The sequence below is a fragment of the Stenella coeruleoalba genome (genome assembly GCF_951394435.1).
Source record: "Stenella coeruleoalba genome assembly, chromosome: 14".
NCBI lineage: Eukaryota > Metazoa > Chordata > Mammalia > Artiodactyla > Delphinidae > Stenella > Stenella coeruleoalba.
This window is the reverse complement of record NC_137160.1, coordinates 40023209-40145104: the sequence shown is the minus strand read 5'-3', so window position 1 is coordinate 40145104 and position 121896 is coordinate 40023209. Positions and strand designations below refer to the sequence as shown.

The 121896-nt window shown below is 40.9% G+C and overlaps 3 protein-coding genes and 1 pseudogene across 10 annotated transcripts; 2 read left to right on the top strand and 2 right to left on the bottom strand.

Annotated features, from left to right (window-relative positions):
- The first annotated feature begins 3888 nt into the window (after positions 1 to 3888).
- LOC307197192 (uncharacterized protein) lies at positions 3889 to 16284 on the top strand. 3 transcript variants are annotated; one of them, XR_013831347.1, is made up of 3 exons: positions 3889 to 4691; positions 5146 to 5377; positions 6655 to 6969. XR_013831347.1 is itself a non-coding variant. In XM_079942917.1 (3 exons), exons 2-3 carry the CDS (start codon positions 5278 to 5280, stop codon positions 15282 to 15284), a joined length of 2112 nt encoding a protein of 703 aa, XP_079799043.1. In that variant the 5' UTR covers positions 3889 to 4501; positions 5146 to 5277; the 3' UTR covers positions 15285 to 16284. The 3 variants fall into 3 exon arrangements, 2 of the variants coding, with proteins under 2 accessions (XP_079799043.1, XP_079799042.1); XM_079942917.1 differs by lacking the exon at positions 6655 to 6969 and adding an exon at positions 13273 to 16284 and having other exon boundaries at positions 3889 to 4501; XM_079942916.1 differs by lacking the exon at positions 6655 to 6969 and adding an exon at positions 13273 to 16284.
- A 9231-nt stretch (positions 16285 to 25515) lies between these two features.
- Positions 25516 to 26525, top strand: LOC307197393 (small ribosomal subunit protein uS2-like; annotated as a pseudogene). The gene has a single exon. The product of its transcript is annotated as a small ribosomal subunit protein uS2-like (transcript).
- A 6799-nt stretch (positions 26526 to 33324) lies between these two features.
- On the bottom strand, positions 33325 to 44107 carry ZNF24 (zinc finger protein 24). Of its 2 annotated transcripts, none has more exons than XM_079941848.1 (4): positions 44009 to 44107; positions 41626 to 42128; positions 41231 to 41378; positions 33325 to 39162 (listed from the first exon to the last, which is right to left on the bottom strand). In XM_079941848.1, the coding sequence occupies exons 2-4, from the start codon at positions 42043 to 42045 to the stop codon at positions 38624 to 38626; spliced, it is 1107 nt and encodes a 368-aa protein (XP_079797974.1). In that variant the 5' UTR covers positions 42046 to 42128; positions 44009 to 44107; the 3' UTR covers positions 33325 to 38623. The 2 variants fall into 2 exon arrangements, with proteins under 2 accessions (XP_079797974.1, XP_079797975.1); XM_079941849.1 differs by lacking the exon at positions 44009 to 44107 and adding an exon at positions 43336 to 43668.
- Positions 44108 to 60985: 16878 nt separating this feature from the next.
- Positions 60986 to 67790, bottom strand: ZNF396 (zinc finger protein 396). 4 transcript variants are annotated; one of them, XM_079943063.1, is made up of 5 exons: positions 67408 to 67442; positions 66529 to 66669; positions 64733 to 65223; positions 64318 to 64462; positions 60986 to 63412 (listed from the first exon to the last, which is right to left on the bottom strand). In XM_079943063.1, exons 3-5 carry the CDS (start codon positions 65150 to 65152, stop codon positions 62958 to 62960), a joined length of 1020 nt encoding a protein of 339 aa, XP_079799189.1. In that variant the 5' UTR covers positions 65153 to 65223; positions 66529 to 66669; positions 67408 to 67442; the 3' UTR covers positions 60986 to 62957. The 4 variants fall into 4 exon arrangements, with proteins under 4 accessions (XP_079799189.1, XP_079799190.1, XP_079799188.1 ...); XM_079943064.1 differs by lacking the exons at positions 66529 to 66669; positions 67408 to 67442 and adding an exon at positions 67684 to 67790; XM_079943062.1 differs by lacking the exon at positions 66529 to 66669 and having other exon boundaries at positions 67408 to 67479.
- Between the last annotated feature and the right edge of the window lie 54106 nt (positions 67791 to 121896).

Sequence of the window (121896 nt, the reverse complement as noted above, 5' to 3'; positions counted from 1 at the left end):
TGCTGAGTTCTAACTACTAGATTGCCAGGGAATTCCCCCCACCAGAAGTTGTTTTTTTTTTTAATTTTTATTGGAGTATAGTTGCTTCACAATGTTGTAATAGCTTCTACTGCACAGCAAAATGAATCAGCCATACATACACATATATCCCCTCCCTTTTGGACTTCCCTCCCATTTAGGTCACCACAGTGCATTAAGCAGAGTTCCCTGTGCTATACAGTATGTTCTCATTAGTTCTCTATTTTATACATAGTATCAGTAGTGTATATGTGTCAGTCCCAATCTCCCAGTTCCTCCCATCCCCCCTTCCCCCTTGGTATCCATACATTTGTTCTCTACATCTGTGTCTCTAGTTCTGCTTTGCAAATAAGGTCATCTATACCATTTTTCTAGATTCCACATATATGCAGTAATATACGATATTTGTTTTTCTCTTTCTGACTTCACTCTGTATAGAAGTATTTTTTTAATGCTCATTATTTCTAGCAAAATTCTGTTCATGACAATATATGTATTCTCTAAGATGACAGAGGATTCCTCTACTGTCCTTTTCACTTCCTTCTGAGACCCTGCCAAAGTCACCTTTAATGTCCGTATTTCTACCAACAATCTCTTCAAGGCAACCTAGACTTTTTGTATCATGAGCCTCAAAACTCTTCTAACTTCTAGCCATTACCCAATTCTAAAGCCACATCTACATTTTTAGGTATTTGTTAAAGCAGCACCCCATTTCTGGTACCACAGACAGAGTGGTTTCATACAACAAAAATTGATTCTGTCACAGTCTGGAGGTTAGAAATCCAAAATCAAAGGTGCTGGCAAGGGCCATGCTCCTCTGAAGGCTCTGGGGAAGGACTGGTTCCATGCCTGTCTCCTAACTTCAGGTGGTTGCTGCCGTCCTTGGCGTTCTTTCCCTTATGGACGCATCACTTCAGTCTCTGCCTCCACATTCACATAGCATCCTCCTCTCTCTGTGAGTCCCCTCTGTGTCTGAATTCATCTCTTCGTATATGGATACCAGTCATTGGATTTGGGCCCACCTTAAACCAGTATGACTTCATCTTTACTTGATTACATCTGCAAAGACCCTATTTTCAAATAAAGTCACATTCTCAGGTAACAGAGGTTAGGAGTTGAACATATCTTTTAAGGGGGGGGGACACAATTCAACACAACAGTGTGGTAAGTACAAACTAAGAGTTGTTTAAACCACTGTGACTTGGTTTTGAAGTTGAAGACTTCAAATTGTTGCCAATGACCTCATTTGATTGAAGACAAAAGAAATGATTTGATCTGAATTCAACACTAAAGGTCTTGGAGAATTCTAGTGTTTCTGATACAAGCCTACCCATCTCTGCAAAGTGAACCTAGGGAACTCTGATTATATTGGCCATTATTTCCCCTTCTGAATCTGAGTTTTCAGCACTTGTTCTGTTTTTGAAAAGTCAAAGTCAATTGGACACGCACATTAACATTTCAAAGGTGTTGTATTGTTGTAATTCAGGTGTCTTATTCAAAACAAACAGCAGCAGCCTACTCATTAATACATACTTGATCAAAACGAAAGTTAATTTTTTTAAATTTGGCTTCACAATTTGGATTTATATCCCTTTTTTACCTAAACCTAGAGATTGAGTTTTAAGTTGAGGTTCATTCTTTGTGAAGATTGCTTATATAGTCTAAGTATCGAAGGAAATTAATTTCCAATGCAATGTAATACATGGTAAGCAAAAGTTCTCATGTAGGTCTTCATGTTCAACTTTCTGAGGAAGAGGTCCATAGTTTTCATCATGTTCTCAAAGGAATTATATTATCTCAAAGATTAAGAACCACTACTCTACAAACCATGCCTAAATCAGACATATGTTAGTTTGGCCTAGTTTCTCCCAAGAGGAAATGGAATAGGAAATAGAAATCAGGTAGAATATTGGGGGTCGGGGGTAACATATCAGTTTCATTCTTGAGGCTCTGATATCATTTTCATGCCTGTATTACCACCCCGATCTCTCTGGAAACCTCTGAATGTCTTTTACCTTACTGAGATGAGCCTCTTCAGTGTCAGCTGGAGTGGACCACAGTTGGGTCTAGGTTTCTTCTGGCCAATCCATCGAACTGTTGAACTCCAAGCTGGTTTCTCAGACTCACTCACAGAATGTAACATCTCTGGTAGGACTCCACAAAGCAACAAATCTAGCATAATCTGAAAGAACAGTTTGGTTTTCTTGGTTAAACACCCAGAAAATTTATGTTCACTTCATCACTTCTGGGTAAAAGATTAACAAAACCCTTACATTTGTACGTGAGAATTAACCTTTGGTTGACTTTCCCATTCTCTTTTACTGGAAACCTATTACAAGTATGTCAGCTGTGGCATTCTCATACACTGTTGGTGGGAATGCACAATGATTCAGCCACTCTGAAAAGCAGTGTAGCAGTTTCTTAAAATGTTAAACATACACTTAACCAGGAAAGAGAAAAAAGCATATGTCCATATAAAGACTTGTACACAAATGTTCATAGCACCTTTATTCGTAATAGTGAAAAAACTATAAATAACCCAAATGCCCATCAGCTGGTGAATGGATAAACAAATTGTGGTGTGTACATCCAATGGAATATTATTCAGCAACAAAAAGGAGGAGTGGACTATTGATTCACACAGCAAGATAGATAAATCACAAAATAATAATGCTTAGAAAGAAGTCTGAGTGCAAAACAGAGTGCATTCTGTTTGATTCCATTTAAATAACTCTCTAGAAAATGCTAATTAATCTATAGTAACAGAAAGCAGAACAGTGGTTCGGGGCTGTGGTAGGAAAGGGAGGGATTATCAAGGGAAGGAGGAAACTTTTGGGGATGTGGTCACAATTTTCATTGTGGTGATGGTTTCACAGTTGTATACATATGACAAAATTTACCAAATTGTATACTTTAAATATTTGCTGATTATTATATGCCTGTTATACATCAGTAAAGCTATTTTTTAAAAAGCATCTGTACTCCCTACTTGGGAGGGCTGGACACAAACGAGCTCCTTACATTTTATCAGGGTCTCATTCACACATCCCTAAGATTTCATAAATCAGAACAGGGTCTTAGGCTGGAACAGAAAACCCTCTTCCTCTACCGCAATCATTACTTCAGCCAGTCACCATTTTCTCAAACCTATACCTTTTCCTCCGACATCTTAACCCAAGTCACATGTCTCACCGGTCTCAATACTTCTATTATTTCTTATTTCTATATCTCCCCCCCCTGCCCCCCGCCCTTGTTTCCCAAGATATTTCCAAGGAAACAGCAATATCCTTTCCTACCCTGATGCCCTCCCCCACCCCCTTTCAGGTCCTTCTCACCCTGATCCTTTAGCCACAATGAGGATTGTATTGGCAAGCAAACATTTTAGGAGACCCCATGGACTTTCTTGATAGCAAAGTAGGTGAAAATCCAGCTTCGCAGCAATTTAGGGATTAATTCCTGAGCATTGTTTATTTTTAAGGCAGTGGTTCTCAAAGTGTGGTCCCAGGACCAGCAGCATCAGGATCACCTGAGAACCTGGGCTCTCATGACAGACTTACTGATTCTAAACCGGCGTGGGGCCCAGAAATCAGTATTTTATTAGAGGCATGCCACTGTGCTGGGGGGAAAACCAGAGAGGACAGGAAGAAAGTTAGAATGGAAGCACACCAGCGAATCTGATTGACAGGTTTGGGGTTGGGTGGGTGGGGGAAGGGATTAAAAAAAAGAGAGATAATTAAGGAAGAACTCATTTTGTAGTCAGAAAACCTACCCTGCCCCCAGGGAGCTTTCTAGAAAGATGTTTTCTGACATTCACGTCAAGAATTGGCAGATAGGGGGACTTCCCTGGTGGCGCGGTGGTTAAGAATCCTCCTGCCAATGCAGGGAACACAGGTTCGATCCGTGGTCTGGGAAGATCCCACATGCCGCGGAGCAACTAAGCCCGTGCACCACAACTACTGAGCCTGTGTTCTAGAGCCCGCGAGCTGCAACTACTGAAGCCTTCATGCCTAGAGCCCGTGCTCCGCAACAAGAGAAGCCACCGCGATGAGAAGCCTGCGCACCGCAAGGAAGAGTAGCCCCCGCTCGCCCGCGACAAAGCCCGCTCACAGTAACGAAGACCCAGCGCAGCCAAAATAATTCATTTTAAAAAATCCGAAGTGATTAAGTTATGTGTGTGCATGTATATACACACACACACACACACACACACACGTATTTAAAAAAAAAAAAAAAGGAATTGGCAGATAGTGCCAGCCAGGCCCCTCGCTACGGCTCCGCTGGGGCCAGATCCGCAGCTGTTCAGGGTTAAATCTCGGCAACTCCCGGCCCCCACCTCACCTCGCCGCCCACCGCCCCGCGCGTGCGCACGTGCGATACTACGCGCCATAGAGCTGAGCAATCCTCCCAGATTCCTAGAGCGGTCGGCGGTGATGGCCGGTTTACAGGGTGTGAGGCTTGACGGTGACTTGGAGAATACATCGAGGTATGGGTGATGTCGGCTCACGGAAGGCGAAGGAACTCGGGTGATCTGCCCTCCCCAGCGGCCTTGCAGCGCCACCGGGGAACCGTATGCTGTTTCTTGAGTCCGTGGGGAGTCGAGGCTGCCGACGTGGCCCCCAGGCGCGGCTCCTGGGCACTGCGAGCTGGTCGGTTCTCGGCCTGTTGTGCTTTTGGTACGCGGTCAGCCCTTGACGAGCGTTGGGTTCAGCTGAATGAACACCAGAAACTTTGGGGGCGGGTGGAATCCAGAGCTTGGATGCATTCACACGAATCAGCGGACGAATGCGTGAGTGTGATAAGAACGGAAGGAGGGAGAGACAGATCATGATGATGGATCAGTAGTGTCATTTCGGTGTAGAAAGGGCAGCGAATAACATAGAGCTAATCGCTAGGGCAAAATTGTGAAATTTCCTCCCCTGCCTTATCTTTACAGTTATATCCTGATTTTGGTAGCATTAACCCCCTGATTATCTTTGAAGATCTCTAGGTTTGGAATGGAGAATGTATGTCCAAGAGGGGTGATGCCTGACTCCTGAATGATAGGGAAAGAAGCGTAGTAAATTTGAAAGAAAAGCGCTTGAAAGTTAAATGAGATTTTGTTTTCTCTTTAACTTCTTTTATATCTAGAGGATGCTCCTGGTGGTCTAGTCTCAGAACTTATATCTCCAGTCTCCGCAATGATTCCTTTCCAAGTCCAATGGTGCCCAGTTGCCTCCAGGTCTCAGACTCCTACGTGGACAAGAAAAGCTTAGTGAGGAAATGGTAAATCTCCAGTTGCTCCCTGAGGTGTCAAGTGTCCAGTGGCAGTCTATGGAGATCCAATTCAATTATGAAGCTCAAGAACACTACCTTCTGTCAGGTGAGAAGCAGTGTGTATCTTTCTTAGTGGTTTGGGTGGGTTGGGGGGTGGGCGCCGTGTTACCTTGCTATGTTAGTGTCTTCAGGTGCTATTGGTATGCCTCATTGCCTACCCCCCACTGTATTGTGCAGTACCATTTCTTTTGTGCTCCAAGCCCATGGCTTTATTGTACATTCTGTCAATCAAATTCTCTTGGTTTTCCTTCCTCTCCTTAAGTACCCAGTGTCATCCATTTTTCCCATTATAATCACCTTATTACCAATCTGTCAGTGTTTGGTATTTGCCCTTTAAAATCTTTTCAAGTCATCTTTCTCATGTACTGTTGGGACATAGTTAAAAGTTTTGGAGTCTGACACCTGGATTCAAATACTAGCTTTGTCATTTACTAGCTTTAGTAAGTTACTTACATTTTTTAAAAATAATCCTGTTTCCTCACTTTATAAGTGTATAATAACTCATACCTTGGAAGTTATTTTGAGGGTTGTGTCTATCTATTACTCCATAATAAAGGACCCCAAAACTTAGTGACCTAAAACACTAAGACATTTTTCAACCATGTTATTTTCTTATGGTTCTGTAGGTCATTGGCTTGGGCTGGGTTCAGCTGGGCAGTTTTCTTCTGGAATCACTCATGCTCAACTAGGGCCAGGGTCTATGTTAGTATCAATCATAACATGTCCAGCTGTTGGTGCTGGCTATAGCTTGGGTCACGTATCTCCGGCAGGCTAGCCCAGACTTCTTCACAGGGCAGCTAGTCTTTAAAAAGAGAGAGGGATGCTAAGCACTTTTCTAACCTGTGTTTGCGTTACATTTGTTATTATCTCATTGACCAACGCAAGTCACATAACCAATTCCAGAGTCATTGTGGGAGAAAACCACACAAGGATATAGATATCAGGAGGTAGGATCATTGGGGTCCATTACTATTATAACAGATAGCACAAGCACTAGATAAGATTCCATATATACGGCTCTGAGCAGATACCTGGCTGGTAGTAAATTCTTTACGAATGGTAGTCACTGTTATTTTTAGTAAGATAATCTTGGTGCTGACTTTGTTCAGATGTTCTGCAGGCTCTCATTTCCACATCATATTTTGCTGCTTTTTGATTTTGGTCTTTCCATTACTGCTGTTTTGCCTATGAAATTAACCTGTTGTCCTTTTCTTTTACTCTAAATCTTTTGCCTGTCTTTAGTTTTGGAGTATCTTTTTTTTTTTTCTTTTTTTCCGTACGCGGGCCTCTTACTGTTGTGACCTCTCCCGTTGCGGAGCACAGGCTCCGGACGTGCAGGCTCAGCGGCCATGGCTCATGGGCCCAGCCGCTCCGCAGCATGTGGGATCCTCCCGGACCAGGGTACGAACCCGCATCCCCCGCATCGTCAAGTGGACTCTCAACCACTGCGCCACCAGGGAAGCGCTGGAGTATCTTTTATTTTATTTTATTTAGTTTCTCTCTCCTGTATTTAGAATTTGTTTTTCCTTAAGAGTCTATTCTAAGGCATCTAGCTGTCTTCTTTCCTGAGAATCACTGCCTCCTCCTTGTTGTTTTACTTAAATTGACATACATACTATATGTGTTTGTGTCTCTTAGAATGTGTATAAAATAACTTTTTTATGATAAAGAAATATAATTATATTAAAGTGCATTTATAAAATATAGAAAGGCACAAAATAGAAATTTTAATAACCTACAACTCCACCATTTAGAGGTAGTCACTGGATACATTAATACATTAATGTATCCTTCAAATCATTTAATTAACTGTTCAACAAATATTTATTGTTGATAAATGTTTATTAGTTCATAAGATCATAGCTTATTAATGATTATTAACCATTAATAATAATATTATTAGTTACTGAGGGTTTACTTTGTATCAGCCACTGTTCTAAGTTCTGGGGATGTAGCAGTGAACTAATCAGAGAAGCCTTTGCCCTCAAGGACTTTACATTCTAGTAGGGGAAACAGGAAATATATAAGTATACAGTGTAGTATCAGATAGTGATAACGGTTCTATAAGATGTATCAGTCAGGATTCTGGCAGGAAACAGATGGCTCATTCAAATTGGGTAATTCAAAGTTTCATAAAGAGGATGGGAAGGATTACAGAAATCAACAAGGGATGGAGAACAGCATACCCAAAGCCTAAGCTGATAGTCGTAACTATCCTCTCCCATCACCCACTCCATATTGCCCTTACCTTCTGCCAGAATCTCAGTGGCACAGAGTTCTTTATCTAGTCAAATAAAATAAACCTTTTCTAGATGACCTGAGTCCTTGGTGATCCTGTCTCTTTCAGGTTACTTCCGTGAACCATTGACTGGGCCTATTAGACATGAGAGAACTACGAGGCACCCCCACTGAGTCCTCTGAGTTCCAGTAGCAGCAACCGTTTCCCCACTGGTGATTGGTATCAGTCATTCTGGCCGGTAGAGGGACCCCATCTCTGCGGGCTGGTTTGGCAGTTTGAGGAGCCCAAAATGCTGAAGCAGGAGGCAGTCTCAACTTCAAATTTAACAAAATTATGACTTTGTCCCATGGTAGAAGTATTTTTCCTTTGAGAATCAGAACCCTGAACCCACCAAGCCCAAGATCATAGGGATAGGAAGCAAAAATAATATAAGTGGATTATGAGGTATATAGTAAGAAGAGACATTATTACTTTCTCTACCACCCTTCGTTCCTATACCCATGTATTATGGCCATGGGGGAGACAACACTGTTTATCACCCTTTAGTTTAATGCGTATATTGCATCCTGTATGACAGCACCCCAAACTTATCAAGGTGTTGTTGTCTAGCTTGTACTGTAACTGAGCCTACATTTAATCATTCCACCATTATCACAATCCACTTACTTCTGGATGATGGGACATGTGGTAAGACCCATGAATTATATGTGTATTAGATCATTGCTTAACTTCCTTCCCTGTAAAATGACTCCTTTGGAGGTAATATTATAGAGAGTACCATGATAATATATACGGCATTCTCTTAAGTCAATGCAAATTTGTATCTAGACTATGTATTTAGTCCTTTGAAGTTGCTGCCCTTTCCATAATAAAAGGGGTCAGATGTAATAAATCTGTCCCCAAGTGGCTAGCTGTTTCCTCTCTAGGGAATGGTACCTTATTAGGGCCTTAGCAGTTGGCTACTTGGGCACATAGCAATGATTATAGGCATATCAACCTTGATAAGTGGAGGTCCGTATTGTTGAGCCCATATATAGCCTCCATCCCTGCTGCCATGACCTCTTTGTACATGAGTCCATTGGGCAAACATTGGTAAAAAGGCTGATTGACATTCATAATATGGATCACCAAGTCCATCCTTCTGATTGAGAGGCTTCTCCACAGTGGATGCCCTTTGGTGAGGATTCACATGGGCCACAAACATATTCATTCTTTGGTTTATCCTCATACTTTTCCTCCAGAATTCTTATTTCTTGTCTTTCGATCTTGTTCTTTCCAGGTACCTAACTAATCAAATAACCCATTAGTCACTATCCGTGGATCAGTATATACATGTGTCTTAGGCTATATTGCCTTCCATGGAAAGTAGACCACCAGGTGTATACCTGAAATTCTGCCCACTGGAAGGATTTGCCTTTACCAGCATGTTTAAGGCCACCCCTGAGTAGGGGTGTAAGTGAAAGGTACTCACTTTCAGGTGGTGCCCACACACTGGGCAGGCCCATCTACAAACCAGTTCTGTACATTTTCCTCCTCTGTTAACTGATAATAGGGAATTCCCATACGGCCATGAATATAGGTTGAGGGGGAGAGGTAGTGGAGCAGTAGGAACAAGTACCATGGGAATCTGAGTCACTAGCACATGGAATATACTTGTCTTCCAGATATGCTTTTATAATGGAATACTGGTTTGTATGTTCAGTTTTATGAATTGATGGGTCAAATAACAACTAATACATAGTGGTCAGTTTGCAATAGTTATTTGGTGCCCTGTGGTCAAGCATTAAGTTTCTGTTAGTGCCCAAAAGCAAGCCAGGATCTGCTTTTCACTTAGAAAATTGTTGGCAGAAGAGAGTATGGCCTTACTCCAGTGTGGTTCTCTTATAGAGGCTTGCAAGAGGCTTCATACAGCAACCGTGACTGCTGCAGACACTTCCAATACCATTGGTTATCCTGGTTAATAAGGGTCATGTGACAGGACAGCTTGCATTGCAACATGGTCCTACTGCAGAACGTTTTTTTACTCTAAGCCTCACTCAAAAGTAGCAACTGTGCAAGTTACTCAAATTGGTCATTTCAGCACATTTACTGTGGTATCTGTTGCCTCAAAAATGCAGGGCCCACCAACATTGTGCCTTTCTGAGGTGGTAACAGTTGGTTAGAGAGATAACCAAAGTGAAAGAATAAGCCATGTAACCATCTGAGAGAAGAGTCTTCCAGGTGGAGGGAATAGCAAAAGTCAGAGGCCCATAGATATAGCAGGAACAGAGTAATAAGCCTGGGGTAGACATGTGATAGGGGTGGTTTAGAATGAAATGAGGGCAGAGAGAAAGAAAGGGACCAGATCATATGGAACCTTCTAAGTCACGGTAAGGACTTAGAATTTATTCCCAGTGAAATGGGAAACCATTGGAACTCTTTACACAGGATAACATGTAAAGATCACTCTGACTGTTGTATGGAGAGCAGGAGAAAGGTAAGTTAGCAGGAAGAAAGCAAATGATTTAAGAGAGTAGTCAACTATGTCAAACAAATCAAGAATAAGATTGAAAATTGACCACTGGATTTGTCAAGATAAAGCATATTAGGGACTTTAATAAGTGCAGTTTTGATGGAGTTACGGAGATAAAAGCCTGATTGCACTGGGTTAAAAAGAGAATAGACTTGATGTTGGTTAGAATATAGAGCAATGTGAACTATATACACCTGATGGAAGTGTGAATTGGCTTAACCACTTCGGAAAAGTCTAGTTGAAGACCTAACAGTTCTGATCCTAAATTTATATAACGTAGAGAAACATTTGGATATGTGTATCAAGATAGACGTACCAGCATATTCATATCAGCATTGTTTGAAATAGCAAAATGTTCTTATCCATTGAAGAAGAATGGATAAATCACTTGTGGTGTATGTCACACTATAATAGTGAACATGAATGGACTACAGCTACACACATGACTGTGGATGAATCTTCCAAACATAATGTTGAGTAAAAAAACAAGTCACAGAATACGTGTGGTATGATTCCATAAATGTATAAAGTTAAAAAACATGCTGTATTTGCCTGCTAGGGCTATAACAAAACCACAGACTAGGTGGCTTAAACAACACAAATTTGTTTTCTCAGTTCTGTGCATTAATTTTAGTCATCTATGCTTTGCTTTCTTCTAGAAGTATTATAGTTTTAGCTTTTATATTTAGGTTTATATTACATTTCTAGTTAATTTTTGTGTATAGCATAAAGAAAGAGTCAGAGTTAATTTTTGTTATTATGATATCCAGTTGTAACACTTTTTTTGAAAAGAGACTACCCTTTCACCCTTGAATTATATGGGCAACTTTGTTGAAGGTCAGTTGTACATATATGTTTGGATCTATTTATAGACTCTGTTCTGTTCCATTAATGGATATGTCTATCCTATGCCAGTACCTCGCTGCCTTGATTACTGTAGCTTTGTAGTAAAGCTTGAAATCAGGGAGTATAAGCTCTCTAATTTTGTTCTTCTTTTTCAAAATTGTTTAGACCCTTCTCTGCCTTTCTACACAAAGTTTAGAATCGGTTTGTCAGTTTCTATGAAGAGCCCTGCTGAGATTTTGATTGGGGTTGCATTGAATCCATAGATCAGTTTGGGGAGAATTTCATCACTTTAACAATATTAAATCTTCCTATACGTAAATGATGGCATATATTTCTATTTATTAGATCTTTAATTTCTCTCAGCAACATTTTGTAGTTTTCATTATGCAGATACTGCACATATTTCATTGAATTTGTTTCTAATTATTTCATTTTTTTGGTGCAATTGAAAAAAATTGTTTTTAATTTTAGGTTCTAATTGTTCATTGCTAGTATACAGAAATACAATCAGGTTTTGTGTATTGCACTAATAAAACCATTTACAAGTTCTAATAACTTTTTGAAGACACTGTAGCATTTTCTGTATACGTGACTGCATAGTCTATAAGACAGTTTGACTTCTTGTATGCCTCATTTATTTTTCATGTCATATTGCATTTACTATGAATATTGAGTAAAAGTTGTACAATATTGAATAAATGTAGTTAAGAGAGGGCATCCTTATTTTCCTCCCTTGTTCCTAGGACAAAAGCATTTAATGTTTAACCATTAAGTATGATGTTAGCTGTTGGTCTTTCTTTGCTTTTTATTGAAGTAGTTAATTTACATGTAACATAGTTGATGTTTGGATTTAAATGTGCCATCTTATTTTTTGTTATTTTCCCATATTTTGTTTCTTTTTTGTTTTTCTTTTTTCTCCCCTTGTGCCTAATTTAATTATGTTATCAAGTTTTTTATTTTTCTGTTTTTTTCTCTATTAGCTTATTGTTTATACATCCTTTTACTGTTATTTAATTGTCACCTAATAGCAGCCTTTCTCAAATGTGATTCTGTGAGAGAATTAAGCCAAAATGCTCTGAGGCATCCACTGTAAGTTACATATTAATGTTTCTTCTGTACATCTGTTGATTTACTTGCTATCTACCATCTTTGGGAGAATTAAGAAAATAGTCAGGCAAATTATTTTCTTTTTATTTTCTTGTGGAACCCTAGTAGAAAAAGGCTGCCTTAGAAGTTACAACATACACAGTTTATCTTAATTTATTATTTCTAGGATAACCCAAAGACCTTGTAATATTATAGTTCTATTTACCTCCCTCCTCTTGTGCTATTTTTGCCATATATTTTAACTCTACATATATATTGTAAAATCCATGAGACATTCATATTGCTTATATCATTCAGTACATACACATTTAGATTTACCGCAATACTTTACTTTTTCCAGTACCCTTTGCCTTTGGCAAAGAGGATAAGCCTCCGCTTGGAGGCTTGGGATTTTGGACTCTAGCCCTTGAAATTAATCTTTGTCATGTTTTCAGCTCTCTAGACCATTTGCAGTCTGAGAGTGGTGTGCCTTTTATAGTAAACACCACTTAATAATGGACTGATAGTCTCAAGAATTTCAATGGAGCGCCCATGTTCTCTACCATTACAGGCCTCTGGTATTGTTGAGCAGAGGAATAATCTCCTCAAAAATCAACTCAAAAGAGATTTCTGATCCTACCTCCCTAACCTTTTTCTGGTCCACATACCTTAGTAAGGAAGTTTGGTCACTGAATATGGCTGTTCCCAAAAGGATCATGTTTTCTAGGCCACTTCTTTCTAATAATCAGGGCAAAAGAGGTGGAGGACTATGTAGACCTCTTTTTGAAAATTCAGGCTTCTTTTCTAACCATTCCTGAGCTTGATGCTTCTTTCTTTCCACTAATGACAACATGTGACCAGCCTGGTTGGTATACACTCACAGTGACAGCCTGGCTGCCACTGCCTCCTCCTCCTCTCCCTCCCTTTCACCTCCTCCCCCACTCCTTCACCCAAGTATTCATTCATACTGCCTACTTTATATATGTCAGTAAGTTGTTTATGTATTAGCTCTAATATAGTCAAACTTTCCTAATCACTGTAATTAGGTTTCAGTATTCCCAGATCTCCTGTGACAGACATATACAGAACACATCTGATAAGCCACTTCAATAGACGATTATCCATTACTTGTTGATTCTTCTTAGTTTCCCTCTCAGAAGATAATTTTCAGTATTTTCATAGGAAAATACTAATATATTTCACCTGAAACTTTCTTACAGTATGGAGAACATATTCCATTTATATTTTATTGTTCTAGATGGTGAGACTAAGGCCAAGGTTGGAGAGCTGGCTTCCGAGGAGGAAATTACAGCAAAAATTGAACCATTGACTGAAGAGTCTGGTAACCCCAGAGATGATGTTCTCCAGGATTCTGAATGCAGGGAATTCTGTGGATTTGGGGATAAATTCAATGAAAAGGATCAGAACCTCTTCAAAAGAAGACAATATAACTGTGATGAATGTGGGCAAAACTTTGCTTGTAGTACAGGCCTTATTAGGCATCAAAGAACCCATTGGGAGAAACCCTATGAATGTGATAAGTGTGGAAAGGCCTTTAATGTGAGCTCAGCCCTGGTTCTGCATCAGAGAATCCATACTGGGGAGAAACCCTATCCTTGTAATTGGTGTATTAAAAGTTTCCGTCGGAGCTCAGACCTTATTAAACATCAAAGAGTCCACACTGGTGAAAAACCTTACAAATGTGATGAATGTGGGAAAGCCTTCAGTCAGAGCTCTGATCTTATTATACATCAGAGAATACATACAGGAGAAAAACCCTATCAGTGCAGTCATTGTAGTAAAAGTTTTAGCCAGCGCTCAGACCTGGTTAAACATCAAAGAATACATACTGGAGAGAAGCCTTATACATGTAACCAGTGTAACAAACATTTTAGTCAGAGTTCTGATGTTATAAAACATCAAAGAATCCATACTGGTGAGAAACCATATAAATGTGATGTGTGTGGAAAAGCCTTCAGTCAGAGCTCAGATCTTATTCTACATCAGAGAATCCACACTGGAGAGAAACCATATCCATGTAATCAGTGTAGCAAAAGTTTCAGTCAGAACTCAGACCTTATTAAACATCGAAGGATCCACACTGGAGAGAAACCCTATAAATGTAATGAATGTGGGAAAGCTTTTAATCAGAGCTCAGTCCTTATTCTGCATCAGAGAATTCACACTGGAGAGAAACCCTATCCATGTAATCAGTGTAGCAAAACCTTCAGTAGACTTTCAGATCTTGTTAATCATCAACGAATTCACACTGGAGAGAAGCCTTACCCATGTAACCAGTGCAATAAAATGTTTAGTCGAAGATCAGACCTTATTAAACATCATAGAATTCATACAGGTGAGAAACCCTATGAATGTGATGAGTGTGGGAAAACCTTTAGTCAAAGCTCAAACCTTATTCTGCATCAGAGAATCCACACTGGAGAGAAACCCTATCCATGTAGCGATTGTACTAAAAGTTTTAGTCGTCGTTCAGACCTTGTGAAACATCAGAGAATACACACTGGAGAGAAACCGTATGCATGTAATCAGTGCAATAAAAGTTTTAGTCAAAGCTCAGACCTCACTAAACATCAGAGAGTACACTCTGGGGAAAAACCCTATCATTGTGATTGTTGTGAGAAAGCCTTCAGTCAGAGTTCTGACCTTATTCTTCATCAGAGAATTCACACTGGAGAAAAACCATATCCATGCACACAGTGCAGCAAAAGTTTCAGTCAGAACTCTGACCTTATCAAGCACCAGAGGATCCACACTGGGGAAAAACCATATAAATGTAATGAATGTGGGAAGGCTTTCAGTCAGTGCTCAGCTCTTGTCCTACATAAGAGGATCCACACTGGGGAGAAACCATATCCATGTGATCAATGTGGCAAAAGCTTTAGTCGACGCTCTGATCTTATTAACCATCAAAGAATCCACACTAATGAAAATCCATATAAATGTGATGTGTCTGGGAAAGCCTTTAGCGCATGCACTGATCTTACTGAACACCAGGGAATCCACATTGGAGAGAAACCCCACAGGTGTGTTCAGTGCAGCAGAAATTTTAGCCAACTCTCTGATCTTATTAATCATGAGAAAGTCCATTCCGGGGAAGACACTCTAAATGTGATGAATATGGGAAAACCTTTAGTGTATACACCAACTTTATTCAGTACCAGAGACACTCTGCCAGAAAAAAATCTTATGAACGCTATGGATGATTATGAAAAAGGTTTTAATCAATGCTCAACTCTTGTGCTACATTAAAAAAGGCCACACACGCTAGAGAGAAAACATATTAATTCAATTTTTATAATGAAAGTTTAACTCAGAGCTCAGACATTACTAAAGAAAAATTCTGAGGAGGAATCCTGTGAGTTGTTGGAAAAACCCTCAATGTGAAAAAATTTTTACTGAATGTCAGAAACAATGGAAAAAAATTCTATCTGCTGTAATGTAAGAAAAGCTCTAGTCTTTTATTCAAACACTGCACAAGAGGAAAGTTTTATCATTATAAGAAATGTCTAACCAAATTAATGCAGAACCTTATCAGATATTGTAAAAACCAGTGTGGTGTTGTGTGCAATCAGAAGGAAATGTATTAGTGTTATAATCTCAAACCTTTTGTGAGCCCAGATCACCTATTGCATATCACAGAAGTTATTTTAGCGAATGTAGGGAAAATTTAAACCCTTCCCATATCTTAATTGGCATTCACTCTGATAATTTGCATACCACTTATCTCCTGAAAGCTGGAGAATCCTACCTTATGCAAACATTAGTTATTAAATTCCCTCTGTGTGAACATGCTATGCTATTCTGGAATTAAACTTATTAACTGCATAACTCTAGTGCCCCATTTTCTGAAATATCCTTTTTTTTGTGGGGGTGGCCAAGTTTTGGTCTTCCTAGTGAGCATGAGTTTTCAAGTTCCTGTGGTGTTCACAGCAAACATGAATTTATTTTGCTCTTAATAATGTAGCCCATCCATAAACTTTAGTGGTTTGGAATTACTTCTTCAACACTACCATTTAATTACAGTTTCTAAATATGTGAAACAATTTTTTAAAAAATAATTCCATATGTTAAAGTGTGAATATTTCTCTACTACTATGTTTATCCTGTCTGTCATCTATAGATTGAACAAAAATGTTAGCTAAAGTAACACCCACATGACTAATTGATATTGCATATTCTGTCTAAAAATAAAAAGACCTATTGATCTTTTTTTTAATGGCAACATTCATCAGACTTTGTTTTGTTTGTTGATTTCTGACATATATATTGATAATATGCCATGTGTACACAATGTTTTCAACTGAAAAACAAATAGTTTTTAAAAATAAGAAAAATTGTCTTTGTGGTATTAACCATTTGTTAAAATCCTGCTACTGTCATTTACTTTGACTATCCCCCATAATTATCCAATTAATATTTTAATTTAACATACATTGTTAAATTATTATGTGCAAGGCATTTTTTTAGGTTTTGTAGTATACACGAAGAATATACTGTCCCCAAAAAACATGTACTATACAGTGATAAAGGCTGATGTATACAGAAAATATATGGCTCAATATAATCATAAAGTTAGGCAAGACGCTTATAAGAGCTCACAGGAGGTAGGGTTCAATTCTGATTGGAAAGAAAAGGAAAAGCTTTGTGGAGCTCCTGAGATTTGAGTTTTGAAGGATGGGAGTAGAGGCATAAAGGCAGAGGGAATAATCAACAAAGGCACAGAAGCAAGAAAATATAAGAAGTGATGTAGAGTATGGTGCTTAGTCATTAATTCAATAAATATTCAGTGTCAGGCACTGTACTGAGTGCTGCTGAAGAAAAAATGATTCCTGCCCTCATGCTTAAGTGTTTAGGAAAATAATGACTGAAGCATGTACTTAAAAGAGTAAGAATAAAGTGGAAATTAAAATGAAGGAGAAAAGACAGTTAAGAAATGTGATGCTAGGGCTTCCCTGGTGGCTCAGTGGTTAAGAATCCGCCTGCCAATGCAGGGGACATGGGTTTGAGCCCTGGTCCGGGAAGATCCCACATGCTGGGAAGCAACTAAGCCCATGTGCCACAGCTACTGAGGCTGCACTCTAGAGCTCTCAAGCCACAACTACTGAGCCTGTGTGTCACAACTACTGAAGCTCGTGCACTTAGAGCCCGTGCACCTAGAGCCTGTGCTCCACAACGAGAAGCCACTGCAATGAGAAGCCCATACATCGCAGCGAAGAGTAGGCCCCGCTCGCCACAGCTAGAGAAAGTCCACACACAGTAACGAGGACCCAACGCAGACAAAAATAAATAAATTTTTTTAAAAATTAAAAATATAAGAAATGTGATGCTAAACAAGGAGACACTTCAACTTTCTGTGGTTTAGTGTTATGTGTAAAACAGAAAAGTACTAGGTATGGTTGGAATAGATTTCATATTTCTGCATTTTATTCTCAAGGTAATGAGAAGCCATTAAGATCTCTCAACCAGGGAATGGCATGATCATCTTCCTGCTTTCAGAAGAGTCTAAAATTAAAAGGAGGAACGGAAAGGAAAACTATTTGGGAAGTCTGGAAATAAAATCACAAGGTCCAGAAGTACAGGAGCTAAAATGCATAGACATGATGATAGGTTGAGAAGTGAGTAGGGAAAAAAAGCGTACAATCAATTATCGTCTGTTCCTTAGGGAATTTTTTTTTTTTTTTTTTGCGTTACGCAGGCCTCTCACTGTTGTGGCCTCTCACGTTGTGGAGCACAGGCTCCAGACATGCAGGCTCAGCGGCCATGGCTCACGGGCCCAGCCGCTCCGTGGCATGTGGGATCTTCCCAGACCGGGGCATGAACCCGTGTCCCCTGCATCGGCAGGCAGACTCTCAACCACTGTGCCACCAGGGAAGCCCAGGGAATTTTAAAAGTAAAGAAGAAAAAATAAGATGATCAAATTTATATCTGAAGGTTAGCCATCTTTCCTGAGAATAAACGTTAAGAGCCAACTGCTTACTACACGTTACTATCTAGTGTCCTACAGGTAAACTCAAATTCATGAAGTTGACACACACCCATGATATCTTCCTCCTGAATCCCCTACTAAACACCTTGCCATCCAGATAAAATAACTGGTTGCTATCCTACACTCCTCACTCTCCTCCAGTTTTCTAAATCTACTTGCTCACTAGGTCATTTCTGAGTTAAAAAAATAACACTACCTACTGTAAAAATTTAAACAGTAGTGAAATATACAGAGTAAAATGGGAAGAGAAACACAGAGAATTGGACCTGACATTTTATGCCAGTTGATTTCCCCCAGGCATTTATTTGCTGAGTCTCAAACTGGCAGGGCAAAAGGCCAAGAAATCTAACCAAAGGACACTGGAAGGTTAAGTGGAACTCAGCAGACTCACTTTGATAGTGGATAAAAATTGGGAATACAAGACATGCCAAGTAGGAGGTGTTCTTATAAACACCCCACAATTTCAGGATAAACATTAAAAGGCTATATATACCCTCAGAATAAGAATGAAATATGTGTGAACCAAGTCTAAAAAAAGTCTGAAATGCAATCTCAAGTCAGGTCAGCCTTTTAGTGAATTAAGTTATCTACTCCTAATCTAGCTGCCAACGAGAAGAGAAGAGGGTGAATCCTGTCTGGAGAATGACAACCTCATCCAGAGACTATAACTTTTCATGCACAATGTCCAGTGTTCAAATCAAAAACTACCAGAATCATTAGAGTCATAGACATTAATATACATTTACACACCCACACAGATGGATAGACCAGAAACAGTTATAGAATGTGTGTATACATGGATTAGTAAACATATATATATATACATATATATATATATATATATCACATATACATACATATATAACATAGCTCTGTTCTCTGAGAGGACCCAGGGCAATGATACTCCAGTATCAATAGGCATACCTAGATCATGGTTTGTAGATAGCATTCTACAAATTAAAGGAACCAGTGCTCCTTTGAGAAATGGCTGATTCTAGGGCTAGGGCAGGGAAAATACAAGATGAGCCAGGAGCATGTTATAGCATCAGAAAGTAAGCAAGAACTCAAGAAACAAAACACTGGGAGCAGGTCAAAGGAACATAGGAGCCAACGTGAAAGTATTCCCAAGGCCAAATAAATATACATGGGTCCATACTGATATAAATAAATATGGCAGAAGAGACAAATCTTCCTTATGGAAGAATTTCAAATAATATATGTAGATTTTCCCCCCTCAGGATGTGGAGTTTAATCCCCACCTCCCACTCCTAGAAGAGGCTGGACCTGTTGACTTGCTTCCAAGGAATAGAGTATGGGAAGGGAAAAATAGTAACCACAGTGGAGAAACCTGGCAAAAACTACTTTAACCTAAGTTTTCTTAACCTCAGTACTATTGACATTTGGGACCAGATAATTCTTTGTTGGGGATGGGGGCTATTTTTTCTGCTTATAGGATTTTAAGTATCATTCCTGGCCTTTCTCCACTAAATACCAGTAGCAATCCTCCCCCTGCCCCACCAGTTACAACAACCAAAAATGGACATTGCTAAATGTCCCCTGAGGGCAAAAATTACACCTGCCAGAGAAGCACTGCTTAAAGTTTAACAGCACCAGTGATGTGTGGATATCATGAACCACTTGGTATGATGTAATAAGGTCACTTCAGCTCTGTATATTCTTTCCAAAAACCTATAATCTCAAAATAACTAAAGTCAGAAATGAAAGAGGGCACATTATTGTGAATATTATAGAAATAAAAAGGATTATAAGAGAGCACTAGGAACAGTTGTACACCAACAAATTGGATAAACTGGACAAATTCCTAGAATCATGCAACCTACCAAGTGAATCATCAAAAAATAGGAAACCTGAATAGAACTATAGCTAGTAAGGAGATTCCCAACAAAGAAAAGCCCAGGACCAGATGGCTCCGCTGGTGAATTCTACCAAACATTTAAAGAAGAAACACCAATCCTTCTCAAACTCCTTCAAAAAATTAAAGAGGAGGGAATGTTTTCAAACTCATTTGATGAGGCCAGAATTAACCTGACACCAAAGCCAGACAAAGACACTACAAGAAAAGAAATCTACACACCAGTATCTCCTATAAATATTGATGCAAAAACCCTCAGCAAAATATTACCAAACAAGGCTTCCCTGGTGGCGCAGTGGTTGAGAGTCCGCCTGCCGATGCAGGGGACACTGGTTCATGCCCTGGTCCAGGAAGATCCTACATGCTGCGGAGCGGCTGGGCCTGTGAGCCATGGGCGCTGAGCCTGCGCATCCGGAGCCTGTGCTCCGCAACGGGAGAGGCCACAGCAGTAAAAAAAAAAAAAAAAAAAAAAATTACCAAACAGAATTCAACAACATATTAACAGGATTATACACCATGACCAAGTGGGATTTATTTCTGAAATTCAAGGATGGGTCAATCAATGTAATACATCATATTAACAGAGTAAAGGATAAAAACCACATGATCATCCCAATTGGTGCAGAAAAAAATTTTTTTTTGACAAAATTCAACACCTTTTCATGATTAAAAAGTTAAAAACACACTCAACAATCCAGGAATAGTACTTCAACATAGTAAAGGAAAGTACCTCAACATAATAAAGTCCATATAAATAAAACTCACAGTTAACATCTACTCAGAGGTGAAATACTGAAAACTTTTCCTCACAAGAATGCCTGCTTTTGCCACTTTAACGTAGTACTGGAATTCCTAGCCAGAGCAACTGGCAAGAAAAATAAATAAAAGGCCTTGAAATTGGAAAACAGGAAGTAAAATTATCTCTCTTTGTAGATAACATGATCTTATATGCAGAAAATCCTTAAAATTACACACACACACACACACACACACAACTTCTTAGAACTAATAAATCAATTCAGCAAAGTTGTAGGATACAAAATCAATAGGCAGAAATCAGTTGTGTTTTAATACACTAACAATAAACAACCTGAAAAATAAATTAAGAAAGCAATTCCATTTAAAAATAGCATCAAAAATAATAAAATACTTAAGAATAAATTTAACCAAGGCAACAACACTAAAAACTACAAAACATTCTGGAAGAAATTAGACACCAATAAGTGAAAAGATATCCCATGTTTAATATTACCCAAAGAAATCTACAGATTCAGTGAAATCCCTATCAAAACCCCCACAATTTTTTTCAGAAACAGAAAAATCCATCCTTAAACTGATATGGAATATCAAGGGACCCTCAATAGTCAAAACAATCTTGAGAAAGAACAAAGTTGGAAATCTCACACTTCCTGATTTCAAAACTTACAAAGCTACAGTAATAGAAACAGTGTGATACTTGCATAAAGACAAATGTATAAACCAATGGAATAGTATAGAGAGCCCAGAAATAAACCCACCCATAAATGGTCAAATGATTTTCAACAAGGGTGTCAAGACCATTCAATGGGTAAAAGACAGTTTTCTCAGTAAATGGTATCGGGAAAACTGTATATCAACATACAAAAGAATGAAGGTTGACCATTGCCTTACATCATATACAAAAATTAACTCAAAGTGGATCAAAGGGGACTTCCCTAAACATAAGAGGAAAACTACAAAACTCTTAGAAGAAAACATTAAAGAAATCTTCATGCAATTGGATTTGTCAGTGATTTCTTGGATATGACAACATAAGCATAGGAAACAAAAGAAAAAATAGATAAATTGGACTTCATCAAAATTAAAAACTTTTGTGCATCAAAGGACACTGTTAACAGAATGAAAATGCAATCAATGGAATGGGAGAAAATATTTGAAAATCGTATATCAGATAAGGGATTGATATCCAGAATATATAAAGAACCCCTACAACTCAACAACAGCAAAAACTAACCAGATTTTTTAATTGGTCAAATGGTTTGAATAGACATTTCTCCAGAGATGGTATATAGATAGTCAAAAAGCACATAAAAAGATGTTCAACATCACTAATCATTAGGATAGCCATTATTACTATTATTTTTTTTTTTTTTTTGCGGTACGCGGGCCTCTCACTGTTGTGGCCTCTCCCGTTGCAGAGCACAGGCTCCGGACGCGCAGGCTCAGCGGCCATGGCTCACGGGCCCAGCCGCTCCGCGGCATGTGGGATCTTCCTGGACTGGGGCGCGAACCCGTGTCCCCTGCATCAGCAGGTGGACTCTCAACCACTGCACCACCAGGGAAGCCCAGGATAGCCATTATTTAAGAAAGAAAGGAAGGAGGGATGGAAGGAAGTAAGGAAATAATATTGTTGGTGAGGAAGTGGAGAAGTTGGAACACTTGCACAATGCTGATGGGAATGTAAAATGTTGCAGCCACTGTAGGAAACAGTATGGTGGTTCCTCAAAAAAGTGAACATAGGGTTTCCCTGGTGGCGCAGTGGTTGAGAATCTGCCTGCAAATGCAGGGGACACGGGTTCGAGCCCTGGTCCAGGGAGGATCCCACATGCCGCGGAGCAACTGGGCCCGTGAGCCACAACTACTGAGCCTGCGCGTCCGGAGCCTGTGCTCCGCAACAAGAGAGGCCGCGGCAGTGAGAGGCCCGCGCACCGCGATGAAGAGTGGCCCCCACTTGCCGCTTTCGCTCGAGAGCCCTCGCACAGAAACAAAGACCCAACACAGCCAAAAATTAATTAATTAATTATTTTTTAAAAAGTAAACATTGAGGGCTTCCCTGGTGGTGCAGTGGTTGAGAGTCCGCCTGCCGATGCAGGGGACGCGGGTTCGTGCCCTGGTCTGGGAAGATCCCACATGCCGCGGAGCGGCCGGGCCCACGAGCCATGGCCGCAGAGCCTGCATGTCCGGAGCCTGTGCTCCGCAACGGGAGAGGCCACAACAGTGAGAGGCCCGCGTACCACAAAAAAAAAAAAAAAAAAAAGTAAACATTGAATTACAATATGATCCAGCAATTCCACTTCTGGGTGTATACCCAAAATAATTGAAAGAAGGGACTCAAATATGTGTACACTGATGTTCATAGCAGCATTATTCACAATAGCCAAAAGCTGAAAGCAACCTAAATGTCCATTGACAGATAAATGGATAAACAAAATGTGGTGTATACATACAATAGAATATTACTCAGCATTACAGAGAAAAGAAATGTTGACATACACTACATCATGGAGGAACACTGAAGACATCATGCTAAGTGAGATAAGCCAGGCACAGGACAAATATCTTATGATCCCACTTACATGAAGTACCTAGCAGCTTGGATACACTGAAATGGGAGTTAGTGAAAGCTACGTAAGTAGAAAACATGAAGGCTGAAACATGGAGGGAAACAAAATTATAGAAGAAGATACAGCAAAGAGCCTAGGAATCATATCTGATATGGAAAAAAAGGCCTAACATACACATATCTGAGTCTCAAAATGAAATAAGAGATGATGGAACAAAGGCTATATTTAAAGAAAGAGTGGTCAAGAATTTTCCAACCCTCATGAATAATCAAATCATGCATTAAAGGAGCACCACAGACAACAAAAACTACAAAGAAAAGTATACCTGGGGACATCATAGTACCTAACAAAAGCAAAGAAAAAGAGAAAAATCGAAAAAAGGGGAAAAAACATTATATTCAAATAAACAACAAATAAACTGAGGTTTAACTTCTCAACATAAAGCCAGAAGATAATGAAATATCTTGGAAGTATAACTTTCAAAAGCAAAGACAATGTGAAGACATTTCCAGACAAACAAAAATGAGAGAATTCATTGCCCACATACTCAAACAAAAAATACTAAAAGGAGTTCTTCAGGCACAAGGAAAAAACAGTTTAGGAAGAAATGAAGAGCCATGGAAAGTGTAAATCTGAAGGTAAATGTAAATGAATATTAACTGTAAGAAAAGATAATAATGCCTAAAGTTAGGAACTAAATACATTCTCAGAGAGATTGTAGAAGTACTAATTTATATTAGGTTCTAATAAACCAAGGGTGCATGTTGTAATCGCTAGAGTAAAAGAGGAATATAACTAACAAATTAACAAAAAGTAAAATGGAGAAATAAAAATTGTTGATTAGGGCTTCCCTGGTGGCGCAGTGGTTGAGAGTCCGCCTGCCGATGCAGGGGACGCGGGTACGTGCCCCGGTCCGGGAAAATCCCACATGCCACGGAGCGGCTGGGCCCTTGAGCCATGGCCGCTGAGCCTGCGCGTCCGGAGCCTGTGCTCTGCAACGGGAGAGGCCACAACAGTGAGAGGCCCGCGTACCGCAAAATAAATAAATAAATAAATAAAATTGTTGATTAATCTCAAAGAAGGCAAGGGAAAAAGAATATAAATAGTCAAGACAAATAGATAACACATAGGATCATGACAGATGTAAGCCCAAATACACCAGTAATTATATTACATGCAAGTGGACACAAGACAAAGATTCTTGACTAGAATTTTTAAAATTAATCATGTAATACTTACTTGAGATACAACTACCAGAATCCAGGAAACTTAAAATACAAGTATGGAAAAAAGATACTGCATTCAAACACTAACCAAAAGAAAGGTGCTAATCGCTGTACCAATATCAAACAAGAAGTAGACTTTAAAGCAAAAGTCTTACTAGAGATAAAATGGGACATTTCTATTGATGAGTCAATTTACCAAGAAAATAGAAATATTCTAAACGTGTATACATCTAATAATTTTGCTTCAAAGTATATAAAACTAAAATTGACAAAACTAAAATGAGAAAGAGATAAATCTACAATCCTAGTAGGAGACTTTTGCACAACTCCCTTAGTAAAAGAGGACAAGCAGAAAAAATGTCTAAGAATATAGTATATGTGGACAATATGATTAACAAAATGACCTAATGGACCTATTAGGTAACAGTACAACCAACAATGACAGAAACCTTGATTCTTTTTAGGTGCACAGAGAACATTTTCCAAAACTGAGCATATGCGGGTTTGTATATTCAACAAGCCTCAACAAATTTCATCAGATTGAATCGTTTAGAGTAGGGCTGTGCAATAGAATTTTCTGTGTTCTACCTGCATTGTTCAGTACAATAGACACCATAGTCAACACAGTAGTCACTAGCCACATGTGGCTACTGAACACTTAAAATGTGTGCCTGATGAACTACATTTTATTCATTCTAATTAATTTATATAGCCACATCTGGTTAGTGACTACATATTGGACAGCACAGACTTAGCACATGTTTTCACATAACAATGAAATTAGCTAGAAATCAATAACACACACACTTAAAAAAATTCCCAAATGTTTGGAAATTAAGAAAAACAATTTAACTTACCCATGGGTAAAGGAAGAAAGCACAATAGAAATTAGAATATATTTTTATCTGGATAATAGTGATATTATTAGGGGAAAAAAAGGCTAAAATTCAATGATTTGAGTATCCATCACAAGAAGTTAGAAAAAGAATAGCAAGTAAATCTAAAGAAAGTAGGATGAGGTCCATAAGCGTTGTTCTGGTTTCTCATCATAACTTAAAGAGAAATATTCACAATGTCCAGAGCCCTTGATGTTCTGCAAATGAAGGAAGAGGAGGTCCTCAAATTCCTTACATAAGGAACCCACTTAGGGTGACACCAGCCTTGACTTCCAAATGGAGCAGTGCCTCTACAAAAGGAAAAGTGATGGCATCTGCCTCATAAATCTGAAGAGAATCTGGGAGAGGGTTCTGCTGGGAGCTTGTGCCATTGATGCCACTGAAAACTCAACAGATGTCAGTGTCCTCCAGAAGTACCGGCCGGCAAGCAGTGCTGAAGTTTGCTGCTGCCGCTGGAGCCACTCCTACTGCTGACTGTGTCACTCCTGGAAGCTTTACTCACCAGATCCAGGCAGCCTTCCAGGAGCAGAGACTTCTGGTGGTTACTGACCCCAGGGCTGCCCACCAGCCTCTCACACAGGTGTCTTATGTTGACCTGCCCACCATTGCTCTGTGTAACACAGACTCAACTCTGTGTTCTGCGGGCATTGCCATTCCCTACAGCAACAAGGGAGCTCACTCAGGGGGTCCGAGGTGGTGGGTGCTGACCCTGGAAGTTCTGCACATGCGTGGCACCGTCGCCCGTGGACACCCACGGGAGGTCATGCCTGATCTCTACTTCCACACACACCTGGAAGAGACTGAAAAGGAAGAGCAGGCCACTGCTGAAAAGGTTGTGGCCAAGGAGGAATTTCAGTGCGAATGGACGGCTCTAACTCCTGAGTTTACTGCTACTCAACCTGAGATCCCAGACTGGTCTGCAGATGTGTAGGTCCCCTGTGTGCCTATTCAGCAGTTCCCTCCTGAAGACTGGTCTGCAGCTCCCACTGCTCAGGACACTGAATGGGGAGGGACGACCACTGATTGGCTTTAAGCTGTTCTCTCATAGCCCTTAAAGAGAAAATGGAAATGAAGTTGATGAAAAATCAACAGTTTCTTTAAAAAAAGAAAATAGAAGGAAGGAAATAGTAGAGCATGAATTAATGAAATAGAAAGCACACATTTTAAAAAAGAAAAGCCAAAAGCTCATTTTTGAGAAAGAATTAAATTGACAATCCCCCAGCAAAACTGATCAAGAAACAGAGAGAAGTCCCGTTTGTCAACGTAAGGAATGCAAAAGTGGCCATCAGCACAGATCTACAGCCACTACAAGTGTAATATAAAGGATATGATTCATAATTTTACCTAAAATTTATAAAATTTACCCAAAATTAACACAATAAGAAATATAAAATCTGGGACTTCCCCAGTAGCACAGTGGTTAAGAATCCACTTGCCAATGCAGGGGACACGGGTTCGATCCCTGGTCAGGGAAGATCCCACATGCCATAGAGCAACTAAGCCCGTGCACCACAACTACTGAGCCTGCACTCTAGAGCCCGCAAGCCACAACTGCTGAGCACGAGAGCCACAACTACTGAAGCCCACGCTCCTACAGCCCGTGCTCCACAACAAGAGAAGCCACCGCAATGAGAGACCTGCGCATCTCAACAAAGAGCACCCCTGCTCACTGCAACTAGAGAAAGCCAGTGTGCAGCAACAAAAACCCAACACAGCCCAAAACTAAACTAATTAATTAATTTAAAATAAAATGTCCAGCTCAATGGCTTTAAAAAAAGAAAAGAAAAGAAATATAAAATCTAAATAGCTCTGTGTCTATTAAGGAAATTATTGGGAATTCCCTGGTGGTCCAGTGGTTAGTATGTGGCACCTTCACTGCCGGGGTGGCCAAAAAGAAAAAAAAAAGGAAATTATCTGTAACTTAAATTTTTCCCATCAAGAATAGTCCAAGCCATATATCTCAGCAGGGAAAAGTTCCAGACATTAAAGGAAGAAATAAAGCAATCGTACACAATCTCTTCAAGGTAAAAGAAAAAGACAATACACTACCCAACTTATTTTATGGAAGCTGTGGATTATGTTCCTTACAGAAGAAGATTTCCTTCCTGGAACTAGACCAGGAGGCATGGCTTTCCCAAGGATTTTGGCACATGCATTTCTCCGCATCTCCCTAGGATGCCTTTCAGGCCTTTGATCACTCCAGCTGTCAGGCAGCTGCAGCCGAGCCTCCAGGGCACATTAAAAGGAATCTCTTTCCAACAGTTGGGATCCAGTGGCAGGCAGACTGAATCTAATTATCTACAATATCATACAATGCATATTTATCACTTCTCCAGACAAGGTGTTTGTTATTTGTTTATAAATGTGGTTCTGTTTAAATGCTTTCATTAAATTTTATTTAGTCAGCTTACTCAATGATATAGCTAATTACATGGGGCCAGTGGAATTCCCAGACTGTCAGTTGATCAAGGGGGCCCTATAGAAAACTCCAGAAGAATGAGAATATTCCTTTCCTGTAAGCCATGCTTTAGGGAAAAAGTATTCTTCTAAATCAGGGGTCTACAAACTACTGCAGGAAGACCAGCCAGCCACTGTTTTAATAGAACACAGCCTCACCCATTTGTTTGTGAGTTATCTAAGGCTGCTTTCTGCTATAAAGGCAGAGTTGCATAGTTGCAGCAGAAACTGTATGGCCCTCAAAGCTGAAAATATTTGCTATCTGGCCCTTTACAGAAAATGTTTGCTGACCCATGATCTAAATGAAAATTTTTTTTAACTTTTATTGATTTTTTTTTCTTTTTGCTGATTATAAATGTGCTGCTAGCTTGCTGTTAAAAAAAAAAAAGATACTATGTAAAAGAATAAAGATAAAAGTCATTTATCTCCAGAAGCCTACTTAGCAAACAGTATTTTGATGAGTGCCATTCTACATATATATTTGTGTACTTTTTTCCAAAAATGATATTGATGATGGCAAATGAAAATTTTCCCATTGTTGTATCATAAACATTTTTTAAATAAATTTATTTATTTGTTTTATTTTTGGCCGTGTTGGGTCTTTATTGCTGCGTGCGGTGTTTCTCTGGTTGTGGCGAGCGGGGGCTACTCTTCATTGCGGTGCGCGGGCTTCTCATTGCGGTGGCTTCTCTCGTTGCACAGCATGGGCTCTAGGCGCCTGGGCTTCAGTAGTTGTGGCTCACAGGCTTAGTTGCTCTGCAGCATGTGGGATCTTCCCGGGCCAGGGCTCGAACCCGTGTCCCCTGGATTGGCAGTCAGATTCTTAACCATGCGCCACCAGGGAAGCCCTATCATAAATATTTTACACATCCATAAACATAGCTCTTCATCTTCTTTTTAAATATGGCTGTAGGGGATATTTATAACTGCTTTCTCAATATTCCCTTCTCCCTCTCCCTGCCCCAAGCTTTCTCGATAACAGCACCTTACCTGATTTTCCTTTAGTAATTCACTCTCTCCCTTTCGGGGCCATTAAGTTCTCTTTAACTTTGAATTTTGAGATAATTTCAAACTTATAGAAAAATTGCAAGAACAGAACAAAGAATTCCTATATTTGCTTCACCCAGATTCCCCAAGTATTATTTTATCACATTTGCTTTATAATTCTCTATCTACTTATGCTATATGCCCAGATATATCTATATCTATATCTATAGATATGTTAAGTTTTCCCTGAATTGTTTGAGTAAGTTACAGACACAATGCCCCTTTGACATTCAAACAGCGAGGAGGAAGAGGATTTTGAGCAGAGAAGTGACACAGTCTGAACATGATCTGGATGCTGTGGGGAGAGCTGAGTGAAGCAGAGCAAGCAGGAAATCAGGGAGGCTATGGCCTGACCAACTGGGAGGACAAAATTGCCACTTTCTAAGATGAAGAAGACGACAAGAAGAACATGTTTGGGGAGAAATTAAAAATTTGATGGGGGCATGTTGGGTTTAAGATGCCTAATTAGTCACTGTACCAAGCCCAGTTTATAAGCCTCCTCCTATTTGCAGGGCCAGAGTTTCTGCTCTGTGATACTGATGACCCTGTAAGAAGACTGCCTGCACCAACCCTTGAGGTTGCAGGCCCACCAGGCTGCAGGCAGAGGGAGCAACTGACTCCCGCTGGATCTCTTGCCTGCCACTCCTCCTGTGCTATTGCATTGTCTTGGAACCTGACTACTGGAGAGGCTGAATGGTGCACCTGGAAGTGTGGAATTGATGTTCTGTGGTGGAAACTGACCAGAGGGCGAGCGAGGGGAGCCTGCAGAAAATTCTTCTCCCTCCTCCTACCCCATGGTGAGGTGAGATGACATAGTTCATGCCATTTGCCCTCTGAAGATAGTCAGTGAGACTAAGCAAACAGCTGTGCCTAAGCTGTAGACACTCAGTAACACCACCTGTGTTTGTTCTCTCTTTTCCCTGCTTCACCACCCATTTACCTTCAGTCATCCTGTTCTGGGATTGCATCACCCCAATAAAGTATTAACAATAAGGTTTAATTTTATGCTGTTTTCTTAGGAACCCAGATTAAAGCAGGTATCAAAGTGGAGATGTCTGGTAGGCAAAGCGATATATGAGCCTGTAGTTCAGAGAAGAGATCTAGGCTGAAATATAGATTTTGGAGTCCTAGGTAATAAAGATCTAAGACCAGATGAGATTACCTAGGAAGTGAACATAGGTAGAAAAAAGAAGAGATTTGAACACTGAGCCCTCAGGCACTCCAACATACTGAAGTCCAGAGAGGTGAGGAAATACCAGCATCGAGACTGAAAAGAAATGTCCCATGAGGTAGAGAAAAACCAAGCATGTTGTTTCTTGAAGCCAAATGAAAATACATCAATTATGCAAAATACTGCTGATGGCTCAAGCAATATAAGTAATAAACGAATATTGAAATCAGCAATATGGAGGTTAGCAAAGTTGATTAGCACTCTTCTTTTGTTTTGTCTTGTTTGGCCACACCATGCAGCTTGCGTGCGGGATCTCAGTTCCCTAACCAGGAACTGAACCTGGGACATGGCAGTGAAAGCGCTGAGTCCTAAGCACTGGACCGCCAGGGAATTCCCATTGATTATCACTCTTTATGTGGAGAAGAATTTGTGTAATATACAGTAATGTCACACCTCTCATTCCTGTTATAATTTGTATCTTCAACTTTTTTTCTTTCCTGATCAGTCTGGCTGGAAGTTTATCAATTTTATTAATCTTTGTTAAAAGTTAGCTTTTGGTTTAAACAGAGTACAGAAATTGGTTTTTCTCTTGTTTTTCTGTTTTCTATTTTGTTGATTTTCAATCTAATCTTCTCTTTACTTTGGGTTTAATTTATTCTTTTTCTGGTTTCTTAAGGTGGAAGCTGAAGTCTCAAAAAATTGAGACTTTTTTTTCTAGTATAAGTATTTCATTACTAAAAATTTACCAATAAGAGCTGCGTGAGATTACTTTTTTCAAATATTTCGCTATTCCTCCTCCCTCCCCTCACCTTCAGGAACCCTAATTACTCTTACACATATTAGGCTGCTTGAAGTTGTACTACAGCTCTGTTCAATTTTTCTTAGTGTTTTATTTGCCCGTTTTTCATTTTGGATGGTTTCTTTTGTTATGTCTTATCTACCATGATTTTTTTTATTCTTTTCTTCTATTATGTTTAATCCACAGTTAATCCCATCTGTGCATTTTTTTTAAATCTCAGACATTGCAGTTTTTATCTCTAAAAGCTTAATTTGGTTGATTTTTTTAGAGCTTTCATGTTGCTACTGAGCATGTTCAATACTTCCACTAGCTTCTTGATCACATGGAATAGTTTAATAATTGTCTTAATGAGCTTGTCTAATTCTTTGTCATTTCTGGGTCAATTTGATTGAGTGGTTTTTCTTATTATGGGTTGTATTTTCCTGTTTCTTTGCATGACTTATGAGTTATCCAATTTTTGATTGGATGCCAGTCATTTTGTATTGTATGTTGTTGGGTACTGAATATTTTTAATATATATATTCTTGAGCTTTGTTCTGGGATGTGTTTAAATTGCTTGGGCAGTTTTACCCTCTTAGGTCTTGCTATTAAGTATCTTTCAGGCAGTGTTTAGTCTAGGGTTCATTTTTTTCTCCTATGCAGGCAAGACTCTACTATTCGAACCCAGAGTTTCTCAACCTCAGCACTATTGATATTTAAGGCTGGATAATTCATTGTAGGATGTTTAGCAGCATCTCTGGCCTCTATCCAGTAGATGCCAGTAGAGCCCATCTTCTCTGGTTATGAAAACCAAAAATGTCTCCAGATACTACCAATTGTCTCTTGGCGGGGGTGGGGTGGGGCATAAAACTGCCATCGTTTGAGAGCCATTGCTCTGACGTCCTGTGACTTAGGAGGTTTTCTGCCCTCGCCGATGGTACTATTACTGGCACTTTGTGAGTTCCAGTGATTTTTTTCCCCCCTAATTCTTCTGGATGATTCTTTCCCCCACCTCAGGTAGTTTCTTTACACAGGTGTTCATCAGCAATCAACTGAATACTTGTGAGGGACCCTCTGCAGACCTCCAGCGTTTAGGTCTCTCCTCTTTGGTACTCTGCCCTGCCAATCTAGTCACTTGGCCTCTCAGGGCGCCTTGCTCCGTCATCTCAACTTAGGGATACGGTCAAGCTCTGCTTGAGTTCTCCCTCCCTGTGCTGTAGCCTAGAAACTCTCTCCAGGCAGTAAACTGAGGGAACCCAAGTTTGCTTCATGTTTCCCATTTCAGGGATCACGTCTCTCCCATCCTTTGCTTCTGATATATTTTGTCTGGTATTGTACTTGTTCAGGCAGGTTAGTCATCTTGGTCCGAAGGCTATGTGAGTGACTTTTAAAAAGTATGTTTGCATGCTAATTAAAAAATTCAGGAGAGGAAAATTTGATAATGCAAGAGGTGAGGATTATTGGGGTATGTCTTTGAGTAGGTGTGAGAGGGTGGCTTAGATCCAATGAAGATGCTAGCCTCAGGCAGAAGCACAGTTGATCCAAAGTTAAGAGGAAAGAGGCACTAAGATTAGCAAACCAAGATACAGACATTTTGTTTACTGTTTTCTAGATTTTTCTTTCTGTTTTAAACATGGTATAATAGGTATAGATGGGGATAGGTATATAGAGAATAATATAGGCATAGAGAGAACATAAAAATGTTAATGTGCTGTTACTATGTGGACTCATGGGTGACTTTTGGGGTGATTTCTATTTCTAAACTTTTCCTATATTAGTTTATATATTAATAGTTATATTATAGAATTATATTTTTTAAGAATTTAAAGAAACGAGATAGCTAGACACTGCTTTGTTCTATTCTCAGCACCTACTCATTACACTCCTTTGCCCAAAACCTCTAATAGTTTCCCATCTCATTCAAAGTAAAAGTCATAGTCCTTACCAATGGCTAACCAGGTCTTCCATGATCTGGCCCTACCCTCCACCCTTAACTCATTTCTCTGGCTTCATCCACTACTTTCCCCCTTTTCATTCAGCTCCAGCCACACTGGCCTTCTTGCTGTCTCTTGAACAAATCAGGCATTGCTCCTACATCAAGTTCTTCGCACTTGCTGTTCCCATGCCTAGAACATCTTTCCTCCAGAGTCTCGTGGACTTCCTTATACTCATTCGTATCTTTTCTCAAATTTCACTATCAGTGAAATCTTCCCTGGACAACCTATCTAAACTGCAATACTCTTCCTCCTTGATGTTTTGTGATCCTTTCTTTCCCAATATATTTTCTCTTTACCATTCATCACGTCGAACAATATGCTTTCCTTTTTTTCCACTGCCATCTATAGTTTCCAAAATCAATAGATGTAAACCCCAGAACACTCTTGGACCTGAGCAACTTCATATCCACAGGCCTGAAAATTTAAAAAAGAGAACTCCGGAGAGCCTTGTTGGGGGGGAGGCAGGGGAGTGGAGGCCATGGGGAGGAAGTCCAAGGGTCACATACAGGGGATGCTTCAGGGAAACACCCCAGGAGCAATGGTTGGAGGTGGGTACAGCATAGACTCAGCAGTGTAATCCCGTCTGAGTCCCAAGTTAATGAATCTGTAGGAAGTACAGAAGAGAAATGCCAAAGACCTGATTGTGTGAAGTTTTTCATCTACAGACAATGCCAACACCAATGTTCAGTTATTATCGGAATTTAAAGTGTATGTGTGTGGTGTGTGGTGTAGAGTAACAAATGGCAGAGGTTGACAGAGGTCAAATCATGGAACGCCATGCTAATTTTATTAACCTATGTGGTGCATTAAGTATAAGTCTAGAATTTAAAATTACAAAGGTTTTCTAAAAATTGATATGAAAATACAAATAACCTATATTAATCAGGACAGAAATCCAATTCAATTATCTTAAACAAGAAAGGGACTTTATTGGCTCACAAAACGTTAAAGTCCAGAGGTAGGGCAGGCTTTAGGCACAGCTGGATCTAGGGCCTCCAGAAAATTCACATCAGAACTTAGTTCTCATTCCTTTCTGCTAGCCTCTGAGTTTCCCCTCAGACTCTCTTCACATGGTACAAATTTTCAGGCTTACACAGTCATTAGTTCATGAGATCTCTGTCGAGCGTTCTTTCCAAGAGTTCCAGCAGAAGTTCTGTTGAGGACTTTCTTTAGCCTGGCTTGAGTTACATGCCCATTCTTTAATCACTGTGGCTAAGGAGCTGTGGGACTCAGGAGGGCCAGGCCTGGTTATGTACTCACCTAAGCCACAGGGAATGGGTTCCCCACAATAAATAAGGATTCTGTTATCACAAGATGGGGAAAGAGATGCTGAACAAAAACAACATATATCCACACATAACCCAACAGAAGAGCAGGTAAAGGATACAAACAATCCATGATAAAACTATAAACGGCCAATAAATATATGTAATCAACCTCACCATTAACCAGGGAAATGCAAAATGATCCTTTTTTTTTTTTTGCCCATCAGATGAAAATTATCAAGTGTAGGTAAGGCTATATGGGGAAATGAGCACTTTCTATACAGTTGGTGAAAATAGAAAGTTATGAGGGCCTTTGGGAAGGCTAAGGTGGGTCTACCAGAGTGCACCCTTTGTCCCAACAATCTACCTTATACTCCATTCTAAAGACATATTCACACGCGTGCACAAAGAGATATGAAAGAGATCTTTACTTCGGCAATGTAATAGCAAAAGAAAAAATAAGGGAATAGTTAAATAATGGTATTTTCATAGTACTGAATACTATTCAACCATTAAAGAAATTTAAAGACCTCAGGATCTGAGACAAAAAAAAAAAAAAAGCAAGCTGCAGAATACATATATATGATCCTATTTATGTAAAAACAGCATTTATATGTGTATATTCACATGGAAATTATGGAAAGGAGATCAGAAGAACATATACTAAACTGTGGGCAGTGGAATGTGATAGGAAACGCTGCAGAAAAGGGTCTCTCTTCAGTCTTGTGTAAGAGTTAAGTACACTGAGATGGTAGTCATTTATACTTCCATAATTAAAAAAAATGGGGAAATGCAATTCACAATAGGAAATGAAAATGGCCAATAAACATATGAAAAGATGTTCCTTCTTATTAACAAAGAAAAGAAAGATAAATTTTTGCCTATCAGAGTGGCAAAAATATTGAAGGATTCAGTGTTGGTTGGGAGTGTAGGCAAAGAGGCACTCTGACTACTGATGGAGTTGTAAAGTGGTACAATCTTTTTGATGGTATTTCTCAAAATGTTAAATGTGCATGTTTTCTGACCCAATAATTCCACTTCTAGCTATTTATCCCACAGAAATACCAACACAGGCAGCAAAATATATACGGATGTTAACTCTACCTTTACCTATAATAAAGAATCAGAAATAACCAAATTACCTACCAATAGGGGTTGGCTAAATAAGTTACAGTGTATTGATGCAATGGATTAGTATGTAGCTATAAAAAAACATCTACATCAAAGTGGGAGGGAGGAGGCAAGTCTCAGTGCAGTTCACGTAAAATAGGGATATGTACCTACCACACTCATATGATCGCTGTGAGGATTAAGAGTTAATCCATGGTAAAGCACTTCCAACAGTGCTTGTATACAGTGACAAGTGTCAGCTATTAACACATTTTTGCTTAATTATGTGTATGTCTAAGTCTGGAAGAACAGCAAACCAAATAATTATTACTTCTGTGTGCAGACCATGAAAAGGAATGTCCTTTTTCATTTTACATTTCTGTGCTGTAGAAAACTCAAACGAGCATGTTTTAATAGCTTTTACATTTGTTAACCATAAGATAAAAGCATAAAATTTATCAATCAAGGTTTAATAGCCATCATTCATTGCATTGTGAAAAAATATACATCCCTGGAATTCACAGAACTAGATTTTGAGTTTTAGCTCTAATTGGCCACATGCAAGTCACACAATCTCTAAATCTTGCTTTCCTAGTCTACAAATCTAAGTGAGATAGGTAAAGTGTCTAATCCAATGTCTGGCATGCAGATTACTTCAGTACATAGAACTCTCCCTTGAACTTACACAAATGTATTAGACATATTGCTAAATGATCAAGTGCCAACTGGGTGTGAATGTGGGGAGTTCAACCTCCAAGAAAACCAAAAGAAAATTTAGCAGTAATGAGCAAATAAATGCTCAGTGGCTACTGGACAGGCATCAGCAGTCTGCATGCTGTTAACAATGACTGCTCATTTGATAACCCAACAGATGCCACTGCTTGGCAACTGCCAGATCACCACTTCATCAGAGGCTGGGCACCCCCCCAGAATCGCCAATATGATTATCTGTGTTAACGTATATGAATGTCTGGATGAAATCTTAAATCACCAAATAGTTATTTAAAATCAAATTGTCTAGCAGGAACTTAGACTAACCAGAGATGGCGAGTACACAGACCATCACTTCCTTTTCATGTGTATTGTCACACAGTTTTTTTGGGTCCAACCCATTTTCCCCAGAGCCTTGCCTTAGTTTCAGAATCCTTTCTAAACAACGTACAGGTATCGGAGATGGCAAGACAACCTCATATTTGCCAACTCAAATACTTTCTCTAAGCTCTCACATTATACCAAACATCTTTGGCATTTATGAAAAATGTACCACAGGGAAGCTTCTTTGTATATAGGAAAAATAAGATCTAAAAAAACCCATGAAATTCTAGCCACCAAGAGGTTATTCCCTTCTTACCTACTCTGATAAAAGAATTCTGTCATCCCAGCAGTATTCCAAATATGCCACCTCAAAACCTACTTGGAAAGAAGCCAGTTATAAATAAATAAATCAATCAACCCAAGACCGTTTTATCTTAGAGTGGAGGAATTTATAGCTTTATTGGACATTGACTTGTTTCCTCTCAGCCACAAAGAGAAGACCCAAACAAAAGTCCCTACATATTCTTGTATAACTTAAAATACATTATATCATTACTACATATTTATACTTCAATAAATCTTAATCTATAAAGCACATTTCTTATAATTGTTATCAGAAAATCTATAGACAAGCTCCATTCTGCCTCACTTCTCCACCAGCTGGCCTCGCATTAGTATGCTTTTTAACAGGCTCATGCAAATCTCACCTTCCATTTTTTAATTTGATCCAAGTACCAGATGTAACCAAAACCTCTGGAACTATGAAATATTTTTATTCACATGGGTCATTTTCCACACAATTATGCCCACTATAAAAAAGCCTTTTCTCATATCTATATTTTAACTTTCAGAGTTTTCCACTAAACAGAACCACAGTACTTGGGATTCTCAGACAAGGAGTATATGATCCTACTACTACAATGTGTATTATTTTTATACATTAAAAAAATGTGTTAAGACTTAAAATGAAAAAAAAAAAAGTTCCACCAACTCTGACAGTTAAACTAGTTGTTATAACCTAGTTTTTTTTTTTTTAAATAGAACCCATTCAACTTAACATGTAAGTATAACCTCAATGCTACTAGAGATTGATTAGTTTTTTTTTTTTTTTTAATAAAAGACCCACAAACCTCCAAACTGTGATAGTTATCTTGGACTCACCTCTGAAGATTGCTGAAGAGCTGGATAGCTCTTTGAGCTGAGTCTTCCTTTACCCAAATACAACACCCTGGTAAGACAACTATGGCTCTAGGAATCTCAGAGGTGGGGGAAGAGGCTAACTCACATGCAACAGCTTTGTACCAACCCCCAATGATTTACAGTGGAAGAAATACCTACCTAATTATGGCAGGGTTACAGTACCTAGCACAGTGCCTTGTCGGTAGAAAATTTAATAAATGCATGGCTGCTTTGTTAGCCTGGTGTTCAATCCTTTTGTACCAAAGGAGTAAAATCGCAAACCTGATACTCATTGCCCACCTGTCATGGATTTTTCTGTCCTTAAAAATGAAGAAAAAATAACGACTTAGATCTTCAAGTCTTTTGTTTTCTAAAAGCCAAGAAAGACCATCACTCTTATTTACATTTGCCCTTCAACACTGCCATTCACTACAAATCTTTCCCTAGTGTTATAATTTCTACCTTCATAGTTTTATAACTGTTTATTGTTTAGACTGTCCACTTTCTAATGATACATGAGAGGACATTATTTTCATTAGTGGGATGCTTCCCAATTACAGGTAAGATGAGCTATTTTTGAGTTTTCCTGCAGGCAGGAAACTAACTACACCTAGATAAATTCTTGATATACTTCAATTCTTGGATCAAAGTATTTGTCAATCTTCCCCAATCTAGGTGTCCCATTCACTTTTTGATGTTTCATCACCATCACTTCTTATCTGAGTTTTAAGGCTCATTTCACTTTGAGGTTTTTGGTCATCCTTTATCTTCTATTTTCTGAAATGCATATTCAAATTAGGTAAAAGAAAACTGGTAAATTTGGAAAAAATGGTTTCAGTTTTCAGATTTTACAATTCCTACATTGCTTTTCAATGTAGAAAGGAATGTATCCTTGTAAAGAACATTTCAATGATCAACACAAATAACATATCTGTCTAAGAAGGAAAGTTTTAACAAAGGGACAAAGAATCAGGTAGTTTATCATTTGGAAAAATAATAAGAATATAAACATCACATGGAAGATTTAGGCATTAACACCTGAATTAAGTTTAAAATTTCAGTTTCTAGGCAGGTATGACACCATTTCTTTCAAGATAAGATAATAATAGTGGGTGAAAATTTTCTACATTTCCCAGTGGATTTTCTAAGTCTATAGGAAAACTATTATGTATCATTTCATGTTTTTAATTTTGTCTTCATTTCAGAAGAAAAAGACCTGAGTGCTGATTTTTTTTTTTTCATTTCTTAAACTTTCACAACATTGAGAAGTTTCTCTGCATTGTGTCTTCGTTGATGTCTAAAAAGATTTGAGCTTTGACTATAGGATTTCCCACACTGAACGCATTCATAAGGTTTCTCCCCAGTATGGATTCTCTGATGATTAATAAGCCCAGAATTCTGGCTAAAGGCTTTTCCACATTCAAGACATTTGTAAGGTTTTTCTCCAGTATGGACTCTCTGGTGTTGCACAAGGATAGAACTCCGGCTGAATGCTTTCCCACACTCAACACATCCATAGGGTTTCTCCCCACTGTGGATTCTTTGATGAAGAATAAGGGCTGAGCCCTGACTGAAGTGTTTTCCACATTCATCGCATATATGTTGTTTCTTTCGGGAGGGATTTCTCTTTCTTTCAAACCTGCCCTTGGGAAAACAGGTTTCTCCATATTTAAAAATTTGAGGAACACCTATATTGAGAGTGCCAGGAACTTCATGAGATTCTACTGCTGAAGGAATCTCCTGCTTTGGAGCTAGCGCTCCATTTTCAGTCCTAGCATCATCATCTGAAATAAACAGAAAATGTAAATATCACTCATTTCCTATTCTGAGAGGAAAGAAACTTGAAGAAGAAGTTTTTTAAAAAATGAACTAAAAGTAAATAGCTTGCATATGTCTATAAACAGCACTATGAAAACTGGTGATAAGGTTACCTACTCTCAAAAAAGAAAAAAAATGAAATGGCTGATTATGAGGTTAATGAAGTGAGAGCATGGGAACATGAGAAATTAAAAGGTTGTATCCTAATAAAAGTGGTAACATAAGGGAGTGGGTTATACAGTAGTAGTCAAAAACCAAAGGGCAGAAAAATGGCAGATTTTTTAGAGAGTCTAAGTTTGTTACAGACAGTCAAAGTGATGCAGCTAGGTCTGGAGAAAAATAAAATAAAATTGGCTGTTTTAAATCATTTTAATATTCTTTTACTTTGAAAAAGGGAGAAATTATATCAAAATACAATGTGCAAATAACCACCAATCTGTCAGAAAGTGACTATTTCTAAAATGAGCAGGACAAGGCAGGTCACAGCCAAGATCAGACTAAAAGGAGAATATAGGAGTCCTGACAAAAAGCTGAAGGTAAGCCGAGAGTGTCCTGTGTTAATTTGGGACGTGACACTTACAAATTCAATGCACCTTTAATAACTGAAAGTTTTCCTTTAAAAGCAGCCTCATGTATTTGGTATTTGTCATGGTTTTTAGACGAGTTGTTACTTCCAGGCCTCAGTAAGATGTGTTCAGTGAAAGAACGGCCCAAATTACCAACATGAGGTACCATGACCCACCTGTAGGCAGGCAGTGATTATGAGCGAGTCTCATTTCAGACCTTCCTGAAACTTCAAGCCTTAAAGAATAAACACAGTTACTAAAGGGTGAACAGCACTGCTCAAAAAAGTTATAAACAGTGAGCAAATCTGTAACAAATGATTAAGAAAGGGATAGTCAGAAAAAAGGCTGACAAAGAGATGCTGAAGAGTTAGAGGGGATCAGTGAGGTCTGGAGACTTGAAGAACAGAGAAGTGAGTGTGAAGGTGACAAATGGCACACAAAGAATTGAGCTCCCAAGTGTGGTAGAGACCAGACTGCTAAAATGAGGCTACTTAAAAAGAGGCGAGAATTATCCTAAAGTTCAGGCAGGGGAGAAGTTCCTAGGAAGATACCACCTCCAACAACCAAAGACAGTGGTTCTCAAACTTTATTGCACAAAAGAATGCCCCATAATTCAGAGGGGAAGCCTGCTCAGAGCTCATTACACTAGCATTACCTCCAACTACCTCAAGGAATGATTCCCAAAGCAGTCTCAAACAAAATTTCATTTTAATTCATATAAATATGAAAAAGAAATGTAGCGGTTTTAGAAATATACGGGGTTGTATCAAAATAAGTAAGTATGTGGCATTAACTGCCAAGATATTGGGAAAGAACAGCCTTAGTGAATTATGAGCTTTCTACTTAATTTTTCTATACTTGTATTTATTATAGCTAGGAGCCATATTTTTCCATAAATACTTAGAAAAGGTGAAGAATTTTCTCTAAATATCATTTCTACAAAAGAAGCTTCTTAGGAAACAAAAATGACTTTAGGTAGGATGTTTGAAGAAAAAAACACATACAAAAAGCTAAAAATTCAGAAGAGGCTTCAGTAATAAACTATAAACAAAAAAACTAGATTTGAAGAGGTATCAGGTAAGCTTATTGTACCAGGAACACTAGGCAAGAGACTAAAAGGATGTGAAACAGATGGCAAATAAGCAATATGGCAAGTGAAACAGAGCGACCCGGTCTACAGGTGGGTGCTGGCTCAGAGTAAGGCAAATCCAGCCTGAAATGGATAGGCCTTCAAAGAATGAAGTAAAAGAGAAGAAAAGGCTGATGATGTTAATGTTGAGGAATAAAAGACCTGAGGTTAGCAAACCAACTGTTATTAGAAAAGAATCGAAACCCTACAGTGTGTCTATGTCTAAGCAATCAAGTTAAGGTGATTATCCCCCCCCTCCCTCACAGTAAAAATAAGCAAAGAGTTCCGGACAAAAGGTCCACACCCTCTTTCATCCTCCTGCCCACATGGGGTCCTCACCACAGTGCCTTAGGGAATGGAGCTCCCAGGATGCCCACTTGAGCTGGTTTTCCACTGCATCGAGCTCAGAACTTGGTAATCCCTGAGCTTCTTCTTGAGATACCATCTCCTCTACTAACACTTCCCGTTTTCGTCGTCGAAGAGAAACCTGGAAATGAAAGGGTTTGGTTCAGTTGAGAACGAACGTGATGAGAATCAAACCTAAACGCACACAAAAGAAACCATACAAAACATATGCTGCAGAGGCCTAGATGGCAAACAAGCATAGATAATGCGGGGGGGGGGGGAACGACACAGAAACATAATTTTAACTTAGTTGAGTGGAATTAATTCAGCAGCTGCGCCTACTGCCATGCCAATGCTCCTGACCCAGGAACGTGACGCAGCAGGCTTACCGGCTGTCCAGGGTCGTCCAGTTCACTCTCTAAATCCTCCAGCACCGTCACTGCCTCCTCTCCATTCTCTGGATGATGCTCTCGAACCCAAGTCTGTAGCTCCTTGGGTAGGATGGCAACAAACTGCTCCAGTACTACCAGCTCCAAGATTTGTTCTTTTGTGTGTGTCTCTGGCCTGAGCCATAGACGGCAAAGTTCCCGAAGCTGGCTCACAGCTTCACGGGGCCCAGGTGAATCCTGGTATCCAAACTGCCTGAATCGCTGCCGGAAAACCTCCGGGTCAGGGAGATGGTTCCAGGGGATACTTGACCCCTCTTCGCCATCAGGATCCTCCTCCAACTTCACTCTCAGAATTTTTTCCTCTTCATCTGGAGTTGGGATGATAAGTATTGAATCCTCTTCCACTGACTGTGCAGACATCCTGATTTATAATACTTCAAGAAAAGACAATCAAGGTAGGATACAGGCCTCAGGGAAATACCCCGTTTTCTTCACAGGCACTCCTGAGGCACAAGAAATGAAAAATATATAAATGACCAAATATTCTAAGAATTTGGACACATACCGATTAAAGGAAATAAAAATGTATTCTTTTACTAGGTTAAAAATTCCAATCAATAACCTAAAACCAGAAGTTGGCAAACTACAGCTCATGGCCAAATCTAGCCTGGTGCCCATTTTTGTACAGTGCTTGTACTAAGAAGAGTTTTCACATTTTGACATGGTTGAAAGAAATCAAAAGAACACTCCATGACATGTGAAAATGATACGAAATTAAGTTGTCTCCATAAATTTTATTTGTTCACACTACAATAGCAGAATTGAGTAGTTGCAATAGACACTATAGGGCATGAAAAACCTAGTATTTACTCTGGCCCTTTAGAGAAAAAGTTTGCCTATCTGTGACCTACAAAACCTATTTCAACAATCAAAAGAATCCAAGTAAGCACCAGACCACTTCAGTGTTATTTAAATGCATCTGACCCTTGAATACATTATTTGCAATTCATAACTGGTGTTCCCTGACACACTTAGGTCACCTCAAAAGCAGGGACTGCTTTTTCATTATCCGCTTAAAAAATTTCTTTTGACAAATGTTTTTTAAGGGCTAAGAAATATTTTCAAAATGTTTAAGAACTCCCTGGAGTTAAAATATACGTGAAAAAAACATTCACTTGCTCAGTAACAGATACATAATGTTGACAAAAATTAACCACTATGTGCCATAAAACTTAAGTATTATTCAGTCACCCACCGCGCCGTAAGTACCTTTACATTTGTAATGACAGGCATTAATCACAGTAAAATTTTTCAAAGAAAAGGCACTCTCATAACACCGTAACTTCGTGCAGTGGTGCAGACTCTTGTCCTTACACTGGGTGACTCACAGGCTCCCCGGCTTCTACCTTCAGGGAAACCTTGTACTATTTCTGATCCTTTCCTTAGTATTTGCACAGTCATGCCCATGCCATTGTTTACAATACCCATTAGGAATGAGCCATGCAGCTACTCAATGTACCTATTCAGGACCCGGAATGTGAAAGCCAGTAATTTCCAAACAACTTCCCGTAACCCCATGAGACTAGGAATCGGAAAATATCTTATCAGGTAATATACATACAGGTGTAATTAAACACTCTGGAGTGTGGCGGCCCTACAAACACGTAGGTTTGGCCTACAGATTCGTTTGTTCCTATTCCAAGACCCTACCTTATCGACGGCTCAAACAGTCTACAGAAAATAAATTTCTCTTCCTTTTACGTTCTCATACAGCACCCTGCCCGTGGGACGTGAGGAGGTGCGGGGAGGGCAGCCTCGCTGTCCCGACGGCGCGTGGGCGGGGAGCCCAGTTCCCCACTCACTCCTGCAGACTGCCGCTGCGAACCCCGCCCCCACCGCAGCGATTCCAGCCTTCTTCCCCGCACTCGCGGCGGCGGCTTTCGTTAGACCAAAAGCCACCCTGCCACAACAGCGTCGAAGCCACGGTACTTCCGCCCGCGACCGGCTGAACTACAAGTCCCGGCAGGCCCCGCGCGAGGTCCGCCCACTCCCACCTCCGCCCGAAAAGAATCCCAGAACTCTCCGCGAGATGCCAGGGCCTCGAAATAGAACAAAACCGCCCGATGGGGGAGGGGAAGGCAAGGGTCGCGGAGGACACAAGGGATGGAGGAGTCTCCGAAGGTGCTGAAAGCCGAATCTGGCTTTCCGTGTACCCCTCGCCGTCCCCCAACTGCCGGGCATGGAGTCCGCGGCCTGCCCCCCCGCGCCTCCCGGGAAGCCGAGAAAGGTCCCCGCCAGGCTTCTTCGCTGACTCTTGCCAAAGCGGTCCGCAGCCCGTAGCCCAGAGTCTCCCTCACGCACTTCCCCCCACTCTCGCGCAAACCTCGGGCTCGGGAACCGCAGCCGCTTCGCTGTGCACGGCGGACGCACAAACGCCACTCACGAGCGGTTTCCCAGCAGCCCCCGGCGCAGACTGCTTCCGGTCTGCGGGCCCCAGGAGGCGGGGGGAGGCGAAGCACCGCGTTACCATGGAGATGCGCTCCGGGCAGGGGGAAGGGCTGTCCGACGACAATGACTGCTTTGAGGCTACGCTTGGCCTCGCGCCTCTTTCCTCCGGATAGCCCAGCCTTCTGTGTTCCGCTTAGAAGACAAGGAAAAGAAAGAATTCAGCCACTAAGATAGTCTTACGGTTTCATAAGCCTTTTCGCATGCATTATCTCATGTGATCGTCACAGTAATCCTCTGACAGAAGTAACAAAAGCTAATATTTATGAATGCTAACTACATCGTACCAGGCACAGTCACCATGCTTTACATGTATTGTAATTTAATTTTCACAACAACCCTAAGATGGTAAGAACTTTTATTATCCCCATTTCACAGCTGAGATAATCGCGGCACAAGTAAATAGCTTGCCCAGAGCTCATAACTAGTAAGTGGGAAGCAAGATTTAAAACCAAGGCATGACTCTAACCTTTGCCTCCCCACTTGCTGTGCTATAGAGCTTTAGTATGACCAATTTATGTGTCAGGGAAACAAAATGAGACTCTTAACCAAGAGCTTTGGCAATGATCGCACATTGAATTTGCAGAATGCGTGGTCACCTTCTGACTTCAGGCTTGACATTTTATACTACAAAACAGCTGCCAAAGTGATCGTTTAAAAACATAAATCAGATCATTTCATCCCCTATTTAAAGGCCTTCAGTGGATCCCTACTGCCTTAATTATGACATAAAAACTCCTGACGTTTGTCTGTAAGGCCTCCTGTAATCTGTTCCTTGCCCCCAATCCCATCTCCACCCCACCCCACTCCCCAGCTCTTAGGCTCATTGTGACCCAGGATCCTCAGCCTCCCTGACCACCTTTCCTCCCAGAAGCCTCCCCACTCTCAAGCACTGGGTAGAAGTGAGCCCACTTATTCATTTCTCTGGTTTTTGTTTTCTTTTGTTTTTCTCCATAAGTCTCCTAAGGGCAGGGACCTTGCCTGTCTTGTTCACCACAGTATCCCCACCTAGTAGTCCCAGGATGCTGACTGCCTGGTACATAGAGAACCCAATAAATATTTATTGAATAAATGAATGAAGCATGGGCTGCTCAGATTGCTGCCTTTGCTAGATCACATGTCAGGCCTCAGAAACCACACAAAAGAGCCCTGTTGTTTAAGTTCTGTGTTAGAAGTGCAGGTCCAGCCTTCCAGAAGCATTCCAAGATCCTCAGGCTTCAGCTTTCTGCCTCCTTCAGGAAAGTGTCCTTTGCAAAGAGCCCTCAAGTCTCTGCAGGATTCATGAATGAGAGAGCAAGTGAGTTAGAAACTGATGGTATAGCATTACTCTACTCTCTGACTAGAGCTTTGCCTCCCCAGAACCCCTGCGACTTCTGATGCCTCTTCTCTCTTCATTTAGGCAGTTTCCGAAATCCAGACTTTTTTCTCTCCTGCTTGCCTACTGCCACCAACCTACCTGGCTGCTCTTCCCAACCTTTCTCTCTTCTGTGACTCTAAAAGCTAGCTCAAGGCATTTTTGTTTTGCTTTAAGAGTTCTTTTTTTTACATCTAATTAATGTTGGAAAACTAAAAGGATACACATCAAACAGAAATACTTGGGGAGATTAAAAATGTTGCAAAATTTTACAAAACCCTTTGCCTGGGATTCGTTCTATCATTCCTAATTCTGAGAGAATAAATGGTAACCACGATGAAGTTTTCCTCTCTAATTTACTCGTTTGAGGGCAGGGACTACCAACCCCGGTTTTGAAACACCATCCTTCTGAGCCCCACTACGTGAGCTCTTTCCTGAATGGTGGACCCTGTTGCTATCTTAAAGATCTAGTCTTAAAGATCTAGGACTTCCCTGATGGCGCAGTGGTTAAGAATCCGCCTGCCAATGCAGGGGACACGGGTTCAAGCCCTGGTTTAGGAAGATCCCACATGCCACAGAGCAACTGAGCCCGTGCACCACGACTACTGAGCCTGTGCTGTAGAGCCCTAGGGCCACAACTACTGAAGCCCGCGCACCTAGAGCCCGTGCTCCACAAGAGAAGCCACCACTCTCCACAACTAGAGAAAAGACCATGCGCAGCAACAAAGACCCAATGCAGCCAAAAATAAATAAATTTATTTAAAACAAAAAAGATAGAGCATCATGATCCTCTGGGCAACCTGAGTGTAGGGAGTAGCTCTATGCCAGTGCCTGACGACCTTGCACATAGCTACAGAGGCCACAGAGACGAGGCTTGTGCTGCAGCTGACCTGAGTCTTGGCAGAACACCTTGTGATCCCCCTGGAACATGAGAGGCTCATGAGGAGCTGCTATAGGCCACTTGCCACTCAGCTCCCTGTCCTCCCAGGAGGCTGTCAGGGAAGTTTCTCCAGGCTTCCCAGGTTGTGATGAGGCTTTCTGCCTCACCAGCCTAGAGTACAGCTGCAGATTATACACAGGTTTAGATATGCAGTGTGGCATTAGCCCCTCAGCAACAAGGGGTCCCACATCTCAGGTTGCAGTCACCCAACTGTTGTTTTGGTGTCATCCTTTTGGTGTGTGAGACAAAAGCTCATGGGGAGCTGAAACCTTTGGCTACTCTTGCTTTGTCTCTGTAAGTAATAATCTAAATCTAAAAACGGCTTGTTGTTTCTTTACCAGCCAAATCTTTTAACCTTGCCTTGAAAGCATCTCATCCATTAATTAATGGTAAAAATTAAAAGCAAACAAACAAACAAAAGCAGACAGATGCTACCTGGCTGAGTTCCAGAGACCTAGAAATGATTAAAATGAAGTCATGATTCCCTCTTTTAACATTACCGTCTCGTTCAGGAGATAGACATAGAAAACAAGGAGATAGACATAGAAAACAAGAATTTACAAGACAATGTAGAAGTGCTACAGTAAAAGCGCTTAAGAATACCAGCAGGAAAAAAAAAAAAGAATACCAGCAGGGGCACCTAAATGAATTAGTATGCTGAAGGGGAACGGAGGCACCCCGAGAGCGAGGAAGTGGAGTAAGAAAAGTTTTCATGCTGAACAAAAACACAGACCTTCAGATTTGGTGTTACCATATTTCATCCCAAAATTATCTTTTCTAGGATTTTCTCTAACAATTATTTTGGAGCTCTCATACCTTCTCCTCAGCTCAAAAGTATCTCCCTCTGGGCACTTAAAGTACACTGGTTAAATATTCCATTTTAGCTAATAAATGCACTGCACCAGGAATCTCTTCATTGCAAGTGACTAAAAAGGTAACTGTGGCAGGCACTGTTAGCTTCCTACATAAAGCACTCCCCCTTACTTCTAATACGCCCCTCATTTTTTTGATTTTGGGGGCCCAACACTGTGCCCAGCCCATAGACAATAAGTTGTGATTGAGCTAAGCCATCCATGACTTCTCTGTTTCTCTTTGCCATGTATTCACTTTGCCTTCCTAATGGCTAGGAATGGCCAAATGATTCTGTTCTGGTCAATGAGATGTAAGGGGCAGTAGTTTGTGTATTTCAAGAAATTTATCTAATTCATGTAAGTTGTCAGATGTATTAGCATAAAGTTGTTCATAATATTTCCTTAATATCCTGTCTACAGGATCAGTAGTGATGTCCCCTTTTTCTTTCCTGAAATTGATACTCTTGTTTCTTTTTCAGTTTTGCTTGAAGTTTATCAATTTTATTAATCTTTCAAAGTGACAACTTTTGGGTTCATTTGCTCTATTACTTTTGTTTTCTATTTCATGGAGTTCTGCTCCTTTTAAAAGAAATTAATATACGGTAAAATTAGTTCTGTTTTAGCAGATAGCTCCAGGAGTTTTAAAACATGTACAGATTGTAAAACTACCACCAAAATCATGATACAGGATAGTTCTATCATTCCACAAAACTCCCTCAAGATGTACTCACAACTTTCCTACTCCCTAACCCATGGCAACCACTGATTTATAATCCATCAATGACTTTTACACGATGTAATACAAATGGAATCATAAAGTATTTAACCTTTTACATAACTTTCATCAAACATACTACCTTTGAGATTCATCTATGTTGTTGCATGTCTCAATAGTGCATTTCATTTTATTGCTGAGTAGTATTTTACTGTAGATATCAGTTTGTTTATCCATTCATCCATCGAAGGACTTTTGGGTTGATTCCAGATTTGGGCGATTTTGAATAGAGCTACTATAAATACTAATGGACATGCTTTTGTGTGACCATAGTTTTTATCTCTCTAGAGTAAATATCTAGAAGTGGAATTGCTGGGTCATATAGTATTATGGACTGAATATTTGTGCCCGCCTCCCAAACTCACACGTTGAAGCCTTAACCCACAGTGTGATGGTATTTGAAGATGGGCCCTTTGGGAGGTAATTAGGTTAGATATGGTCATGAGAGTGGGGCCTCCACAATGGGATTAGTTCCCTTATAAAAAGAGATGTAGAGAGTTTGCTTCCTCTGTCTCTCCACCATGTGAAGACAAGGCAAGAAGATGGCCACCTGCAAGACAGGAAGAGAGCCCTCACCTGGGAACCAAATCAGCTGGCACCTTGACCTTGGATTTCCCAACCTCCAGAACTGTAAGAACTAAATTCCTGTTATTTAAGCCACCCGGTTTATAGTATTTTGTTATAGAAGCTGGAGCTAATATATATGATTTTTGCTTTTTTTAGTTTGAATACATTGAATTTTAAAAAGTGAAAAAAAGAAAGAAATACTGAGCCAAAATCAATATTTGGTACATAAAGTATGAATCTGGAAAAGCACTATTAAAAATTATATCTATCTCTATATTCTTTTAATAGTGTGTTTCACAGAGAAAAATGTTTAATTTTGATGAACTCCAATTTATCCATTTTAAAATTTTATGGCTAGTCCTTTTGGTGCCATAGCTAAGAATTCCTAACACCAGGACCTGAAGATTCTCTCATGTTTTCTTCTAAAAGTTTTATATTTTTACATTTAATATTAGATGTATGATTTATATTACATTAATTTTTATATAAGGTATGAATTATAGGTTGAGAGTTTGTGTATATGTCTGTTTCCATATAGATGTCCAGTTGTTCTATTTGATAAAAAGGTTTTGTTTTTATTGCATTGCATTTCCATCTTTTTTTTTTTAATTTATTTTTGGCTGCATTGGGTTTTCGTTGCTGTGCGTGGGCTTTCTCTAGTGCGGCGAGGAGGGGCTACTCTTCATTGCAGTGCTCAGGCTTCTCATTGTGGTGGCTTCTCTTGTTGTGGAGCACGGGCTCCAGGCATGCAGGCTTCAGTAGTTGTGGCACACGGGCTCAGTAGTTTTGGCTCGAGGGCTCTAGAAGGCAGGCTCAGTACCTGTGGCGCACGGGCTCAGTTGCTCCATGGCATATGGAATCTTCCCGGACCAGGGCTTGAACCCGTGTCCTCTGCATTGGCAGGTGGATTCTTAACCACTGCACCACCAAGGAAGCCCTCCATCTTTATAAAAAAAAAAAATCAGTTAGCCGTATTTGTGTGGATCTTTTTCTGAACTCTCTAATATGTTACATTGATCTCTGTGTCTATCTCAATACCACATCTTTGATTACTATAACTTTATAATAATTGTTTAAAATCTGGTAGTGTGAGTCCTCCAACTTTGTTTTTCTTTTCAAAATTATTTTAGGTATATATATATATATATATATATATATATTTAGCATTCCATAAAACTTTTAGAATTAGCTTGCCTATATCTACACAAAATATCCTACTGAATTCTGTCAGAATTGCTTTAAATCTATTGATCAATTTTATGGACAACTGGCATGTTAATCATATTGAGTCTATCAATCCATGGATACACATTATATCTCTCCATTTAAATTTTCTTTGATTTTATTCATCAGCATTTTGTATATTTCAGTGTGTAGATCCTGCCCATGTTTTATTCAATTTATTTGTGAGCATTAACTGATTTTTGGAGCTATTTAAAATGATATTTTAAAATATCCAGTTATTCACAGCTGTATTTATAAATATCATTGATTTTTGTGTATTGACTTGTATCCTAGAACCTTGATAAATTCCTGTATTAGTCAAGGTTCTCCAGAGAAACAGAACCAACAGGATATATATCCATATATCTGTATCTATCTATCTAAGATATGTTCTAGAAGTTGCCTTACAGTTATGAAGGCTAAGAAGTTCCACAATCTTCTATCTGTAAACTGGGGAATCCGGAAAGTTGGAGATGTAATTCATTCTGGCTGATGTCTGAGAGGCAGGAAAAAATGGATGTCTCAGTTCAAGCAGAGAGAGCAAATATGCCCATCCTTTGCCTTTTCAGGTCCTCAAGAGATTGGATGATGCCCACCCATACTGGTGAAGGTGAACTTCTTTTTTATTTTATTGAAGTGTAGTTGACTTACAATGTTGTGTTAATTTCTGTTGTACAGCAAAGTGATTCAATTACATAGGTACATTCTTTTTCATGTTCTTTTCCATTATGGTTTATCACAGGATTTTGAATATTTCCCTGTGCTGTACAGGAGGACCTTGTTGTTTATCCATTCCATATATAATAGTTTGCCTCTGCTGATCCCAAACTCCCAATACAAGGGTGAACTTCTTTACTTAATCTACTGATTCAAATGCTAATCTCTTCTGGAAATACCTTCACAGGAACACCCAGAAATAAGGTTTTACCAGGTATCTGGGCATCCCTTAGCTCAATCAAGCTGACACATAAAATTAACCATCATAACTCCATCATTAGCATTTTGAAGAGTTTTTATAGAGTCAGTGAAATTTTCTATGGAGATAATCATGTTATCTGTGAATAGGGAAAATTTATTTAATTTCCAATCTGTATTATTTCGATTTCTTTTTCTTTGCCTTATTGTACTGTCTAGGACTTCCAATTCAATACTGAGTAGGAGAGGAGAGAGTAGATATCTCTTAGGGGAAAAACTATTCAGTCTTTCACAATTAAGTATGATCTTAATTCTAGAGGTTTTTGTTTGTTTGGTTTGGTTTTTTTGCTTTATGTAAAGACTATTTTTGGAGCAGTTTTAGGTTTACAACAAAATTGAGAAAAAGATATCCCCTGCCCCTACACATGCATAGCCTCTCTCATTACCAACATCACTCACCAGAATGGTATATATATATATATATATATATATATATATATATATATTTTTTTTTTTTTTTTAAACCAAGGATGAACCTACATTGACACATCATAATCTCCCAAAGTCCATAGTCTACCTTAGGGTTCACGCTTGGTGTTGTACATTCTATGGGTTTGGACAAATGTATAATGTCATATAACCATCATTATAATATCATAAAGAGTATTTTCATTGCCCTGAAATCCTCTGTGCTCTGGCTATTCATCTCTCTACTCTCCCCCACCCCTGGCAACTTTTTACTGTCTCCATAGTTTTGCCTTTTCCAGAATGTCATACAGTTGGAATCATACTGTATATAGTCTTTTCAGGTTGGCTTCTTTCACTTAGTAATATGTATTTAACGTTTCTCCATGCCTTTTCTTGTCTTGACAGCTCATCTCTTTTTTAGCCCCAAATAGTATTCCATTGTCTGGATATACTGCAATTATCTTTTCGAATTAATATTTTCTTTTTTTTTGGATACATACCCACAACTGGAATTGCTGGGTCATATGGTAGTTCTATTTTTAGTTTTTTGAGAAATCTCCATACTGTTTTCCACAGTGGCTGCACCAATCTGCACTCCCATCAATAGTGTACAAGGTTCCCCTTTTATCCACCTCCTGGCCAGCATTTGTTATTTGTGTTCTATTTGATGATAGCCATTCTGACAGGTGTGAGGTGATATCTCATTGTGGTTTTAATTTGCATTTCCCTGATGATTAACGATATTGAGCATTTTTTTCATGTGCCTGTTGGCCAACTGAATGTCCTCTTCGGGAAAATGTCTGTTCAGGTCTTCTGCCCATTTTTAAAAAGGGTTGTTTGTTTTTTTGATGTTGAGTTCTATGAGTTGTTTATGTATTTTGGATATTTACCCCTTATCGGTCATATCATTTGCAAGAGAGTATGTTTAGTTCTGTAAGAAACTACCGAACTGTCTTCCAATGTATCTGTACAATTTTGCATTCCCACCACCAATGAGTGAGAGTTCCTGTTGCTCCATATCCTCATCAGCATTTGGTGTTGTTGGTGTTCCAGGTTTTGGCCATTCTAATAGGTTTGTAGTGAATTCTAGCTTTTTAATAGATGTCCTTTATGAGTTTGAGGAAGTTCCTAGTTTTTCTTATCAGTGGGTGGTGAATTTTGTCAAACACTCTTTCTGCATTAATTGATATGGCCATGTGGTGTTTTCTCTTTGCAACTACTAATCTGGTGTGTTTCTTTGATTTTGAATACTGAGTCAACCTTATAGTCCTGGGATAAACCCCACTTGGTCCAGGTGTTTTATTCTTTTTACACATTGCTGGATTCAGTTTGATAATATTTTGTTGAGGAATTTTGTGCCTGTGTTCCTTAAGGATTTTGGATTGTGGTTTTCTTTTTTTATACTGTCTGGTTTTTTTTCCTGTTTTTCAATCTTTTATTCTCTGTGTTGTTTAAATTGGATGATTTTTACTGATCTATAGCTATTTCCTCTGTCATCTACATTGTTCCATTAAGCTCATCAAGTGAATATTTTATTTTGGTTGTATTTTTCAGCACTAAAATTTCCATTTGGGTCTTCTTTATACCTTCTGTTTCTTTGCTGATGTTTCCTGTCTTTCCATTCATTCACCCTTACTTCCTAAGCAGGGTTATAATATCTGATTAAGGTCTTTTTCTGATAACTCTAAAATCTATGTCATCTAGGCCTTGATATAATTTGATTTTCTTTCTCTTTGCAAATTGAGATAGTCTGGTTCTTCCTGTGCTTAAAAATTTTGCATTGTATACTGCACATTTTGAATATTATGTTATCAGATTCTGGGTATCATTTAAACCCTAAGTTGAAGGTTGACTTGTTTGTTTGTTTTAGCAAGGAGCTGCCCTTGTTAGGGTCAGGTTACAAGGTCTGATCTGCGTTGTTTGGGCTTTCCAAAGTCAGTTCAGTTTCCAAACATTTCTAGTCCTATGTGTATGCCACTCAGTGGCCAGTCTGGATTCTGGGCGGTAGTCTGCCCCGTAGCTCAGTTCGCAATGCCTGTGCTCTGATGTTTAGGGTCAGATCCATGCATGCATAGTTTAGAGGTGAGCAGAGGAGTTCATACACTACTTGTGGGAATTACTCTTTATCTCTCTAGTCTCTGCAACAAATGCAACACTTTCTCACTCCTTGAGGCCTCCCTTACTAGTCTTCCAGCTAGAAAGCTGGGGTTTTATTTTCCTTGCTCTGATATTTACTCCTCTCAACTACATCTGCATCCTGGTGAAAGGAGTGATAGGACACCAAGAGAATAAAAGTAATGGGGATTGGCACCATGCTCTTGGGACCAAAGCTCCTCTGATCAGAGTGAAGGGTTCCCCTCTCTCTTAGTTGAAGGTGACTTCCCTGTGACCCCTGCCATTGCTGTGCTGCTGCTGCTGCCACTGCCACTGCCATAGGGAGAGAAGTTGAAGGAAAAAAAAAAGATGCGGGATTTCCCCTATTTTCTGGACCCTTAGAAGCCCCTTTCCCATCCCTTGGGCCAGACACAGAACACCTCTCTTGGAGTTCTTCTCTTTGTGCACTTCAGGGTTTCAGGCTCCCTTTGAGTCCAGGCCAGGTGATACCAAAAGGGAAAAAGGGTAAATTCAGTGGAACTTGAAATTCTAGTCCTCTTCCCCAGTCTGCTTGCTATTATTTACATTGAGGAGTCCTCAGCATGAAAGTTCCATGCTTTCTGTCCAGGATTCTGTGGGACTCTCTCTTTAGAGAGAGACAGGTTGGAGTGTACTTACTCCATCTTGCCTAGAACCAGAGCCTCTGTTTTTATTCTGATCATTTTCCCCCTTTGGCTTACTTTAGTTTTAAATTGCTCTTTTGTTTTTTCCCTGACTTCTTCTACTTTTTTTTTTCTTTAATTAATTTTTGGCTGCGTTGGGTCTTTGTTGCTGTGCACGGGCTTTCTCTAGTTGCGGTGAGCGGGGGCCACTCTTCATTGTGGTGCGCGGTCTTCTCATTGCAGTTGCCTCTCTTGTTGCAGAGCACAGGCTCCAGGCGTCAGGGCCTCAGTAGTTGTGGCTCACGGGCTATAGAGCACAGGCTCAGCAGTTGTGGTGCACGGGCCTATTTGCCTCTTGCCATGTGGGATCTTCCTGGACCAGGGATCAAACCTCTGTCCCCTGCATTGGCAGGCAGACTCCTAACCACTGCGCCATCAGGGAAGTCCCATTTCCTGGCTTCTTAAGGTAGATAATCAGATCACTGATTTTAAGTCTTTTGTCTCTTCTAATATAAGTATTTAAAGGAATGGTACCTCAGGAAAAAAAAAAAACTTGTTACCTCAGGGCTTCAGTCCTGTTTGTCTGTAGTACTCTTGGCTCCTTCCTCCACATGGGTCTGCTTCATCTTCCAGCTGTTGCAGCACTGCCTGCTGTCATAACCAGTCACAACAACATCTGGAGATAGAAAAGCATCATCTCTTCCTCATGTCTCTCTTTTTTTTTTTGACCGCGCTGCGCAGCATGTGGGATTTTGGTTCTCCAACCAGGGATTAAACCCTCGCCCCCTGCAGTGGAAGTGCAGAGCCTTAACCACTGGACTGCCAAGGAAGTCCCTATGTCTCTTTTTTAGAAGAAAGCAAACTTTTCCAGAAGCCATGCAGCGGGCTTCCCCTAATGTCTCATTGGTCCAAATTGGGTGATATGCCTGTTCCTAAATCAAAATTACTTGCAAGTGGAATCGGATTATCATAATTGGCTTAGAGTAATCATTTGGGGTTGAATGAATATTTTAAAAAATCAAACTGTAAAACACCTAGGTGACAAGACTGCTAATAGGCAATGAATCAAAAGTAAAATTTAATGGACTAACTCAGTTCTGATGCAGCCTCACTGACATGTCCAGCTGGAGATATTCTACCTAGAATCCTGACAACTCCTTCTTCAAAAGACTGGAGCCAGCAAAGCTGCATAGGAAAAGACTGCAGATGTCTACCTGGCTGATCATTAGCTCTGACAGTAGAGTTCCTTAGTTTAGCTGCCACTCAATGTCTTTGTAGTCTTTGAATAAAAATAATCCTTCATTTGAAGACAAACCAGTTAATCTGAGCTACGTTCAAACACAAGTATGATTAAGAGAGCCAGCTAGTAAGATACATCCATTAGCTTAAAATTTCAGGAATCAATAAAGTAATTAACTTAGCATATGGCTTTATATAAGGAAATACATTGAATCCAAGATGGAAATTATAACTAATTTTAATATTATTTACTAGCCATCCAGGATTTGTAGCCCATATAATCCATTCAAATCTTCTTTTAGGGCTGCTGGGATAGTCTCATCATTGCCTGTCCTAAGTGTTAGTGGCAAAGAGAAAATTATTTGTTAGTCCCTTCACCAAACACTCGTCTGGATTTTATCTTCCAGATCTTCTGCTTTTCAGCATTCCATAGAGTTTCTTATTATTATTATTCCTTTTTTTTTTTACTAGAATATAAATGTTATTAGGACAGGATTATAGAAAAGTGATTTCCTTTTTGTTTCCTCCAATGCTCTTGTGGTAAAATATACATAAAGTTTACCATTTTAACCATTTTTAAGTGTACAATTCAGTGGCATTAAGTACATTTATAATGTTGTACAGCCATCACAATTATCCATTTCCAGAACTTTTTTATCACCCTAAACAGAATCTCTGTACCCATTAAACAACTCCTCATTCCTCTCTCCCCCCAGCCCTGGTAACCACTATTCTACTTTGTCTCTATGAATCTGCCTATTCTAGAAACCTCATGTAAGTAGAATCATACAATATTCATCCTTTTTTGTCTGGCTTATTTCACTTAGCATGTTTTCAAGGTTCATTCATGTTGTAGCATGTACAAGTTTCCTCTGCTATCCCATAGCAGGGAGTTTCTCTGAAACCTTTCGGAAGCCGAAATGGTGTAAAGCAAAGAATCGATTACTTTACATCTTGCTGACGGATACGTGAAATAAATCAAGATAAAGCACATATGCTCACAGACACAGTTCAAAGCTATGGCAGCTTGATGCTGAGATGCTTGGTGTAGTTCCAGGGAAGGAGCTTGGCTGTGCCAGTCTTGCCGTTTGGGGAGCATACTGCCTCTATTACAGACCGTTAAATAGGTACTAATGTAGGTCTTTCATAAAAGTGAAGTGATGGAAAGCAAACTTTCAAAAAGCAGAGGATACCTGTACCTGTTTTCACTAACTGAAATAAATCTGAGGAGGATTTTCACTTTTAAGGAAAAAGGCAAAAAGCAATGATAGCATTCAGCCTTTGTTTTGGTGGCAAGCTGTTACAGAGGCAGCAAGCAGCCCAAGCAGCTAGAGTGGCACTGCCAAGCTCCTTCCTGGAGAACGACTCTCAGCATCTCAGCATGAAACCGCCATAGCTTAGAGCTGTGTCTACGGTAACTGCTTCTTTGCTTTACACCATTTCGGCTTATGAAAAGTTTCATAGGAACACTCTACTTTCAGATAGTGGGAAAAACCTGTACTAATGTAGGTCTTTCGTAAAAGCGAAGTGGTGTAAAGTGAACTTTTGAAAAGCGGGGGATACCCGTATCAGAATTTCATTGCTTTTTAACGTTAAATGATATTCCAGTTGTATGTGTATACCATATTTTTGCTTACCCATTGATTTATTGATGAACACGTGGGTTGTTTCCACTTTTTGGCTGTTGTAAATAATGCTGCTATGAACATGAGTGTACAAGTATTGGTTTGAGTCCATGCTTTCAATTCTTTGGGGTATATACCAGGAGTGGAATTGCCATACCATGTGGTAATTCTATGTTTAGCTTTTTGAGGAACCACCAAACTGTTTTCCACAGTGGCTGTACCATTTTACATTCCCATCAGCAGTGCACAAGGGTTCCAGTTTCTCCACATCCTTGCCAACACTTGTTATTTTTTGTATTTTTAATCAGCCAGCATGATGGGTGTGAGGTGGTATATCACTGAGGTGTTGATTTGCATTTCCCAAATGATTAGTGATACTGAACATCTTTTCCTGTACTTACTGGCCATTTATATATTTTCTTTGGAGAAATGTCTATTCATGTCTTTTGCCCATTTTTGAAATGGGTTGAGTTTTGTTTTTTTTCCTGTTGAATTATAGGCGTTCTTTACATATTCTGGATATCATCACATTTAAGATTTGCAAATATTTTCATTTCACAAATATTTGAGTGCCTGTTATGGGCATGTACTGTGCCTGATGCTTGAGAAACATGTGAATGAGGCAGCTCATGCTCTGGAGAAACATAGCATAGTGAGGTCAATACAGGAGTAGATATAGTATCAATTTAGTGGATAAAAAGCTACCACATTGAAAAGAAAAGTGGAGCTTATTTTTTGTAACTGATGTTTTTGCTTCTTGAATTCCCACCCCATTGAGTGGGGAGTGGTAGTGATGAAAGAGTTGAATTAAATTATTCAGTCCATTTTAAGTTCAACTCCCTATCACGGCTATTTCTCCCTCTGCCCTTCTCTGCCATCTAGATGTCTGGGAAGAGAGTTTCTATTCCCTGTGGTGAGGTGGTGCTGTGGATTGGGTCTCAGATGGCCTTGCCATCCTCCTGAGCCTCTCTGGTTTCTATTCTGGGCAGCTAGTCTGAGGTGCTTGCTCACCAAACCTGCAGCAGTTAAGTGATCTGTTCTGGTGAGGCAGGAGGCCAGTATCCCTTCCTTCATGATTTGCCTCCACCTTGGCTCTAGCCACCCCTCTAAGGTGTAGCTGAGACTCACAGTTCTGGCCACAAGTTCCACAAAGTTACTTTGTCCAATGATCCCAATTCTCCAGGTGGTTCAACCAGCTCCTTTCCAAGGTCCCCATCAGGTAGGGGGAACGGCTACATATTTTCGAAATCACATGGTAGCTGGTAGACTCTTCACTAACTCTGTATTGCCATTTTTACAATAGTCCAGTGTTGGAGCACAGGAAGTCTGTTGAGCAATTGTTTCCCAATGCACCCCAATGCACTCAATGACAAGTAAGCCCAGCTTTCTCCCCTTTCAAGTTCTCTCCCAACCTCCTCCAGCATTTCTGCAGAGGTGAAACGTCACCTGTGTCTGACCTTCTCTTTGTCTCACCATTCCCAGGATCAGGAGGGCTTTTTTTTTCTTTTACTATTCCGTGACTTCTTTCTTCTCAAAGTATCATTCCTCCTCTTCCTTGGGCCATAGTTGCAGTTTGATATTTTATCTTTTAAAAATTATTGGAGCGGTTTTCCCTGGTGGCGCAGTGGTTGAGAGTCTGCCTGCCGATGCAGGGGACACGGGTTAGTGCCCTGGTCCAGGAAGATCCCACATGCTGCAGAGCGGCTAGGCCCGTGAGCCTATGGCCACTGAGCCTGCACGTCCGGAGCCTGTGCTCCGCAACAGGAGAGGCCACAACAGTGAGAGGCCCGTGTACCGCAAAAAAAAAAAAAAAAAAAAATTATCGGAGTATAGTTGATTTACAATGCTGTGTTAGTTTCAGCTGTACAGCAAAGTGAATCAGTTATACATATACATATATCTACTCTTTTTTAGATTCTTTTCCCGTATAGGTCATTACAGAGTCCTGAGTAGAGTTCCCTGTGCTATACAGTAAGTCCTTATTAGTTATCTATTTTATATATAGTAGTGTGTATATGTCAGTCCCAATCTCCCAATTTATCCCTCCCCTGACACTTCCCCCCTGGTAACCATAAGTTCTACATCTGTGACTCTACTTCTGTAAATAAATTCAACTGTACCATTTTTTTTTTTTTTAGATTCCACATATAAGCAGCATATGATATTTGCCTTTCTCTGACTTACTTCACTATGACAATCTCCAGGTCCATCCATGTTGCTGCAAATGACATTATTTTGTTCTTTTTTATGGCCGACTGTAGTTTGATATTTTAAAAATACCGTATTTCATGTGATAAATGTAATGCCAGGGTGAGAACAGATTACTATGGAATCAACAGAAAGGTGTGGAGGTGGTCCCAACCTATTCTTAGGATGTTACAGTAGGCTTCCTGGAAGAAGTGGCATTTAAGCTAAAACCTGAAGAATACACAGGAGTTAAGATAAAGTGCAGAAGCTGGATAAGAGTTTAAAAGGAACACATACAAAGGCCCAGAGGCAGGAGGACTTCTAATTCAGAATGTCCTTGGCATAGAGTATTAAGGAGGCAGTAACAAAAGAGAAAGCTGAAATGGTAAACTGTGGTCACATCATGAAAAGCCTCAAAAACCTTGTTTAGGAGTTCTGATTTTATATTAAAAGCAATGGGGGGAAATCCCTGGCGGTCCAGTGGTTAGGACTCCATGCTTTCACTGCTGAGGGCCCAGGTTCAATCTCGGTGGGGGAACTAAGATACTGCAAGACTTGCGGCTTGGCCAAAGGGGGGAAAAAAAGCAATGGGTGGCTTGTGTTTTAAGCAAGGAGGGTACATGATCAAATTTATGTTTTAGAAAGATCACTGTGTTTGAAAGAGATGGATGCATAGGAAGGAGGCAAAACTAAGGGCCATTTTGCTCCCCCCGACTCAGGGATTAGCCACCATCTTGAATTTTTAAGAATATGCTAGAAAAGTCACATCAGCATATTTGAATGTTGAAGAGATGGATCCTGAAGGAAAGCAAAAGGATGAATAAAAAAGAGAATAACTGATGGCAGCCAACATCCTTCAGAGGTGGGAAGGAGTGCTGAGGGACCAGAGAAGAGAGACCCCTCTTTCATTCTGAAAGGAAGGGGAGAGGAAATGATGGGTGAGATGTAGATAAGTTGACAAACTTGGTGGAGTTCTCATCTTTTTTTTTTTTTTATTGATAATGAAGGAGGCAAAATCATAGCCATCTGCTCATGAAAAGGAAAGTGGCCAAGAAGGAGTATGGCAAACACTGTTGGCTGACTCAGTGTGGTTCCCAATCCCCATCTGCCCTGCTGCTTTCCCTCTAGGAGTTGAAAACACTGGCTTTACTAGACACACCTGCAACAAGGAAACATAAGCAGAATTTTGCTAGGGTTTCTTGGAAAGCTTTCCCTTTTCCTAGTAGAGGACATGGCCATGGCTGGAGTCCCTCTTCCTCTCTTACTTGACTCCAAATGCCATTCCCAGAGCTGAGACAGCTCTCTTGCATATCTGAGAAAATAAGTATGAAGGAAAGGCCCAAAGAAGTGCAGAGACAGCAGCCAGACAAGTCATTGTTCAGCTGCCGATTGACAGCCAGCAGCAACTCGCCTCCAGATTTCTGGTTGCAAAGTCTAATTTGTTTAAGCCACCAAAGGTGGATTTTGTATCCAGAAGCATTCCTGATACAGGAAGTTTCAAGGACAGTGACAAACATCTGACCTGGTCTCTGAAGAGAATGGGAGAAAAAGAGGGAACATAGGATTAGAGATAATAATAAAGGCTCAGATGAAGTGAAATTCATTTAAAAAACACCAATTTCATTTTGGAGTATTTACTATCTGTGGAAATTAATGAGTTTGATGGGGTGCTAATATGCTAATTTTATCAAGGTTATACCAAGTCATATTAATTCTCCAGTTAGATAAACTAGCACCTTCTACTTATTAGGAGACCTGTGTAAGTGCAAGATAACTTAGAGTACTCAGCGACACCCTTTAAAGATTTGTTATTCTAAGATGATATGATTCACATCACTGTCTGGTGGAGAAGTTCAGATTATTCACACTGAAGACAATGTAATCTTGCAAAGTTTATGGCAGAAGCAAGTGAAGAAAGACGCTTCCCTCAGAATACTTGATTTAGATTCTGTCATTTTATTCACATAGTACCCAAAAAACTCTTTCCATGATTAAGCAGTAATTCACAATACATGTATCTTTTGAGGCATTTGCTGCTTTAACAGATGGCTTCTTCCTCTCTTTAATTACAAAAAGAATGAGACCCCAATAAAAAGACTCCTACATTTTTAATAAATGAAAATGTACAAAACTCAATACTTATTCATATTTACTAGAGCTACAAAGTATAATCACTATCAGAAAATTCTAAAATTAAAATTTGTATTCTCCTCTCCCCTTACTAATCTAATATTTATCAATATTCCAACTAAGCAGAGCATGTAATCCCACATTTGTCTCAGGAGTTACTCCAAGCACTAGATATGACTGGATTTTCTGATAATGAAATGTTTACCCTTCATGAGGTACAAAGTTCACCATGAGGCCTATCCTCCCTTCTCCTTCTAAGGACTTTCATTTCTCATGGTTGCCTCCATATTGGGTAACGGTGGCACCATGGGAGACACGACAATCCATGTATTCTTGTAATACATACAGAGTTTTATTAAGAATCCCTGGAAAGGGGGACATTATGTTATATATTGTCAGAATACTTAAAAAAAATACCAGTCATTTACTTTTTAAACAAGAGAATCTGATTGAATTAAATGTGGGTTAAACTCAATGGACTCTTTAAATTGAACTTTAGTGATTTTCTCATTTGCACAAGAGTATCAAAATCCAAGGTCTTAACATCATGATAAATTGTCTAGAAACTCATTTACTAAGAATGCATAAGACCCTGAAAAGGTTGTCCTGGGATGCCTGAAACATGTTCACAGATGATTTATGCCAGAACAGAGGCCATGAAGAACTCTGAAGGATAGTCACCAGCTGTTAAGGGTTCCCATTTCCAGGTAAGTACAGTTCTCCATTATGTGCTGCACTTACCAGGTAACATCAGTCTCATTTGGACAGTCTTTTCTTCATCTTCCTTATTACTTTATGTTAAGGTGATCATCAACTTTATATAAGCACCCACAGATAACTGTTCATTATTAGAACACTCATCATATTTAGGCCACTTCCTAAAGACACGTAGAGCAAATCTTAATGCTTTCACTGAGATATTTCCAATATAAATTGTAAAGGAGATAATTTTTTTTTCCTACACAGGAAATTACTTAGTATCATCAACAGTATGTATAGATGATATTATACATCAACTAAACCTCAATTTTAAAAATTGAAACAAAACAGTATGTAGGTTCTCAGGTTTTTGTAAGAGACGAGTAAAGTCCCTTTACTCACCTGCTTCCTAACAATGACCCTGGACATTTCAGCTTAGGTCTTGAGGTACATATTCTTTTGGGTCTCCTCAATCTTATTCTCATATTTTGAATCTGGTAACAGAAAATAAAACAGGAAATTTATTATATTTTATTATTATTATTTTTGGCCACGCCACGTGACTTGGAGGATATTAGTTCCCTGATGAGGGACTGAATCCAGGCCTGCAGCAGTGAAAGTGTGGAGTCCTAACCACTGGACTGCCAGAGAATTTCCAGGAAATTTTTTTAAAAAACTGATTTAATCTTTGGTCTAGTAACTCCAATGTGCAAATAATGAAATGGAGAATACCCACTTATATACTAACTCACACACTCCTTCTCAACAGGGAAAATGTACTTGTCTAAAAAGGAACATACTAGTTCATTATTTGTGTTAATAATGGAAACAGTAGAACATGTCTGAGAGTATCTTTTCAAGAGTTGCACTAGGGATGGAAATCCGATTTAAGCTTTAGAATCTCAATCGTCTGAACTGACACTGTACAGAAAACCAAACAATGCTGACAGAAAATATTCTACATTCTCTCCTGTGGCTTTTACAACCTTTCAAAGGAAATTGGTGCCCACTGAAACTACCGATTTATGCTAAAGGAGTATTGGTGCCTTGTGTCTGCTCCCCTGTTGAAAAAGTTCTCAATAAATGGTTTGACTCCCTCACAGCACTGATGGGACTTTCTCTCTAGTATGTTTTTTCCTATGTCTGAAAAGATTCGAGCTCTGACTAAAGGCTTTCCCACAATCATGACATTTGAAGGGTTTCTCCCCAGTGTGGGTTCTTCGATGTTGAATCAGGATTGCACTTCGGCTGAAAGCCTTTGCACACACGTCACATGTATAAGGTTTCTCTCCACTGTGGATCCTCTGATGTAGATTAAGGGCTGAGCTCTGAGTAAAGACTTTCCCACATTCATTACACTTGTGTTGTTTTTTTCGAGTACGGTTTCCCTGTCTTCTTTCAAACTTTCTATCTTGTTCACAGGTTCCTCTAAATGTGAAACTCTGGGAAGCATTCATTTGAAGAGTGTTAGAAACTTTGTGATGCAGTTCTTTGCCTGAAGAAGTCTTTCGCCTTGAAGCTGATTTCACATTTATAGTTCCGGTGTCTCTATCTGAAATAATACATGGAAAAGCAAATGTAACCAGTTCTCTGTCCAGAAGGAAGGAAAACGAAATAGAATGATCCAAATGAAATATATATAGACTATTTTTTAGCTGGCATGTTTGAAATATAGCATCACAATGTGGAGGATGGAGAGGGTAAGGCAGAAAACACTGAGAAGATCAAAAGGTGAAAGAGATTTATATACTGATGAGGTGGGCAACTATAAAGATGAAAAGCTCTAAAAAAAAAAAAGATGAAAAGCTCTGTGCAAAAGGTAGAATGGTGGGTAGGGGTAAAAAGATACATTAGAAACTGAGGAAAGTCTGGAAGAAAAGAAAGGGCCTAAGATGAGGAATTATTGGAGAAGCAGAGGAGCAACTGAAGGAGAGGAATTAAATGTGGTAGTGGGTAGCAATAAGCAAGATTTAGTACAAGAGTATCAATAAACAAAAGTTATAAAAATAAATGAATCAGTCTTTAGACCGTGACCTTGGGGGTCCCTCAAAAGGGCCTCAGGGACTGCCTGATGGCGGAAGAGGTGGGACGACACTGCTTGTTCCTGCTTTAGTCAGAGTAGCTGTGTTTTCATCTGTTTAATATATTGCAACTCCGCATAAAATTTCATTGAGAAGAGGGCCATGCTGCTTAAAAAAAGGTTTGAAAATCCGGATGGAGATGATGTCAAGGATTCAAAAATCTGAACGATATTATAAGAATCTCTGAGAAGGAAATGAGGACAAAATACTGAGAAAGTGCACTGGCAGGATATATAATGGTGGAAGTTCCCACAGGAACAGGAGGCAGGAGGGGAGATTGGAGACCTCTTACAGAAAGCAGCCTAGATGTGTGTGATGGGTGGGCTGAGAGGCCACCTTCCCACCCCCCAACCATGACCTGAACCCTGCCCCTCACCATTTTGTCTTAAGGTGTGATGCTCCTTCGATGCCCACTGCAGTTGCTTTTTTGTGGGCTTAAGCTGGCTACGTGGTGTCTCCTGAGTGATTTCACAAGTTGATAGCTTCTTTGCAAGCATGTCCTCATTTCGTCCAAGAGAGACCTAGAAACAGTTTGGTACTAACTGAGGCTGAAGAAGGGAATCAGGTTGGGACTTGAAGATAAAATAACAGAGAAGAAACTATCCTGGGACACAGGAAAAGGGAGGAAAAAGGCAGAGGCGCATTCTGTTTTCTGGCACAGCTGGGAGTCCACTCACCACACTCTACATTTAGTTGTGCTGAGTGGGAGTACAATTTGGGAGCTCTAACCCCAGTGATGTGCCAGAGCTCCTGACTCAGCCTTGTCCCTCATGCCCACAGCCCCTTCTCACCTGTTCAGCCGCCCTGTCATGCTCTTTCTCCAGCTCCTCCAGCATCACCACGGCTTCCTCTCCACTCTCTGGTCGGTTCTCTTCAAACCAGGCCTGCAGCTCCTCAGGCAACATGGCCAGGAACTGCTCCAGCACCAGCAGCTCCAGGATCTGCTCCTTGCTATGCACCTCTGGCCTCAGCCACTGACAGCACAGCTCGCGGAGCCGGCTCAGAGCCTCCCGGGGCCCAGATGACTCTTGGTAGTCAAACTGCCTGAACCGCTGGCGGTAGGTCTCTGAGCTGTAGTAGCTGCTCCAGTGGCGGCTGGAGACCATATTAGAGGCCTGCCCTCCCTCTTCCACCTTCATTACCAGAATGCAGTCAGGGTCCCCTGAAGTTTGTGGAAGGAGTTTTGATGTCTCTCTCAATTTTGCAGACATTTGGACTAGGAATAGCTCAGAACTGCTGGGCTTTAATCTTCAAGAAGGTGAAACTCTCCTTATGAACACTCCTAAATATGATTAAAGAGACAAGTGGAAACAAGACAGAGACAAATGCTTCTTAGAAGGATACAACTAAGATTAGAAACATAAAGACTGTACAGAAAGTGCTGCCCTTAATCTTAACATAAACCATGCTTTCAAAGAACACTTCCTTCTCTAAGAGAATCAAAGAGCTCAGAGGCATTAATTTATATACATGAGTAATTTGCAATTTATTCTGAAAATCATGCACGTGAGGCTGACTAAATATCACAATAAGAGTTCAGCCAGTGTTGCAGAGGAGCTCCTGGAGAACAGAAATAAGGGAAGGCTGAGGAAAGTTATGACTCTGGGTCAGCCTCGAAGAGCCAGTTAATTTTTTCTAGACTGCTGCAAGGAGCTCTAAGGAACAGTCTCACGAGAGAAGTACTTTTGCATAGATTTTTTTTTCGATGCTTACTAATTTTTAAAACAATATTACTTTGGCATTAAAGGGACCATTCAAAAGAAAAAAGCATATTCCTCCATCTTAATGTATTTCCATTTTTTCATGTCCATGTCTACTGCTCATCTGTGACATCCATATTATTTACTTAATTATCTCTTTACTGTAGAATATTTAGGCTGTTTCTAATTTTTACTATTATAAACAATGCTAGGAAGCACATTTTCAGAAAATATACTATTTTTCTCCTTTCAAATTATTTCCTTCAAAGATGTCCCAAGGACTTGACTTACTGGGGTCAAAGCAAAAGGGACAAATATCTTGCTATGTATTATCAAATAGATTATAGAAAACGCTGTATCAAATCACAGTGTCACCAGCAACATAGTGATGTATGGGGGCAACAATTTCTCCAAGTATCGCTAGCTTGTTAGCAGGAAGGGGGTGGGAAGACGTTTTCCTTAGTAGCATTTTAGTATATGTATCACTAGTAACTGACAGCTAATTTAAACTGTTATATGTGCCCCTATTTTTCCTCTCTACCATTTTTTTCCCCACTTCACCGAGAACTCTTCTAGGCACTGAAGATATGGCGGTGACCCGAACAAAGCCTGCGGCTGCATAAAGCTTATATTCTAGCCCGGGAAAGACAAGGTTACCAAATAAATGACACAACTTTATACAGTGCTCCACAACTGAAACGCAGAGAATTTACTATGTGCTAAGCACTCGTTTAGGGATCTTAATAAATATAAACTCATTTAAATCCCCACAAAAGCCCTGTAAGGTTCTTTTCATCCCCACGTTGAGGAACCCGCCAGGGCAAGCTCAGGTAACGAGACCAAAGGCAAAGGAGCAGGGCTGGGGTCTGAGTTCAGGCCATCCACACCTTCTACGGTGCTGCGCGGTCCAGAGCCAGTGGCCGGGGTCCCAGCGCAAAGAAAGGCAGCAGACCCATGTGATCCTGAGCCGAATCTGGGATCGAGACCGGAGCGACAGGTGGGGTTTGAGGCCACGTGTCTGGAGCCGTCTAAGGGAGTTACACAGAGGGCCCCTAAGCTAAAGCATCCTCTGGAAGTCGCAGGAGTGGCCACCGGGACGCACTTTGCGTCTCCCGCACCAGGAGCGGAGTCTGTGCCGGGTCCACAATTGCTCTCAGTTCCACGCAAGAGACCAAACCCCCAACACCGCGCGAGGGTCCGTATCGAACCCGGTCCCTGGAGGAGAGGTTTCGCCCAGAGTCCCAGATCCGGGGGTCTTTCCCAAGGGGATCGACTCTCCCTTGGAAATACCTCCTCTGCTGAGCCTGCTCCCGACGGTCCCGGGACACCTTCCTCCACCACACGGCGCCGCTCCCGGACGGGGACCCGACTCCGCGAGACCACACGAGGAGAATGGGCGCCGGGGGAGGGTGCGCGGGAGGTCAGGTAAGCGCGCGGAGGGTGATGGGAGGAGGTCGGCTTCGGGGGCGGGGGTCAGGCGCCGCAGGGTACCCGGACAAGGAGAGGGGGTGCACGCACGCGTTGTAAGAGGCCAGGAGGTGCGGGGACGAGGTGGAGGCCGCGGGGAAGCGCCGGGGGCGTGAGGAAGAGGTAGCCGGGGTGGGGGCGGGGAGGGGTATGAAGAGGGGGTGCGCGGGCGCGTACTAGTAGTGGTGGTGGGGCTCCCGTGAGGTGGCCCCAGGCCGGCGGCCATCCCTTCCCCATCCCCCCGTGTGCCGGTCGCTTCTCCCAGAGACCTAGCAGAGCGAAGAGACCTCAACTCTCACCTCCGGCCTAGGAAGGACGACCCCGCGTTTTGGGGGAGAAGCCGGGGAAGCGCCCAACAGGACGCTGCTTCCGGTCCTCGCGGCGGGTGGGGGGGGCGGGGCTCGGGATGCCGGAGACGTTGCCATGGAGACGAGCCGAGGCCCGCGCCTCAGGCTTCCAGAGAGGTAGCTCTTGGACTGCGGGGAAGAGCGAAATACCGACGGATGGGAATCCAGCTGCTTGGGATCCCCGTTCAAAGAAACCAGCATTATTTTTCTCAGAGTACTTTTACTTACATTATTTCGTTTACTCTTTCGATAAGCCAGTACGGTTATCCCCATTTTACAGGGAATAAACCCAAAGTTTCTGTGACTTGGCCAAGGTCACGGAGGAGACTCCCGGGCTTTCCACCGCTACGCACAACTTTCTGTAATACCATCTGCGCTCCTGAGGCTGGCTACGCTCCAAGTATCGTCGTAAGAAATGTGTTTGACCCTCCCATCCTCACCCCATGTTTTCACGAGAACCTAATGGCCCTTGAAAAGGTGTGAACCCGCGCACGCACATATTTTGGCACTAATATATACATGTATATGTCCTCAGATAATCTTGAGTAAATTTAAAAATAAATTTGAGGCTAACTGAGCTACAAGGCCACAGCCCCACATATTGGCTCCCTCCTCCACCCACTTTCCCTAGGGACTCTTGGAAATATAGAGGGAAGTAGGGAATCAGGGAGAGGACAGCAATGCTTGAAAATTAATAAACGACAATAAGAAGAAAAAAACCCTTTTGGTATGAGCAAACAAATAAAAAAGAAAGGTATATTAGTAATGAAGTCTGAAGGGATGAGAGAAAAGGCTGGTTTACTCAGTCTATGCCAGACCTAGGGGATTAGTGGAGAAACTTGCATCTTAATTAACCTACAGTGGTATTAAATTTGAAGAATTTATTTTTTTAAAGAAATTCTTGCTTCTACAGCGGTATTTCATGGGATAAGATTTTTTGTTAATTGCTAACACATAGCAAGACAACCCAAAATTGTACAAGGGAATATATTTATGGTGATGGTGGGTAGGTTAAATGACTCAAGGCAATGAGGAATCTGAAACAGATCCTCAAGGGCAATCTTGGCAGTGGTGTGAAGTCATAGAAGGTGGTTTAAGGAGAAAATGGGCAGCAGTCAAAAGCTGCAAGGAGAATAAGGAACTGTGAAAAGCCATGTGATTTGGCAGGAAGTCAGAGGTGAGTACATCAGCTAGGATTCTACCAGATAGCTGGACCCAAGAACCTAAAGTTTCTTTTAAAAAAGGGAGGCTTCTGGGCTTCCCTGGTGGCGCAGTGGTTAAGAATCCGCCTGCCAATGCAGGGGACATGCGTTTGAGCCCTGGTCCAGGAAGATCCCACGTGCCACGGAGCAACTAAGCCCGTGCGCCACACTACTGAGCCTGCGCTCTAGAGCCCGCGAGCCACAACTACTGAGCCTGTGTGCCACAACTACTGAAGCCTGTGCTCCTAGAGCTCCACAACAAGAGAAACCACCACAGTGAGAAGCCTGCGCATCGCAATGAAGAGTAGCGCCTGATCGCCGCAACTAGAGAAAGTGAGCGTGCAGCAACGAAGACCCAACGCAGCCAAAAAAAAGAAAAGAAAAAATAAAGGGAGCAAATGTAAAAGATTGGTTGTAATAAATAGTTCACAGTAAGCTTGATAAAGGGCAGGCTTTTGTTTTTATTTTTTTAATGTTTGGGTGGAAAGCAATTAACAGGAACAAGCTCCTAGTAGAGCAAGCATCTAGCTGTATACCAGATGCATGGTAAACACTGGGAATTCAGATCTGAGGTACAGATTCTTTTTTTTTTTTTTTTATTTGGCTGCGTCTTAGTTGTTAGTCTTAGTTGCAGGCATGCGGGATCTTCGTTGCGTCATGCAGGCTTCTCTCTAGTTGTGGCTCGCAGGCTCCAGAGTATGCGGGCTCAGTAGTTGTGGTGCTCCGGGTTAGTTGCCCCGTGGCATGTGGGACCTTAGTTCCCTGACCAGAGATCGAACCCACGTCCCCTGCATTGGAAGGTGGATTCTTAACCACTGGACCACCAGGGAAGTCCTGAGATACATATTCTTGCTCTTTAGGAACTGATAGACTACTTAAGAAGAAGAGTATATAAACTGACTATTCCAAACAAAGTGGCAGATGTTCAGATGGAGCTACCTACAGGATGCTACAAAAGCATAAAGAAAGGGAGGTGTTGGGGAGAGCTGAGTGTTGATACATTTCAGACTGAGGGACCAGAGCAGAAAGTTTACATTTGTTGGATTGAAGGATGTCAAAACATGAGTGGCTGAGGATGAGGGTGAAGAAGTAAGCAGGGGTCTAGTTTTGAAAGATTTGGCAGGCCAAGTAAAAGGCTGTGAACTAAAATTTGAAGCAGGGTCTTGAGCGACTGGCTCAAGCATATCTGCAATTCAGATAAAATTCTGATGGCAATGTGAAAGATGGGTTTGAGTGGAGACCAAACTAAAGGTAGGGTGACCAGCTCTGAAGCTATTTCAAGGTTCCAGGCTGCAACTGACGGAGGTCTGAACTAGTGGAGGCAGATTCAGGGAATATTTGGGAGGCTGGTGTTTGTTGGATGGTAGGCTGACCATTGGATGGATAGTGCATCATTAAAGAAGTTTAAAAAAGAAAAACAGTATGAGTAGGTTTGACAGTGGCTTATGTGGACTTTTGAGGGGAGTTTTCGGTAGCCTGAATCTGAGTCTGAATGAGATGAAAGCAATACCATACAATCAAACAACACAAAATTGGACACTTTGTGAGATTATGTGAAAGTAAATATCAAATGTGCTCTATATCTGAATGCTTCTCCTGTATATTAACCTCCTTGTAAATTTTTTCTTTTTTTTTTTTTTTCCCTGCATGGCGCAGCTTGCGGGATCTTAGTTCCCTAACCAGGGATTGAACCCACGCCCTTGGCAGTGAAAGCTTTGAGCCCTAACCACTGGACTGCCAGGGAATTCCCTCCCTGTAAATTTTATAAGATACTTATAAACACAGTGAAGGAAGAGGGCAATCACTTTATTTACTTTTTAATTTTTTAATTTTATATTATTTATTTTTGTATACAGCAGGTCCTTATTAGTCATCAATTTTATACACATCAGTGTATACATGTCAATCCCAATTGCCCAGTTCATCACACCACCACCCCCCACCGCTTTCCCCCCTTGGTGGCCATACATTTGTTCTCTACATCTGTGTCTCAATTTCTGCCCTGCAAACCAGTTCATCTGTACCATTTTTCTAGGTTCCACATATATACGTTAATATACGATATTTGTTTTTCTCTTTCTGACTTACTTCACTCTGTATGACAGTCTCTAGATCCATCCACGTCTCTACAAATGACCCAGTTTTGTTCCTTTTTATGGCTGAGTAATATTCCATTGTATATATGTACCACATCATCTTTATCCATTTGTCTGTCGATGGGCATTTAGATTGCTTCCATGACCTGGCTATTGTAAATATTGCTGCAATGAATATTGGGGTGCATGTGTCTTTTTGAATTATGGTTTTCTCTGGGTATATGCCCAATAGTGGGATTGCTGGATCATATGGTAATTCAATTTTTAGTTTTTTAAGGAACCTCCATACTGTTCTCCATAGTGGCTGTCTGTATCCATTTACATTCCCACCAACAGTGCAAGAGGGTTCCCTTTTCTCCACACCCTCTCCAGCATTTGTTGTTTGTAGATTTTCTGATGATGCCCATTCTAACTGGTGTGAGGTGATACCTCATTGTAGTTTTGATTTGCATTTCTCTAATAATTAGTGATGTTGAGCAGCTTTTCATGTACTTCTTGGCCATCTGTATGTCTTTGGAGAAATGTCTATTTAGGTCTTCTGCCCATTTTTGGATTGGGTTGTTTGTTTCTTTAATATTGAGCTGCATGAGCTGTTTATATATTTTAGAGATTAATCCTTTGTCCATTGATTCATTTGCAAATATTTTCTCCCATTCTGAGGGTTGTCTTTTCATCTTGTTTATGGTTTCCTTTGCTGTGCAAAAGCTTTGAAGTTTCATTAGTTCCCATTTGTTTATTTTTGTTTTTATTTCCATTACTGCAGGAGGTGGATCAAAAAAGATCTTGCTGTGATTTATGTCAAAGAGTGTTCTTCCTATGTTTTCCTCTAAGAATTTTATAGTGTCCGGCCTTACATTTAGGTCTCGAATCCATTTTGAGTTTATTTCTGTGTATGGTGTTAGGGAGTGTTCTAATTTCATTCTTTTACATGTAGCTGTCCAGTTTTCCCAGCACCACTTATTGAAGAGGCTGTCTTTTCTCCATTGTATATCTTTGCCTCCTTTGTCATAGATTAGTTGACTATAGGTGTGTGGGTTTATCTCTGGGCTTTCTATCTATCCATTGATCTATGTTTATGTTTTTGTGTCAGTACCATATTGTCTTGATTACTGTAGCTTTGTAGTATAGTCTGAAGTCAGGGAGCCTGATTCCTCCAGCTCCTTTTTTTTTCCCTCAAGACCGCTTTGGCTATTCGGGGTCTTTTGTGTCTCCATACAAATTTTAAGATTTTTTGTTCTAGTTCCATACAAAATGCCATTGGTAATTTGATAGGGATTGCATTGAATCTGTAGATTGCTTTAGGTAGTATAGTCATTTTCACAATATTGATTCTTCCAATCCAAGAACATGGTATATCTCTCCATCTGTTGGTATCATCTTTAATTTCTTTCATCAGTGTCTTATAGTTTTCTGCATACAGGTCTTTTGTCTCCCTAGGTAGGTTTATTCCTAGGTATTTTATTCTTTTTGTTGCAATGGTAAATGGGAGTATTTCCTTAAATTTTCTCTCAGATTTTTCATCATTAGTGTATAGGAATGCAAAGGATTTCTGTGCATTAATTTTGCATCCTGCAACTTTACCAAATTCATTGATTAGCTCTAATAGTGTTCTGGTGGCATCTTTAGGATTCTCTATGTATAGTATCATGTCATCTGCAAACAGTGACACTTTTACTTCTTCTTTTCCAATTTGTATTCCTTTTATTTCTTTTTCTTCTCTGATTGCCGAAATGACATTATAGAGACGTTCACTCCTCAACTTTCTATTCACGTTCCTCACGACATTCCTCATCCCAGCATATTTGCTTTCCACCTAGTTAAAGGCTTTTAGTGGTGTGGCTCTGTTTCCACCTGTGCATAGAACCATTTTTTTCCTTGCCCAGGGTATGTGAAGCAGATGTGTTAGAGACAAGCTGCCATATTTCTATAAGGATAATAGGTTAGAAAGTCAAGAAATTTAGCTTTAGAAATAAAAAGCAATTTGCCTGCAATTGAACTACAGTTTCCAGAGAGTGGTGGATAGAGTGTGTGTAGCAAGTCCAAGTGTGGATACACACTGAATGGCTATGAGAGTTTGGATGTGTCCCTTTGTGGAAGATACGAATTAGGGAAACAACTAAGGAAGATACGAATTAGGGAAACAACTAAGATACAAGTTAGGGAAACAACTAAGGAGGCATCCCAAACTGAGTTCATGTTATTCCCCTTATACCCTCAACTGGCCCCGCTCCCCCAATTCCTTGCTTTGATAGTGAAAACTACTGTTAACTCCATGCTCCAGGCAAAAATCTTAGAATTCATCTTGGACATTTCCCTCTCCCTCATTCTACTACCCCCAGTGGGTGCAGAAGTCAGCAGAGGGACCTGGTTCATGCCCTGACTCTGCCACAAGCTAGCTGTGGGCAAGTTCCTGCAATCCTCTGCTCCTCATCTCCTCATTTATAAAATAGGGATCATAGTAGTCATCTCATTGGGTGAAGATTAAATAAGATAATGTACGTAGGTAAAGTTCCACAGGTGATTCCAGTGGACAGCTGTATCAGTTTCCTGGGGCTTCTGGAACAAAGTACCACAGAATTGGTGCCTTAAAACAGCAGAAATTTATTCCCTCACAGTTCTGGAGGCCAGACATCCAAAATCTGTTTCACCGGGCTGAAATCAAGGTGTCAGCAGGGCAGCACTGCCTCTGGAAGCTCTAGGGGAAAATCCATTTCTTTCCTCTTCCAGCTCCTGGTGGCTGCCAGCATTCCTTGGCATGTGGCTGCATCACTTCAATTTTCAAGGCCAGTATCTTCAAGTCTCCTTCTTCCTCTCTCTTGTAAGGTTAAATGTGATTGCATTTAGGGTCTACCTACCCACAAAATCAAGGACAATTTCCCTATCTCAAGATTCTTAATTTAATCACCCCTGCAAAGACACCTTTTCCAAATGAGGTAACATTTACAGGTTCCAGGAATTAGGATCTGATATCTTTGGGGGCCATTTTGGGGGGGTCTGCCACAACAGACAAGGTTGAGAATCTCTATATTAGGTAGATAAGGAACTGCCTCAAAAGGAAAGCTTTGGAAAAACAAGCATTTAAGAGGAGAGTTCTAACCCATGGTCTATGGGCTCTCTATCTGTGTGCCTGATGTGGTAACCACTAAATACCTGTGGCTAGTTAAGTTTAAATTTAAACCAATTAAAATTAAATAAAATTAGAAATCCAATTCCTTGGTCACATCTGCCAGTTTCAAATGCTCGTAACCTCATGTGTCTCATGGGCTACCATATTGGACAGCACAAATACAGAACATGTCCACAATCGTAGAAAGCTTTAATAGACATCATTTCTCACCCCTGAAATATGTTTCTAGATGCATATGTTCACTTTTCTGGGGACAGGGTCTAACAGACGACACAAGTTACCAACACTGACAAAGACTAGCCTGTTGATGTGTTTTATTGGCTCACTGTTTTAAAATTGAATTGGTTCCTAACATGGACATTTTGATTCAATACATTAAAAAAAAAAATCGGGCTTCCCTGGTGGCGCAGTGGTTGAGTGTCTGCCTGCCGATGCAGGGGACACGGGTTCGTGCCCCTGTCTGGGAAGATCCCACATGCGGTGGAGTGGCTAGTCCCATGAGCCATGGCCGCTGAGCCTGTGCGTCCGGAGCCTGTGCTCCACAACAGTGAGAGGCCCGTGTACCGCAAAAAAAAAAAAAAAAAAAAAAAAAAAAATCACACTACTTCTTTTGAAAAACTGAAAAATCTAGGAATACTGATCCCGCATTCCCTCAGAGCAAACATTTCTTGGACAAAGTATCTGCTACCTGCTTTAGACAGATCATGCTTTCCCCAGTTGCCATTGTCCCCACCTACCCACTGCCATTTCTATCACTAGTCTAGCCCCTACAGGTTAGTGGAGTTTGAGGCTTCTAATCTTCATCTTCTGATTCTCAAAGATGTCCAAGATTATCGCTTCTCAAACTTGAATGTATCAATACATACAGATCACTTGGGGATCTTGCTGAAATGCAGATTCTGATTCAGTAAGTTTGAGGTGGGGCCCGAGTTTCTGCATTTCTAATACATTCCCAGGTGATGGTAATGTTTGAATAGCAAGGCTCTGATGGAATCTAGAATCTATTTTCTATCAATAGAATAACTTAGTGGAGAGCCAAATTCAAGCTGCCAGAGACATGTTCTGAATATTGGAGAAGTCACAGCACTAGTAGCAGTACTGAACAATTGGTAAATGAGGCTTCTTCCCCCATCTTTAAAATGGCTTCTTTGGTATTTAATAGTGAATTTGTACCAGTTAAAACCCAGTTTAATTATTCACAGATATGAGTGGAGATGTTTTTAATTGCCCACTCAGCAACTGTTTTTGAGGTAAAGGCTGCCAAGGTACTTAGCATAAATCATTTAACCAAAACATCTGAAGAGGGGATTCCCTGGCAGTCCAGTGGTTAGGACTCAGCGCTTTCACTGCTGAGGTCCCGGGTTGGATCGCTGGTTGGGGAAACTAAGATCCCTCAAGCCTCAAGGTGCAGCCAAAAAAAAAAAAAAATCTTAAGATGATCAAACAACCTGAAAATGATACACATCTCCCCAGTGTGGATTCTTTGATGATCAATTAAGAGGACAGAACTTGTCCCCAGTGTGTATGCTCTGAGGCTGAATAAAGGTTGAGCTTTGAGTAAAGGTTTTTCAAGAAAATGTCCCAGGACTGAAAGACAAGAATTCACAGATCAAAAGGGCCAGCCCTTTGTGTACTCAACACATGGGATGAAGACCTATATCATTATGGAATTTCTCAAAATTTGGGAGAAATTTAAGATCCTAAAAGCTTCCAGAATCTAACAGGCCACAAACTAAAAATTGAAAAACAAGATGGTATTAGACTTCTCAGTTTAGAAGGTGATAAACAGTGCCATCAAAATCTTGAGAAAAATTATTTCCAATTAAAATCCTGCTGGGAAGTTCCCTGGTGGTCCAGTGGTCAGGACTTAGCGCTTTCACTGCCGTGGCCAGGTTCAATCCCTAGTCGGGGAACTAAGATCCCGCAAGTCATGTGGCATGGCCAGAAAAATAAATTAATTAATTAAAAAATTTAAAAATAAAATAAAAAATAAAACCCTGCTGGATCATTATGCAAAGCGAGAAAAAGGACATTTTCAGGCATGTGAAGTATTAAAAAAAAGTTACCTTCCATGCAGCCTTTTTCAGGAGACTATTGGATGTCTACCAAAAAGAGAGTAAACCAAGTAAGAAGATACAAATAGAGGATTCAACACAGGAGATAATTAAGAAAATTCCCAAGAGGGTGATGAAAGGAGGTCCCAGGTGGCAGTCGGAGTTAAGCAACAGAGGGATGGAGAGCTCAAGGAACATGACTTCAAGGGGGAAAAAAATGGTGCAGTGGAGTACTGGGTGTGTTTGTTTTGTTATGTTCCAGTGTTGAGAGGAGTTTTATACTCTGGCTGAAAGTCAGTGGAAAAATTAGTGGTAGATGGATAGAAGACTAAACAAAGCGGAAAACAATGTTATCATTTATCATTAGATCCAGGTAAGCAAAATAGTATATAAGAAATTTAATTATAGTATATCATAAGGCTTAGCTATGGATAATATTTATATAGTCATAAAAATGTAAACACTGAAATCTGATCTAACCAAAATATGTTAGAAGTATATTGGGAGGATTGGGGTTGCAGGGAGGAGAATCCTGTGTGATGAAGATGCCTGTGGATTTATAAGAGAGCTAAGTCCTTATCTTCCATAATATGAGCTTAGTCAATAGTAGTTAAAATGAAATATCAAGAAGAAGTAGCTGTATTAACAAGTTATTTTTAAAGTGTAAGTAAATCCCCACAGAAACAGCTGTAAGAGTTGAAGGTAGATGCAGTCCTGGGGAGCAGGGGATGGGGAAGGGACTGCCCTTGTCCATTCTAGGTCTTGTAGACCAATTTGACTTTTCAATTATATGTATTATGACATCAGTTATAGAGAATAAACTATAATTGCACCTCCCGTCCTCTTTAAGCCTTCTGTATTGAGGCTTCCACCCTCACCCCCTTACTAGTCTTCCCTGTTGCCAAATCTAATTCACTTGTTTTAGTTCTCATCTTCTCAGAATTTCGCATTATTAACTACGGTACTTCTTCCACTTTGAACTCTTTGTCCTTCATTTTCACTACTCTTCTGTCTTCAGGTTCTCTTCCTTCTTCTGAACACTCTTTACAGTGGTTCCTCTTGCTCTGCAATCCCACATATTGAGTGTTCCCCATTGTTCTGCCTTTGGTTCCTGCACTTTTCATGTTGTAGGCTCTCTGTGGGCCAGCTCATCTATTTCCACCTGTAACTCTTCACCAACCGTCTCTAAACTAATCAGTTCCAATTTACATCTTGAGCCTGATCTTCTCCTTGAGGCTCCTCCCCACAGAGCTGAGTGCTTATCAGACATTACCACTTGTTACGTCAGACAGAGAAAAAGAAATACCGTGTGATATCCCTTATATGTGTAATCTAAAACGAAATGATACAAATGAACTTATTTACAAAACAGAAACAGACTCACAGACTTAGAGAATGAACTTATGGTTACTGGGGGGAAGGGAGGAGGGCCGGGGATAGTTAGGGAGTTTGGGATCGACATGTACACACTGCTGTATTTTAAATGGACGACCAACAAGAACCTACTGTATAGCACAGGGAACTCTGTTCAATGTTATGTGGCAGCCTGGATGGGAGGGGAGTTTAGGGGAGAATGGATACATGTATATGTATGGCTGAGTGCCTTTGCTGTGCACCTGAGACTATCACAACATTGTTAATTGGCTATACGCCAATATAAAATGAGTTAAAAAATTTTAAAAAAACAAAAAAACATTACCACTTGTTTGTTTTACTGACAACCTTAAACTAAACATGAGTTATTCCTCACTTCTCCCACACTCACCTCTTTTTCCTCCTTATCTCTTGAGCTAGCACCACCATCCACTCATTCCCCCCAGTAGAAATCTGGAATCTTCCAGATATGTCTATTTCACTCATGTACATGTCAGGCAGTGTCTGTGTCCCATTCATCTTTGGGCTCTCTGTGTCCTTTATTCCCTTTATGGTGGCTGGCACATTGATCTCTACTTAATTCATGCTCCATAAATGCAGGAATCAAAAAGAGGAGGATCAAATTGATAAAAGAGTCAGTTTCCCACTAGCAATGGGATTGTGGGAGTGGACTGGAAACGATATAAAATTTGATGTATACTGGTAGTGGGAGTCCAGGGTAAGGTCTGAAGGTGATGAAGGACAAAGTCAAAATGTTAAATCTGAAATTTAGCGAAGAGTGTTCCGATGGATTTAAAGGTGTAGTTACCAGAGAAGACAGATAATCCACAGGGAGAGCGCAGTGGGTCAGAGAGCTGCTACACGTACAAATATTGCAATAAAAGCATAATGGCTTCAGGACAGTTTCATGTGAAGAGATGAAGATAATACATTTCATACAGTACTGAGCAGCCATGTCTGGGAAGACAGTAAAACCCAATGAGAGGGAGATAAATGGTAGAGTTTCGCCATTCACTGTAACCTTGGGTGTTTAGCACACTGCCTGCATGGAGTCTTGCTTCTTGCCTCTCTCCCGAAACATGGGGCTCCAGGTATTCATTTATGAGTTGGTTCTCTACAAACTGCAACTGAACATTTGGTGCTGTATTAGTATCTTAGAGCTGCCATAACAAATTACCACAAACGGTGCCTTCAAACAACAAGAATTTGTTATCTCGTGGTTCTGGAGGCTAGAAGTCTGAAATGAAGGTGTTGGCGGGGCCATACTCCCTCTGAAGGGTCTTTGCCTCTTCCTAATTTCTGATGCTTGCTGGCAATCCTGCATCACTCCAATCTCTGCCTCTGTCACCTTATGGCCTTCTTCCTTCTGTGTCTAAGTGTGGCTTCTTGTCTCAGCTCCTTTTAAAGGATTCATTGGATTTAGGGCCCACCCTAATCCAGTATGACCTCATCTTAACTAATTACATCTGCAAAAAATGTCCATTTCTAAATAACGTCACATTCTGAGCTTTCAGGTGGACATGAATTTTGGGAGGACACTATTCAACCCAGTTCAGTGCCTTTGCCTTCTAGCAGTTTATTGCAATTCACCCTTCTTTGCCTGCTCTGTAAACCTGAAATTGGCCTCCTAAATATTTTCCCTTTACCCACAAACATGATGTTACGATTTGTCAGTTGGGGGTGCTGTAGAAACATTGCGGGAGGAAGGAGTTTCCCTTCCCCGTTCTGGTGTGCTGGCTCAGCTTGTGGCTCTCCAGAATCCAGCAGCAGCTCTCCCTGCAACAGTTTTCTCCTGCACCCTCTCAGGCACTAGTGAGATACTCCCTTGCCCTCTAGAGGGAAGACTTCCAGCAAGATCCACTACCATGACACAACAGTTGACTCCTTTCTATCCAGTGAGCCATGACTGCACTGCAGAGGAGGCTCCTAAGCAAGTAAACAAAATGACAGACTCGGTGTACATAAGTCAGTCCCTTACCCCAGTCACCCCAGTGCTTGCTCTACGGGCCATAAACAAAGTGGCCACAGTGGCAGGGATGGAGGCTATGCGTGGGCTAAAAACACGGACTTTACCTACCCAAGACTGGCCTGACAAGCATTACTGCTGAGTGTCTAACTTGTCAACAGCAGAGGCCAAAGCTAAGCCTCTCAAATGGCACCACTCCCCATGGGGACCAACCAGCCACCTGGGGCACATTGATTACATTGGACCTCTTTCTTCATAGAGGGAGCAGAGATTCATCCTCACTGGAATATTCATGACTCTGAACATGGATTTGCCTTCCCTGAACATAACACTTCAGCCCCACCATCTGTGTACTTATGGAATGCTTTATCCATCATCTTGGTATTCTGCACAGCACTGCTTCTCATCAAAGAGCTCATTTCACAGCAAAGGAAATAGAGCAATCGGCTTATGCCCATGGAATCAACTGGTCCTACCACATACCCCATCACCTGGAGCCGTTGGCGTAATTGAAAGTCGGAATGGACGATTCAGTTGTGGTGCCAGGTGGGAGACAACCCCCCCAGAACCATGGGATTCTGTCTTACAGGGTAGAGTATAGGTTTTGAATCAGTGATTGTTATATGATGTTCTCTCTCCTGTAGCCAGAACACATGGATCTGGGCATCAAGGGGAGGAAGTGGGAGTGGCTCCTTTCACTCTTAAACTCACTAAGAAGAAATATTCTTCCTTCCCCAGAAACTTTGAGCAATGCTGGTTTGGAATTCATAGTCCCCAGGGGAAGAATGTTTCCACCAGCCGACATAATGGTTCAATTGAATTGGAAAGTGAGAATGCCTCCTGGACATTTTGGACCTCTTATACTATTCACCAACTGGCCAGAAAAAAAGGGGAGGGGGTTACTCTAAATGAGGTACTTGAACTTGGGCTGCTACTACACAGTGCAGGCAAGGAGGACTATGTCTGAAACCCAGGGAGTTATGTGGGTGTGCTTCTTAGTACTTCCATGCCTAATAGCGAAAGTTAATGGAAAACTACAGAAACCAGGAAAGGCAGGACTGAAGACTCAAACCCTCTTGAGAGTGAAGGTTTGGGTCACTCTGGTAAGTAATGAACTCCAACCAGCTGAATTTCTGGCTGAGGGTGGGGAAAATGTGATGTGGACTGGGCGGTGGGAGAAGGAAGAGATGGGTACCATTGACAGCCTCATAACAAAGCACAGAAATAATGGCAGTAGTAGCTTCGTGTATATTCTCATTACATACATGTGTGTTTATTGAATGTACTAAACATTTTCTTCTTCTATCTCCTTTCTATTTTTATGTTACATACATGTAGTTGAAAATTAACTTTACAATTTATTCTTTAGGTGACAGAATATTCAGTGGGACTCCACCTGAATTTGAGGAGTGAGTCATATAACCACTGATGGATATGACAGAATATTCAGTGGGACTCCACCTGAATTTGAGGAGTGATTCATATAACCACTGATGGATATGGTGCCTGTTGGAACTGTGTGCCTCTACATTTTGAAGAAGAGGTGAGAACTTTACTTTTAATACAGAAAGTTGTATTTTGTTACGGGAACAATTAGAAGTGTTTTATTGATGTACAGAAGTTCGAAGCGGTGTAGAAGGCTGCACGTGGAGGCTGAGGAGCCAGAGGGCTCTCCTCACTGGTACTGCTGTGCTACTGCTCCAGCTATTCTTGGAACCTTTAAGTGTCTCTTCGTGTCCTCTCCAATTTGAGACACAGCTTGTATCACCATGAAGGTTCTTCCAATTTCCCTATTCTATAGTGATTTTGTTCTTCTCACGACCCTGAAGAACTTGACTATGTCACACATATAGCATCTAATTGTACTCGGAATATAATTCTCCTCTCATTATTTGGTACATTACACTGCTCCTCCACCAGCCCCAGTCCATTTGATCCTCAGCTCTTTTAGGACAATGTCTCATTCCTCTTTTGCCTCATCCACCAAAAATACACACATGAATACACACGCAATGAACATCTCTTAATTAACTGCCCTTGCTTGCCGCACTGATTTTCTGCTTCTTGCTCCAAATTTAGTGTTTCAGCTAATACAGTGTTTCCCAACCTAATCTGACTAGAGATTGCCTTTGACATTAATATGTCAAACTTACTCAAAATTACTTGGAAATTTAAAAAAATTCATCAAGGTTTGCTTGCTATAGAGCAGGGATTTATGGAAAATATTTTATTCTGGATTAGTACATTGTATCATAACATGACTTTCCTCCACTACTTAAAAATAATTATATAAGAATTAAAATGACATACTGTAGTTCCAAAGAAATTAAAAACTAAAATTACTATATGATACAGCAATTCCACTTCTGGGTATATACCCCAAAGAATTGAAAACAGAGTCTTAAAAAGATATTTGTACATCCATGTTTATAGCAGCATTATTCACAGAAGATGGAAGCCAACAAGTGTCCATCAACAGATGAATAGATAAGCAAAATGTGGCATAAACATGTAATGGAATGTTAGTCAGCCTGAAAAAGGAAGGGAATTCTGACACATGCTACAACATGGATGAATCTTGAGGATATAATGCTAAGTGAAATAAGCCAGTCACAAAAAGACAAATACTGTATGATTCCACTTATATGAGTGTAATCAATAGAATAGTCAAATTCATAGAGACAGAAAGTAGAATGGTGGTTTCCAGGGGCTGGGGGAAGGGGTATGGGGAGTAGTTGTTTGATACAAAGTTTCAGTTTTACAATATGGAAAGAGTTCTGGAGATTGGTTGCATAGTAACATGAGTATACTTAACACTACTGCACAGTACACTTAAAAATGGTTAAGATGGTAAATTTTGTTGTGTATCTTTTACAGATAATCTGATATCTTTTAAAAAATCTAACAGAGTCCATAAAAAAATTTATAGATGAGATTGTTTAGGAACCAATGGAAAAATTATTGAGAGAAATTAAAGACTGAAATAAATGGAGTGACATCCTGTGTTCATGGATTAGAAGACCTGACATAGTAAAAATGACAGTTCTTTCTAAAATTATCTGTAGATTTCATGCAATCCCAATAAAAATTTCAACACTTTTTCTGTAAATTAAAAAACTGAAACTAACATTTATATGGAAATGCAAAGACTTAAGAAGAACCAAGACACTCTTCTTTTTTTCAATTGAAGTATAGTTGATGTACAATACTATATAAGTTACAGGTGTACAACATAGTGATTCATAATTTTTAAAGGCTATATTCCTTTTATAGTTATTATAAAATATTGGCTATATTCCCCATGTTGTACAATATATCCTTGTAACCTGTTTGATACTTAATAGTTTGTACTTCTTAATCCCTAACCCCTATATTTCCCCTCTCCCCTTCCCTCTCCCAGCTGGTAACCACTAGTTTGTTCTCCATACCTGTGAGTCTGTTTCTTTCTTGTTATATCCACTAGTTTGTTGTATTTTTTAGATTCCATATATAAGTGATATCATACAGTATTTGTCTTTCTCTGTCTGACTTACTTAACTTAGCATAATATCCTCCAAGTCCATCCATGTTGTTGCAAATGTCAAAATTTCATTCTTGTTTATGGCTGAATAGTATTCCATTGTATATGTATATACCACATCTTCTTTATCCATTCAATTGTTGATGGACACTTAGGTTGCTTCTGTATCTTGGCAGTTGTAAATAATGCTGCCGTGAACATCGGGATGCATGTATCTTTTCAAATTAGTGGGTTTGGTTTTTTTTTCAGATATATACCCAGGAGTGGAATTGCTGGGTCACATGGTAGTTCTATTTTTAGTTTTATGAGAAACCTCCATACTACTTTCAACAGTGGCTGCACCAATTTACATTCCCACCAACAGTGTGTACAAGGGTTCCGTTTTCTCCACATCCTGCTCAACATATGTTATTTGTGTTCTTTTTGATGATAGCCATTCTGATAGGTATGAGGTGATATCTCACTGTGGTTTTGATTTGCATTTCCTTGATGATTAGCAATGTTGAGCATCTTTTTATGTGCTTGTTGGCCATCTGAATGTCCTTTTTGGAAAAATGTCTGTTCAGGTCTTGTGCCCATTTTTTAATTGGGTTGGTTGGTTTTTGATGTTGAGTTGTATGAAGAAGAGCCAAGACACTCTTAAAGGAGAAGAATGAGGTGGTGGGACTTGCTCTGTTGGCTATAAAGATATATTAAAACTCTGCAGTAGCTAAAAAATGTGATATTAATGTAAGAATAAATAAACATACCAATGGAAGAGATTAAAGGTACCAGGAATAGATTCACACATACATCGTTAGTTGATGAGTGACACAAGTAGCACTGCAGAATAGTGGGTGAAAGGTGGTCTTTTCAATAAGTGATGTTGGATCAATTCATTATCTATGTAGAAAAAGTAAAGTAAAATTTTATCCCTACCTCACACCATACACAAAAATAATTTTCAAGTCAATTTTAGGCCTAAATGTGCAAAGCAAAACAATAAAGATTTTGGCATATAACGTAGGAAAACATCTTCAAGGTATTGGGATGAGAGAGATTTAAAAAATAGGACATTAAAAGCACTAACCAAAAAAGGAAAAAAATGACAGATTTGTCTTATTAAAATTCAGAACTGCTATTCATCAAAAGATTGAAAAGGCAAGCAAGTGTGGGATCTCAGGATTTTAGCTGTGCACCAAATGAGGGGGTAAATAACTAGTCTCATTTTAAGTGGTAGCACTGAAGATAGCTCCAGTCATTTTTATTTAAAAGAAATTTAATTTAAAGGATATACTGTATAGCATAGGTTATACCCATTATACTCATTATCTTGTGATAACCTATAATGGAATATAATCTGCAAAAATACTGAATCACTATGCTGTACACCTGAAACTAACACGATATTATAAATCAAGTATACTTCAATAAACAATTTAAATTTTTAATTTTTTATTGAAATATGGTTAATGTATCATATTATGTTAGTTTTAGGTGTACTACATAGTGATTAGACTTTTGTATACATTATGAAATGGTTACCACAATATATCTAGTAACCATCTGTCTCCATACAAAGTTATTACAATATTATTGACCATATTCCTTACACTGTATATTATATCCCATAGCTTATTTATTTTATAACTGGAGGTTTGTGCCTCTTAATCCCCTTCACCTATTTCCCCCCATCATCTTACTCAGTTCCAGTAATTTTTAATAGCATTTTTGAAGGTTCCAGATTTGTTTAACCATATTGAGCGGACCTTACAGCTTCATCAGAGAGTGTGGACATTAATTTTGACAATACCTAGAAGACTAAGCAAATAAAAAAATGAAGCAATGTAATGACCTTCCAGGAGCAAAAACATACAAGGATATTACCAGGAGAAAAATATAATTATATAATACTTTCTAGTTCATCTGTGAATAATACTTACAAAATCATAAATCATAATATGGTAAAGATGATTTATTAATATCCTATTATAACTATATTTAGAATAGTTATATATACAGACTAATATTAAGTTAAAATTAATATTGAAAGATATATTTGTAGTTAAATATATTTTAATTTATTAATATTGTATTACCAGTATAATTAGAGGAGGAGGAGGAGGTGGGGGTAGGAAAAGAACTAAATCCGCATCTTCCAAGTAGTAATACAGTGTTCTTTGCCTTCTTCTCCACAAGAGGGCGCAAGGTGAATACGATTTTCAAGTCCATTGTTTCATCCAGGGCCTTCGGCTGTGACCAGGGACTGCCACTTACCTCCATTTTGGTAGAGTTAACAAACTACTATTGTTAACATCTAAACAACTGTCTTTGAGGTCCGGGAGCTGTTGAAGGGATACCCAGATGAAGAAGTCATGATTTAAGCACTCACAATCTAGTGGGGTCCCAGAGGGAACAAAAATCATACATTTGGAGGGCGTGCTAAGGGCCCCAGGAGTCCCGCAGATAATGAGTTGGGGTGTTCCTTCCGAGAGGTTGGCATGGTTGGGGGTGATGCATTGGATGAGGCAGAGCGATGGAATAGACTGCACATGGAGAGATCAACTGTGGGAGCACTGAGGGCCCAGGGCTGCTGTGGGAACGCAGGAATTCTTCACCAGCAGACTCGGGGGCAATGATGAAAGAGGCGAAGGTTTCTTAACCAACACTCTGCCTGCAAACACTGGGCAGTTTCTGAGGTCTGTTCTCCCTTCTTTGTCCCTTGCAGTCTGCTCTGTTCCCTTAAGGGCCCATGACTTTCACACAGACACCACCCCTGCCCGCTCTGCCCCACCCCCATGACCTTCTTCAGATGCGCTTCACCCTTTCCTCACAGAGGCCTTTCCTTATCCAGGGCCATTTCCTCTTATTCTTTCAGGCCTTCCCCACTTATCTGAGGGTTTGCTCTCTGGTCTCTAGGCCTCTTCTCCTCTCCTGGACCTTCCTCCCCAACACTAGGATTCCTGTCCTTCTTCCCCCTGGTCTCTCACCTGTCGCCCAGTCAGCTCCCTTTCTGGAGGGCTGGAAAGGGACTGACCCTCAGGACCCCTGGGGCTCCGGTGAATATGGCTGACGCTCTTTTCACACCTCTGCTTTTCCTTTTGTGGCCAGGTGTTCACGCTGTATCCTCGGCATTTTAGTCTGGTATTTCCAAAGCAGTAGCACTGCTTATGGACTCTGAACTTGAAACGTGAGAAAGTTCTGCACCGCCCTTTCAGTTCTTAAACCTGGTTCCAAGTGAGCTTGTCTGTCGTGTGGTGTGATGATGTGATGGATATCACAGGGGTCATGATGCACAGGCCCGCCTCCTGGTGCTGACCTTCCCGGCCAGGGTACTCAGGCAAATGAAGGTACTCTGGGAGTCTCAGTTTCCTCACCTGTAAAATGAAGCCAATGAGAGCAATTACCTCATAGGATTGTCCTGAGAAGTAAATGAGGTAACAATAAATGAGGCAGTGTTTCCTAAGCATCTAGGAAATCCTTTATACTAAAAGGAAGTGCTAAAAAATGTAGCTATTATTATTATTTCTTCGTCTGTGACACTCAGGTGGGATTGCCGAGGGCAGACTGAATGATCTCCAAGAGGCTCCTTCAAGCTCTTTCCTCTGAGTTTGTCAAATATGACTCGCCATACATGCTGCACGGGTTTTGCGGCTCAATCCTTATAGCTTCCCTCCTCTGTCTGTCTCCTCTGGTAACCCCCATGCCACCCCAGCCCTGGGACACCTCAGTCAACAGCTCTTCGCGCTAAATTCCTCGCTGTTCGAAAGAGCGAGTGGTTTCAGTTTTGGGTGCAGTGGCGTCACCATCCGGGGAGTCAGCTCCAGGCAAGTGGCATCCACAGGACAAACCAGAGGAGTCATCACCACCTCTGCTCATAATCTGGTTTCTAGATATGAATATGGGTCAAAGGATACCGTATTGGTTGCCATGACAAACCACCCGGCGTATATAAATGTTTTCATTTCTATTCTGGAACAAAATCTCACACAGCCTGCAATGGGACAGTGTTTCCAGGCCTGAGGGGAGGCTGAACCTTCACTGATGTGTCAGACTGGTCAGACTGTCCATTCCCCTTATGACATTTCTGTTTCCTGGCATTTTGCTGTCTTCCTGCTTTAGAACAACAGCAGCCATGAGTAAACTCTTCACACGTTGCACGTGCAAATCAGCGTGGCAGGACTGAGAAGCAGGGCTTGCGTCAGCCCAGTTCAGGCTGAGTGACAGGTGCTACTTTCCCAAGTGACCGACGGAAGGCAGGAGTGTTTCCCAAGGACCAGGCTCAGGCCACTCAAATGAGAAAGCTGGCCTGGGGTCAACTTATATCCCAACCAAGGAGGCTGCCTGATGAGCAGAGCCCCACAGCAGAGTAAGTTCAGAGGCTCCATCAGACACCTAAAGGCTGAGGAAGGAGTCTTAAGTGACAGGCTGGAAAGAGATCCCCAGAGACTAGGTGTTCGAAAAACCCACAAAAGTACTTCAGGCAGGAAAGTGCTTGCTTCATGGAGAGAGCTGATGCCAGAGCATCACGGAATTCCAAGTTGTACGAGGACTCCCTGCCCCACCTTCACCTCCATCCTGGGTGGGGTCAGAAACCACAGCAAAGGTGGGGCAAAAGTCATAAAGGAGGTTGACAAGAAAAGAGAAAAGTATCAGGACCTTTTCCCCTGCAGGTGTGATGGGAAACCCAGCCCAAAAATGAAATTTAGTTTTTTTATTATTATTACTGACACCATACTTTAATTAGTAGCCTTGCAGTGACTAGAGGATCTTTGGTTATTCATAAGCAACCAGAAAAATCTTCAGAGCTGCTGGAGCGCTTCTCCTTGGGGCAGGGGAGAACTAGCCCAACCTCAGGGGAAATGAATGATGCTGTCTGAGCCCATCTCCATGAAGCCCGTTTGCTTCTTATAGAGGCCAGGCTGGCAATCCACGCCAGAGCTAGGAGTTCAATGGAGTGGCCATAAGGAGTGACAGTGGCTGTCGGCTTTATTCTAGTGCAGGCTGCTGAGCCCCAAGACGAGCAAAGGGCTTTTCACACCTCCCAGAAGCAGGGGATCTCTGCTGAGCTGGATAGGATGGGGGGTAGAGGAGAAGGGAGGGTATGAAATAGACTATTCAGAGAGCGTGGATGTGACCATGACCGAGGAGTGCAGAGACCCTGGTGGGCAGGGCTGCTGCTCATTTGAGATTTGTGACATCTCTGTCCCTTTGATACCTGCTTCTTGGGTCCGATGGCTGGATGATTAAGGTTAACAAGCATTGGGGTTTCACCACAGTGTAGAGAAAGGCTGCAAGAAGGGCATTAGATGGCAGGTGGTGACATGCTGGACCACAGGTAGTCTGGACCAGATGAGGAAGAAAGGGAGACACCGGCACTGCAGACCATGCCCCGTGGGTCCAGGGGTTGGAGCTGGGGTCTGTAGAGAGCGGGGGTGGAGCTGGAGGTGCCGGGACAGCAGGCACCCCAGCAAGCTTCTGAAGTGGGGCATCTACTTGTGAAAATAAGATCTGGGCTTAGGCTGTGGGTGCTGAGGTGTAAGGAGAGGATGACTGTAGAGATGGGGAAGGACTGAGAAACCAGAGTGTGGTGGTTCATCCATTGTAGGGAATTGACAGGGGACAGGTCATGTTAGGGGAAACACTGACTGAAACCGCCCACCCTGGCCAGGCACCACAGTAACCATTTGCACGAGTTATTTTACAACAGGAGGTCCTGTAAGGAACATGGGACTAAAAGCTACCACCAACCAGGAGAATTCCAGAAAGGTCAAAAGGAGACGCCAGTCCATATGTCCTACCCACCTCCCAGAATCCTCCTCGCTGGAATCCATCTTGGCTGAGTGATGCGTGCACCACCAGGCAGGACCCTGAGTCAGAATGATTGGCCAGAGACAACCTGGAAACTAACCCCATCACCATAAAACCTGAGACTGTGAGCCACGTGGCAGAGCAGTCCTCCTGGGTTCCCTTACCCTCTTGCTCTCCACCCGGGCGACCCTTCCCAGTAAAGTCTCTTGCTTTGTCAGCACATGTGTCTCCTCGGACAATTCATTTCCGAGTGTTAGACAAGAGCCCACTCTCAGGCCCTGGAAGGGGCCCCCCTTCCTGCAACAGTAAGAGGACCAGGTCAGTCAGTCAGGTGCTGCAGTTGCTGCAGAATAAGGTGAGTGGAAGTTGGCCACAAGGAGAGTCATGAGTGGTAAAGTCTTCAGGGCATGAGCTCAACTTCAAGGGAAGAGAAATGGATTAGAAATGGACTTGGATGTTTGGAATGACTGGAATGCTGCAGTGTGATATCCAGTTATTAAGCTCTGGTCCTTACACACACACACACACACACACACACACACACACACACACACACACACACACACAGCCTGAGCTGACCAGGGCCTAGGTCATTAGCTGGCAAATTGCTGGGGAGGAGGCCTGGCACACTCCCCTGGTCTACAAAGTCTTTATTCTTCATCCCTAACCCTCCACCAGGAGTGGGGTCATCAAAGCCGCAGGACCCCATTCTCTAGGAAGGAGAGAAGCGCTGGGGAATAAGCCCCCAAGACCATCAACAAAACAGGGAGGGAATGAAGGGAGGGGCAGAAAGAGTGGAGGGGTGGCAGACAGCAGGGGAAGAGAAGGGTGTGGTGTGCGGGTGCAAGCAGGACGAGACCTGAAGGGTGGTTGCAGGAGCTGGAGAGATAAGCTCAGGAAGGCAGGGGCGTGGTATAGATGGTGGATGACAACTGGGTCATGCGTGAGGAAATGGAAGGAGAAAATTCAGACAGTTCTTTCAAGAACTTTGGCTAAGAAAAGGCAGGGAGAGATGGGGCAATAACAGCAGGGAAGGTGTTTTTATGATGGGTAAGGTTTGAGCATGACAAAAAGCCTGCTTTCTGTTTAAATGCTCCTTGGTGGGAGCATGTTAAAGCCGATGTGATTATCTAGTCAGCCTGTAAGTAGGGACGCTCATGGAAGTCTGCCTCTGACAAGACCGTAAGACCGTGACGGCAACTGATCACATGTATATTACAGCACCGTGGCTCTGACATGAAGCTCCACCCGGGGACAGTGTGGGTGGGATTGGACAGCATCTGGATTATTTAGAAGCACTACAGGCTGATGGGGAAAAAGTTTAAGGATGAGGAAAGAGGAGAAAGAAAACTCAGAAAAATCTGCGTGTAAATGGAAATTATTTTTAAAAATCTACCAACACCTGAAAGTTAACTATGTTGGATTTAAAAACGAGTATCAAACCTCCCCAGAGCTCTAAGAGGCTTGCCTAGAGTCCACCGGGGTCTATGGACATCCAAGCGTTGGTGGGGGTGATGATCCCAATTTTAGGAGAGAGACCAGCTAAAGTCAGAGTGTATCTGATGACTAGGGACACCTTCAGCAGTGCATAAACCCATGCTGTTTGTCCCAGCTCCCAGGGAAAACAGGGTGTGGAGACTGGCATTTGCAGGTTGCAGGCAAGGGAGGTTAACTTGGAAGAAATGGGCTTACTTTATAAAAATACAAGCTACCAGGGAAGGACTTCAGGATGGTAAATGTCAGGATTGGTTAAAATGTGATCAAATGACATCATGCTTCAAAAGAACAAAATTAAAATTGAATTAATTAATTAAAATTGAGTAGAATGAATTTAACTGCTAAACCAAGGCACATAAATTATGTTTTTAAAAGGTAGCAGAATTCTACTCCTAGCCAAGGTGAAGTAGCAGAGACAGTGTTTACCCTCCTACCTGAAACAACCAAAAAAAAAAAAAACGAAAAGAAAAAGAAAATAAATGGATGAAATATATGAAACAAGGGTTTTCAAGAGCCTAGACATCAGGCAATAGAGGACAGTGATCCCTGAGATAAAGGAAACAAGTGACTGCCCCAGCTTATTGCTTTGAGAATTTTCAGGTGACAGTACCGGGAAAGGGACCCAAGCACAGCAAGACCCAGCTGCATGGTGCCTATAAGAAATCCATTTAATATAAGGACATAAATAGAGACAGAAAGCAAATTGGTAGTTGCCAGGGGGTGGGGGAGGGGAAATGAGAAGCAACTGCTTAATAGGTCCAGGGTTTTCTGTTGGGGTGATGAAAACATTTTGGAACTAAATAGAGGAAGTGATTGCCCAACATTGTGAATGCACTAAATGCCACTGAATTGCACACATTAAAGTGGTTATTTTGATGTTATGTGAAATTTTTTTTTTGGTAATTTATTTATTTATTTATTTATGGCTGCATTGGGTCTTCGTTGCTGCACATGGGCTTCCATAGTTGTGGCTTGCAGGCTCTAGAGCGCAAGCTCAGTAGTTGTGGCACATGGGCTTAGTTGCTCATGGCATGTGGGATCTTTCCCGACCAGGGCTCGAACCCATCTTCCCTGCATTGGCAGACGGATTCTTAACCACTGCACCACCAGAGAAGTCCCTGTTATGTGAATTTCACCTGAAAACAACAAAACAAAACAAAAACAAAAACAAAAAACCAACTAACCAGGCATACAAGGGAACAAAACAACCAGCAGAAACCAGAGACCCACAGAAGATCTAGAGAATGAAGTTATAAAACTCAGACTTGAAAATAATTATGCTTGCTGTGTTCATTAAGAGATGAAAGATGAAACTGAGTATTTTGACAGAGGAATATAAACTGTAAAAAAAAAAATAGAGAGAGTGTTTTGTTGTCCAGTATACCATGTTCATCTCTATGCTCAGGGTCTCTGATCTTGGACCTGATTGGTTCCCAGGAAATAATCACAAGTTAAACCATTAGAGGTCATACCCTTGTATGTGTACTTTTATAAAGTTTTGGGAAATCCATTTTATTCCATAAAAGTGCCAAAGCTGTTAGAAAATAAATGAAAACAAATATAAAGTTTACAAAACATCAAGTATATTAGTGAAAGAAGTATGTGTAAAAGACATTGTAAATGTTCATTTGTGGGTGTTTTTCTACACGTTTTTAATCTGAGGCACTGTGGAGTTTAACTAGTTATCTTCATTCAACTCATTCGATAAACATTTACTGAGCATCTTAAAAAAAAAAAAAGAGAAATTCTAGAACTGTAGGTACAACAATCAAATGAGTAAATCAGTGAATGGGTTTAACAGTGGAATAGAGAGCTGAAGAGAGTAGTAATGAATTTTTAATGACCTGGAAGACAATGTCCAGAATACAGTATTGAGAAGTGAAGGTAAGACAAAGAAGTTACAGAAAGGAGTCTCATAAGGAGGGGAGAGGATGAGGGGGACGGAGTAGTATTTGAGAATACTAATAGTTGAGAATTTTCAAAAATTGATGAAAGATATTAAGCCATATATTTATAGCTGACTTCTAAACAGTGGAATCTGGAAGACAATGGAATGATATCTTCAAAATGCTAAAAAAAATATATCTGCCAAAGGATGGTGTAGAAAACAAATGCTCCAGCAGTTCATAAATGGGACATTAACTTAAGACAAGAGAAAGATGACAGGATTACAGAAGATGGATAAGGATTGAGCAGGCCACTAAAGAGGCATTGACAAGGAATGTTTCCTAGGCAGGTGGTCAGGAAATCTTAAGGTCTGTTGGTGGAACAATGAGTCAGTCTGTTTGGGTGAAGTTGGGCAACGATCACTAGGGTTGGGATAGAAGTTGAGCCTGGAAATAGTCAGTAGGAGCAAGATGGTGAATGATCTCATCCTACAGGTGATGGGAAATACTGAAGGTGTTTTTATGGCATCCTTGCCTTGTTTCTTGGTAGAATACTGCTGCTAAAAGTCTTTCTCCCAATTTCCTGGTATAGGTATAAATCATGCTGTCTCTTGCTACTTTACTATGAGTGAAATGAAGTTTAGATAAGTACCAGCTTCAGCCTGCACTATACTTTTACTCCCCTGAGAGGAAATATTAAATTACCATTTTAAAATAATCCAATTGCAATGAATCTTATTTCCCCTTTGATTTGTTCCTCTGGAGCCAGAGTGAGAAAGTAAAGCAGGGAGGGAAGCGAAAATAAAGAAGTTCCCTTTCAAAGTTGTTTCCACATGGCTGACCTTTTGAATTATTTTCTCATTTTTTAAGCACCACATTCCTTTTAGTCCTAACTTTCCCTTTCTGTCTTCAGAAGGTCAGAGATACTCCTTATAAACCCATACTGTCTTAATCAGTCCATGTGAGCTCTGTTTTGCTTTAACTGTATATTCCTCACCTCTGAGTGCCACTCCCACTTGCCCCCCAACCCAGAGTCCAACTCTGATATGTTTGGTATACATACTTGCATAATTCATTAATCTTTGAAAACGATAGTGTTCCTTTATGTATATTTTAATTACATCAATGGCACTTGCTTTTAGGACCCTATAATTTGACCTACTGGACTAAACTCTTAATTTTCTAGTCCATTCTCTTTCATTTGCATCTCTTGGAATTATCTGTTTTTATCTATTTCCTTTAAGATTCCTCAAGGTGCTCAGCATGATAAATATCAGGAAAATGCAAATCAAAACCACAATGAGGGACTTCCTTGGTGGTCCAGTGGCTAAGACTCCGAGCTCCCAATGCAGGGGTCCCAGGTTCGATCCCTGGTCAGGGAACTAGGTCCCACATGCCGCAACTAATACCCAGGGTGGCCAAATAAATAAATATTTTTTAAAAAACACAATGAGATATCACCTCATGCCTAGAATGGCTATTGTCAAAAAGACAAGAGGTAACAAGTGTAGAAGAAGGTGTGAAGAAAAGGGAACCCTGGTGCACTGTTTGTAAAAATACAAATTGGTGCAGCCACTATGGAAAACAGTATGGAGTTTCCACATATGATCCAGCAATTCCACTTTTGGGTATATATCCAAAGGAATTGAAATAAAGATCTTGTAGAGATATCTACTCTTCCATGTTCATTGCAGCATTATTCACAATAGCCAAGATATGGAAACATCCTAAGTGTCCATCAATGGATGAACTGATATTTTTTCATCTGATTTTATTTTTATTCCCATATTAAACATGGAGATGGAAAAATAAAGTCTTATATTAAGCAGTGACCAAAAAAAGTTACAATGGAATATGTTTCAGCGATAAGAAAGAAGAAAACCCTGCCATTTTGGCAATTTGGATGAACCTTGAATGTACTGTGCTAAGTGAAATAAATCAGACAGAGTAAGACAAATACTGTATGGTATCACTTATATGTGGAATCTAAAAAAGTCAAACTCAGAGAAACAGAGTAGAGTGGTAGTTACCAGGGGTTGGGGAGTTGAGGGAAAGGAGAGATATTGGGTAAAGGGTATAAACTTCCAGTTATAAGATAAACAAGTTTGGGGATCTAACATACTTTTTGTAGCTGCTTAAGTTGGAAGCTGACATAACTGATTTGAGATGTTTCTTCTTTTCTAATACTGATATTTAGTGCTTTTAATTACTCCTATTACAGCATACCACAAATTATATGTTATGCTTTCATTTTCATTCTCTTCAAAATACTTTCTAATTTTCTGTTTGACTTCTTTTTGATTCATGGGTCATTTAGGAGTGTGTTATTTAGTTTCTAAATATTTGGGGTTTTCCCGAGATCTTTCTCTAATTGATTTCTAATATAATTCCATTTCTTATAAGCAGCGTATGGTTGGGTCTTGCTTTTTTATGCAAACTGACAATCTGAGCATTTCCATTTTATGTGATTATTGGTATGGTTATGTTTAAGTCTCTCATCTCGATATTTGTTTTCTATTTGTCCCATTCGTTCTTTGTTCCTTTTTCCTCTTATTCTGCCTTCTTTGGGATTGAATGAGGATTTTTTTTTTTTATGATTCCATCTTATCTCGTTTGTTGCCTTACTAAGTATAACTCTTTGTCATGTTATTTTAGTGCTTGCTTTAGGGTTTATAGTATACATTTTAATGTATCAGGTGATATTATACTAATTCATACATATTATAGGAACCTTACAACAATATACTGCCATATCTTTCCTCCAGCCTTTGTGCTATTGTTGTCATATATTTCACTTCTAAACTTCACAATATATGGTTATTATTTTTGCTTAAGCAGTCAATTATCTTATAATGTGATTTAAAGGATGAAAAACTTTTTTATATTTACCCATACAGTCACTGTTTCTGATGTTCTTCATTCCTTTGAATAAATTCAGTTTCCATCTGGTATCTTTGTCCTTCTGCCTGAAGGACTTCCATAAATATTTCTTTAGTACAGATCACTGGAGACAGATTCTTTCAGCTTTTGTTTGTCTGAAAAAGGCTTTATTTTGCCTTCTTTTTTGAAAGGTGTTTTTGTTGAGTAAAGAATTTTAGGTTGACGGATTTCCCCCCCCAATACTTTAAAGCGTTGCTACATTGTCTTCTATCTTGATTTTTTTCCAATGGGAAATCTGCTGTTGTCCTTTGTCTCGATGTAATGTGTCTTTTTCCTGCTGCTAGCTATTTTTAAGATTTTCTCTTTATCATGGATTTTGAGAAATTTAATTATGATGTGCCTTGGTGTAACTTATATTTTTGTGTGCTTGGGTTTTATTGAGTTTCTTAGTTCTGTAGGCCTATAATTTTCATCACTTTTAGAAAGTTTTTGGCCATTATTTTTACAGATTTTTTTCCCTGCCAATCCTCTCTATCCCCTCTTCTTCAGAGACTCCAGTTGTGTGTATATTTGACCACTTGAAGTTATCCCACATTTCACTGATGCTCTCTTCATTTATTTTGTCTTTTTTCTCTGTGTTTTATGTATATATATTGGATAGTTTCTATTGGTATATCTTCAAATTCATGAATCTTTTCTTCTCTAATATCTGAGTAGTTGCTTTAGGGTTTATATTGTATATATTTAACTTATTACAATCTATCTTCAGGTGATATTATATCACTTCACATACAATACTTTACTTATGTTTCTCCCTTCCTAGCATTTATGTCATTCATTTTATACATCTGTTATAAACCCCACAATACAATGTTATTACTTTTGTTAAACTGTCAATTGTTTTTTAAAGAAATTTAAATAATAATAATAAATCTTATATAATTACCCATGTAGTTACCATTTCTGGTGCCTTAATTCCTTTGTGTAGATCCAGATTTACCTCTGACATCATTTTTAGTTCTGCCTGAAGGATGTCCTTTAACATTTTTTTAAAGTGAAAGTCTGATGATGATGAATTCTTTCAGCTTTTGTATGTCTATAAATATTTATATTTTGCTTTCATTTTTTGAAAGATATTGGGTGTAGTATTTAAGGTCAACAGTTTCTCCTTTCAGTCCTTTAAAGATATTGCTCCATGTCTTCTTGCTTATGTTGTTTTCAGTGAGAATTCTGTGGTTCTTATCTCTGTCTTATTAACATCCCCCCACCTCCTGCCCCAGCTACCTTTAAGATTTTCTCATCACTGTTGTTTTTTTTTTTCCTAATATTTTATGAGTTGGTATAGTTTTCTTCTTCTTCTTCTTCATTTTTTTTTTTTAATGCTTGGGATTCATTGAATTCCTTGGATCTTTGGATTTATAGTTTGAAAAACATTAGAAAAAATTTCAGCCATGATTTAGTTAAATGCCTTTTTGACCTTCCATTCTCTTCTCTGCTGTGAAGACTTAGGTTGCTTGAAATTGCCCCACTGTTCACTGAGGGTCTTTTTTTTCTTCTTTTCTTCTGTCAAATCTAACCTGCCATTAATACCATCCAGTGAATTTTTCATTTCATACATTGTAACTTTTATTCTAGAAGTTTGATTTAGGTCTTTTAAAAAATATCAGTACATATCATACTTCTATTTAAGTTTTTGAATATATACAATACAATTTTAATTGTCTTAATATCTTTGTCTGCTTATTCTAACAACTGTCAGTTCTGGATTGGTTTCAATTGATAGATTATTGTCCTTATTTTGAATTAGAGTTTCCCGCTTCTTTTCATCACCTGGTGACCTTTATTTCTGAGACATTGTGGATTTTACCTTATCAGGTGCTAGATATATTATTTTTGTTGTTCTGTGAATTTTTTTTAACATCTTTATTGGAGTATAATTGCTTTACAATGGTGTGTTAGTTTCTGCTTTATAACAAAGTGAATCAGCTATACATATACATATATCCCCATATCCCTTCCCTCTTGCATCTCCCTCCCACCCCCTATCTCCACGCTCTAGGTGGTCACAAAGCACTGAGCTGATCTCCCTGTGCTATGCGGCTGCTTCCCACTAGCTATCTGTTTTACATTTGGTAGTGTATATAAATCCATGCCACTCTCTCACTTTGTCCCAGCTTACCCTTCCCCCTCTCCATGTCCTCAAGTCCATTCTCAACGTCTGCATCTTTATTCCTGCCCTGACCCTAGGTTCTTCATAACCAATTTTTTTTTTTTAGATTCCATATATATGTGTTAGCATACAGTATTTGTTTTTCTCTTTCTGTCTTTCTTCACTCTGTATGACAGACTCTAGGTCCATCCACCTCACTACAAATAACTCAATTTCGTTCCTTTTTATGGCTGAGTAATATTCCATTTTATATATGTGCCACATCTTCTTTATCCATCTGTGAATGTTCTTCATGTTTGTCTGGGATACAGTTACGTTTCTTAGAAAAAGTCTGATTTTTTAAATTCTTACTTTTACGATATTTTGGGTCCAGAGTAGTGCTTAGTTTAGGGCTAACTTTTTCCCCTTACTGAGGCAAGGCCTTCCTGAGTATTCCATTCAATGTCCTGTGAATTATGAGTTTTTCCAGTCTGGCTGGTGGGAATAGGCACTGTTCCCAGCTCGGTGCTAGTGCCAGATGCTGTTCTCCAATCCTTTCAGATAGGTTTGTTCCCCTAGCTTTAGGTAGTTTTCTGAGTCCTGTGCTGGTCATTTCTCTCCTGAATACCCAAGGGTGACCCTCTGCAGATCTCTGGGATTCCCTCTCTGTCCTAAGCACTTTAGCCACCTTGATTTGCCTGTGACTCTCAGCTCCCCAACTCAGGGGGACTGCTAGTCGCTGCCTGGGTTCCCTCTCCGTGCACTGCAGCCTGGAAACTCTCTCAAGGCAGGAAGCTGGACAGCCACAGGGCTCACCTCATTTGTTTCTTGTCTTGCAGGTTAATGTTTCTTGTTGCCTGATGTCCAATTGGAGTCTTTAAACCTGTTGTTTCATACATTGTGTCTTGGTTGGTTGGTTTGAGACAGGAGTATAGAATCTAGTCCCTGTTACTCCTTCTTGAGTGGAAGCAAATATTCCTTCCTTTATTTTCTTAATTTGAGATTTTAAATAGTCTCCATAAATATCTTGTACATTCTTGAATTATTTCTTTGATAGTTCTCTTCCCTCAGTTTTCTCTGTTCCTTCCTTCTGAAACATATTTTTCTGCTCTCTTCATTGTCTTTGTTTCCAAATTTTATTTTTTTATCTGTTTATTTGATTTCCAGATTTTGTGTCAGGTGATTGTCAAATTAAATTGTCAGGTGATTTCTGGTTTGTCTTTCATATTTAAGAGGATATTCATTTGAAACAAAAGTGGAAACTCTTGCCTACTTACACAGTAGTAAATTTTATATTTACATCACAGTTAACTTCACCAAATTATGCACTCACCCTTATATCCCTTATTCCAAATTTCCTCTCTTTATTTATTTATTTATTTATATTTATTTTTTTTGTGGTTCACGGCCTCTCACTGTTGCGGCCTCTCCCGTTGCGGAGCACAGGCTCCGGACGCGCAGGCTCAGCAGCCATGGCTCACAGGCCCAGCCCCTCCGCGGCACATGGGATCTTCCCGGACTGGGGCACGAACCCGTGTCCCCTGCATCGGCAGGCGGACTCTCAACCACTGCGCCACCAGGGAAGCCCTATTTATTTATTTTTTGCTAGAATTTTTCCTCCAAGATTTCTCTCAAGAAGGTTTTTTGTTTTTGTTTTTTTGTCTACTAAAACTCTAGACTTTGTGTGCCTGAGGATATCTTTGTTTCATCCTCACATTTAAATAGTAATATAGGGAATTCCTTAGTGGTCAAGTGATTAGGACTCGGCCCTTTCACTGCCATGGCCTGGGTTCAATCCCTGGTCAGAGAGCTAATAGCCCACAAGCTGTGCAGCATGGCCGGAAAAAAAAGCTTCTATAAAGTGAGTCTGTGAGTTTGGTTTTTTTAAAATAAATAAATAGTAATATAGCTGGATATAAAATTCTAGTTCAAAGCTCTTTTTCTGTAACACTTTCAAAATCAGCATTCCATGATCCCCTCACATCAGTAGTTGCTGTTGACAAGTTTGATGTCTGTCTGGTTCTGGGTTGTCCTTGGATTCTCTGTCTCACATGGAGTGCATCTTTTTTTCTTTTCCAAATATCCTTAATGAAACCAGGAGGCCAGATACCTCTCAAGAGAAGGGTGATGACTGCATGTAATTAAACCCTATCTGCAGCTGGGGCTGAAATTCCCACCATAAGATCTGTGAGGCCAGCCACTGACCACCCTGCATAATCGATTCTGCAGCTAAGGGAAACAGCCAACCACAGACTCATGGAAAATTCAAAGTCCTTTATCAGTTTACTCTCAGAGAACTTCTTATCAAGTATAAATTCCCAGTGGCGAGGCCAAGGGGGGGTGGGCGTGGGGCCATGCCCACTCTGGGTTCCAGGTACATCTGGGATCTGTTTAGTTGGAATGGAATTCCTGCCACTGCGTCCCTCTCCAAGGCTTCCACTCAAGACTGCTTGAAGGGATGTTTGGCTTGGGACAGGAGGAATGGGTCTCAGGAGTGAGATAATGTGCTTGTACTGTCTATGGAACACAGTGATGCTGGCAGGAGTCTTTGGGAAAGAAGTGATGGAAGAACACCATGCTGGACAGTGTACGTGTGTGTGTGTATGTGTGTATACACAAACACATTCTTCAGATGAAAAGATATGGTTCAGTCAAGGTTTCCCTCTTTGAAGTAAACTTGATGAATTTTGCTCATTCTTATTCTTACCAAGCTCAGATAGGTACAGTAGGACCTACAGATTTCCATTTTTCATGAGATCGCCCAGGAAATTCACCACCCTCTGCCATCCCCAGTACACCTACTTGTGTGTCCTGCTGGCCAAAGTTTATTCAAAATATGGAGCATACATATGGTTTTAGTTCAGTTTTCCCCATCTGTGGGGAAGCTCTCTCCTGGTTAAGGTATTGGGATTGATTGTCCTAATAGGCAAGGTGTTGTGTAAGGAAGGCTGTGGTAGGCAGGATAATGCCTCCCCCCTCAACCAAAGATGTTCATGCTCTAATCCCTGGAGCCTGTGAATACGTTACATTACGTGGCAAAAGGAACTTTGCAGGTGGGATTAAATATAGGCCTTGAGACAGTGATATTATTCTGGATTATCTGGGTGGACCCAACCTAATCACATGAGTCTTTAAAAGCAGAGATCCTTTCAGCTGGATCAGAGAGATGAGAGGGGAGAAAAAGGAGAGATTCAATGTGTGAGAAGAATTCAACCTATCATTGCTGATGATGAAGATAGAAGAAGGGGCCCCCAGGTGGAGGAAAGTGGTGGCCTATAGGAGTCGACAACAACCCTCAGCTTACGGCCAGCAAGCAAACAGGGGCCTCAGGTCTACAATTGCAGAATTCTGCCAACAACCCAAATGAGCAGGAAGTGGATTCTTCCCTAGCACTTCCAAAAAAAGAATGCAACCTGCTGACTCCTTGATTTTTAGCTTAGGAAGATGATGCATATATCAGACTTCTGACTTCCAGAACCATAAGATAATGTATTTGTGTTGTTTTACACCATGAAGTTTGTGATAATTTGTTACAGCAGCAATACAAGGCTACCACAGAGCCTTACACAAATGTCAAAAAACAGTCAACAAATTGAGATGACTGTAAATCCTGTGGGAAGGTGACCTTGATGTACGCAACCTTGGGCATTACTACGTTCCCAGATACTGATCTCAGGGAGCAGGAACATATATATATTCCATTAATTATAAAATGCACCCTTACTTTATGGATATTAAAATGTGAAAACAAATGTGGTGCCAGGGAGTAACACTGCATCTGTTGTGTGCCTTAGGTTTAATATCTACTCTTTTTTTTTTTTTTTTTGTGGTACGCGGGCCTTTCACTGTTGTGGCCTCTCCCGTTGCGGCGCACAGGCTCCGGACGCGCAGGCTCAGCGGCCATGGCTCACGGGCCCAGCTGCTCCACGGCCTGTGGGATCTTCCCGGACCGGGGCACGATCCCGTGTCCCCTGCATCGGCAGGCAGACTCTCAACCACTGCGCCACCAGGGAAGCCCCAATATCTTCTTCTCTTTTTGCTCAGAAAGAAGGTCAAAATCAAGAGCCCAGAGCCATGCCCAGCCTCTCTAGTGCAGGTGAAGCTAATAATAAAAGAGTCCCATGAATTAAACTGTAAGTGAAAACAATTGAATAACCCTCCAGCTTACTTAGAATAAAATATCTACCTATGAAGGTGGACATTTTAAATTTTCTTCCCTCTACATATTTTCAACTTTATATTATGGAAATATTCAAACATGTACAAAAAATAGAGAGACTAACATAATGAGCGTCAATGTACCCATCAACCAGCTTCATCATCAACAATAATCTAGTTTCATCTCTTTCTTCACAGCTTGGTTTTTGCATGGGAGTATTTTAAAGCAAATTCTAGCCACCATGTAATTTCACCACCAGAGGAGGATATTAAAGGAATTTTAAAAGAAACTATTCCTTTGGCATTATTATACCTCACAAAATTAATAAGCATTTGAGGTGGACCATTAGGCATGAAGCTATAAGGTGGAATTAGAGGGGAAAGGCTAGGAGTAAACTGTTCAAATCTGTATTAGCTTCCTGTTGCTGCTGTAACAAATACTACAACTTTAGTGTCTTAATACAAATTCATTACCTTGTCTTGCAGTTTTGGAGGTCAAACGTCCAAAAATCAGTGTCTGTGGGCTACAGTAAAGGTGTTTGTAAACCTTCATTCCTTTCTGGGGCTCTGGGGGAGAATCTGTTTCTCTGACTTATCCAGTTCCTAGAGGCTGCCCACATTCCTTGGCTCATGGCCCCCTTTCCTCCATCTTCAAAGTCAGAAATGTTGCATGGCTCTGACCATTTTTTATTTGGTGGTTACATCTTCCTCTCTGTCTGTCTCTTCTGCTTCTCTATTCTACTTTTAAGGACCTATAGATTACATTGGGCCCACCAGGATAATCCAGGGTAATCTCCCTATTTTAAGGTCAGCTGACTATTACCCTTAGTTTCATCTGCAAGCCTAATTCTGCTTTGCCATCTAACCTAACATAGTCACAGGTTCCAGGGATTGGGATGTGGACATCTTTAGGGGACCATTATTTGGCCTGCCACAAGCTCCCTCCTCAATTAGGTGTATGGTTGGGGACAGCAGCCAGGAGAAGCAAATAATAACAGTATCTGGAAAACCATGAGAGAAGAAATTCAAGTTCTACACAGGAAGCTTCAGGGAAAAGGCTTCCGGTATCCCTAATCATGAGAAAAAGATACAAAAGATGCAAGGAAAACTGAGAAACTCCTTTGCATGATTTGCCAGCCCTGGCTGTGTGTGTTTGCAGAAGAAGGGTGGTTGTAAGGTCCTTCCTTTCTCTCTCTACACAGGGATTTAGTTGTGATAGGAAAAGTCACTGTAGAACTTTTAAAAGTGATAGGAATGTAAACCAATGATGATGATGAGCCTTTGGCCCACTGGTGAGGTGGCTGCCACTTGCCGCCGACATGCCTTTGTCAGGAAGGCCCAGGGTCCCGGAGAGAAAACAGCGTCAGGGTGAGAGGAGGGACCCCAGCATCCCCCTCTGGGAGTCAGCTTCCAAACAGGCCACGTTGACTTGGGTGTGAATCACACTGGTCTGAACAAGAACACAAACCCAAGAAAAAATATTGTTGGATGAGGTGATTTATGACTTCCTCTTATCTCTTCTTTCAAAACGTTAAGAAACATCAGGCTTAGTTTGTTCAGATTCATTACAGGTTGCATGGAAGAGGAAAAACTAAAAAACAAAACAAGATCAAAAATTTGTTGTTTGGCCCACACCCGTCTCTTGGGCATTGTTTCTAGGCATGAACTGCATTTTTGTAAACGAGGGTTTACCTGCAAACCTTCCTTGCAGGAATAGCTGATCGTCAGAAATTGCTGACGCGTGCACACTCACACTGATACACACTGCTGCTTACTGCTTACTGTTCATTTGTAAAACCTCTTGATTGTGAGCTTAATTCGGAAACCATTTCCAAATACTATCACTTTGGTGTTTCTCACTCATATTTTCTGTTTTCTAAAATTGTATTACTAATATGGCGCAACTCTCATGTGTAGTTTTATTAAACTAGCAGCACTTTGTTCTTTGTATTGGTGTGTGTGTGTGTGTGTGCGTGTGTCTGTACACACCACACACTTTTACTTGTGCATGGGCATAAAGGAAACAACGAGCCAAAAAAACAAACAAATACTGTTCTACTTCCACACTAAAGTGACTTTTAAAGGCTTGTTGGGTAAGACATTTGAGTGCAGGACAAGTTAGAGCAAGCAAAACGTTGGAGCAGACTTATAAGTGTTTTATCTGAATTTTAGTGTAAAACAAAGCTGTGGCTACCAGCACGGTTGTGGATCATGCTCCTTTTATTTATTTGTTCAGCTTCAAAAGAAAGGCTAGTCCCGCCTTTGTCACACGCAGGCCATGTTCAACGAGCCACCAACCCTCCTTGGGGCCAGTGTCAGAAGACAGACACAGGGACCCCAGACATTCGCAGGCTCTTCTCTCAGGGATGTGGGAGGAGGGTCCCTCTTGGAGGCTGCGTGGGCACCTCAGCACTGCCCTCAGCACTTATTACCCTCAGAACCCATCTTGCCATGCTTCCCTTCCAACTCTGCCAAGAACGTTTTTGAGACAGAGGCTGATGGAAAGAAAGTGAGTGGGAAGAAGCTCAACTGAGCTTTCACTCCAGGAGTCCCACAGTGTTGGTTGTGCTGTTTGACTTTAGAAGGGGCCTGTCCTCCAGTTTCAAGCACTGCTCAATACTTGAGTACTTGTGGCCACTCCTGAATCTGGGACTCTAGGGAGGAGGGAGAGCCCCTGCAGCCAGGAGAGGAACAAAAGGAAGCCCTGTGCTCCGCCTCTGCTGTCATTCATCACAAAAGGCTCCCTTCTGTCTCCTATTTTGCCTAAGGGGAAGGGTTGGCAAAATCTGAAAGATCTCTCTGCTTCAAAAGAAAAAATAGAACAAGGGAGGGAGAGAGGGAGGAAGAGAGAGAAGGGATCAGTTCATCTTTTGTTTGGGAAGAACTTTAGGTCTGTAACAACAAACACCAATTGTGGCGGGCGGCCTCAGCCCTAAAGAAGGCGGTCCAGGCCACATTAGAATCCAGGGAATTTGAAATGGCGGCGTTTGTGGTGCCTTGCAGATTTCCACTGGCAATTTCTTTAAAGCCAAAGAATTATAATTAAAATAGAAATGGATCCAATTATATCTGCCTCTTGTCTGAAAGGATGTAGCTGGTAATGAGAATCACATGTCTAAGCTTCAGCTCCTATTTCCAAGCAAGTTGTCCCATGAGAGAAATTCCTTCTTTTCAGCAAAGCTCAGTAAACCACATTTCTCCCTCCTCTTTGGCTACTGTGGTTTTGCACTGATTTTTAAAAGTCCAAGCAATGGAGCTTCAGTCATAGTAAATGCTTCATTTCTTTTTCCTTTCTGCTCTCTGTGAGACACGTCAGGGTGATAAGACATAGCGTTTTGTTTCAAAGACAGAGATCAGGAGAGTAGGAGCTCTTAGTCTTTTTTTTTTTTGCAGTACGCGGGCCTCTCACTGTTGTGGCCTCTCCCGATGCGGAGCACAGGCTCCGGATGCGCAGGCCCAGTGGCCATGGCTCACGGGCCCAGCCGCTCCGCGGCTTGTGGAATCTTCCCGGACCAGGGCACGAACCCGTGTGCCCTGCATAAGCAGGCGGACTCTCAACCACTGCGCCACCAGGGAAGCCCGGGAGCTCTTAGTCTTAACCAACCAAGATGCACTCTCTCAGGAATGACAGGCTAGGTAGCTCAGGCTGTTGCCACCTGGGTTGTTGTCAGGCTGTGAGAAAGTGGCTTGGTTACGGAGGAGAGGGGAGGAGCTTACTAGGTGACCGGGTAGGCCAGTCTTGGGGAGAATCTTACCCATGGGTGAGTGAGGCTCAGATAACATGGTGGTCATCAGAGTGCCGTGAAAATGGCAGAGCCTGTACTGGGACAGAATGCCATGGTTGCCAGCAATAAATAGATTACATAACAGTGTTGTTCTTATCATTGTTACTACAACGACTCATGACAGATTTGGTCTGTATACCTCGGATCCATTCAGGCACCACAGGGTGTCCCAACACTCTTCTCCTAACTGGAAGCTCTAGAAGCAAGAACAGGGGCAGAGTCAGCTGTCCTGGTGCCCAGCTGTTATAGACATCCACGTACAAGTCTTTGGGTAGATATATGTTTTTGCGTACTTAGTAATTATGTGAATATCTTCTTTGGTGAAACATCTATTAAAATCTTTGGACCGTTTTTAATTTTTATGTATTTATTTTTAACATCTTTATTGGAGTATAATTGTTTTACAATGGTGTGTTAGTTTCTGCTTTATATTGCTCATTTTTTAATTGAGTTTTTTGACTTATTGAATTGTAAGAGTTCCTTATATATTCTAGATAAAAATCTTTTATTAGACATAGATTGAAAATACTTTCTCACAGACTGTAGTTTGTCTTTTTATTTTCTGAATTGTATCTTTTGAAGAGCAAAAGTTTTAAATTTTGATGAAGTCCAATTTATTAATTATTTCTTTTTGTATCATACTGTGCTTTTTGTACAATAGCATCTAAGAACTCTTTACCTAACCCAAGGTCACAAAGATTTCATAGAACATTTTCTTCTAGAAGTTTTATAGTTTTTGCTTTTACTTTAAGCCTGTAATTAATTTGGGGAGTTAATTTTTGTATGTGTCATGAAGTAAGGATCTAAGTTCATGTTTTTCCATATGGATATCCAGTTGTCTCAGTAACATTTGTTGAAGAACATTGTTTCTCAACAGAACTGCTGTGGCACCTTTGTTGAAAATGAACTGACTATAAATATAAGCGTTAATTTCTGAACTCTCTGTTCTATTCCAATTATCTATATATCTATCTTTATGCCAATACCACATTTTCTTGATTACTGTGGTTTTGTAGTAAGTTTTTTGTTTTGTTTTTGTTTGGGTTTTTTGCGGTACGCGGGCCTCTCACTGTTGTGGCCTCTCCTGTTGCGGAGCACAGGCTCCGGACGCGCAGGCTCAGCGGCCATGGCTCACGGGCCCAGCCGCTCCGCGGCATGTGGGATCTTCCCGGACCGGGGCACGAACCCGTGTCCCCTGCAGCGGCAGGCGGACTCTCAACCACTGCGCCACCAGGGAAGCCCTGTAATAAGTTTTGAAATCAGGTAGTGTGAATCCTTCAAGTTTGTTCTCCTTTTAAAAAATAGTTTTGACTATTCTATGTCCTTTGCATTCTCATATACAAGCCAACTGATTGGCTTGTCAGTTGCTATAAGAAATTCTGCTGAGATTTAGATAATGATTCTGTTGGCCAATCTGGGGAGAACTGCCATCTTAATAATACTGTTTCTTTCAATCCATGAAGATGGAATATATCTCTATTTATATCTTTAAATTGTCCTGTATTCTCTTAAAATTCTCTTTTTAGTTTACAAGTCTTGCACTTCTCGAGTTAAATTTACTCCTAAGTATTTTATTCTTTTGGATGCTATTGTGAATGGGATTTTCTTAACTGTGTTTTTGGACTTTTCATTGTGAGTTTGTAGGAAAAATTGATATATTTTATATCGATCTTTTACCCTGAGATTTTCTACATGCTGGGTCGTGCTGTCTGTGGATAAAAACAGTTTTTCTTTTCCAATTTGCATATAATACATTTGGTTGATCTTTCTTGTTTTGTTGTACTGGCTAGAACCTTCAGTATTATGCTGAATAGGTGAGAACAGATATCCTTTTGCTTTCAATCTATTTGTGTCTTTGAATTGAAAGCGTGTGTCTTGTAGACCAGTGGTCCCCAACCTTTTTGGCACCAGGGACCGTTTTGTGGAAGACAGTTTTTCGATGGACTGGGGCCGGGGGGATGGTTTTGGGATGACTCAAGCGCATTACCTTTATTGTGCACTTTATTTCTATTATTATTACATTGTAATATATAATGAAATAATTAATTATACAACTCACCATAATGCAGAATCAGTGGGAGCCCTGAGCTTGTTTTCCTGCAACTAGATGGTCCCATGTGGGGGTGATGGGAGACAGTGATACCCTAAGTGTGTTGCTTATGTCCAGTCTTCTCCATAAGATGCAGCTTAATTGTCACTTGCCACTCACTGATAGGGTTTTGATATGAGTCTGCAAGCAGTTGATTTATTATGGTCTCTGTGCAGTCAAACCTCTCTGCTAATGATAATCTGCATTTGCAGCCGCTCCCCAGCGCTAGCATCACCGCCTCAGCTCCACCTCAGATCACCAGGCATTAGATTCTCATAAGGAGCATGCAACCTAGATCCCTGGCATGCACAGTTCACAGTAGGGTTCGCGCTCCTATGAGAATCTAATGCTGCCGCTGATCTGACAGGAGGTGGAGCTCAGGCAGTAATGCGAGCGATGGGGAGCAGCTGCAAATACAGATGAAGCTTCACTCACTCACCCGCCCCTCACCTCCTGCTGTGTGGCCCGGTTCCTAACCAGCCACGGACCCGTACCGGTCCATGGCCCAGGGGTTGGGACACTCTGTTGTAGACAACATATGGTTGGATTTCATTTTTTTATTCAGTCTAACTATCTCTGACTTTTGACAGGAATATTTATTTTTAATGTAATTATTAATATGGTTGGATTTATATGTGTTATTTTGCTATTTGTTTTCTATATGCCTCTTGTCTTTTTTATTCCTTCTTACTCCCTTCTTTTGTGTTAAACAAATAATTTTGTATAGTATTTTAATTCCTTGGTTGATTTTTTAAAGTATACTTTTGAGTTATTGTCTTAGTGTTTGCTCTAGGAAACACAATGTGCATTTTAACATATTACAACGTATCTCATATTTTAATCTAGTAAAATATAGCAACTTTGTTTCAATATAGTTTCATTTTATTCCTATGTCACTTTTGTGCTGTTAATGTCATGTATATTACTACAACTATATATGTTATAAATTCCAAAATACACTTGCTTTATATAATCTTACACCATTTAAAGAAATAATAGGAGAAAAATATATATTCATTAAGTCTTGTATAATTACCCATATTTTTACCATTTCTAGTCTCCATTTCTTCTTGTGGATTCAAGTTACCAACTGAAGTAAGTTTCTTTCCTCTCGAAGGACTTTTAGTATTTTTTGTGAGGTATGTCTGTTAGCAGCACTTTATAGCAGTCTTTGCATACCTAAGAATATCTTTATTTCACTTTCACTTTTGAAGGGTAGTTTTGCTGGATATGGAATTCTTGGCTAACAGTTTTTTCTTTCAGTGCTTTGAATATGTCATTCCACTGCTTTCTGGCCTGCATTGTTTCTGATGAGATTTAGCCATTATCTGTATTGTTGTTCCCTTACATATGATTAGTTTTTCTTTTGCTATTTTCAAGATTTCCTCTTTGTTTTTTGCTTTGAAGAGTTTGATATGACTAAGTGAAGATCTCTTTGTGTTTTTCCTACTTGGGGTTCATTGGTATTTTGGGATCTATGAATTAATGCTTTCCTCAAATTTGAGAGGTTTTCAGCCTTTATTTCTTCAATTTTTTTTTTCTGCTCTTTTTCTTTCTCCTCTTATTCCAGGACTCCCATTTTGCAGTTGGTATGCTTGATGTTGTCCCACAGGTCTCTGAGATTTTTCTCTTTTCTTCAGTCTTTTTTCTCTTTGTTTTTCAGATTGGATAACATTCTATTGATCTGTCTTCAAATTCACTGGTTTCTTCTGATGTTTCGAATCTACTGCTGATCCCATATAATAAAGTTTTCATTTTGTTATTGTATTTTTCAACTCTAGCATTTCCATTTTGGCCCTTTTTTTAAAAAAAAATTCTATTTTTTGTTGATATTCCTACTTGTTGAGTCATTTTAATAATATTTTCCTGAAATTTCTAAAACATGGTTTCCTTTAGTTTTTTGAAATATTTCAAATAGCTTTGAAGTGTTTGTCTGTTAAATCCAACATCTGTGCCACTCAAAGACAGTTTCCATTGACATTCTTCCCGACCCCAAGTATGTCACACTTTCTTGTTATTTTGCATGACATGTAAATTTTTGTTCAATATTGGATATTATAGATAATATAACAAATCTAGATTCTGTTTTCCTTTTATCTTCTGAAATTCTTAGCTGTTACTGATTTTTGTTTGTTTGTAACTTGCCTGGACTTGATCTGCAGAATCAGTCACCCTGAAGCATGCATCTGCTGCTCAGTTTTTTTTTTTCTTTTTCAATTCTTATTTGTATTTTTTCTGTGGGGGCCTGGCTTCTTTGCGGTCATCTCTGTGTTTGCATAGCTTAAGTCACTCAGTGATCGGTCAGAAGTTGTGCTTAAACACCACCCTCTGTTGGTGGATCTGTGTTTGAATTGGGGGATGTATTCAAATTTGGCAGTTTTCAACTCTGCCCTAGCTGTTACTTTAACACCAGGCCCTCTCGGGTCTCCACTGTGCATGCGCACAGGCTCCCAGACAGCCAGGGTTATGTCAAATGCTTATCAAGATGTCAGTGGCTATCTCATTTCCAGGATCCCCCTATTCAATTTCTGGCCAGTCTTATACTGCTCATCCCAACCAGGATTGCAACTTCAGGCTAGGAGATCTGCAGACTTTTCCCATTTGCTGCTGGCTGTGGGTTTCCACTCTTCACTCTAGATCAAGTGAAGGCCAGTCCTATCCTGGATGAACAGGTTGACTGGGCTGAGATGGAGGATGGAGTCAGTCCCAGCCAAGAAAGCCACATATCCCCACTATTTTTACCTGTATCCCCACAGTTTTTCATGATTACATGTTTCTCAATTTGTTGTTTGCCTGTGGTCAATTTCCAGAGCCCTGAAATGATTGTTTTTTTTGCAACTATGTCTAGTTTTATGGTTGATTTTAGTGGGGAGGATTTGTTGATCTCTACTCCTTTATAGCTGCAAGTCCAGCCACATACAATATATTTTTAAAGAAATGCATTTTATTATTTTAAGCATGTTATATTATCATTTTAGCTATAAATGAGTACTAATACGTAAAGCTAAATTTAGAACAATGGAACCATTTCTCAGCCTTTTGGCTAAGATCAAATGTAGAAAAATTGTAGTTCACAATAATGTGACTTTGACATTTTATGATCAGGAACAGAAAAACTTTTCAAAAGGCATTTTGAAATAATTCCTAAGTTTTCAAGTCTTGGATTAAAAATTCTATCTGAATAGCAAGAGTCTCATATTTTTACAGGAGGAAATTATTTCAAACTTTTAATTTAGCAACTAGCATATGAATGAACTGGAGTCTAAATTGAAGAATTCCAAGTGTATTCCTGTCTTGGTTGAGGCATAATATAAATATTTTCCTGGTGTCTTGTGGGGGCAGGGCGGTCACGATTTACATACTTGCCACCCTCTTTTAAATGGATTCAGCTACAATGTCTATGGCATCAGGAGAACGTAGAAGTCTGCCTGTAGACTAGGATTGTGGCCATTTCAGGTGCTCAGCCAGACCACCTTCTAGCTCTCCTCCTTTTCAGCCCATTCCTCTTGCCCCTGCTCTGGATGGGGACATGGGAAGAGGGGCTGCAGGATCTGGAGGACATCCAGCCCTGGTCTCAGAGGCCACATGGTCCCCAGAGGGGACTGAGACATTCCAGGATCCTGGAAGCAGGGCAAAGAGTCATCCATGAAGAGGGTGAGGGGACATCTGCTCAGGGCTGGATGGCTCCCTACTGCCTACCCAAGCTAGTCCAGGTCCTGGGTCTTCCATGACCTGGCCTGGCCTTATCTACCCCACTGACTGCCCAATTGGCCAGTGTGATTGCCATGGGGTGAGGGACAGGGAGAAGACCAGTCATTCAGGCCTGCATGACCATGACTGCACCACTAACAAAAATGCCCTAGCCTTAGGAGCATAAAAATTCTTTTCACTTGAAATCATGCAACAGAAACACTCAGAGTAAAGCGTATTTTTAAGGATATTAGTGGGAGTGATTCAGAGTCAGCAGATCCAGGGTGTGGACGTTAGCTCAGTACGGCATCTATGGTGCAAGATCTGCGACTCAGTTCTATGGCTGCCCAGTCCTTTCTAAGCTCTCTTCCTTTCCTGGCATAGCATTGCATTGTGGGTTAAATGTGTGCCCCCCAAAGTTATGTTAAAGTCCTAACTCCAAGTACCTCAGAATGTGACCTTATTTGGAAGTAGAGTCATTGTGGAAGTAATTAGTTAGGATGAGGTCATTAAGGTGGGCCCTAATCCAAATATGACTGGAAGACGATGTGAAGACAGACACACAGGGAGAACACCATGTGAAGGCACAGGACACACAGACACACAGAGGGAAGACAGCCACGTGAAGATGGAGGCAGAGTGAAGCTACCGTGAGCCAAGGAACGCTTGGGGCTATGAGAATCTGGGAGAAGCAAGGGGAGATCCACCCCTAGAGACTTCAGAGAGAACAGGCCCATGCTGACAACTTGATTCCAGACTTCTAGCCTCCAGAACTGTGAGAAAAGGACGTTCTGTTGTTTTAAGCCACCCAGTTTGGGTACTTCGTTACAGCAGCCCTAGGAAACTGATAAGCATGGTATGTGTACTTTGTCAAATTTGCTTCTCTCTGTCTTCACAGTTCCCACCTCTGTTCCCAGCCTGGGACACCAGCCCAGCTGCCAGGTCCTCTTCTGGGCCACATGGTCATGCCACGTGTGGGTCAGTGGCTTTGGGAAGCAGGCTCATTTTATAGACTTGGATTTTTAAAAAGACTGTCTTTTTATTATTCCCACAATTTCTCACACTTACCAGCATCTGGTATGTTACAGAGGAGAGTATCTTCATGCTCACTGTGAAATCACAGCTGTTTCTTGGGCACTATTGAAGCCAGGCCTAGTTGACAGCCTGCGTAGAGAAATGGCAGGAGTGTGAGGCTGGTGTCCGGGATACAGAGTGCTGTCCTTGGGGGAGGCCAAGCAGGGACTGGGCTGAATGTTGTGATGCTGGGGCATGACTGCATCTCTGGACCCTGTCCCACCTCCCTGGTTCAGGGCCTTCACACAGGCTGCTCCCTCTGCTGGGGACTCTAACTGGGCTCCTAATCCTACTGTATGTCTCAACTCAAGTGTCACCTTCTTACCTAAGGGGGCACTATTGTCCCCCTCCCCATACAATACACATCCTCCCACATTCTTTTCTTGCTTCATAACCTTCAATATGATTTGTCACTATCTTACTTATTCATCTGCTCACTTGTTTTTTGCCATGGTGAGTATAAAAGCTATGCCAGCTTTATCCCCCACTGCACCCCTGGTACTGGGCACCGGTCCCCAGCACATATTAGGTGCTCAAAACCTCCTGTGGAATGCATTCCTACTTGGAAGGAATAGTGACATACATGCAGACAACTGGACACCACCAAGGGCGTTTTTGTTTTGACTGTTCTAAACCACTAGGCTCCAGAGCTGCCTCCCGCAGGCCCCGAGGCTCAATGAGTAAGTTGCAGCTTGAGGTTCCTGTCCTTAGGCAGCCCCTCATCTTTACCTTCGTGACCCTCATCCTCAGCTGTGTGATGTGCTCTCTGTGGGTCCCCAGTGTAGACTGGGGGTTTGGGGGACTAAGAAGCTCCTGCGCACGTTACCAAAGATCTGCGTGCACACATACCCAGGAGAGTCACAGACAGGGCCTGCCAGGGTTGGGGAGACACCAGGGGTCATCCGGAGTGCCTGCAGCAGCCCCCTCACCACCTCCTTGCTCCTGCCTGGGCCCCTACAGTCTGGCTCCACTCAGCAGCCCGAGAGGTCTGTTACAAGGGAAGTTGGCCCGTATCACTCTGCTGCTCAGAACCATCTGTACCTCCCCTGACCACCAAGAGCGAAAGCCCGGGACCTCACCCTGCCCAGCAGGCCCCAGCTCCCCCTCGGACTCACCTCCTGTGCCCTCCTCCACGCTCATCCTGTCCCTTGGTGTGGCCCCCCTTGAGCATGCTGCGTGCTCTTCTACAGTAGGGCCTCTGCTGGCAACAGTGTCCACCCAGATAAATGCATCTCTCCAGTCAAGTCCTAGCTCAAATGTCAACTTCTCAGTGGGCCCACCTGGACCACCCTATTTTTTAAATTAAACTTTTTATTGTGAGACAACTGCAGATTCACCCATAGGTACAAGAAATAATACAGAAAGATGTCCCGTGTCCTTTACACTGTTCACCTGCAATGGTGACATCTTACAAACCTACAACACAATAGCACAACCAGGACGCAGACATCGACACAGTCAAGATACAGAACATTTCCATCCCCACAACGACCCTCCTACTGTCGCTTTCATAGCCACACACACTCCCCTCCAGTCCCATCCCCTCCAGATCCCCGGCAACCACTCATCTGTGCTCCATTTCTATAACTTTGTCATTTCAATAATGTTCTTTAAACGGAATCATACAGTATGTAACCTTTCGGGATTGACTTTTTCACCCAGAATAATTCTCTGGAGACTCCTCCAGGTTGTTGGGGATATCAATGGGTTGTTCCTTTTCTTTGCTGAGTAGTAGTTCCATGGCGAGAAGGTGCCAGTTCATTTGATCATTCACCCGATGAAGGACAGCTGGGTTATTTCCAGTTTGGGACTATTACAAGAAGAGCTACTGTGGAAATGCATGTACAGGTTTTTGTGTGGACACAAGTGTTCATTTCTCTAAGAGAAATGCCTGAGAGTACAATTGCTGGGTTGCATACTGGTTGCATGTTTAATTTTTAAAGAAACTCTGGCCGTTCTATCCTGATCTATAAAGTCTCTCCCCACACCCAAAAACATCCAACACCTTTTATCCCTGCTTTACTTTTATCTTTTCCTCAGCAGTTCACTTTCTAATGTAGTATATAATGGGCTTATTCATTTATTAGGTGTATTGCATTTGATCTGTCTTCCCCATCCCCCCCAGGGTCGTGCTGGGCCAGGGTGGGCATAAGGAGCCCCTGTGTAGGCACAGGCCTGAAGTCGGCCCTCTGACCGGCGCCCTGCACAGGGGAAAGCTTGCTGACACCTTGAGTGCACAGAAACGCCGATGTGCCCACGAACCTCCTAATGTGGCTGTGATGACGAGGCAGACTGTGCACGAATTCCCCAGCTAAAGCAGTCCGCTAGGTTTACAAGCAAATCACACTGAGCTCAAAAAACAAATTAGCGCTATCCCGACATAAAACTTACTGAGCAGGAAAGTTTGAACTTAGAAACTCTCTTGATTTATGACCTGACCAAGCAGAGCTGCAGTCCACACAGACCCTCACACCCCCAGCAGTGTTTCTCGGCATCACCAGTTCCAGGGGAGGGAGTCTTTTTTGCAAATTAGCAGAAAGGATTCTAGTTAGAAACATTCAGAGAGCCCCAGAGGGAGGAGAAGCAAGACAGGACTGTATTTCATGCTGAAAAGTGAAAACCAAATAAACAAAGCTGCCTGTGATGGCAGCTGGCCAGCTCAGCTGTGTAAGTGAACAGCAAAAACATTCCTCTGCCCTGTGGAAGCCCCTGGACGAAATCCAGAACCTTGTGTACTTAGCCTGACTGGGGGGTTGTTGTTATTATTATCATTACCATAAATTCATTTATTCTTAATACATTGGTGTCTTTCATTTTGAACATTTGCTTGACATTTGTACTGATTAGGTGAATGCCGGAAGAAATGATTAAATAATGTCGTAAAATAATGCTTTGGCCTGACTCGACGTGGAAATGTTTGTAGTGTTCTCATTAACACCAGATGATGTCAGCCTGACTATTGTGCTGCTTTCTCAAAAACACACAGGGCTGAAAAAACCCTCACAAACTATCCAAAATGAGTCAAGGCTCTCAAAGGCTTTTCCTCCGTAAATACCCTCCTGTGCGATTTGGCCTGGGATGCTGTTGGGAGCACCGTGGCTCTGAGTGTTGGGAACTCATATGTCTCGTCATCCGAAGTGTCACCTGGAGAGGTGACTCAGGTGTCACTGTGGATCAGTGCTGCCTGTGTCCCCTCTCAGCCTGGCTCTGTGGGATCTGACGTCTCTGTGCTTCGATCCTGTGACTTCTACTCCCCACTTTTCTTCCTGACCCTTTGTTCTCCTCCACTTTATCCTTCCTCTTCTTCCCTTTCCTCCCCCCAACCCTAGGCTCAACCAACTCAGTTAACCCACTAACTCAACTAGGCCTCAGCCCTGAAGCATCCGTGTCTATAATAGAAATACAGCTGCGGGTAAACTGCCATCCTCACCTGGGAACTGCAACTTCCCAGTTGCCCTGGGCAACTGGAAGGAGGTGTCGAGGCCCAGGGCATGGCTTGGGCCAGGGGGCAGTCCTCAGTGTTCCCCTTCAAGCAGACCAGTCTGCCTCTGCCCAAGCCCACTCCATGCAAGTTCCACCTGGCCACCCTGGGCTTCCTCAGGGCCCCAGAGGGACCATGGGAACCACAGGAGACAACCACTGTGGTCTCCTAACAGTGTCCTGGGGTGAAGAGAGGGTTCTGAGGAAGGAGGCTTTATTGCAGGCTTCAACATGATCTCTAGGGAAGATTAGCAACTTGTGGGAGAAAACAAAACCCATTTCCAGGGAGCCTTCAAAGGCTAAACCATAAATGCTCAGTGAGCACTGCAAGCCATGGATGGGAGAACAGGCAGGTGCCTGCCCAGGCCTGCAGCTCTAGGTCAAGGAACCACAGTAGGGACCACTGTCCTCAGAATCAGAGGCCCCAGAGCCTGGATCCCTGGACCAGGCCACACTGGCCGATCTCATGGTGGCTCCTGTATTAATCTGCTCAGGCTGCCATAACAGACGCCCATAGTCTGGATGGCTTAAAAAAAAGAAATTTATTTTCTCACAATTCTGGAGGCCAGATGTCCAAGATCAAAGTCCAACAGGGCCAGTTTCTGGGGGGTCTCTCTTCCTGGCTTGCAGACAACATCTTTCTTGCTGTGTCCTCACATGGCCCTTCCTTGGTGCATACACACAGAGAGCACTCTCTAGTGTGTCTTCGTAATGGGACATTAATCCTATGGGATCGGGGCCCCACCCTCTGACCTCATGTAACCTTAATTACCTTCTGATAGGCCCCATATCTCAATACAGTCACATGGTGGGTTAGGGCTTCAACATATGAATTTAGGGGGACACAGTTCAGTCCATAGCAGCTCCCTAGGAACGGGTGTCCCACTTCCCTAACTGGAAGAAGGCCAGGATTCCCCAGCATCAGTTTGGTTCAGGTTTGCTCATGAAGGATGTCTACTGCTCTGGGTGGGGGCTGGGACCCTAAAGGGATCAGCGTGCCCTGAGTGCCCCTGTCCTGGCAGAAGCTCAGCTGACAATGGAGAACATTATGACATATGAGTTCCTTCCAAATTAAGCTAAAATGCAAACGCAGGAGCTATGTGCTGGCGCTCAGTCTCAAGAGCTGGACAGGAAGAGGGGTAGGCCATGGTACATCACAGACAGCCCACTGACCTGCATGTGAGAAGCCAGGCATCCCCTCCCCACTTCCCTCACCTGTGCAGTGAGGATACGTGGTGAATGCTGCGCACCCACAGGGTTGTGTGGTGTTTGCACGCGCTCACGTGGGTGGAGCCCTGAGAAGTGGAGAGGGGAGATCTCAGGAGGCAGAGGCAGGAGGAGACTGACCTCCTCAGCTTTTCGTGGAGCCATGGGAAGCCAGCCCCCGGGTTGGCCGCCCCAAGTGCCATCTCCCTCTCTGGTACTATGCCTCCCTGGTATCTGTCTCTAAACTAGGCTCTGAGAGAGCCACCATGTGTCTTGTGACAAACATTAGAGGCCTTCTGCCCTTGCTGCTGTTGAAGAGCAAACCAGAATGTGGCCTGAAAGTGCAAGGCAGCTTGGTGAACCTCACAGCTGTCATGGACCAGAGGGAGAGCCATCTGCCTCAAAAAAGAGTGTGAAGTGTGCACACACGTGTTTGTGTGTGTATGTGTGTGTGTGTGTGTGTTTGTCTGCGCACACCCACTGGAGATAAGGGTCATGGCCATGAGTTCTTCTAGCAATTGGCTATGATTCTGAAGGGGCTGGAAACATGGCCCAAGCTGAATCTGTGATCCAGCATGTTGGGTCCTACTATCCCCAAAGCCTGTAGTCCTGGTCTAGAACAAGGCCCCTAAGAGACTGGGGGAGCCATGTGGGGGTGACATGCACTGCAGCAGTGTCTGAGCAGCATGTCACCAGAGACCAAGGCCCTCCATGGAAGTACACACACATAGGAGTGTGCATGTTAGGGTGGGGCAGAAGGAGGGTTTGCTTGGTGCTGTAACACTGATCTCCTTTCTCTCCTGTCCTCCTGGGAAGGGATAACCCAAGAAGAAGCTGAAACAGAGACTTGTGACCCTCACTCACGTGGGGTGGGGATGGCAGCCCGGCTTCTCTGCAGACAGCTCTCCCAGCCATCGGAGTGGACCTCTGCTTCCACCCCTGGCAGGACAAGGGCAAGAGAACTCATGCTCTTGGAAAAGATCACTATATACATATATATTACATCTTTATTGGAGTATAATTGCTTTACAATGGTGTGTTAGTTTCTGCTTTATAACAAAGTGAATCAGTTATACATATATATATGTTCCCATATCTCTTCCCTCTTACGTCTCCCTCCCTGCCACCCTCCCTATCCCACCCCTCTAGGTGGTCACAAAGCACCGAGCTGATCTCCCTGTGCTATGTGGCTGCTTCCCACTAGCTATCTATTTTACCTTGGTACTGTATATATGTCCATGCCTCTCTCTTGCTTTGTCACAGCTTACCCTTCCCACTCCCCATTTCCTCAAGTTCATTCTCTAGTAGGTCTGTGTCTTTATTCCTGTCTTACCCCTAGGTTCTTCATGACATTTTTTTCCCTTAAATTCCATTTATATGTGTTGGCATATGGTATTTGTCTTTCTCTTACTGACTTACTTCACTCTGTATGACACACTCTAGGTCTATCCACCTCATTACAAACAGCTCAACTTCGTTTCTTTTTATGGCTGAGTAATATTCCATTGTATATATGTGCCACATCTTCTTTATCCATTCATCTGATGATGGACACTTAGGTTGTTTCCATCTCTGGGCTATTGTAAATAGAGCTGCAATGAACATTTTGGTACATGACTCTTTTTGAATTATGGTTTTCTCAGGGTATATACCCAGTAGTGGGATTGCTGGGTCATATGGTAGTTCTATTTGTAGTTTTTTAAGGAACCTCCATACTGTTCTTCATAGTGGCTATACAAATTCACATTCCCACCAGCAGTGAAAGAGTGTTCCCTTTTCTCCACACCCTCTCCAGCATTTACTGTTTCTAGATTTTTTTGATGATGGCCATTCTGACTGGTGTGAGATGATATCTCATGGTAGTTTTGATTTGCATTTCTCTAATGATTAATGATGTTGATCATTCTTTCATGTGTTTGTTGGCACTCTGTATATCTTCTTTGGAGAAATGTCTATTTAGGTCTTCTGCCCATTTTTGGATTGGGTTGTTTGTTTTTTTGTTATTGAGCTGTATGAGCTGCTTGTAAATGTTGGAGATTAATCCTTTGTCAGTTGCTTCATTTGCAAATATTTTCTCCCATTCTGAGGGTTGTCTCTTGGTCTTGTTTATGGTTTCCTTTGCTCTGCAAAAGCTTTGAAGTTTCATTAGGTCCCATTTGTTTATTTTTGTTTTTATTTCCATTTCTCTAGGAGGTGGGTCAAAAAGGATCTTGCTGTGATTTATGTCATAGAGTGTTCTGCCTATGTTTTCCTCTAAGAGTTTGATAGTTTCTGGCCTTACATTTAGGTCTTTAACCATTTTGAGCTTATTTTTGTGTATGGTGTTAGAGAGTGATCTAATCTCATACTTTTACATGTACCTGTCCAGTTTTCCCAGCACCACTGATTGAAGAGGCTGTCCTTTCTCCACTGTACATTGCTGCCTCCTTTATCAAAGATAGGGTGACCATATGTGCGTGGGTTTACCTCTGGGCTTTCTATCCAGTTCCATTGTTCTATATTTCTGTTTTTGTGCCAGTACCATACTGTCTTGATTACTGTAGCTTTGTAGTATAGTCTGAAGTCAGGGAACCTGATTCCTCCAGCTCCGTTTTTCGTTCTCAAGATTGCTTTGGCTATTCGGGGTCATTTGTGTTTCCATACAAATTGTGAAATTTTTTGTTCTAGTTCTGTGAAAAATGCCAGTGATAGTTTGACAGGGATTGCATTGAATCTGTACATTGCTTTCGGTAGTACAGTCATTTTCACAATATTGATTCTTCCAATCCAAGAACATGGTATATCTCTCCATCTATTTATATCATCTTTAATTTCTTTCATCAGTGTCTTATAATTTTCTGCATACAGGTCTTTTGTCTCCTCAGGTAGGTTTATTCCTAGACATTTTATTCTTTTTGTTGCAATGGTAAATGGGAGTGTTTTCTTGATTTCACTTTCAGAATTTTCATCATTAGTATATAGGAATGCCAGAGATTTCTGTGCATTAATTTTTTATCCTGCTACTTTACCAAATTCATTGATTAGCTCTAGTAGTTTTCTGGTAGCATCTTTAGGATTCTCTATGTATAGTATCATGTCATCTGCAAACAGTGACAGCTTTACTTCTTTTCCGATTTGGATTCCTTTTATTTCCTTTTCTTTTCGATTGCTGTGGCTAAAACTTCTAAAACTATGTTGAGTAAGAGTGGTGAGAGTGGGCAACCTTGTCTTGTTCCTGATCTTAGTGGAAATGCTTTCAGTTTTTCACCATTGAGGATGATTTTGCCTGTGGGTTTGTCATATATGGCCTTTATTATGTTGAGGAAAGTTCCCTCTATGCCTACTTTCTGCAGGGTTTTTATCATAAATGGGTGTTGAATTTTGTCAAATGCTTTCTCTGCATCTATTGAGATGATCATATGGTTTTTCTCCTTCACTTTGTTAATATGGTGTATCACGTTGCTTGATTTGCGTATATTGAAGAATCCTTTCGTTCCTGGAATAAACCGCACTTGATCATGGTGTATGATCCTTTTAAAGTGCTGTTGGATTCTGTTTGCTAGTATTTCGTTGAGGATTTTTGCATCTATTTTCATCAGTGATATTGGCCTGTAGTTTTCTTTCTTTGTGACATCCTTGTCTGGTTTTGGTATCAAGGTGATGGTGGCCTCGTAGAATGAGTGTGGGAGTGTTCCTCCCTCTGCCATATTTTGGAAGAGTTTGAGAAGGATAGGTGTTAGGTCTTCTCTAAATGTTTGATAGAATTCGCCTGTGAAGCCATCTGGTTCTGGGCTTTTGTTTGTTGGAAGATTTTTAATCACAGTTTCAATTTCAGTGTTTGTGATTCGTCTGTTCATTATTTCTTCCTGATTCAGTCTTGGCACATTGTGCATTTCTAAGAATTTGTCCATTTTTTCCAGGTTGTCCATTTTATTGGCATAGAGTTGCTTGTAGTAATCTCTCATGATCTTTTGTATTTCTGCAGTGTCAGTTGTTACTTCTCTTTTTTCATTTCTAATTCTATTTATTTGAGTCTTCTCCCTTTTTTTCTTGATGAGTCTGGCTAATGGTTTATCAATTTTATCTTCTCAAAGAACCAGCTTTTAGTTTTATTGATCTTTGCTATCATTTCCTTCATTTCTTTTTCATTTATTTCTGATCTGATCTTTATGATTTCTTTCCTTCCGCTAACTTTGGGCTTTTTTTGGTCTTCTTTCTCTAACTGCTTTAGGTGGAAGGTTAGGTTGTCTATTTGAGATGTTTCCTGTTTCTTAAGGTAGGGTTGTATTGCTATAAACTTCCCTCTTAGAATTACTTTTGCTGCATCCCATAGGTTTTGGGTTGTCATGTCTCCATTGTCATTTGTTTCTAGGTATTTTTTAATTTCCGTTTTGATTTCTTCAGTGATCACTTCGTTATTAAGTAGTGTATTGTTTAGCCTCCATGTGTTTGTATTTTTTACAGATCTTTTCCTGTAATTGATATCTAGTCTCATAGGGTTGTGGTCGGAAAAGATACTTGATACAATTTCAATTTTCTTAAATTTACCAAGGCTTGATTTGTGACCAAGATATGATCTATCCTGGAGAATGTTCCATGAGCACTTGAGAGAAATGTGTATTCTGTTGTTTTTGGATGGAATGTCCTATAAATATCAATTAAGTCCATCTTGTTTAATGTGTCATTTAAAGCTTGTGTTTCCTTATTTATTTTCATTTTGGATGATCTGTCCATTGGTGAAAGTGGGGTGTTAAAGTCCCCTAATATGAATGTGTTACTGTCGATTTCCCCTTTTATGGCTGTTAGTATTTGCCTTATGTATTGAGGTGCTCCTATGTTGAGTACATAAATATTTACAATGGTTATATCTTCTTCTTGGATCGATCCCTTGATCATTATGTAGTGTCCTTCTTTGTCTCTTCTAATAGTCTTTATTTTAAAGTGTATTTTGTCTGATATGAGAATTGCTACTCCAGCTTTCTTTTGGTTTCCATTTGCATGGAATATCTTTTTCCATCCCCTTACTATCAGTCTGTATGTGTCTCTAGGTCTGAAGTGGGTCTCTTGTAAACAGTATATATATGGGTCTTGTTTTTGTATCCATTCAGTCAATCTGTGTCTTTGGTGGGAGCATTTAGTCCATTTACACTTAAAGTAATTATCGATATGTATGTTCTTATTCCCATTTTGTTAATTGTTTTGGGTTCGTTCTTGTAGGTCTTTTCCTTCTCTTGTGTTTCTTGCCTAGAGAAGTTCCTTTAGCATTTGTTGTAAAGCTGGTTTGGTGGTACTGAACCCTCTCAGCTTTTGCTTGTCTGTAAAGGTTTTAATTTCTCCATCAAATCTGAATGAGATCCTTGCTGGGTAGAGTAATCTTGGTTGCAGGTTCTTCTCCTTCATCACTTTAAATATGTCCTGCCAGTCCCTTCTGGCTTGCAG

Coding starts and splice junctions, on each gene's coding strand:
- LOC307197192 (XM_079942917.1), top strand. CDS start 5,278: ATGGTAAATCTCCAGTTGCTCCCTGAGGTGTCAAGTGTCCAGTGGCAG. Junction 5,378..13,272: donor AGAACACTACCTTCTGTCAG/GTGAGAAGCAGT, acceptor TTATTGTTCTAG/ATGGTGAGACTAAGGCCAAG.
- ZNF24 (XM_079941848.1), bottom strand. CDS start 42,045: ATGTCTGCACAGTCAGTGGAAGAGGATTCAATACTTATCATCCCAACT. Junction 41,379..41,625: donor TGGACGACCCTGGACAGCCG/GTAAGCCTGCTG, acceptor TTTCATTTCCAG/GTTTCTCTTCGACGACGAAA. Junction 39,163..41,230: donor CCATTCCCTAAGGCACTGTG/GTGAGGACCCCA, acceptor TGTTTATTTCAG/ATGATGATGCTAGGACTGAA.
- ZNF396 (XM_079943064.1), bottom strand. CDS start 65,152: ATGTCTGCAAAATTGAGAGAGACATCAAAACTCCTTCCACAAACTTCA. Junction 64,463..64,732: donor ATGACAGGGCGGCTGAACAG/GTGAGAAGGGGC, acceptor AACTGTTTCTAG/GTCTCTCTTGGACGAAATGA. Junction 63,413..64,317: donor TCACACCTTAAGACAAAATG/GTGAGGGGCAGG, acceptor GTATTATTTCAG/ATAGAGACACCGGAACTATA.